Raw genomic sequence first — 143,413 nt, 5'->3', positions numbered from 1 at the left:
TCTTATTCAACAGGTTGGCAACCTGCTTAAGTACAGATGATGAAACGGTTATAACAACCAATAGAAGTGAATGTACAAAAGAGCCCCCATTAGTTTTTGTTCTCTCCCTCTAATACCCCCCCGTAAGCTGGGAAATGTAAGTCTAGCATTCCCAGCTTAGCTATGAAAGCATCAAAAGGAGGAGCAGCCAACGGTTTTGTAAATCCATCCGCAATCTGATTAATGGAGGAAACAGACAGTAATTTTATCATGCCTTGAGCCACTCTTTCCCTCACCACGTGGCAGTCGATTTCGATGTGCTTCGTCCTCTCATGGAAGACAAAATTCTCAGAAATAGCAATGGCGGATTTGTTATCACAGAAAACAAGTGCAGGGCTGGCCAATTTGACATGCAAATCTTGGAGCAGAGAACTTAGCCACTGTAATTCGCAGGCAGTGGTAGCCAAAGCTCTATATTCGGCTTCGGAAGATGATTTTGACACCGTAGGCTGTTTCTTTGAGCGCCATGAAACCAGGGAGCTTCCAAGGAAAATGCAAAATCCGGTGACAGACTTACGAGTCTCAGGGCATGACGCCCAATCCGAGTCAGAGAAAGCCTTGAGGCTAGGAGTTGTTGCTGCTGGATAGAACAACCCCTTTCCCGGTGATCCTTTAATATAACGAAGTACTCGATGAGCTGCAGCCATGTGTATATCTGTAGGTGCGCTCACAAACTGACTGAGATGATGGATGGCATAGGTGATATCTGGTCTAGTAGCCGTGAGGTATAAGAGTCTCCCTATCAACCTCCTATAACTTCCTGGATCCTCTAGAATTGTTCCATCTTCACGAGATAAAATAGATCCCGGCACCATGGGAGTGCGTACCGGCTTGCATTCCAAAAAACCAGTGTCACTTAATATATCAATGGCATATTTACGTTGACACAGATTCAAGCCATCACTGTTAAGGTGTGCTTCAATGCCAAGGAAGTAACTCAGGACCCCCAGGTCTTTAATCTTGAAGGCCATGTGGAGCATATCTTTTATTTCTTTGATCAAAGACATTTTGCTGCTTGCCACTAAGATATCGTCAACATAGACTAGTAGAGCAATGAGTGTGGCATCATTACCTCGTGTAAACAGAGAAGGATCTGCATTGGATTGCTTAAGACCAGCACTGAGAAGGGCGGCAGTTAACTTCGCATTCCATTGACGGCTTGCTTGCTTTAAGCCATAAAGGGATCTAGTTAACTTGCACACTTGATTCGGTTTGTTTGTTTGAAACCCGGGAGGTAAAACCATATAAACCTCTTCATCAAGATCACCATGGAGGAAGGCATTGTTTATGTCCATTTGGTGGATGTGCCAGCCATTAGAGACAGCCAAGGCAAGAAACATTCTGATAGTAGTTAGCCTAGCCACGGGAGAAAATGTCTCCACATAATCCACCCCGAGTTGTTGTGTATAACCCTTGGCCACTAATCTGGCTTTGTAACGCTCCACTGTTCCATCCGCTTTTAGTTTGACTTTGTAGATCCATTTACAACCTATAGGAGTTTTGCCTCTTGGAAGATCTGTAACTTGCCAAGTATTGTTCTCTTGAAGGGCTATAATTTCTGCTTGCATAGCATTTTTCCAGCAGTCGTGTTTAATGGCCTGGTTGTATGTCCGTGGTTCTGTTATCGAAGTAACAGCCATGGTGAAAGCTTTGTGTGATGGTGACAAATTTTTAAGAGAGACTACCTTGGATAAAGGATGAGGAGAAGATCCTTGACTAATGACCAAGTCACAGTAGTAGTCATGCAGTTTTGTAGGCATGTGTCTGTCTCTGCTGGATCGTCTAATGGGCACAAGAGTATCAAGAGGTGGCTGCGCAACATTGTTTGGTTCTTCGACATTTGGTGGCTGCATTTCATCATGTGTGGCATCATCAGAAGGGAGTGTATGGCTATTTGCAGATTGCACATTCTGGTTGGCAGAATTCTCACTGTGAGCTACATCATTATGGTTACTTGCAGATTGCACATTCTGCTCAACATTTCTGCAGGACACATCATCATAATCCAAAGTTGTTGAAATAGGAATGCATGGCAGGGGAGGATCATACTGTGTGGTAGATCCTGTAGCAAGCTCAGACATAGGGAACTGTTGCTCATAAAAAACAACATCTCGAGAGATGAAAATCGAATTGTCAAGCAGATCATAGAGTATGTATCCTTTAATGTGTGCCGGTACACCTATAAAGATACACTTTCGACCTCTCGGCTCCATTTTATTCCTTGAATGAGGCAGTGTAGAGGCGTAACACAGACAACCAAACACCTTAATCATTGTCAGATCTGGTTCCTTTCCATGTAGTTTGCAATACGGACTGAAGCCCTCAATAACTTGTGAGGGTAGCCGGTTGATCAAGAACCCTGCGTGCAAGACACAATGGCCCCAAAACTCTAGGGGCAGCTTAGCTTGAAAGCGAAGAGTCCTGGCTACATTAAGGATGTGTTGGTGCTTTCGTTCAACCACTGCGTTCTGTTGGGGGGTATTAACACACGATTGTTGATGGATGATGCCTTTTTCATCAAAAAAATCTCTCATATCAAACTCGGGGCCATTATCACTCCGTATTACTTTGATTAAGGCTCCAAACTGCGTGGAAATGAAATTGTAAAACTTCTTTATCAACTGCCGTGTTTCTGATTTTCTTTTCATCAAGTGCAACCAAGTGTACCTTGAGTGATCATCAACCAAGGTTAAGAAATATTGTTCTCCTTTCAAAGAAGAAATTGGGAAGGGCCCCCATATATCAGCATGTACTAAATCAAAGCAAGCAATAGAAGAAGAGACATGGACAGGGAATGGAGATCTCTTGTGTTTTGCTATGTGGCAAACATCACATGCTTTATTTATAACAGAAAGTTTTGGAACATCTTTGAGTAAATGTAACTTGTTCACAAGAAAATGTCCTAGACGTTGATGCCATGTCTCAATTTTATTACACTGCAAAACCAGATTCTTGAGGTTAGTATTACTCTGCAGAGGTTGCTTCACCATCACATATAGCCCCTTTTCTTGTTTAGCCAAACCAACCGTCATCCCACACTGTTTCTGAATCATGCACTGCTCAGGAGAAAAGATCAAGTTATAATGTGTGTCTTGAAGTAACTTGCTGACCGAAACTAAATTGAAATGGAAATCTGGAATATGCATGACATCCTTCAACCAGAGATTACTGCCTATTCTGACATTCCCTCTATGTTTGACAGGAATACGTTCTCCAGTGGGCAGACTGACTTCTTCTCCCTCAACAACATAATATTCATCAAAAGAATTAATAGAACAAGCAATATGGTCCGTAGCACCGGAGTCCAATATCCAAGTAGAGCTACATAACGAGAGAAAATTAATGTGAGAGGTAAGAGACTTGCCTTCGTGGTTCTCATTGAATTTTGGAACCAAAGACACAGCTGCTGCAGAGTTAGGAGTGGAGGATTGTCATATCTGATTTTGGATGGCCATTATTAACTTCTGAAATTGATCATTTGTGACTCCCAGGTCTGAAACAGTATGCACAACAGATGCTGCACCTTGTTGCTTAGCCATTTTAGACTTGTAGCCTGGCACCCATCCCGGAGGGTAGCCATGCTTTTTATAGCACTTGTCGATGGTATGCCCGGTCATACCGCAAAAAGTGCATTTAGCTTTGTTATTCCCATTGCCTGAGAACTTTCTGCCATTATAGGAGTTAATAGCTGCTGCTAGATCATCCGTGGGAGCTTGGAAATTCTGGACAGTATTAGCTTGGAAATTCTGGACAGTATTAGCATGATTGATCTCCACAGCATTCATGCTTAAGTTGGCTACATTAATCTGTCTCTCCAGCTTCTCGGCCATAACATAGATTTTATACACTTCCGGCAGGGGATCGAGCACTAGAACATTAGCCTTTAGGCTTCCATATTCATCGTTCAGACCTTGTAAGAAACGGATCACCTGATCAACATCGCGTTCCTTTCTCATTTGATTCGCGAGATCGCAGGTGCACTTGCACATCGGCAGTGGTCTCATGGCGTTCATTTCCTCCCACATTGTCCTGCATTTCGTATAATACTCACTTACTGTCATCGAGTTTTGCTTCAAACTATAGATCGCATTCTGGAGATCGGAGATCCTCTGAGCATCGCACTGCGCGAATCTCCTCCGCAAGTCACTCCAGACTTCTGCTGCCTTCTCTAAGTGCATAACACTTTGTGCAATTGAAGGATGTACGGATTTGAAGATCCATGAACATACCAACAAGTTGCACCTTCTCCACATCGGATATTGATTATGATCGCTGTTCGGCTCTGCGATGCTGCCATCTATGATCCACCATTTGTTCTTTACCTCTAAAGAAATTTTCATCGATATGCACCAGGAGTTATAGTTTGAACTGCCTACGAGAAGAGGACTTACAAGGATTGCGTATGGATTGTCATTGGAGGTGAAGTGAAAAGGATTCTCCAGATCTTCTATCATCTGGTTTTGGCGTGTCTGTGAGAAGAAGTTCCTCTGCGGAACTGCCGTTGGAGCTGCGTGAGTCGAGGATTCTCCCATCTGAGATTCCGCCTGCGCTCCCTGGCCGGCCTCGCCGGTAACAACGGCGGCGTAGGAGTTGTACCGCTGTCGCTCTGATACCATAACGCGAAGAGAAGAGAGAAGCGGAAGAAGAAGATGGAACTGGAAAAATGAAGTCGTCTTATTCAACAGGTTGGCAACCTGCTTAAGTACAGATGATGAAACGGTTATAACAACCAATAGAAGTAAATGTACAAAAGAGCCCCCATTAGTTTTTGTTCTCTCCCTCTAATAAACTACAACTTTACTTAATAGTTTGCTTTCTGAAGTTGTATTTTTGGTATCTATTGGCGTAAACCAAATTTCCAAATGGTTAACCACCATAAAAGGAATAGTGGGTTAGAGTGGTTTCCCACCACTTCCTTGCTCTTTTCTTCTCTAGTTTAGTTTTCTATCTTCAACCTCTGTTTGTTCGTTTCAGTGGGTTCTCCTGTTTTTTCTCCGGTGGAAACTCAGGCTGCGTGAGGACTCTGGCCGGCAGTCCACGTTTCTGGCCAATGTTCAAAGGTATGTTAGTTAAAGCTCTTCCCATGTTCCTTTTTAATTAAGATGGTTTAGTTTGTGCTTTAATTTTGCAAAAAAGTTTATTCAACTTCATATATATATATATATATATATATATATATATATATATATATATATATATATATGTGTGTGTGTGTGTGTGTGTGTGTGTGTGTGTGTGTGTGTGTGTATGCATATATAGTATGCTCAAGTAGGGATGAGCAAAAGGCCGACCGAAAAATCAATTAAGATTTTTAATTGTCGTGATCGACCGAAAAGTTGACGGTCGGATACAAAAAAATTGAAATTACACAAAATACTAAGGGTGAAGTGTCAAATAGCACCATGAACCAATAGTGAAATGTCATGCCGCACCCTAATCTTACATAAGTGATTATTTGGTGCACAAACTAAAAAATTTTGTCCGCCTAGAACTTTTTGTAGGTTTCTAGGTATCTTTGATGACATGGCGCCGGTATTTATCTGACGTTGTTAGATATATTAAATATAATATATTTAATATAATATATATTAAATATAATATAATATATCTATAATATATATTAAATATAATATATTTATATATTATATTTATATATTGAGAAGAGAGAGAGGAAAAATAACTCTTTGAATTGATGGTTAATGAATGAACAATAGTAACCTATTTATACTAAAAGATAACCACTAATAAAGCTAAAGATTAGGAGTAATGCTCCATGTAAAACTACAATTAAGGCCACAATCTATGTAGTGATACCATGCATAACCCACCTACTGCATCCATGCATTATTCATAACAAACTAATTTAATACTTGGTTTAACCATTACTAATAATAATAATAATAATAATATTATTATTATTATTATTATTATTATTATTATTATTATTATAACATTGCCTCCTTTAAACCAAGTTGGATATATTGGTCATCCCAATATCTCCTTCTTCAATTTAAGAAATGTCTCCGTCTTCAAGTTGGATATACTGACTTGTATTTCGTTCTGTAAAGCCACTTGACTCCAATTGACTTCTTTTCAGGAGGTAATTCTGTTAATTCCCGGGTACCATTCTTTTCAATGACACGTATCTCTTCACCCATCGCCTTAAGCCAATGAGTTTTTGTAGCAGCCTCCTCAAAGGATAAAGGGTCACAATCTGCAAAGAGAGCAAATTGAACAATCTCTTCATCAGACAGGTCATTATCATGACCCAAAACATAATCTTGCAAGCGAGCTGGTAAGTGGCGCTCGCGCTGAGATCGCCGAACTGACGACTCTGGCTGTGAAGGAGACTGGACATTATTTGGAATCGGTTGCTCTTCAACAATATTTTCAACAGCAGGAATAACAACTGAATTTTCATCTTTAGCTAACCAATCCCAGGCACCATATTCATCAAAAGTGACATCACGACTTATAACAACCTTCTTAGTTTCAGGATTGTATAGTTTATAAGCCTTTGAAGCGTCACTATAACCAATGAATATGCACTTCTCACCTTTATCATCCAACTTCTTTCTCAATGGATCCGGCACGTGGGCATATGCCAAACATCCAAAAACCTTGAGATATTTGATAGAGGGTTTTTTCCCACTCCAAGCTTCTTCAGGTGTCTTATCCTGGACACTCTTAGTTGGACACCTATTCAACACATAGACAGCACAAGCAACAGCTTCTGCCCAAAAAGGTTTAGGCAGATCCTTGGATTTCAACATGCACCTTACCATATCCATGATAGACCTATTCTTCCTCTCAGCCAGTCCGTTTTGTTGTGGAGTGTATCTAGCTGTCATCTGATGTTGAATACCCTTCTTTTTCAGAAAATCATCACAGGCAATATATTCTGTACCTCTATCAGTTCTCAAGATTTTAATTTCATAACCACTCTGCTTTTCAACAAAAGCCTTAAATTGTTTGAAAACATCACATGCTTCAGACTTTTGCTTCAGAAAGTAAACCCATGTTTTTCTACTGAAATCATCAATGAAAGTAATAAAGTACTTACAACCTCCATGTGAGGGAACCTCCAACGAACATAGGTCTGAGTGAATAATCTCCAACTGTTTTGTAGCTCTCCTTGACTTGCCCACGGGAAAGGGATCTCTATGCTTCTTCCCAATCACACAAATCTCACAGATACGATCAGGGACATTCACAACAGGTAAATCAGAAACAAGTTCCTTTCTCGCAAGATAGTTTAACCCAAAGAAATGGAAATGCCCAAACCGCATATGCCATAACCAATTATCATCACAAACTTCAGAATTAAAGCAATCAAGGAGAGTATGCTTAATTTTCAAAGGAAATAGTCGATTTTGGGACATATTTACCTTTGCAATCAAAACTCCTTTAGCATCTTCAATGATACAACACCCTTGAGCAATATGTATCTTATATCATTTTTCTGACAACTGACCCAAACTCAACAAATTTTGGTGTAGTTCAGGAACATAGAACACATCGGATATAAAATTGTGAGTACCATCCTTCAACTGAATAGAGATTTTACCTTTTCCCAAAATTGGCACCTTTGACTTATTGCCAAACGTTACTTCAGACCGGACTGATTCATCTAGTTCGGAAAACAATTCTTTCTTCCCACACATATGGTTACTACACCCAGTATCCAAGAACCATATGTTCTTATCAGCAGAAAAACTATCACTGGCCAAAAGTAAGGTTTCAGAATTCTCACCAGACTTTTCAGCAGTATTTTCAGCAATGTTTGCTTGATTTCCACGATTGTTGTCCTCATTATACCAACAATCTGCAATCTTGTGTCCATACTTGCCACAATTGTAGCAATGAAATGGAAATTTACCTTGTTTGGTATTACCTCCACCTCTTCCTTGGTTGGAGTTACCACGTCCTCCTCCTTGGTTGAAGTTACCACGACCTCTTCCACCAGAACCTCCTCTTCCTCTTCCACGACCTCTACCAGATCCTCCACCTCTTTGATTAGTGCCAGTCACATTAAGGGTGACTTGACTCTTCAAAGCTTCTTCTGCTAGTGGTTCCGATTTTGACGCAATCCTGTCAATATGACTTTCTACCATACCTTTCAGCTCTGCAATTGATAAGAGCTCAGTTTTGTGTGACTCTGTGATCGAAGCCACCACATGATCATACTTCATCGGCATAGTTCGAAGAACTTTTTCAACCACTGCACCATCTTCAATTGTATCTCCGTATAACCTCATCTTATTCACCATATCAATAAGACGAGTGAAATACGCATCTACTGTTTCTGTAGAGGTCATCTCACAATTATCGTACAACCTTCTCAACGACTGCAACTTAGACTTCTGTGCCTGATCGACTCCTTTGTGTGACACCTTTAAGATGTCCCAAGCTTGTTTTGCTGTTTGAGCACGAGCTAATTGCCCAAAAATGGAATAATGAACACCTTGGTGAATCTGACCCAAGGCCAATTTATCTCGCCGTATAGCGGCTGCATCAGCTCCTTCGGGTAGACCGGGATCAACAAAGCTCCAAAGATTTTGAGCTTGCAAATGTGTAGACATCATAATTTGCCAATAATTGTAATCGAGTTTCCCGTCCAATTTGGGACCCGTCCATACAATATTGAAATTTGCAGCCATATTTCACTACGGGAAATATCTCGGGGTTGAAAGGTTGACTGGCTCTGATACCAAATGTTAGATATATTAAATATAATATATTTAATATAATATATATTAAATATAATATAATATATCTATAATATATATTAAATATAATATATTTATATATTAATTTATATATTGAGAAGAGAGAGAGATGAAAATAAACTCTTTGAATTGATGGTTAATGAATGAACAATAGTAACCTATTTATACTAAAAGATAACCACTAATAAAGCTAAAGATTAGGAGTAATGCTCCATGTAAAGCTACAATTAAGGCCACAATCTATATAGTGATACCATGCATAACCCACCTACTGCATCCATGCATTATTCATAACAAACTAATTTAATACTTGGTTTAACCATTACTAATAATAATAATAATAATATTATTATTATTATTATTATTATTATTATAACAGGCGTGGAGTTTTTTTTTATTAATTTGTCCCAAATTGAAGTTTTTAGAAAGTTTTGAGTTATTTTTTTAATTAATAAAAAATTCAATCCCTAGCCTAGTTGTTATACCACAGTACTACGTACTCCGTCTTCCCTATGCTAGACCAACGCCGCGAACTGCTCCGGACACCCTCCTCCGCCTCGCCGTCGACCGCCGCCTCAGCACCATCAGGCACCTCCTCTACACCATCCCCAACCTCCACTGGCTGACGTCGTCCAGATTATTACGATAGTCGCCACTGAACGAAAGCTGCTATCGATCGGAGTTGCTGCTCGAAGAAGAAACTATCCAGCCACCGCCTTCGGAATTGCTTCGGGTGAGTTCATTCTTTCATTCTCGATTGTACATACATCCCTTTATACTGGTCAGCTCCCAACAATATCTCCTTCCTCTGCCAATTCAGCCACACAAGAACCCTTTGATCTTGGATCCTATTCGCCATATCCTACGAAAACAAATATTTTTCTTGGATATTATGCTTTAATTTATGTGATTACTGAGGAATTATACTATTTTCTTCCTTCAAATTCTACTGCTTTCTTCACTTTCTCTTCTCCCCTGTGATTTGCCGCTTGGTTTTAGGTAGTTTTATTTGGTTGGCTACTTTTATAAGCTATTGCATGGGTTTTATAAAAGTCAAAGCTTTCGAAAAATCAAATTTACTGCTTCCCCAAATTCTACCGCTTTCTTGCAATGATTACTTAGGGTACCGGCGATGACTCCATGGTTTGCGGCGGTAGCGGAACTGGGCTTCTCTTCCGGCCTTCCTCTTTTGTCATCGAACGAATGGCTATTGGCTGGAAAGTCAATTAAACTGCTGAAATAGTTGCCACATCTACAAAACCACCTCCACATCATCAAGTTACAATTAAACTGCTGAAATAGTTGCCACATCTACAAAACCACCTCCACATCATCAAGTTATTACCTTTAACTTGAATGTTACCTGTAAAAAAAGGCATGACATTTCGCTATTAGTTCATGGTGCTATTTGGCACTTCATCCAAATATTAAACAATTTTTAATACATGTTAAATACTTCCACCATTTCCTATTCCCATTCTCATGTGGGAACCTAACACACCCATAAAACCTTCACAAGAGTCACTTTGGCTCTTACTTTTAGTCTCAATTTGAGATTTGATTTGCACACTCACAAGAAAGAGCTTTTATGCTATACAAGTCAATAAGCTTTAAAAGAGCTATTGTATAAATAGTGGTGCAAATTCACTTCCCAAACCAATGTGGGACAAAAGCTATTCCCAAGCTTTTTCTCTTCACTTTTCCAACTCAAATGGGTCTACTTTGAGAATCAATATCTCATTCACCCATTATCCGTTTTGAGCGTACAATATATCAATCACTTCGTTTCACTACGAAGAGCCCGAATACACTTTCACCCGATCCAAATCGGAAGTGAACCCCACAGATAATTGTACCACAAAATAGTCACTTAATATGCCATTTTAAGCTATTTTTTCTAACAATATATTTACTTATTTTTTATATTTGATTTAAGTACATAATTTCTATCTATAGACACATAATTTCACAATACAAAACACAAAAATCAATAACATAAGATACAATTACTAATTTATTTTAGGTACAAAATTCATATATTCTTAAAGTATAAAATTTTATAACATCAGACATAAAAATTCACAAAATAAGTGACGTACACATGTACTAAGATTTACTGTGCAGTGATGTTAGGTAGCTTAGTTTAATTTGGTGAATGGTAGGTGTGATACACGGTTAGGATCACATGATATGTGTTATCGTGGATTCAGGAAAATTTATCTCTCTTCAAACCAAACCACTATAAATACTTAAATAGCTTTGCATTATTAGTCATCAATCTCCAGCCATGGAGAACAGCAATATCTCAGAAGAAGAGAAATGGTGGGAGATAAGCATTTACAGCAGATCAATGGCTTCTGGTTCATGCCTTCACTTATCCCCAGAATTCACCTAGTGCTAGCCGAGTTCAACCCACCTCCACCTATATAAGGGGCAGGTCAACTCTCAACACATTTTATTCTCCGCACATATGAGTGGGTTAGTATAATCTCAGAACACATTCTACTCTCGATCAGCACATTCTACACTCAGCACATTCCTCTTCTCATTCATTTTTTCCTCTTCTCACAAACTTCGTAACCGACAAAAAGAAAAATGGTGGGGGTTTACGCGTATTGATTGACATATTGGTGGTACAACTTTTTTTAACTAGTTTACAAATTTTAGCAAAGTTAGTCATAAGAAAGAAAACTTTTGTTTTTGCTTTAGTGACTTACCGCCACATTATGTGTCAAAATGGGCCAAGCAGAAAGTGGCAATAATGTGGCGGTAAGTTAGTAAAGCAAAAACAAAAGTTCCATTTCCTAAGACTAACTTTGTTAAAATTTGTAAACCAGCTAAAAAAAGTTGTACCACTAACATGTCAATCAATACGCGTAAACCCCCCACCATTTTTCTTTTTGTCCTTATGAAGTTTGTGAGGAGAGGATAAAATGAGTGAGAAGAGGAATATGCTGAGAGTAGAATGTGCTGATAGAAAGTTAGATGTATTCTGAGAGTAGACCAACCCTCTTATGTTTTGAGGGTAGAATGTGTTGAGAGTAATCAACCCATTATATAGGTGGTGTTAGTATAGTACTATATATGTATATATTACTATACTTAATATATATATTATATACTTAATATATATATTACGTATAGTGCATGCAAATATATATTAGTTAATATATATTACGTATGCTTAAAATATATATACATATACTAGGTACTATTACTATTAATTGGCATAAGATAAACAAACATAAGGTTAATATTAAATTGATGAAATAATGATGCATGAATTATGGAAATGATGAGTGAGAAACGTGTATGTCATGATGAGTGGTTATGAAGTCAAGTGGTATGCATGTAATTAGGAATGAAGGGGTGAATATGCAGGTAAGTAGGAAAGAAAGTGAAAGCATGCAATACGTGTGATTGTGTGTACGTGGGTAATGGGAATGGAAGAAATAGTGGAAAACTACATTAGCAGGTATGTTGTTCGTGTTGCCGAAAATCAAGGGAACAAAGAAATTTTAAGATGGCAAAAGTAGTTATTTGGACTAGACTGAGGAAGTTTAATCCGTAGGTTGCTAAGGTGTTCCTAAGACCATAAAAATAAAATCACAGAGCCAGAGGTATTTCGTCAAGTGATGTTAATGTATTATTACAAGTTTATAATCTTCAGTTCATATAATGCAATCTATCATAATCAACAATAACATTAAAGTTATCTTTTCCTTAATAGATTTGATGAAGATCAAATTTTAGATGCTAGCCAGCCTAGCCGAGTTGAAGTATAATTCTCGTATTAAAAGGATACAAGTTTGATTCTTGCACACACCCTTTCAGTTGATTTTGTCTTAGCTCACAAAGTCTTTGTAGTACATTTTATTTTTTCTGTATAAATTACGGGTTATTACATATGAATTAACAAAATAGCCTCTACCATTGATACAAAAGACTCATCATGTGACAACACAAACTACGTTTCCATTGAATTAAAGACGACGTATGCACATACCTGGTTAAAAAATAAAAACTAGTTGCAAGTTCTATTTTAGTTTCCACAAGCCTTTGTTTTAGTAGCTAATAAGCATTATGATGAAATTATAAGTAAAACATTAAAACACTATATTATACACTATATTATTACAATATATATATATATATATATATATATATATATATATATATATATTAAAAAACTACTGAAACATGCGCAACTCCATCAGCAATCAGCTTCTTCTAGTGCTTCCTATGTTTTTTCTTCTTCCTTTGTTTTCTTCTTCTTCTTCTTCTAAACTCTTTATCTCCATATTCTTTCCCCATATATGAATAGATACAATCCAATTATAATCAAGGATATGCCAACAATGCTGCAATATAATATCAATTAAGCATATATAAATTCCAGAAGCACATTAATTAATTGGTCTTTTCCATTTAAAAAAGAAAAAAAAAGTGAGGGACATGCATAACTTGCCAATTGAGATGAATTGTCCCAAAAAAATTACTTCTATGATGACTACCAGAACCAGAGAGAATGGATTGAACATTGCCGAATAAGTGGGTTCGGTTTTAGCAATTGTCTATGAAATTATATAGAATGTTAAAGCACTAGAGAAAACACCCTGAAAATTTAAATTACATTTAAAAATAATCTCTTCAATTATAATCTTAAAATGAAATTAACATATATACAAAAAGAAATTAAAGATGATGATATATACTACATATGTACCGAATAAAACATTGTAAGGAGCTCCATGTTCTAACCCAGTTTCCATGAGGCTTTTGTTCTATCAAAACAAAGGCCTACCACAGTGCTTTGAATTGCCCCCATGAGGCTTGCAATCATTGTGACAAAATATTTGTAGGGGAAAATTTTCATCACCTTGGCTTTCAAGTTTAAAATATTCAAGACAAGATCGGCAAATTTGATTTACAACGCTAGCTAGATGTTAAGCTTGTAGTGTAATTGCCTGTGTGATGTACCAAAAACTATAACCCAAGAGACTACATGCAAGAAATATAGTCCCACGCTTCCAGTTGGGTTTTTCATGAGTGGTCGTTGGAAGCTTGGCCATAGCATGAGCCAGATGAAATGAATGGCCCTTGTACAACACAATAGTTAACCCTCCGGCAACACAAATCATTGCTCCAAGAGTTTAACTTTTCCGGTCTTGGTGTTTAACCTTAGCTTTTCAAAACTTTTAACATACAACAACATGTACAAACAAATTAAAGTTTAAGTATAAAGTGTTCAAAATTATTTTTCAATATCAAGAATTATGATGACTAAAAGTAAAAAAAAAAAAAAATTACTTTTATAATTAAGTTACTGAAAATATAAAATACTTTTAACAAAATAATGTTGTTTCAACTCACATAGAATAACAATAATATCAAAAAATTATTGAGATGACAAAGGTAGTTATTGGGACTAACTGAAGAGGTTTAATCCGTACGTTGTTGTGGTGTCTCGAAGACCATAAAAATAAAATTCCAAAGCTAGAGGTATCATGTCAAATGATGCCAATGTATTATTATAAGTTTATACCCTTCAATTCATATAATGCAATCTATCATCAACAATAACATTAAAGTCAACGTTACGTTAATAAATTTGATGAAGATCAAATTTCAGATGCTAGCCAACTTACTCAAGTTGGTAGTAATCCAATCAAAACAAAGCAACCTAGCTAAAAATTGAAGTTAAGTAAGAATGAAAATAACGGCATGATTAAGTACCTAGACAATGCAAGGAAGAAGAGCCACATCACAATAGAAAATTTCAAAATCCTCACGCTTTCCCTGTTACATATAAATAGAATTGAATATTATTGGTATATTATAATTAAAAAAATTAAAAAAAAAAAAAATCTAAATAAATGTGTTGGTTACCTTTTCCATAAGAAAGCCAAAGGGGTCACGCAGAAAGTGACAATAATGAGGTGGTAAGTCACTAAAGCAAAAACAAAAGTTTCATTTCATAAGATTATTAACTTAGCTAAAATTGGTATACCAGCTAAAAAAAGTTGTACCACGAACATGCTAAGTTAATGGAGCATGTTCGTGGAGCATGTTTGTGGTATAATAAAGCATGTTCGTGGTACAACTTTTTTTAGCTGGTTTACAAATTTTAGCTAAGTTAATCTTAGGAAAGAGAACTTTTGTTTTTGCTTTAGTGACTTATCGCCACATTATTGCCACGTTCTACGTGGCCCCTTTTGCTTTCTATTGAAAGTAACCAACACATTTATTTAGATTTTTTTTATTTTTTTTTAATTAAAATATACTAATAATATTGAATTCCATTTGTATGTAACAAGGAAAGCGTGAGGAATTTGAAATTTTCTATTGTGATGCGACTCTTCTTTCTCGTATTGTCCGGGTACTTAATCATGCCGTTGTTTTCATTCTTACTTAACTTCAATTTTTAGCTAGGTTGTTTTGTTTTGATTGGGTTACTACAAACTCAAGTAGGTTGGCTAGCATCTGAAATTTGATCTTCGTCAAATTTATTAACGTAACGTTGACTTTAATTATATTGTTGATGATAGATTGCATTATATGAATGGAAGGGTATAAACTTATAATAATACATTGGCATCACTTGACAAGATACCTCTAGTTTTGGGATTTTATTTTTAATGTTTTCGAGACACCCAACAACGTACGGATTAAACTTCTTCAGTCTAGTCCCAATAACTACCTTTGTCATCTCAATAATTTTTCGGTATGATTTTTATTCTATGTGAGTTGTAACAACATTATTTTGTTAAAAGTATTTTTATTTTTGGTGACTTAATTATAAAAGTAATTTTTTTTTATACTTTTAGTCATCATAATTCTTGACATTAAAAAATAATTTTGAACACTTTACACTTAAACTTTAATTTGTTTGCACATGTTGTTGTATGTTAAAGTATTGAAAAGCTGAGGTTGAACACACAGGCCAAAAAAGTTAAACTCTTTAAGCATGATTTGTCTTGCCGGAGGGTTAACTATTGTGTTGTACAAGGGCCATTCATTTCATCTGGCACATGCTATGGCTAAGCTTCCAACGACCACACACGAAAAGCCCAACTAGAAACGTGTGACTATATTTCTCGCTTGTAGTCTCTTGGATTATAGTTTTTGGTACATCACAAAGGTAACTACATTACAAGCTTGACATCTAGCTAACATTGTAAATCAAATTAACCGATCTTGTCTTGAATATTTTAAACTTGAAGGTCAAGGTGATGAAAATTTTCCTGTAAAAATATTCTGTCACAACGATTGCAAGCCTGATGGGGGCAATTCAAAGCACTGTGGTAGGTCTTTGTTTTGATAGACAAAAGCCTCATGGAAACTGGGTTGGAACATGGAGCTCCTTACAATGTTTTATTCGGTACGTATGTAGTATATATCATCATCTTTAATTTCTTTTTGTATATATGTTCGTTTCATTGTAAGATTATAATTGAAGAGGAATTTTTTTAAAATGTAATTTAAAATTTCAAGGTGTTTTCTCGAGTGCTTTAACATTCTGTATAGTTTCATAGACAATTGCTAAAGCCGGACCCACTTATCTGGCCATGTTCATTCCATTGTTTCTTGTTCTGGTAGCCATCATAGAAGTCATTTTTCTAGGACAATCCATCTCAGTTGGTAGGTTATGCATTTCCCTCATTTTTTTTAAATGGAAAAGATCAATTAATTAATGTGCTTTTGTAATTCATATATGCTTAATTGATATTATATATCAACATTGTTGGCATGTCTTTGATTATAATTGGATTGTATCTATTTATATGAGGAAATTAAAGAATATGGAGATAAAGTGTTTAGAAGAAAAAGAAAAAAAAAAAGGAAGAAGAAAAAACAGAAGAAGCAGTAGAAGAAGCTTATTGCTGATGGAGTTCCGCATGTTTCAGTAGTTTTTTTATGTTTTTTTTTTCTAATATAATGTGTACTCTGGTGTTTTAATGTTTTACTTATAATTCAATATCATAATGCTAATTAACTACTAGAACAAAGGCTTGTGGAAACTACAATAAAACTTGCAACTAGTTTTTATTTTTTAATCAAGTACGTGCGTATGATGTCTTTAATTCAATAGAAACGTAGTTTGTGTTTTCACATGATGAGTCTTTTGTATCAATAGTTAATGTTATTTTGTTAATTCATATGTAATAACTCGTAATTTATACAGAAAAATAAAATGTACTAGAAAGACTTTGTGAGTTGAGACATAATTAACTGAAAGGGTCAGGAATCAAACTCGTACCCTTTTAATACGAGAATTATATTTTACCCGCTTGACTATCCTTTTGGGCAAATCTATAGTGTGTTTTCGATTGTTTTTTTCATGAAATGCAATCCAAAAAAAAAAAATGTTTCCCCTTAGACCTTTAATATCATGTCTCAATCCCAAAAATAACTTTTAATTTTTTTTTTTTGAAAAAGAAGGAGGGGTACACTCAAGGTCATTGGACGATCCTCACAGCAACAGCTTCCGTTAGAAGCCCCAACTCATCCTCGCGTAGTGTTCTTTGAATATCGCTCGAGGGTCTGTCGAACCAGGTGAAAGACGCCTACTGGTTGTATGCACCTTTGGCAAGATTATCCGAGATTTTGCTGTGTTCTCTTGGTGCATGGTTGTGTTGGGAACATTTAAGAGGAAAAGGCATTGGAGGTGGGTTTAGAACAGTTTCAGTGACCACTTCTATCGTCTCTGCTAGCAAGCCAGGTTCTTGTGGGAGACTTCAGTGATCTACGGATGAAGGTATACATTCGTCCTTCTCTACCATAGCAGGTTCTTGTGTCAGAATCGGGATGACCTGCTCTGCTGAGGTAGGTTCTTGTGGAAGGGAACTTTCGGGGACATCAGGGTGTGTCTTCCTTTTCTTCATTTCTTTGACATCAGCAAGAGATTGTGATAGTTTTCGAATATATGCTTGGTGCTTGGAGCTGTCTTTCCCCTAGCTAACTGATAAGTAGGGGAGTAGCAGATTTCTTCCGTAGCTTCTCCAAGGTAGAACGAGGAGGTGGAGCTAACCTGATCATGATCTCATTTGCTTTAGAAACAGTAGGTTTAAATCGAGCTCTCTTCGGTTGATCAGGATTAGGTTCTGCAACTTCAGCTCCAGAAGAATCGTTCACTTGTTCGGGTCCAGATGTCAAACTGCTGATCTGCTGAATCTTTCGTGACGGTTGCTAGCTGATTTCTCGAGGTTTTTCATCTTTCGTGTTCACATCAACATTTGAATCGTGTGGTTCTGATGGTAAGGCTAGAGACTGCCCTTCAGACGAAACATCAGTAGCTGACTTGGATATCTTTTTCTCCTTCTTTTGCCTTTTTGGCTTGGGTTGATAATTATCAGAGTCTTATGCTTTCTTGGACTTCCTTTTGATTTAACGGAGGATATAGGTAGTTCTAACTCCAGTGCTTTTTGTTTGTCATATCCTGATGGCTTCGACTTCATGTGACAAACTTTCGGACCAGGAAGAACGCCTTCACAAAGAGTAACTTTCTTCAGAGTTAGAAGATGGCTAACTAAAAAGCCGAAGCCTATCTTCTTCTTAATATCTCCGTGTACTGTTTTGCCTGAGGTGATGATATGACGAAGTTGATGGAAGACAACTTTCGACCAGTCAACCTTGTAGCTATGTAGAAAGGCATGATACATCTTCAGCTTATCTTTCGTAACATCATCTGTCCCAGACGTCTTATGTTCCATGATTTTGTTGAAGATGTCGACAGAAAACTCATGGTCAAGCCTCAACCATTTCTTCTTTAGGGGCCATGTGATCTCCGATGGTCTTTGCTTGGTTTTGATACTGCCATAGAAGGCCTCTTGATCATAGAAGTACTGAGAGAAGTTGGAGAGATATGACTCATCACAATCTGGAAAGGTAAAAGCTTTCTTGATGTCTTCAGATGTGATGGATATTGAGGTTCCATTGACGTTGGAGGTTATGGTGGAACCGTCAGTAGAAACCTTAGCATTAAGATAAAACTGTGTAACATCAAAAGGAAACTAGAAGGTGTAAAGATGAGTTACAAAGTTATATAAACCACTTTCCTTCAAAAGATTGATGATCTTTTCTCCAAAGAATTTGTCAAGAACAAGTTGGAGAAATCCATGTGCATCCCACATGAATCTGCAGGCTAAACGATGAATACTGGATTGAATGAAGTTTTCATCGGACGTTAGAAACTCCGGTAAAACTTCTACTTCTGTTGAGTCTGGTTCTGCGTCGGAGGCAACCATCTTGGATTTCATGGCCATTGATTCAGAGAAGATTAGGGTTTCTGGATTTTAGAGAGGAGAGGTTTTGAGCGAAATATGACTGTGTGAGAAGGAGGGAAGATGGTGGAATGTTTAGGGTAAAAAGGGGTGGTTTCTCTGGGTCGGGTTGTCAAACCGGGTAGCCCGGGATTTGAGATTTGGATTCAAAAGGTTTTGACTCTTGCAATTCTAGTCATTATGACAAATATGGCAAGATGCTATGGCAAAAACAACTGATAAAGCCAATATCAGATCAAAATTCATCATTCCCATTTAAAACAGGAGAGAAAAACTCACTTGAGTGCAAAGACACTCGCATTTAATGCATGTCACGTCCTCTGACATGACAGAAAAAGTTATGGGGTAGTGGGCCGGTTTATTAGGCCACACGATCTCTCCTACCCATTTCATCAAACGGTTGGGGTGAAGACTTGTCAAAAATCGTCAATTCCTTGAATTTCTGAAGACTTCGTAGATGGTCATATTGGTATCAAATAAAGATTCTCAGATCTTCACAAAACAAATAAAGTTTCGTGAAGAGAGATGTGCTGATATTTCGTGTAGAAAAGTATTCTAACTGAATGTATAAAACACACAAAACTTAGAGATGTGAGAAGATGCATCAGAATGACCCTAGCTACACCACCAGTGGCACCAAGGACGAGAATGGTAAAGAAAAGGAAGAAGATGAGCAGCAGACAGACATATTGAAGAAGAGAAAGGCAAAAATAATGAATAAGATGGTGTCACTGAAGACACCGAAGTTGAAGATGAAGCAGAAGCTGATGATAAAGTCGATAATGATGATGAAAATGATAATGGCTCTGATGAGGATGATCACAACGAAAATGATGATGATCAAGACTCGGATGATGATGATGATGATGATTTCGGTGATGATAGCGAATCCCTTATCATTGGCAATACCGAAACCATACCCGACAGATCCCCCACACCTCATCCCTCTCCTCGAGAAGTAACTCCACAAGCTTCATCACCCACAGCGCATGACTCTGGTCCAAGATAAACTCGTGATGACAAAATGGAAGCATCACCGAGTGCGAGACATGACGACAAAGGTCGAAAGGATGTCAGTCTTCAAACGGCTTTTCATGATGAATCCATCAACCCTGAGGATATAATGCGCACTCTCTTATCCACGATTCATGAAGTTCGACTTCTACAATAGCAATACTCTGCTCAACGTCAGAATGACAATCAAATTATGGCTGATTTGTCTGCCAAAATGGCATCAGTGTTGACGACTCTATCCTCCATGCAACAAGGACCACAAATTTCTTATGCGAATCTACAAGCTAAGCAGACCACTGAACTACATCGTCACAGTCATCTCCTTGATAAGATTGTTAAAGATCAACACAATCTTAAACACTCTCAATTCGGTCTCAAGGAAAGGGTTGACTTAGCTTTCCCCAAAATTGATACGTCCAGCGACAAAATGTTCAAAATGGCAGAATATCAGCTTCAGATTCTCAATTATGTCAAAGATCTCATTCTTTCTGTCAACAGGCTCCTTGGACCCTCGGCTTCACTTTGCGATGATGCCAAAAAGGGGGAAGAAAAGAAAAGAAAAGATAATGATGATGATGAGGACGAAGCAAGAAATGATGCGAGAAATGGAACCGAAAGAGGACGCGAAGAAGATAGAAGCGCAAGATCACCACCTCCAGCCTCCAAATCACTAGCATCCAAGTCTCAACAACCACCATCCTCTAAGTCTAGACATCACTCCATCAGACCTCGGGAATCTTTCACCTCTTCAGCTGAATATAAATTTCGAGGAAGAACGAACAGAGAAAAGAAAAGTCTTCGTCAAAGACTAATGCGAGACAAGAACACAACCATGGATGCCTCAGGAAACTTCGTTACTTACAAAGAATATGAAGTGGGAAGTGGAAAGCGTTTTGAAGGGTGCAACCTGCCCCTATGGTTGAAGAAGAAAGACAACACTACAAAACAAACCTATCAGAGCAGGAAAAATGAAGAAATAAAAAGAGCAAACTTAGATCTCTGGAACAAGCAAGAAGAAGCTAGACTTCTTAGAGAATAAGAACTTCTTGAGCACGAAAGAATGCAAGAAAAGATCAGAGATGTTTCGAAGGTTGGAAGGAATGTCGAATCAGGAGTAAAATACAATGCAGTGTTTAAAATCCACAAGGAATCAGGGAAGAACTACACAGAAGGAATGAACTCTTTTGAGCTAGTATCCTGGTGGAATCTTGGCATTATTCCTGGAGAAAATATTCTTGAAGCATACAACAACTCTCTGAGCTGCAACATAGTAGGAGAATATGAGGATCTTGCAAGAGCAAATCCTATCCGAAAGTTCAGAGATTCAATCAACAGAGACATTGAAATGAAGAACATGTTCAAGAAACAGAAGATGAGAGACGACATGGAACGAAAGGAAGCTCAATTACAAAAAGACAAACTCTTAGATATGTAAATATCTTCCGTCTCTACCTTCACCATTTTGTAAGTTTCTGATCTATATAAAATTTCTCTTTTGTCCAACTCTCTAGTGTTCAAAATTAAATTACTTGTTAATATTTCATGCATTCTTAATATGTTTAGAAATCTTATGTAAACTCAACTATTTGGCTATTTTGAAATGAAAAATCCTTTATGGGTATTTGTCAGCCTTATAGCAAGAGTATATGTTTTGGCATCATCAAAAAGGGGGAAATTGTTAGGAAATATGTAATTAGATTTTGATGATATCAATGTAGCTAAGATTGTAGACCGTTATTTTTCTTTAATAGTATGAAATTGCTTGTAAGCATAAGATCGTTATGATGAGTTCGTTGTGATATTTATGTGTTGGAATCTTTATGTTGTTAAGTCATTTGTATTGAAGCATGCCTATTGATATTATAGGTTGCAAGCATATAGAAAGTCTGTGATGTAACTATAGTTGCCTATGAGATGAGATTGTTGATTATGAATGTTATCAAATGTTTTCCAAAGTATATTCTATAGTACTTTATAGGGTTGAGTGTGGTTATACTTAGCTTCGTGCTAACAAGTGTTTTCCTATTTGTCTGTGTTGTTTGTAAAACCCCTTTCAGGTGGGCCCAACGCTGAGAAGTGAACGAGTTAGACTAGTCTAGTAGTTATAGAAGTCTAAACTCTTAATGTTTTGATTATGATGTTATTTATCGGAATTTAAACTTATGCTGTTGATGACGTTTGATGATGTAGACTTCAGGGTGTCTTTTTTTCCCTTATGACTTTCAGTTAAGTTTATGGATGCTAGATATTTTATCTTTATTTCTAGTTCTACCCTTAGCCTGTGCAATCACCACGGAGTGGTGGTTGTGGCGGTGACATTCCCACTAGTTTGCTTATTTAGTTGTTTATCCGATGCTTAGTTTATGTTAATTGTGATTAGAATTATAATTACGATTTAGAAAAAGTGGGGTGTTACAATGTGATATCGTGTCGTTTTGCTTTATTCCTAAATTAGCAAATAAGTGTGCCCATGCCTTAACTAGGGCAGCTAGTTCTCAGATCCTCGTTGTTGGTTTGCTTCTATTCCTTTGTGTATCCAATATTTGATCTTTGAAGTTTATTAATAGATCGTCAGTTAGTTTTCAATAATAATAAGGGAGAAGTGTCAAATAGGCCCATCTACTACTACTGTCAAGTGCTCAATTCCCACCACGAACTAAATTAAAATCTAATTAACCACACTTACCTGCTAAATTTGTTCAATTGACATTTTTTGCAGATAATTAACTTTTTTTTTACAGGTTGCTAACATATTACCAATTCAATTATTAAAAACAATTAAAAAAAAAAAAAACAGGATTTCAGCCATCGGCTATCCGGAGCCGGTGGTTGAAATCCCCTTTATTTATTTAAATTATTTTAAATCATTTTTTAATAATTGAATTGGTAATCTGTTAGCAACCTACAAAAAAAAAAAAGTCAATTGAACAAATTTAGTAGGTAAGTGTGGTTAATTAGACTTTAATTTAGTTCGTGATGGAAATTGAACACTTGACAGTAATAGATGGGCTTATTTGACACTTCTCCCTAACAACAACAACAACAACAACAACAACAAGAAGTTCTTTCACAAGAAAAAAAAAAAAAAAAAAAAAAAAAAAAAAAAAGATCATTGCCAACACCCACTTATATTACAGAGTTATCTCCCATAATAGCTACAAGTTTCCTTCACTATTAAAATAAATAAATAAATAAATAAGGCAAGAAATACAAATATATGAATGTCAAATAACCTTTGAATCATAAATCAATAGATTTTCTCAAATATATATATAAAAATAAAATAAAAAATCTTCTTTTCCTTTTCTTTTTCTATGACAAAGAAAATCTGCAACCACTATCTGAATGTGCGTACTGGGTAAATTAAGAACGTTATCGTTGCAGAATGGGGAGAATACTCTCCATCCCTGTCCTTGAAACCCCACCCAGTCCCAGTCACAATCCCTGTCCCCCGTCCCCATCTCCGCTGGAATAGGAAATCTTTCCACATTTTAGTCTCCGTAGGAATTTTTTCAAGGAATTCCTATCTCGGGTCAAACTTTACTCAAACTAGTAATTTTTTTTTTTAAAATAATTATCAAACTAGTATAATTCACAATATTTAAGTAAAAAAACTTAAATACTCCGTATTAAATTTTTATCTTAAAATACTTAAAATGTTCATTAATTCTCCCTAACAATTGAAATGTCAAATACTATATTCAGTTACTTTTCATTCAAATAAAAACATAAATACCATAAACACCAAAATAAAGATCAATAATAAATCACTCTATTGAAAGTTGAATTTGAATCATTGTGATTATTAAATCAATAAGATAACCAAACCAATTTGATTCGATGGCCCTATACCAAGTTTTCTTCATATTATGACCGACCCTCTATCCAAATTACAATAGAATAACTCTTCATCACACTTTTTCTACTTCTTTATTTTAGGGTATATTTTGCGTGTCAAAGCAAGCAAATCATTAAGTACTATAGCTCCCGGCCTCTCTTTAATTTAAATTTATAGTTAGTATGTCATTATCATTGACATTTATGTGTAAACACTGCCTGCTAAATACGCGCTATAGAGCATCTTAGTATTTGTTCAAGGTTAATGTAATTTTTAAATTCCTGCCACTTGTCAAACATATATTTTCCCTTCTCCTTCATTTCCTTTCAATTCCAGCTAGCTAGCAATGATATGTTCAAAACCCTTTCTTGTAATGCAAGGCAACTCTTAATTATATCCAAGAGATTGAATATCCCAGAGAAACTCCGGAACTTATCAATTAAACATTATTGAGTAGTCATTTTTCATCACCGATAGACCTCAATGAGAGCACCAATGAGACAATGATAAATTTAAGATCCTAACTTCTACCATATACAACAAATTAGCTCAAAAGATGAGATTTAATTTGGTCACAACTTAAGTACCACTCCACATTCGAGACTCTAACTTAACCACATAAAACTAGCTCAAAAAAAAAAAAAAAAGTTTGGTCATAACTTGAAGTACCATTCTACAATTTATTGTGGATATGATACAAGATCATATCTTATATTACTATCTTAGTATAGGCTTATACTCATTTTCATTATGATCGATCATATATTCTGTTAGAATCAAGTGCTTAATTACCGCTAAACCAAAAGTTATAACTCACAGCAAAAGGCGCAATTTTATTTCCTTATATACTATCACCACATTTTCGAGAAGTATGATGCTGAATTTGGTCATTCACCAGCTTCCGCCCAACAATCTCCTAGCCACTAATTGCTGGACTTGACCCTTTACCCATCCCGCCCAACAAGCCAACACATTATAATATATGATATAATATAACTTTATCTTGTTGCAATTTAACCAGATAATCAACAGATAGTAAAAATATTGCTCCCTAGTAATAGATGACATATATTATACTAAAAAAAATGTCAACGATATTCATCAATGGATAACATTTTCTACTCAGAATAGGTAGCTAGCCTTCGCCGCGTTGAAATTGTCGAGTATGGCTTTGCCTTAAACGTCCGTACTGTTTTTAATCCTATAAATGGGTGTATGTATTCATAATCAAGACCATCAAACAACACAACACAAATATCACTAATTAAGTACCTCAAATGGCTTCCGGTAGCCTCTTCCTCGGTGCAATACTCTTGTTCTCTTTTGCCACAATGGCGTTTTCCGACTCCCTATCTCCATACTTCTATCACAAAGTGTGTCCTCAAGCTCTGCCAACCATTCGTCGCATCGTCTTCGATGCTGTCAAACAAGAGCGCCGCATGGGTGCCTCTTTATTGCGTCTGCATTTTCATGATTGTTTTGTTAACGTAAGACTCTCTATTCATACTTCTTAGGATATAATTAAATGACTTTGAGTAGGATATAATTATTTGGCGTATATATATATATATATATATATATATATATATATATATATATATGCAGGGTTGTGACGCTTCAATTCTATTGGATTCTACTTCCACCATTGACAGCGAAAAGAATGCTCTAGCTAATGCCAATTCTGCGCGAGGGTTTGAAGTCATTGATCGAATCAAATCAGCAGTTGATCAAGCATGTAAACGTCCCGTAGTCTCCTGTGCTGATATTTTAGCTGTTGCTGCTCGTGATTCAGTTGTTGCGGTAATTTCAATTTCCAATGCTATTTAAATTCATGACTATAACAAAAATACAAACAACTTATAGTTTTTGTTTTGGTTGTACAGTTAGGAGGTCCATCATGGGCGGTGCAACTGGGGAGAAGAGACTCCACCACGGCCAGCAAAACTGCAGCAAACAATGACATTCCTTCACCATTAATGGACTTGCCTGCTCTCACAAATTCTTTCTCAAAGCAAGGCCTCGATGTTAAAGATCTGGTGGCACTTTCCGGTGGCCATACACTAGGGTTTGCCCAATGCCGAACCTTCAGAAATCGCATTTATAATGAGACCAACATCGATAAAGCCTTCGCAGCAAAACGCCAAGCTACATGTCCACGTGTTGGAGGCGACTCTAATCTTGCTCCACTCGACCCAACTCCTGCGTATTTTGACACCAAATATTTCAGTAACTTGGTGACCAAGAAAGGGCTTCTGCACTCGGATCAAGCATTGTTCAATGGTGGTCAGACTGATAGTCTTGTCAAGACTTACAGTGGAAATATTCGAGTTTTTGCTAATGATTTTGCTCAGTCTATGATTAAGATGGGTAATATTAAGCCTTTGACTGGGAAAAATGGCCAAATTCGTGTGAATTGTAGGAAGGTGAACTGAACTGAAGTGAAGTACGTACGTGGTTGAGTGTGGAATTTTTTTATTTATTTTTTATTTATTTTTTTATTTTTTGATAATGAGTGTGGAAAGTTGATTTATCTTCAACGGTTAAAAAGGAGCCTTAGTTGGGATCGGATAACGTACGTTTAATTTGTGTCATTGTACGTGTGTGAAATGCATTCCCTTAATTTGTCTTTTCTTACGTTTAACTGTATTCTGTTTGTTATTGAGAAATACTTTTTATTTATTTGATTATTTACTTCCATCACTATATGTCAACATCATATTAATTCCCATAAATGCTTATCCACAATTTACTACCCGAGGTTATAATTGACTTATATGATTTTAAAATATGCCGGCCGGCGGTAATTAAAATTCCAAAAATTTAAATATAGGAAAAATAACATTTTTTTCTCCCTGAGTTACATACTTATAGCACTTTTGCTCCCTGAATTATTTAAGTAGTTGTTTTTTTCACGAAATGTTAAATGGACATATTTACGCTTAAAATAAATATTTTATTTATTTTTCTTCTCCAACAAATTATGACTACAATTTGGTTCAAACCAAACAGACATTATAGCAACCAAACCGAAATATTCCAATTACAATTTAAAATCGAAACCCGATATTTAGAGTTTATTAAAATTGCAAACCAAAACGGCTGATTCATGTTCCGAATTGAAAAAAATAAAATACATTTATTGTTGAATTTAGACTATTTTAAAATAAAAATAAAATTACCAAGACTATGTGGTCTAATGGTACCCGGGTTGGACTTCCATTTGGAAGATTGTGAGTTCGAGCCTTAGTGGAGGCGTTATTGGAAGTATATGAACAGAGCCAGTAACATTCAACAAATAAAATCGCAAACTAGAATCGGAAATTTTTAATTCGATTGCTTTTCAAAATCGCAAACCGGAACCGCCGGTTCAGGATCCAGTTTTTTCGATTCATAATTTTAATAAACTCAAATCCAAATATTGGATTCTGGATCTGAATCATAATCGGAAACTTTTAATTCGATTTCTATAGTGTCCGGTTTAGTTAGAACCGAACTGTGGTCATCCCTACGTATACACAATAATTTGTTAGAGAAATAAAATAAATAATATGTTTATTTTAAGGGTAGAAATGTCAATTTAATATATCAGGGGAGGAAAACCGCCACTTTTAAAATAATTGAGGGGGCTATTGTGCTTACATGAATAATTCAGGTTGAAAAAAATGCTATAAGTATATAACTTAGGGGGAAAAAGTGTCATTTTCCCTTAAATATATAATAAATGTTAGAAACTAATTGCTTTTCTCTCTCAAGGAACATATCAATGATGAATTTAATCATAAGGTTTTGACTCTAATCATTTAAAATTGGCACAAGTGTCAAATAGGCCCATCTACTATTGCGAAGTGCCCTCAATTTCCACCACGAACTAATTTAAGTGTCAAATAGGTCCATTTACGAGTTAAATTTGTTCAACTAGCTTTTTTTACAGGTTAATAACAAGTTACCTAGTTAATTATTAAAATAAATAAAATAAAATAAAATAAAATATTAAAAAAAAAAAAAAAAAGAATACAGCCACCGGCTGTCCTCGCCGGACAGCCGGTGGCTATTCTTTTCTTTTTTTTTTTTTAATAATAATTTTTAAATTATTTTGAAATTATTTTTTTAATAATTGAATTGACAACCTGCAAAAAAAAGTCAATTACCTGCAAAAAAAAAAGTTAATTGAACACATTTAGTAGGTAAGTGTGGTTAATTAGCCTTTTAATTTAGTTCATGGGGGGAATTGAGCACTTGACAATAGTACATGGACCTATTTGACACTTCTCCCTTTAAAATTTAATTTTTTGTAACATTTAGTTTTATATTTGTATATAAAATTTATATGTTTAGAAATTACAACAAAGTACTATATTAAATACAAAATTTTAAACATAAAAATTACTCAAAAATGTCAAAGAAAATAATTGAAAAAATATGAGTTGGTTTGACCAATTAAGAATAAATATGATAGGTAAAATTAAACAAGCAACATTTAATTGTGAAGATTTTAGAATAATAATTGAATGTATATAAAGGCCCTGTTTGATAACGACATAGCTTATCAGTCAATTTTGGCTTATTTGATTACTATTACTTGTTCGACTTGGTTAAACAACCAAAATGAGTGTTTGATTAATTAGCTTTTTGTAATAGCTTATTGCTCCAAAATGTAAAAAATAAATAAATAAATAAAATAAAATAAAATAATTTTTTTTTTAAAAAAAAACTATTTTTTTTTGAGAAAATAAATTATATTATACCCTTAAATGTCATTTTGCATGTAATTGTAAACTATCAGTTAACGGCTAAATTTACTAAACATTTTTCTACAACCAGTTAATACTATAAGTTAGTCAAACCCACTAATCAAGTAATCAACTATCAACGTCTTGCCATCAAACCAAGATGCTAACTACTTACAAGTATAAGAAAATAAAGTTACACTTACGCTAAAGGCTATAGTTTTTGTCATAGTAGTAAGTGTTTGATTCTATAATTAGTTATTAGAGCCAAGATCACGTAGAAATATGAATTTCATTGAGAGCAGGAGTGTCGTGGATAAATGGATAATCCCCTAGTGGATCCTTACAAATCCTACATTAAAGCACCCCTACCCTCCACTTGCTTGTTGACTTTGATTTTACCAATTAGCATATCATATGCCACTCATCAAGCCGACACAATCTATATCATACCAAGTTTATATGCGATGAATGAGTAGATGAGAATTTCTTTAGGTAAATGAGTTTGAAACTTTCTAATTTGGTCAGTGATAGATTATGTATACGAGTCATATTTAAAATAATTTCATATAATAATTTATTTTCAAATCTTTATATTATATTGATTCTCACCTACTATTTCTATATTGTCAAATGAGGCGAATGATGTTGATATAATAATGTTGCATGGCTGAATGAATGCTTAACATGACAATAGAAATTTAGAAATTAGTAGGTAGCAAAGAAGTATCCTTATTATTTTAAGATAAAGTTTAAAGTACATTGGTTGCAGTGAAATCATTTCAAAATTATATCGGAGTAAAATTGTTTATAAAATATAGCAATGTTTCTATAAGATAATAGAGGGTCAAGTTCAGCATTTTACTGTTGTAATGTGGTGCTTTTGTTACAGCATCGCATTGCGCATGAAAAACTAGTATATATATATATATATATATATAGAATTAAGTTTTAGTGCGGGTAAGTGTCTCCCGTGCGGTTGTGCAGGTGATTAATGTGCTTAAGTTTTGTACTTAATGTGCGTAAGTCTTGTGTTTAAGGTGCGTACGTGAGATTTGTGCTTAACGTGCGTGAGTGTGTAATGTTTAATGTGCGTGAGTTTTGTACTTAAGGTGCGTGAGTCTTGTGCCTAAGGTGCGTGAGTTTTGTGCTTAATATACGCGAGTGTGTACTTAATGTAAGTTGTTGTTGAGCCGTTAAAGTGCATGAGCTTTGTGCTTAATGTGCGTGAGTTTTGTGCTTAAGGTGCGTGAATCTTGTGCTTAAGGTGCGTGAGTTTTGTACTTAATGTGCGTGAGTGTGTACTTAATGTGAGTTGTTAAAACTTAAGGTGTGTGTGTTTTTTGTGTTTAAGGTGCATGAGTTTTGTGCTTAAGGTGCGTGAGGGTTGGACTTAAGATGCGTGACTTTTGTGCTTAAGGTGCGTGAGTTTGTGTTCTGAATGTATTTTGTTTGTGTGTTTAATGTGCGTGTGTTGTGTACTTAAAGTGCGCTAGTGTAATGCTTAATGTGAGTCTACCCGCACAATTGTACGGGAAGCACCACCCGCACCTGATCCCTATTATACACTGAATTGCAAAATATGATGATGTGGTTGTATTTTTAAATAATAATATTATAAAGATACAATATTCTTAGAGATGGTAATCTTTATTTTTAATGGATGCATGTGCATGAAGTCAAAAAATATATTTACTTTTTAACTTCAAATATTTATAATTATATAAAATTAGATTTAGGCAGCTGTGATATGGGTGTCAATAAGGAGAGCAGCGCAGTGGAACTGGCATCTCAAGACTTTTCTTTAATTTCATTTGTAGAATTGTAGTAGTAGGCTTTTGAGGTAATCATATATTTAATTATTATGAATTATTGAATTAGATATGTCAAATGAATATTTATACTTTGTCAACAACTACTTCTAGGAAATATGGATCCAAATATTAATTATTTAGATGAGAAATCCCTTGTATTTCATTTGACAATAAGTTGTCATGAAAATAAATTAATTAATCATGTATGGCTGCCTAACGTCTACCAACTGGGGAGCAAGGGTAAAATCCCTCATGTCAAACACCTTAACTGTAAAGTAAGCAAATATGGATTGATTTTTATTTCTTTAAGATAAAATATATAAAATATGGAGTATTAAATATATATCTTTACATTTTTAGTACGTTTAAACAACACATAGATAAATTCTAAGTTGATCGGAGTATTTGGACATTATTAGCAAAAGAAGAAGGATAAAGGACAAATTGGCACTCGGGTTGGACTCCCATATGAGAGGTTGTGAGTTCGAGTCTTGGAGGCGTTATTGACTCTTCATGCTTCAGTAGGTTGAGAAAGTAGTTAATTATGAACAGATACTACATTTTAATAGAGTCAGTAGCATTCAAAAAAAAAAAAAAAAAACTTTCCCAGATTTGATACCTAAGTTCCCTGTAACTGAGACAAGATAATGAAGGTCAAAGGGAACCTTTCTTAGACGACAAATAAGAAGAAGTCACATAATAATGTCGAAATCACGAGATGTTCATAGCTTGCAGTTCCAATTAAGTTTCTGATCTGCTTGCATCAACTTTCTTATCATTGACTGATTCAACAATACGCAGTACTTGTTTTCTTAAACATATTTACATAGTCAATATATGCATGTTTACGCATTCATATGACAAACATACATCATAGTCAACTTCGATTTCTACTATAAATACACCATCATAGGAAGCACTCGACCACAAGCCAAGCTAGCTACCATTTCTTTCTAATTTCATAGCTGAAGCTTGAAACACTCTATTTCTTTTATCCTCATCTCTTTTCGCAGATCCTACTTTAGTCATGAGGACTGCGATTCCTTCTTCAGTTCATATTAATGTTGCATTCACACTCTCGTGTCTGCTCTTCCCTCTTCTCTTTGGGATGAGCTCTGCTCAACTGTCTGCAACTTTTTACTCAAAATCTTGTCCCAATGCCCTTTCCATAATCAAATCCGCAGTGAAATCTGCCGTGCAGACCGAGGCTCGAATGGGAGCATCCTTACTTCGTATCCATTTTCACGATTGTTTTGTCAATGTAAGTTTTACTTCTTTGTGTAGCCTTCATAATTGAGATTCTTAAAATTACTATGCTTGAATATTTCAAAAAATGGATATAGTATCTTTGATGTTATGCCCCCTTAATGAATATTATCATATTGACATTACTTATTGATTTTGTTTTGTCAAATTTGAAACAGGGTTGTGATGCATCGATTTTGTTGGATGACACAGCAAACTTCACAGGAGAGCAGACTGCTCGTCCAAATAACAAATCAATAAGAGGATTGAACGTGATTGACAACATTAAAGCACAACTTGAGAAATCTTGTCCCGGCATTGTATCTTGTGCAGATGTTGTAGCTGTTGCTGCTCGAGACTCAGTTGTTGCGGTAATAATATATTCATACTCCAATCATTTCCATCTCTAATCTAGCTCAAATTGTTGTACGTACAAGTCAATTTATCTAATTATTAAATTATTACTTTTGTGACCAAATTACAGCTTGGTGGTCCTAGTTGGAATGTTTTAGTAGGGAGACGAGACTCAACTACTGCAAGTTTGAGTGCTGCTAACAGCAACATTCCTGGACCCAATTTCACCCTCAGTCAACTCAAATCTTCTTTCTCAAACCAAGGCTTTAGTGAAAGGGAGATGGTTGCTCTCTCGGGTGGTCACTCAATTGGAAAAGCTAGGTGCACAACATTCCGATCTCGAATCTACAACGACAACAATATAAATGCCGCCTTTTCAAAATCTTTACAGGCAAATTGTCCTCAAAGTGGAGGTGACAATAATCTTGCTTCACTTGACACCAGCCCAACCTCGTTCGACAATGCTTATTTCAAAGACTTGCAAAGTCAAAAAGGACTCTTGCACTCCGATCAAGAGTTGTTTAATGGAGGTTCTACAAATTCTGTAGTCAATAGTTATAGCTCTAATCCTTCCACATTTTCAGCAGACTTTGCAAATGCTATGTTGAAAATGAGTAACCTCAATCCTCTCACGGGCACCAGTGGCCAGATTAGAAAGAATTGTGGGAAAACCAATTGAGTTACATCCAAATATCCAATGTGAAAGTCTAAGCATATTGTGGGAAAACCACATTTTCTTTTAATCATAGGAGTTACCAAATAAAGTAGGATTATTTACAATATTATTTTCATATCTCAATTGGAAGTGTGAATTGTGTGAACATTTGTTTTGCTTATGTCTTAATACACAGTACTTTTGCTTTTTTATGTGTAACATATGTTTCCAATATATTATTTCATGTTTTCATGTATATAGGCCTTACAAAGTAACAAAATTAAAGTAATTAAACAAATTTAAATCAAGATGAGGATGTGAAAGCTCTTATGGCAAAACCAGAACAAAGGGGTGGGGAAGGGGAGGGACCTACTTTATCAATTTCAGAAATGGCAAGGGAGATCCATGGCACACCCAGTTCTGGAAAGATGAAGCCATTAACTGGACAAGAAGTGTGCCAACTTATTGAAAAAATGTGTAGTGATGACAAGAAGTCCATGGAAAAGAATAAGGAGAAAATTGATAGAGTGGACATAGATGATTGGTGCAATAGTGTTAAAGAAAGCCGGGACAATAATGATGATTTTGAAATAGTCATTTATGACACTATGATTAGGGTGCAAGCCCTCTTGGAGGGGAGGCATGGACAGAATACAGAAACCTTTGATGCAAAAGATGAAATTGAAGCTATGGAATTGAAGTTATGGTGGAAACCATTAATGAGAGTTCATGTAAGGAAAAGTATGGATTAAAATCATTGATTGGAAAGGGCTTGAGAACAAATACTGCCACAGGATTTTTGCTATGTAGATGGGCAAACCAATACTTTGGAGAATTTACTAAGGATGATGGGAAGTTGATTTAAGCTGGGAACCCAACTGGTTGAATAATAGAGCTGGCTGTGATCTATTCTACTAATCTTGAATGGAGGGAAAAGGAGGGTTCACCTAAATGGGTGGACCATTGTGGAATTATGATGCCTAACTTTCATTTGCACGCTGGGATTCTATTGATTTGGTCTGGTGAATTTTATGCTGGCCACTTGGGCTGATTTGGAAGGGGGGAATTAATTCCCATTGGGCTTATGAGATTTAAAATGGCCTTGGGCCTGTTCTGGTTAGATGGCCGAATGGGTCAATGAAGCTCAAAAGGATTTGGGCCTGATTTAATAAAACCCTTGGGCTTGTTTTTTGGCTTGGAAAATGGAAAGCCGGATGGGCCTCATGGCCTTTTGAAGCTGGGCAGATTTTTTGGGTGGCTTTAATTAAACCTTGGACCTTAGAATGGCCTTTTGTTTGCTAGCCCATTGGGGTTTTTTTGTTAGCCTAGTTTGGCCTTTTATTGTGAGCCTCTTGGCCCTTTTATTTGATAAACCTTTTGGCGTTTGTTGGTTAGGGTAGTTTAGCCCGTTGCATTGTTAGGCCATTGGGCCCTTTGTATTCTTAGCCTTATGTCACTTTTGGGCCTAAAGCGTCTCTTGTAAGGCATTTGCTTCTTTGGTGTGGAATAAAGTTCATAGCTCGTTAAAAAAAAAAAAAAAAATTAAATTAAATCTAATGTTACAAATTCAACTACAAAGTGTTGGTCATCTTTAAAATTGTGTATATATAATATAATGAAAGAACCACTACGTTTAACAAAAGTATGCGATTCAAATTTCTTCCAAACGTTTTTTTAAATACTGGCCTGGTGCATACAATACTAGTATACTACAATACATCAATTGATTAATTTCTTCACTATGTATTTTTAATAATCTAATAACGTTGGAAAAATTAGTTAAAATTATCATTTATAGTGGTCATTTTGTGATATAGTTTTTGGTGGAGTCTACATCCACTTTGGGTAGCGTCAATGTAGATTCGGGTTCTTCTTAGTAAGAAGTTTAATCTGATATATTATACACACAAAACGGATAATGAGTGAATGAAAATTGATACTCAAATGTACCTATTTAAGTTGGAAAACTTGTAATTAGCAATTGTCCACATTAGAAAAGGGATGGGGGTTTCCACTAATATACACAATTCCCCTTTTCAAATTTTTATTTATTTATTTTTATTTTGAAGATGTTGATCGAATTGTATAGCGTAGATGCGCAGAGGTGCAAATCTAACTCAAATTTGGTGTATCAGCGGCACATTAGGTGGGAAGACTAGTTTGTGATGCTTATTGAAATTATGACTTTATTGTGATATTAAGAAATCACAATACTATTTAATTGATGAGTTTAATCCAAGTTTAACTTTTTCTATATTCTACTTGATGAATTTTTTTATTTTGTATTTGATTAATAAATACATATCTAACTCATGGTGAGTTCATTCAATTTATAAACATTCAATGAAAAAGTTATTGATACGTCAAGAGATAAACATTATGAGATAAATTAAGGTGAGAAAATAAAAAAATTTCTTGGTTGAAGTATATATGCATCTCAACCAAATTTAAAGATTAAACTAAGGTTATCCGATCCGCACGTACACCACCAATGAGGGTAAATTGCAAGCCAACATATCTATTTTTACTTTTTGTATTTTTTTTTTAATTTTTATCTAAGTGTAGTGCAAAGGTTGTAAATTTAATTTGCAAGGAATGCAAATTTGACACAATCAGCCTTATAGGACCTAAATTTTCTTGAATAAAGTTAAATGTTAGTTTGAGTATAATAATAATAATAATAATAATAATAATAATAATAATAATAATAATAATAATAATAATAATAATAATAATAATAATAATAATAATAATAATAATAATAATAATAATAATAATAATAATAATAATAAATATTTAAAGTTAAAAAGTAAAAAATATTATATTATATTATATTTTGATTTTTGAGAGTGTATTGTAATTGAAAGGAAGCAAAATAATAATAATAATAATAATAATAATAATAATAATAATAATAATAATAATAATAATAATAATAATAATAATAATAATAATAATAATAATAATAATAGAAAGTAAAAAAAAATGATGAATTGTAAATATGATGATATTTTTAAATGATAAGGAGTAATATTTTAAAAATGCAATAGTCTTCGAAATCATAATCTTTATTTTTAATGAACGCATCTGCATTAAGTCACAAAATTTTTTACTTTTTCACTTTAAATATTTTATATAATTTAGGCATTGATATAGATGCCAATAAGGAGAGCTGAGAGCAGTGTTAACTGGCATTTCAAGAATTTTCTTTAATTTCATTTGTAGAATTGTAGTAGAAGGCGCGCGCGCTTTTGAGGTAGGCATATATTTATTATGAATTAGACATGTCAAATGAATATTTATACTTTGTCAACAACTACTTCTAAGAAATATCGATCCAAATATTAATTATTTAGATGAAAAATCCCTACTTAATTATTTTATTTGACTATAATAAGTTGTGATTAAAATATATTAATTCTGATCTGGCTAACGTCTACCAACTTGGGAGCAAGGACAAATTATTCATCATGTCAAAGAGCTTAACTGTAAAGTAAGCAGTGATTGATTTTAATTTCTTTAAGATAAAATATATTAAATATGGAGTATTAAATGTGCATCTTTCCATTTATAGTTTAAACAGAACATATATAAACTCTAAATTGGTTGGCGTATTTTGACACATTTTTAGCCCAAGGTAATTGGACAGTGCTAATGACATTTCACATTATTCCTTTCCTATAGAGCTGTGGGTCTGTGGGTCTAATTACCTCAAATTGATATGTTTGAGGGCTTAATTGCACCTTTTAAAAATTTAGGTGCATAATTGACTTTTAGTGTAAAGTTTAAGGGCCTATTTGACTCTTTTTCCTAAACTCTAAATTGGTTGGAGTATTTTGACACATTATTAGCCCAAGGTAATTGAATAGTGATAATCACATTTCACATTATATTCCTCTACTAGAAAGTTGGGGACTGATGCGATTTTGACGACATGTATGATGGTGTTAGATGGAGGAAGTGGTTATCTTCTTTAGGTAACCATAGCTTACAAATTCCAATCAATGAATTAAGACTACTTTTTTTCTTTTTTCGTTTGGTTAGTGGGATAAAGGAAAATCATTATTAGTTGGTATTGTTGCTGTTTAATTACATTTAACTTTTTGAATCAGGTGGTTGTTGTTAAATAAAAATTCATTGCGTAATAAATTAAAGCCTAAATTAAAATTGTTATTGCATTTACTCAACATATGTTGGCTGTGTTTGGTAACATAGTTAGTTTATCAAATAATTTTGACTTATTTGACCACTATTAGTTGTTTGACTTTGTTAAACAATTAATATGAGTGTTTGATTAATTAGTTTTCTGTAACAACTTATAGCTTCAAAATGCTAAACTTCAAAAGCTGCTCAAAGTATCTTTTTTTGACCAGTTCTGTTGAGAAAGTCATTTTGCATGTAATCATCTATCAGCTAATCGTTAATTTACCAAATACTTTTCTATAATCAATATCAACTAGTCAAACCCACTAACTCAATCAACTAACATCTATTAACTAATAATTATTTACCAAACAGATCGCTGTCATTTTCGCAGATTTGATACCTAAGCTTCCTGTAACCGAGACATGATATATAATGAAGGTCAAAGGGAACTTTTCTTAGACGACATATAAGAAGAAGTCAAATAATGTCGAAATCACAATATCACATGATGTCCATGCAAAGACGGCTTATGCCATGCGTTTCAATAACCAGACAATCAGTGTAGTAATTTTATCCCAATTATTGCAATATGCATCAACTTTCTAATCATTGACTGATTCAACAATAAGCAGTACTTGTTTTCTTAAACAATTCACATAGTCAATATATGCATGTTTACGCTTTCATATGACAAACATACATCATAGTCAACTTCGATTTCTACTATAAATACACCATCATAGGAAGCACTCTACCACAAGCCAATCTAGCTAACATTTCTATCTAGTTTCATAGTTGAAACACTCTATTTCTTTTATCCTCATCTCTTTTCTCAGCTCCTACTATACCTTAGTAATGAGGACTGCAATTCCTTCTTCAATTCATATTAATGTTGCATTCACAATCTTATGTCTGCTCTTCCCCCTCCTCTTTGGGATGAGCTCTGCTCAACTGTCTGCAACTTTTTACTCAAAATCTTGTCCCAATGCCCTTTCGATAATCAAATCCGCAGTGAAATCTGCCGTGCAGTCCGAGGCTCGAATGGGAGCGTCCTTACTTCGTCTCCATTTTCACGATTGTTTTGTCAATGTAAGTTTTTCTTCTTTGTGTAGCCTTCATAATTAGATTCTTAAAATTCCTAAGCTTGAATATTTCAAAAAATGGATATAATATCTTTGATGTTATGCCCCTTTAATGAAGATTATAATATTGACATACATTACTTATCGATTTTGTTTTGTCAAATTTGAAACAGGGTTGTGATGCATCAATTTTGTTGGATGACACAGCAAACTTCACAGGAGAACAGACTGCTCGTCCAAATAACAAATCAATAAGAGGACTGAACGTGATTGACAACATTAAAGCACAACTTGAGAAATCTTGTCCCGGTATTGTATCTTGCGCTGATGTTGTAGCTGTTGCTGCTCGAGACTCAGTTGTTGCGGTAATAATATATTCATACTCCAATCATTTCCACCTTTAATCTAGCTCAAATATATGTACAAGTCAATTTATCTAATTATTAAATTATTACTTTTGTGACCAAATTACAGCTTGGTGGTCCTAGTTGGAATGTTTTAGTAGGGAGACGAGACTCAACTACTGCAAGTTTGAGTGCTGCTAACAACAACATTCCTGGACCCAATTTCACCCTCAGTCAACTCAAATCTTCTTTCTCAAACCAAGGCTTTAGTGAAAGGGAGATGGTTGCTCTCTCGGGTGGTCACTCAATTGGAAAAGCTAGGTGCACAACATTCCGATCTCGAATCTACAACGACAACAATATAAATGCCGCCTTTTCAAAATCTTTACAGGCAAATTGTCCTCAAAGTGGAGGTGACAATAATCTTGCTTCACTTGACACCAGCCCAACCTCGTTCGACAATGCTTATTTCAAAGACTTGCAAAGTCAAAAAGGACTGTTGCACTCCGATCAAGAGTTGTTTAACGGAGGTTCTACAAATTCCGTTGTCAACAGTTATAGCTCTAATCCTTCCACGTTTTCAGCAGACTTTGCAAATGCTATGTTGAAAATGAGTAATCTCAATCCTCTCACAGGCACCAGTGGCCAGATTAGAAAGAATTGTGGGAAAACCAATTGAGTTACATCCAATGTGAAAGTCTAAGCATATTTTTTTCTTTCAAACATAGGGGTTACCAAATAAAGTAGGATTATTTACAATATTATTTTCATTTTTCAATCGGAAGTGTGAATTGTGTGAACATTTGTTTTGCTTATGTATTAATACACAGTACTTTTGCTTTTTTATGTGTAACATATGTTTCCAATATATTATTTCATGTTTTCATATACATAGGCCTTACAAAGTAACAAAATTAAAGTAATTAAAGAAATTTAAATCTAATGTTACAAATTCAACTACAAAGTGTTGGTCATCTTTAAAATTGTGTATATATAATATAATGAAAGAACCACTACGTTTAACAAAAGTATGCGATTCAAATTTCTTCCAAACGTTTTTTTAAATACTGGCCTGGTGCATACAATACTAGTATACTACAATCTATTTAATACAATACATCAATTGATTAATTTTTTTCACTATGTATTTTTAATAATCTAATAACGTTGGAACAATTAGTTAAAATTATCATTTAAAGTGGTTATTTTGTGGTATGATTTTTAGTGGAGTCTACGTCCAGTTTGGATCACGTCAATGTAGATTCGAGTTCTTCTTAGTAAGAAGTTTAATCTGATATATTATACGCCCAAAGCGAATAATGGGTGAATGGGGATTGATACTCAAAGTGTACCTATATATTTAAGTTGAAAAACTTGTAATTAGCAATTGTCCACATTAGAAAAGGGATGGGGTTTCCACTAATATAGACAATTCCCCTTTCTAAATTTTTATTTATTTATTTTTATTTTGAAAATGTTGAATTGTTTAGCGTAGATGCGTAGAGGTGCAAATCTAACTCAAATTTGGTGTATCATTGGCACATTAGGTGGGAAGACCAGTTTCTGATGCTTATTGAAATTATGACTTTATTGCGATATTCAGAAATCACAATACTATTTAATTGATGAGTTTAATCCAAGTTTAACTTTTCTATATGATTCTACATGATGATTTTTTTATTTTTTATTTTTGTATTTGAAATACATATCTAACTCATGGTGAGTTCATTCAATTTATAAATATTCAATGAAAAAGTTATTGATATGTCAAGAGATAAACATTATGAGATAAATTAAGGTGAAAAATAAAATTTTTTCTTGGTTGAAATATATATGCATCTCAACCAAATTTAAAGATTAAACTAAGGTTATCCGATCCGCACACCACCAGTGAGGGTAAATTGCAAGCCAACATATCTATTTTTACTTTATTTTTTATTTTTATTTTTATCTAAGTGTAGTGCAAAGGTTGCAAATTTGCAAGGAATGCAAATTTGACACAATCAACCTTATAGGACCCAATTTCTTTCTTGAATAAAGTTAAAGAGTTAATTCCACGAGAGGTCCCTTGTCTTTGGTGACAATTCTAAATTTAGTCCATATTATCATTTTTGTCATTTAACATTCCTAAACTATTATCTTTTACACACTTTTAGTCCTTTTCATCACTTTTCCTATTTTTAGTTAAGGGCATTTTTGTCTCTTCATATTTTTCTTTTATTAACTTTCCAGTTTCAACCGGTTTAATTGGTTTATAACTTTAGGTAACTTCTGATTTTTTAGTAATAATATTTTTCAACCGATTTTTAGTAAAGTCCTAAACCAATTAAACTGGTTGAAACCAGAAAAATAACAAAAAAAAAATATGAAGAGACAAAAATGCCCTTACTAAAAATAGAAAAAGTCTTGAGAAAAACTAAGTGTCCAAAAAATAATAGTCTGGAGATGTTAAATGGCAAAACGATAGTCTGTGACTAAATTTGGAATTGTCACCAAAGACAAAGGACCTCTTGTGGAATTAACTCAAAGTTAAATGTTAGTTTGAGTATATAATAATAATAATAATAATAATAATAATAATAATAATAATAATAATAATAATAATAATAATAATAATAATAATAATAATAATAATAATAATAATAAAATTATTATTATTATTATTAAATTATATTATTGTAATTGAAAGGAAGCAAAAAAAATAAAAAATAAATAAAAAAAATTAGTGAATTGTAAATATGATGATATTTTTAAATGATAAGGAGTAATATTTTAAAAATGCAATAGTCTTCGATACCATAATCTTTATTTTTAATGGATGTATGTGCATCAAGTTACAAAAGTTTTTACTTTTTAACTTTAAATATTCTATATAAAATTAGATGTAGGCATTGATATAGATGCCAATAAGGAGAGCATGCAGTGTTAATTGGCATCTCAAGACTTTTATTAAATTTCATTTGTAGAATTGTAGTAGAAGGCGCGCTTTTGAGGTAGTCATAATATATTTATTATGAATTAGACATGTCAAATGAATATTTATACTTTGTCAACAACTACTTCTAGGAAATATCGATCCAAATATTAATTATTTAGATGAGAAATCCCTACCTAATTATTTTATTTGACGATAAGTTGTGATTAAAATATATTAATTCTGGCTAACGTCTACCAACTTGGGAGCAAGGACAAATTATTCATCATGTCAAAGAGCTTAACTGTAAAGTAAGCAGTGATTGATTTTAATTTCTTTAAGATAAAATATATTAAATATGGAGTATTAAATATGCATCTTTCCATTTATAGTTTAAACAGAACATATATAAACTCTAAATTGGTTGGCGTATTTTGACACATTTTTAGCCCAAGGTAATTGGACAGTGCTAATGACATTTCACATTATTCCTTTCCTATAGAGCTGTGGATTGATGCAATTTTGGCGACATGTATAATGATGTTAGATGGAGAATATGGCAATATTATCTTCTTTAGGTCGTCATATACAGCTTACAAGTTTTCTTTTTCGTTTAGTTAGTGAGATAAAAAAAAATCATTATTAATTGGTATTTTTGCGATTTACATGTTACTTTGAGAATCAGATTGTTATTCAATAAAAACACATGATGTAATAAATTAAAGCCTAAATTAAAATTAAACCCAATAGATGTCATTTTCGCAGATTTGATACCTAAGCTTCCTGTAACTGAGACATGATATATAACGAAGGTCAAAGAGAACTTTTCTTAGACAACATATTAGAAGAAGTCAAATAATGTCGAAATCACAATAATATCAAATGATGTCCATGCAAAGACGGTTTGTTTTCTTAAACAAATGACATAGTCAATATATGCATGTTTACGCATTCATATGACAAACATACATCATAGTCAACTTCGATTTCTACTATAAATACACCATCAAAGGAAGCACTCGACCACAAGCCAAGCTACCATTTCTTTCTAATTTCATAGCTGAAACTGCTTGAAACACTCTATTTCTTTTATCCTCATCTCTTTTCTCAGATCCTACTTTAGTCATGAGGACTGCGATTCCTTCTTCAGTTCATATTAATGTTGCATTCACACTCTCATGTATGCTCTTCTCACTTCTCTCTGGGATGAGCTCTGCTCAACTGTCTGCAACATTTTACTCACAATCTTGTCCCAATGCCCTTTCCATAATCAAATCGGCAGTGAAATCGGCTGTGCAATCCGAGGCTCGAATGGGAGCATCCTTACTTCGTCTCCATTTCCATGATTGTTTTGTCAATGTAAGTTTTTCTTCTTTGCGGTAGCCTTCATAGTTGAGATTCTAAAAATTCCTAAGCTTGAATTTCAAAAATGGATATGTTAGGTCCCCTTCAAGAAAATTATCATATTGACATTACTTGTATTTTGTTCGGTCAAATTTGAAACAGGGTTGCGATGCATCAATTTTGTTGGATGACACAACAAATTTCACAGGGGAACAAACTGCTCGTGCAAATAACAAATCAATAAGAGGATTGAACGTGATTGACAACATTAAAGCACAACTTGAGAAATCTTGTCCCGGCATTGTATCTTGTGCTGATGTTGTAGCTGTTGCTGCTCGAGACTCCGTTGTTGCGGTAATAATATATTCGTACTCAAACTTTGCTGTTTTTTTCCAAGTCAATTATTATCTAATTATAAAATCATTACATTTGTTACGAAATTACAGCTTGGTGGTCCTAGTTGGAATGTTTTACTAGGGAGACGAGACTCAACCACGGCAAGTTTAAGTGCCGCTAACAACAACATTCCTGGACCCAATTTCACCCTCAGTCAGCTCAAATCTTCTTTCTCAAACCAAGGATTTAGTGAAAGGGAAATGGTTGCTCTCTCGGGTGGCCACACAATTGGAAAAGCTAGGTGCACAACATTTCGTTCTCGAATCTACAACGACACCAATATAAATGCGGCATTTGCAAAATCTTTACAGGCAAATTGTCCTCAAAACGGAGGTGACGATAATCTTGCTTCACTTGACACTAGTCCAACCTCGTTCGATAATGCTTATTTCAAAGACTTGCAAAGTCAAAAAGGACTCTTGCATTCCGATCAAGAGTTGTTTAATGGAGGTTCTGCAAATTCTGTAGTCAACAGTTATAGCTCTAATCCTTCCACCTTTTCAGCAGACTTTGCAAATGCTATGTTGAAGATGAGTAATCTCAACCCTCTTACCGGCACAAGTGGTCAAATTAGAAAGAGTTGTGGAAAAACAAATTAAGCTCCATTAAAAAAGCGTGTATAAGAATATTTTTTGTTTCAACCATTAAGGTTACCAAATAAAGTAGGGATAATTGGAGGATGGGGGTGGCAGGGAGTGAACCAAATTTTGGATTATTTACATTTTTATTTTCATTTTTCCATTGGAAGTGTGAATTATATTGTATGAACATTTGTTTTGCTTATGTCCTAATACAGTAATATACAGTATTCTTTTTTTTTTTTTATGTGTAATATATATTCCAATATATTATTGCATGTTTCCATATACATAGGCCAGACAAAATACGAAAAGTAATCAACATTTAAATCTAACGTTACAAATTCGACTACAAAGTTTTTATTCTTATATATAGTATGATAGATCCTATCAATTTTTTCATTAAGCAATTCACGGCATGAAGGTCATTGTGACCGCTTTGACCAACTCTCGGATTCCAGGATTCATGCTGGTGGTCACGGCATAACCACTACTGGAAATTCTGAAATTTCCGACCACCTGAAAGTGATCTTAAATCAAGTTGAAAGTCTTGTTCCGACCACTTTTGGTATCCGGAAAAACCTTTGTTGCTATTTCCGACCACTTTTTGAACTTTTTGGTATCAACTTAATTTAAGATCATTTTCAGGTGGTCGGAAATTTCAGAATTTCCAGTAATGAACTATCAGCGTAATGCCTAACATCTGAAAGCTGGTAACTGTGGTCACAGTGGAGTTCACACCGTAAACTCCACTGTGACCACCTCCTAGAGGCACTTTGAACACCGAATTCGCTCTCTTGCTCCGTTTTGTCGATCCCCTTTTTGCCTTGATGTCTTTCAAAATTGTCCTCTTTTCCAGCTATGCATGCCTAGACACAATTTTCCTTTCCTAGAATTACAAACACATCAAATTAAGCCTTGTCTCGCCATACTTACCGAGCATTCAAGCAAAATTAAATACAAAATGAAATAGAAAAATCCATGGCTTATCACACCCTTACAGTGTCTTCCTATCACCTTGCCCAATTTCTATACATATTTAATTGTTTTAATAAACCATAGTTTGATAAATATTTATTTATTTGTATTGAAACCGACACATACATCCAATTCAAAGTGTACTTGAGTTACAGCTTAATTAAGAGATAAAATAATGGTTAACATCTTTGTCGTATGTCTTTAGTAAGTTCAGTCTTACATACATACATCTTCAATCAAAGGTGACAAAATTACACAACTATTATATTTTGTGTATGTTACTCTGAATACTTAATACCAAGTTCACTTTTCTATTTATTATGATGACCATAATGTTTTTTAAGATTTAGTTCTCTACAAATAGTTTTACCATATTTTGGCATTGGCTTTACTAATTTTACCAAATTAAGTCATTCATTATATATAATTTAATTTGTTCCCTTATTTTTAACTCCATTGGTAAATATATATATATTAAAATTTATAAATGTAACCTCCTATATCTGATTAAGAACAATTGTCAACTCCATCCAATGGTGCTAATTGGAGGCCAAAATCTAAATGCGATAATAATAAAACGAGTGAAAACTCTTGCAATATTTAACACGAGATCAGTGTTACTCTTATATTTATTATGAATATGATATGTTAATACTTTGTCACCAACTACTTCAAGGAAATATGCATGGATCCAAACATTAATTAGTTATGTGAGGAAATTGTATTTTATTTGACGACTAAGCTATAAGTGGTCACAAAAAAAGGAAAATTCTTGATCTTGACTAGTATACCTATCAACTAGGGACTTAAGGGCCATGTCAAATTAAATTGTAAAGTAATTAAGCTGTGGTTGAGTATGAAAATCTGAAAAAGGGAAGTATTCCTTTATCAATTTTATTTTATATTACATGCTTAGCACACTTGAATACTTAAGGAATAAGGTTCAAATTGGCCACTGAACGTAACCTGAAAAAACAATTAGGCCACTGAACACTCTAAAAATGTGCAATTTCACCTGATAGCAGGTTACCCTCAATTTTAGCAGGTTATCTGCTTACGTGGCAGCTGAGTTGGCATTTTTAATAAATTTTAAATCATTTTTAATAAATTTTAATAATAAATTTTTATTTAAAAAAATTTTAAAAAAAATAAAAACGACTTTATTTTATTTTTTATTTAATTTTTTTCAATTTTTTTATAAAATTTATTATTAAAATTAATTATTAAAAATTATTAAAAATGCCAACTCAGCTGCCACGTAAGCAGATAACCTGCTAAAATTGATGGTAACCTGCTATTCGGTGAAATTGCATACGTTTGGAGAGTTCAGTGGCCTAATTGTACTTTTTGTTCGTTCAGTGGCCTAATTGCATTTTCAGGTTACGTTCAGTGGCCAATTTGAACCTTATTCCAATACTTAATTACGCAATTTAAACAATCTTCGAGCTAAGTCAAATGATTGCATGAACTGTGTGGAATGTTTGAATAATAACTTGGGAAAGTTTATAAATTTTGGCATTTTAATATATATGCATGTCATTATTAAAATAGTGAAACATTGTGAAGGGATTTTTTATTATTATTATTATTATTATTATTATTATTATTATTATTATTATCATTATTATTATCATTATTATTATTATTATTATTATTATTATTATTATTATTATTATTATTATTATTATTATTATTATTATTATTACTACATTAATTTAAAAAATGAGCTAGACATGACATTTCAAAAAAAAAATGTTAGGATTGTAAGTAATGCAAATTTTTACAATCTTTCCATCCATTTGACTTTATTAAAAAAATAAAAATAAATTTGTTGGGTTGCGGCTTGGGAGGACCGAGTTCAACATCCTGTCATCGAAATGTCACACTAATTGCTACACAAGTATAAGGAAATAAATTCACATATAATAGGGTGGAGAGGCTAGAGAATATATATATATATATATATATATATATATATATATATATATATATATATATATATATATATATATATATATGATATATATAGACTCATGTACCGAAATTTTAAATTTTATATTCTAAAATAAAAATGACATGCTCGATAGTATATACACACTTAAGTGAAATGTAAAATTATGATGTTGTCACGATGATTACTTCAGCAGTACATACAAAAGCATGACTCTAAACACTAAAATAAACCTTTTATTCTACACTTTTAACCTTCACTACGTTGTCACTATCTTAGGCTTGATATCTGAGTTTTCTATAATTAATTCAGACATCATATTGAAGGTCAAAGGGAACTATTCTTAGATGCCCGCATGGGTAGCTCAACTGGTAGGTGAAACTTTGGAAGAATGACCAGGGATTGAGTCTCACCAACGGCAGTGTGGGAGCAACTTCTCAAAGTGAGGGGGGTTCCTTGTGCGCAGTGAGCACCGGTCTAGCCTCTATGATTAATGTTCAGTTGAGTTCCCATGATTTACAACCTCCCACCGCTCTGTCGGGCCGGGGTGTGGGGGGCCCTTAGGGTTGGGGTTCAGCCTTTGGAAGAAGGGAACTATTCTTAGATGAAAAATAAGAATAAGTCAAATATTGGAATCATATATGAGAAACTTACATGACTGTGATGTAACTTACATCACACTCAACTTCGATTATTATATTTTCTTTCTTTTTTTTTCTCTTTTTTTTTTTTTTTTTTTTCCCATTGGAAGTGTGAATTGTATAAACATTTGTTTTGCTTATGTCCTAATACACAGTAATTTTGCTCTTTTTTTTTTTTAATGTTTAACATATATATTCCAATATATTATTATATGCATGTTTGCTTTCAAACAAATTTAAATATAATGTTACCAATTTGAGTACAAAGTGTTGATATCTTTAAAATTAAAATTGTGTATGTATAATATAATGAAGGAATCACTTCACTGCGTTAAACAAAAAGTATGTGATTAAAATTATATTTCTTCTAAACTTTTATTTTAGTGCTATATACAATACTAAAATCTAATTAATACAATACATCAATTGAATAATTTTACCAATATGTATTAACAATCACATAATAATAATACTAATGATGTTGACTGACGGCTTTGAAGGTAGAGATTAAAGAAGAATTAGACAAAACAAGATTACGCAACTCTTAATAGAATTAGAAATCAGACGAATATGAAAGTGCAACTCCACTGAGAATTGAACCCAGAATTTCTAATTCCGTAGACTAGCGTCTTATCCATTGCGTGTTTATATATTCTAAAAAGGCTAAGGAGTCACACGTTTAAGCAAAAAAAAAAAAAAAAAAAAAAAAAAAAACATGACTCTATGACCCAATGGATAAGGTACTGGTCTACGAAACCAGAGATTCTGGGTTCAATCCTCAGTAGAGTCAAGAAATATAAACTTATACAATTTAGTTATTATATTCAGTTTTAAAAAAAAAAAAAAAAATTATGTTCTAAGCTGACTGGTGAATTTTATTCCTTAAATAATTTAAATTATATATTTTTTTTTAAGACTTGTGTAATACGAGGTAAGCTGCAAGAATCACACTCGCTTGTAACCTAATGGTACAATAATCATGGCACACCCACTTGATCACCCCATTTAATGGGTCTAATTGGAGGCTGAAATTTAAATGACACAATAACAACTATTAGGAATTTTTTTTCAAGAAAAAAAAAAAAAAACTATTAGGAATAATTGTAATAGATTTTGATGATGTAAAGAATGTTGTATAAGCACTTTAGACTCCTTATTGCACTCGCTCGTAACCTTTTGGTACAAGAATCAAGGCACACTCACTTGATCATCCTATTTAATGGTCTAATTGGAGACCAAAATTTAAATGACACACTAATAACTATTAGGAATTTATTATTAGTTTTTTTTTTAACTATATATTAGGAATAATTGTAATAGATTTTGATATGACAACGGATTTTAGGAGATTGTGGCAACTTTTGGATAGCTACCACTTGGTGAGTGAGAATGAGAAGCTTCAAACTTCAAGTTGGCGCTCATCATTAGCTTCCTCATCTATAAAAGGAGGACCCTAGCTAAGCTTAGAATAAAAAAGTTGTCGAAAGTTTGGTAAAAACTCTCGTGTGATCAAGTATTCAAAACTCTACTGCTAAATCTAGTCTTCTAAGTTGAAGTGAAATCTAAGTGATTTCCAAACTCCAAAACTCAACAACATACAACCATCTTCCACCAAAAGAAGTTTTGTGATCATCCTAGCTAGCAAGGCGACAACAAACCTTGTCTAGCTTTGGTCATGCAGTGAAAGCTAGGTAGGGCCACTTGATGACAATTTTGAAGTATGTGCTCAATCTCAACTAAAAGTCTAAGCTGATAGTTGGATTGCACATTAATAGCTATATGCTCACAGTGACTGTCTTGTATCTCAAGAATTACAATAGGAAGAAGTTGTGTTAACTTCAATCAATTTGTACTTGTGTAGCAATACTTAATGGAACCTTATTGGTGATCGGAGTTGAGGATAAGAGTGGAGTAAAAATGTTCCCAAACCACTATAAAAGTATTTGTGTCATTTACTCTACACTTTTTACTTTCTTATCATATATATATGCATACTAACCTTATACTTTGACATACTCTAACACAGCTAAAACTTTCAAAACTTAGCTACTCAATTTTTAAGCAAGTTCAAGACTTCTACGAGAAAACTTAATTATTTCCAAGCTTTGTTTAAAAATTCTGATTTTGAAATTCAAGTCCACTTAGAAGTTAGAACTATTTTAAAAGATTTCATAAACTATTAACCAAATATAGTTAGATGAGGAATCTTGTATTTTATTTGACTAAGCCTATAAATTACCGTTGTCATAAAAACATGAAAATTCATGATCTTGACTAGTATATATACCAAGCAACATGGGAGCTAAGGGCCAAGTCCATTATGTCAAGAAGCTAAACATAGAAAAGTTAGGTGGTTGAGTATGAAATTAAAATTTAAAAAGGGGAAAAATTTCAATTTTATTTTACATGTTTTGTACACTTGGATACTTTTGAGTACTATCCTCCTCCACTCAAACTCGATCTCATGACCTCTCATATAGAAAAATCACTACATGCTACCTGAGCAGATGTTTAGCAACACTTGGATACTTAATCACTGGTGCTGGTTGTGAGAGTTATAAAGTATATATTTACTTATTTTGAGTTATGGGTTGCAAATTGTTTTTGTGTGTGGCTATTGGCACAATACTGGTGGATTTTAATTCATTTAGAAATAATTAGATTAGCATTTTATTATTTGAAACATGTTTTAAATTATTAAATTTTAACTAATGACAATTAAAATTGCATAACTACACATCCGTTAACTTCATAACTATACATTCAGAATTGCATAACTACACATTCATAACTTCATAACTATACATTCAGAATTATATAACTACACATCCATAAAAAAAGACATTTAAAGCTAATTGAACTTTTTCATAAAAAAAGTAGTCACCAAATTCCATGTCTCTTACACTTCAAGTTCTCTACCAACATCTGCTACCAATCTCAGTTTATCAAAATTTATGTTTACTCCGGTGGTTATTGGCTTATTGCTACTATGTTTTGGTCCTTCGAGGTTGTAATAGTTGGAGTATGCTTCAGCTCCCGCAAGGGAAAGAGCACCTGCCGGCTCTAAAATGCTCCTTTTATCTTCAAACATATCCTACATATAAGTGAGCAGTGCAACTTTTAAATTTGAGTATTTATAAAAATGTACTATTCAATAAGATTAGATCAAGATCAACTATAATACACATAAGACAAACCAATTGAATCTAATCAATTAGCTAGCTTTATAAATTCATATATTCTATTTTATTTTCTTCACACTTAATGCATACAATTGCAATTATATGGAACTTATGGCAGGCAGGCAGGCATATTTATGAATTTGGAAGGCAGGCCAATTTAAAAGGGATAGGGATGGGATGACTAACCTTTATTGATGCATTACGGCCAACAAAAACCACTCCATATACATATTCTTTACAAATACGGAAGTTTTCTTGGCCTACAGCTTTAACAGCCACACCTTCTGCAAAACCTCCTACTTGCTCCAGCATTACTCTCTTCCCATGATGCAAGGACAATGCTAAAGCATTTGCATCACAGGGCTCAACCCCGATTATCTTTGCTTCGGGGTAAACCATTTTAAAATAAGAAGCAACACTTGCAATTAATCCACCTCCGCCAACCGGAATAAATATGGCACAAATGTCATGGCCTGGGCAGGGTACCGTCGGAAAAGAAATTTACCATCCGTGCCATATTTATTCCGGTTGGCAGAGGTGGATTAATTGCAGGTGTTGCTTCTTACTTTAAAATGGTTAACCCCGAAGCAAAGATAATCGGGGTTGAGCCCAGTGATGCAAATGTTTTAGCATTGTCCTTGCATCATGGGAAGAGAGTAATGCTGGAGCAAGTAGGAGGTTTTGCAGAAGGTGTGACTGTTAAAGCTATAGGCCAAGAAAACTTCCGTATATGTAAAGAATATGTATATGGAGTGGTTTCTTTTCTAAGATATTATAAGCTCCTCCAAGTTTGAACGCAAAGACCTGCCCACACCCAATGAACCAAGTCAGCAAAAACCCCATACATATCAGATATTATAACAATGGTGGCCGGATTGCAAGTTCACAGTTTTCTTTTCACTTTACTAGCCCGCACTAAATTATCTTTGAGGTTATATATATATATATAGTCTTTTGGGGGTAAACAATAGATAAACACAACTGTTAAAGAAACCAAAAATCATCTCACTTTAGTAGGTAACCAGAATCATGCTATTATAAATTTATAATAAAGATTAAGGCTATGAAATGTTTAATTGCACTTTACTTTTCAAAAGTTGAAAGGGTTAATTGTATTTTCATATAAAGTTAGATGGCCTAGTTTATCATTTTTCCTATTTCTTTCTTTTTTTAATAATAATAAACCATGAAACAAAAGATCTATGTCGTAATAAATTAAAGGCAAGGGAAAAATAATTAAAAAATGAAGCTAAGGGGCATACAGGTTGAAGATCTTCCCTCTTGAGCCAGATATTGTTCCCCAGCCGGGCGGTGAGCATGGAGGAGAGCTGCAACGGCGTCTCAATTGCTACATCGTACACTTTATTGGATGACAATATGGCGGTTAAATACTCCATGGCTCTGTAGCTATAGGACTCATTTCCATGGCGGCAAGCCAGATTGGGAATAAGGCGTCCAGCCTCACTAGTCAACGACCCCGGAGACACTACCGGCAACTGCTTCTCCGGCTTAGTGACCGCATCGCGAACTAAACTTCCGCTACTCACTCTTCTTACATGTACATCGTCGCCGGCCTTCATGGTGGTGTGATTATTTCCAGCGCCCGGCGACAGGGCCTTGCAACCGAGACTGGGGGGAGAGGCTAAACGGAGAGCGTACATGGCGGCCTGTGAGGAAGTGGTCAAGACTCAATGAAGCAGATTGAACGAAGTAAATATTTATTATAATTAGAAAAAATTAACAAAAAGATGTAAATAAATGTGTTGGTTACCTTTCCCATAAGAAAGCAAAAGGGGCCACGCAACATTTTTGCTAAGACTATTTTTGCTAAAATTTGTAAACCAGTTAAAAAAGTTGTACCACGCTAATCAATAAGCGTAAACCTTCAACATTTTTCTCTTTGGCCTTATGAAGTTTGTGAGAACAGGGAAGAATGAATGAGAAGAGGGATGTATTGAGAGTAAATGTGTTAGACCAGCCCACCTCGTTGTTGAGATGTAGAGCAGAGAACTCAAAATAGGAGAAAAGTTTGCAAGAGATATTTGGTGAGGTTGAGATGTAGAGCAAAGAACTTAGATGAGAGACTCAAGATGAGAGAAAAGTTTGCATACACGAGATATTTGGAAGGAAAGAGAATGAAGCATGGAATATATACAGCCGTTGCAAACAAAACTTTGATGAAAAGGGTCTAATCTACCCTCATGTGCTATATTATATTGTCTAATGTCGTTGCATTCAATTGCTCATGGATAGGCATTTACATTCACAGTCAGAAGTCACACTCACAATTCACATTAAATGTGTTTAATTTGGCAATGAACTATCAATAAATTTTCTCCCCTTTTTGTCAATTGTTACTCCAAATTTCAATCCAAACAAACCACTTCACGATAGTGGTCCATATCCAAAGTGAAACCAATTCATGCACCATTTATTAAACAACACTCTTATGAATGGTAATAAAATAAGCAGTCTTAATTGACTGATACAAGACTTTTGAGACATTCACTCTTGTGAACATAAATCGAATGGCAAAATTTGTGTGAGGCTGGCTCACAAATTATATTCTTGTTCATGAAATGAGTCGGATCAATATGAAAATGTAATACTAATAAAGTGTTTATTATGCAATACTTTTGAAGAAGAATTTAATATTTTTATATTTTGATTTAAAAGTGTTGGGCATCAGTCAGGAATGCCGAATTCAACCCCTGCTCGATTTGAGACGTGGTGTTGTGACTTATCATGGAGAGATGTGATTAAATTGTTAATGTCTACCTACCTATTATCAATTGGTTTTAAGTAGTATATATATATATATATATATATATATATATATATATATATTCAAAATTCAAATTTTAAAATATTAAAATTGGATGAAGATTTAATAAATTTGATCAACACTCCAATCATAAGTGATTTGGTGGGAAGAAAAAAAACACTATTATATAGATATTTGTAAGTCCTAGAAAAATTAAAAAAACAAAAATTATTCAATCATCTCTACCAATTCAAGTCTTCTCTGATCTGCATGCAATTAATGGTGGTCGTCTTTTCCATTCTTTTTACCATTTTCATTGCCTTCTCCGTCTCCAAGGTGGCCTGCAACTTCTGCGTCCCCTTCCCTTATTTCTCACCTGCTTACACACTTTGAAAGATTCCCCACTCTCTCCTTTCTCATTTTCTAATTACATTTTTTCACCCAACTTTACACCACACCCTTTCATCACAAAATACCACAATATGATGATTACGCAAATTTTGTAATGTTGTAAGTTACCATGCATTGTGTTTTGTGTTAGTATAACTTGTCCGAAAAGGTTGGCCATGGACGAAGAATGATTCTCATATCAGCAAATCACGAGTTTGATATTTAATTTGTCAACATTTTATTGGTCAAATTCGTCACATTATGTCTTTTTGGTCCGATTTATCTCTTGTGTGATTTGTGAGCTATTACATAAGAGCAGAATTTATCCAATTCATACTCAAATGGTGGCTATTGAATTTTCTTGTCATCCAAAAAAGATAGTATAATCTATAATATATAAAGTACAATATCATACAATTGACCATCCCGCAAAATGTTCTATGATGATTATTTATATAAAGAGTAAAACTATGCATACTCTTACTTTCTACTTCATTTCTTACATGCATTTTGATTCATTAGAAAAATGTGGGCCATAAATTTTATTTATTATTTCTTTTCAATTTCCTCTAATAAAATCAAGATACATGTGAGAGTTTTATTCTCTTTGAGTCCACTTATCATTTTTCATAAATAAATTTTGATATTAGAATTATTACTAATGGACATTTTATAATGTTATATATTTTGTAGAGTTATACCTTACCAAAATTACATGCATGGAGAATTTATAATTTGCAAAACACAAAATACAACATTGAATGCTCATCAGCACATGACAAGGTAAATTTTTCTAATTATAAGATGAGTATGTATTATGGTTAAATGTTGTAATAATGTACGTACAAGGGATCCCATCAATATTTTTTTTATTATCCTTGGGCTATTTTTTTTTTACATATATATTTTCAGTGAGATTCCAACACCAATTCAGATCTTCTATACCATTTTTTCCGTATATGTTTTTAGCGGGATTCAAACCCCCGCATAGTCGCTTCCAGTCATGCCCTTTAGATTAGGCGACGAATCAACTACGCTAAACCCCAGGGCAATTCTTTTCCATTGTTGGCAAAGAGAGTGAATGATTTCGAGGGAGGATGGAAGAGAAAAAAAGAACAAATATATATATATATATATATATATATATATATATATATATATATATATATATAGAGGTTTTTGTAGCTAGGTCCTAAAAAAATTTAAAACACAAATTATTCATGTTGGTGTAAGTTTTACGCACCCGCTGCGCCCCACGAGTGTGTAGTGAACACGCTAGCTGGATGCCTAGGATGAACACTTTTTTTTTTTCTTTTTTCGGTCACACCACGAGATGTCCTAAACAGGTTTTAACTGTAGGAGGTACATTTAAGCCCGTATCATACTCAGACTAATCCTCATTTGCACCAGACAGACCCAATTAAAGAACAATTAAAGAACAAAGTACGTGCTGGTCATATTGATTTTTCTATACGAGATGGTGTTCGAACAATCGAACTCACGACATTTCTTAAGGGACAAGATTTTTTTTTATTTTTTTTATTTTTGGTTTCTTTCAAGTACCCAGTAAGTTGTTCTGTAATGTATAGGATATGTTTGAAGAAAAAAGGACCAGTAGAAGTAATATTCTGAGTTAGTTTAAAGAAACTATGAGTTAGTTTCATGACTGATAATTTGATATTAATAAGCTATTATAAGTTAAAACTATAGGATAGCATTAAATAGAGATTGGGATACAAACTTTCCACCAAAACTTTCCAGGGCATGTGAGGTGATAGACAGATGAGTGTCGGATCAATTAATTCGTGTAAAATATAGAAATTAGGAATACAACCTTATTCCTCACTTTTATTTACCTACTAAATTACACAATTTAATTGTTTTTTTTTTTTTTTTTTGCTTTTTTAACATCTCTAGTTTAACTATCCACATTAAATAGGGTTGTCCATTTTTGTCAACAAAAAGCGAAATTTCTTTATCCATCACCCCGACCTAACAAGATAGTGGAAGGGTGAATCACGGCGACTCATCAGCACATTAGGTGCATGGTGTTCACAAAAAGCTCACCACATTAAATGTAACTCTCACACTGTTATTGATAGAACTCGATCCTGCACCCTTACCCATAATTTACGTACCACTCATTTATGCATTCACGTGAAAGTGTAGATATTGGTTTGTATTATTTACTTCTAATTTTATTTTAGATATTGGTTTGTATTATTTACTTCTAATTTTTTTTATGTTGGTATTAATTAAATGACAACCTTCATTCTATTTTTGGTAACACTACACTCATTATTGCATTTCGAATTCCTATTCATTCTTCTAAAAGGTTTCCCAACCCTAAGGGCCCATATCCCGACCCGACAGAGCATTTAAGAGGATGTAAATCATGGTAACTCAACTGAACATGAATCATAGAGGCTAGACATTTGCTCACTGCGTACAAGGAACCCCCCTCACTTTGAGAGATTGCTTCCGTTGGTGAAACTCGATCCCTGTTCGGATTCCTATTCATGTCTGCCCAAACTCTAGTCATTGAATTGAAATTCGTTGATAGAAGTGCATGCATTGGGCATCTATATTATTAGGCTATCTTCTATTAAAATTGAGATCCTTTTAATTTAACTTGAAACCCTTTTTTCTTTAAATTAAAGTCATGTCATATAATTTTGACTAAAGTTATTATATGTTTCAAGATTCTCTTATATAAGAATTTTTCTGTTTTCATTATTTATTTTTATTGCTTATTGAAAAAAAATAATAATAATAATAAAACAAAAAAAAAAAACTGAAAAGACATTTTGTTTTGGTAGCAAAAGAAGTGGCCAAGTGGCCACGAGTCACACCGTGACACGACTGACACGGTATTCACAAATAATGTGTCGTCTACATCTGGGTTAAATGGTACCATTTGTTATTATTATTATTATTTTGAAAGTACATACTGGTACCATTTGTTGTGTTCCCAATAGAGACATAGAGTACTGGTACGATTATATTTGTATGTTGGACAAATGAGGGTAAAATATACTCACCAAAAAAAATAGGTAAAATGTGTTACGGAGTACAAGTCAAGAGTTTTAAGTAAATCTATTATTATTAAAAAAAAATACTCCCTTAATTATAAAAATTGATTGTATTTTTACCTCATTAAAATTTAAATTCTTTTAACTAATTTTTTTGATAACAATACAATTTCAACTAGTTTAATTTTTAAAAATATATTTCATTTTCACATCACATTTAATAATAAAAATGCTATTATAACAATTAAAAAAAATTGGAGATGAACCAAATTAAAAAAAAAAAAAAAAAAAAAAAAAAGGAAAATGACATCTAATTTTGCAAGGTCAATTTTTGCACGGAGGTGGTTAGTCACTTGGTCTTATGTAAAGTATTTTTGAAATAGTTATCATTTGAATAGAATTTGATTGAAACTTAACTATTAGTATTACATATTGTATGTTGTGGAATGATGTGCCCAACTAAAGTAGTATTCCATGAATTGAGTTTGATTGAAATTTAAGATCTTGCTTATTGAGAGGTTTTAGTAAAGTTTTTGAGGAAATTTGTATAATGGTGGAGAGACACTACTGGAAATTCTGAAATTTCCGACCACCTGAAAATGATCTTAAATTAAGTTGATACCAAAAAGTCCAAAAAGTGGTCGGAAATAGCAACAAAGGTTTTTCCGGATACCAAAAGTGGTCGGAACAAGACTTTCAACTTGATTTAAGATCACTTTCAGGTGGTCGGAAATTTCAAAATTTCCAGTAGTGAGATGAAAGATAAATATTTTTTGAGGAACAAAGAAAGAACAAGAAAAAAAGGATTACGCCTAGGCTAAGTTGTGCTTTTGCTAAGCAGTAAGCACATTAGATCAGAGTTCAATTTATCTACTTGGCACCGAAGAACCCAACCACTAAGAATGTTATAAGTTATTTGTGTGATAATAATACACTACATGTTGTACGATTTTAGTTATAATGAGGTTAGAAGACTCTAATGAAGTCGAGAAGTGGAACATATTTATGATTGAAAATTTAGTATTTGTGTACTTGGAAATTGGACATGTGTTGAAGATCATCTCATCATAAGGTCCTATCTTGGGAATTATGTATAAGCAGGTCAAGTTGATGGTGTCACGTGTAAGGCAATGATGTGACTTTTAAAATGTGATACACCGAGGTGATATTTCTGCAAGTAAATATGGGGTAGAATGCAAGTAAAATATGAACAATAAAACACTTATCAAGTACCACTTTTATGTATTCTTAAATTCATGCAATAAATCTTATGGGTATTTTGCTTTTAAAAATAACAATTTATTCATCATTAGTATTACATTATCCAACATAAGCATTATTACATACATTTCTATCTTAATCGTGACCCGTCTCACATATATTATGTTCGTAAGACGATCTCATAGAGTCATAGGAGACTCACCCTATGAAGTGAGATTCAATGCTGAATTTTTGAGAATTCTTATGTAGAGAGTATTATGTCAATATTACTAGAAACAATGGCAATCAAGGAAGCACTATCCTGGTTAAAAGAACATAGTAGTAGTAATATTATAGTAGGGTCTCATTGTTTAAATTTTGTGCCAAGCACTTTCTGCTCATATGACATGTAGTAACCTCTCCCGTACATTATTTAATTGTTGATTTTACCAAGAACTCTTGTGGTTAAGAGATTTCTAAATTTATGAATTTAATTTTAATAAATTAATATTTTTTTTCCTAACTCCTTTAAAAAAAAAAAAAAACTTAAATTTACTTTATTTGTTTCTTTTTGTACAGATAAAAATTAATGTATAAGAAATATATCATTATTTTAAATGAGATATTTTAAATGACACCCGTATTGATTTTATTAAAAAAAATTTAGTTAATCTATATTCACAATTTTTGAACTCTATATTCACAATTTTTGAACTCTATATTCACAATTTTTGAACTCTATATTTACAAAATAAAATATCATTGAATGAGGAAACAATGCCACTAACGATATCGTTATTACAGACGCGTATTTTGAACCTAGATCCACTTTACAAGATGGACAGAGGTCCATGACATAACAACCATAACAATTGGGTGCTGTGCAACTCAATCGTTATGCCATGGAACCGTGTTCACCATGGATGGTGAACACGGTCCCAACGGTGTTAGTACACCGTTATCTTCTTTTTTTTTTTCCCTTAATTAATCGCGTGACTTTTCTTCTTTATTTTCACATTTCGCGGTTTCACTTTAATTTGAGGTGAGCAATGATTTCGGACATTCATAAATTATGAATTCATGCTTGCACATTTACTTTGCATTCCCATCCGAAACCGTGGCTGCTCCTCTGTAGCGCAAACTTCTTCAACATTCATAAATTATGAATTTTCTGTTATGAGATTATGAATTTTCTATTATAGGATTATGAATTTTCTGTTATGAGATTATGAATTTTCTGCTATGAGATTATGAATTTTCAGTAAATTCATAATCTCATAACAGAAAATTCATAATTGAATAAATGTTTATCTTTTATGCGATTATGAATTTTCTGTTATGAGATTATGAATTTTCTGTTATGAGATTATGAATTTACAGTACATTCATAATCTCATAACAGAAAATTCATATTACGACCAAACGCGCGCCGTTAACACCACATTAGCGAATTTTTTTGTTTTTTTATTTTTTACATAAAAACGGCGCCATTTGGATCCGTGTTCACCATTCATGGTGAACACGTTTCCAGGGCATAATTTGCCTGTGCAACTAGCTTAGTTGATTTCGCTCCATTTAAGTCCCCCTTAATCTTAATTTGGGATTTGACTAAAATAAACATTAATTTTCAACTTGAAAAAGTTTTATCAACATTTGAGTTCAGTAAAATAATATAATTAACATTTTTCACAAGTTGTCTTCAAGTTAAAATTGGTAATCACTGAGTTGTCATCTTTTGTTGCAGGACTTGGGGTTATATATATATATATATATATATATATATATATATATTCTCCCTAACCAATCTCCTGATTATTTTTTAAATTTAAAATGTGGCATGCATTTTATGTAATATAGAATTTGAAAATGTAAAATCCTCCTATATATGCTCACGACACCCTATACCGAAAAGAATATAAAATGGAAAGAGATCAGAGTTGGATGAATTTAAGAGGTCACGAGTCACAAGTTATATAAATTAAAGGAGAAAAAAGAGAGTGTAGTCAGGATTACTAGTCTCATGTAACTTCACATCTAACTCACATGTAACTATTATACATGAATCAGAAAAGTTCCTTATTGTGCTTTATTACACAATGTACATACAACTACATGTAGATATACATTTTCAACTCAAACGTCAACTTCACTGTTAATTAATGGGAGAAATTCATACGTAAAATTTATTCCATTTATTTGATAGGATAGTTATACTCTATAGGTGGTATTCAATAGCAAATTTATTAAAGCTGTCCTAGCGGGTGGCAACACAAAATTTTAAACTAAAAAGGTCCAAGGGAAAACATTTTTTTTTAGATTGCATTTCACAAAATTAAACAAACAATCCAAAACACAGTATAGATTTGCTTAAAAGAATGATTGAGCAGGAGTTGAGGAGCATAATTCTAAAATCAAAAAATACAAGTTCAATTCTTACATAATCTCTTTAAAAAAAAAAAAAAAAAAAAAAAAAAAAAAAAAAGTTGACCGTTCGGTCAATGACCGCCTGGTCACTTTATTTATTTATTTTGATACCAAGTCTTATTTATTACTAAATAAAGTGACTCATTCTACTTAAATATATTACTATTACCAAATATATATTTGACTAATCCTACTGAAACTCATTACCATTAACAAATATTTGATTCTCATTAATTACTATTCAATAATAATTTTAAGGGAAGGTTGAATTTTTCGTCCTTATATTAACTTTCCGTACTCACTTTTTGTCCCTAAATTATATTATATTGAAGTTGCAAATTTCGTTCCTAATATTTTGTTAGCAAAGGAATGAAAAAGTACAATGTCAATGATAACTTAGACGAAAAATAAGTATGACCAACAATTAGTCCTCGAATTCTATAATTATTATATAATTTAGGGATGAAAAGTATAATTTTATCTCATTCTAGCTAATATTTGAAGCATACACACCCAAAATACTTAGGAGCACAGTGCAACATTATATTACCTGAATACCTGAATATATTGGACAATATATTGTAAAATAAAACTATGTTGGAGTTAAAATGAAATGGGAGATTCGGTCCTGTCCAGAAATTTGCATGTGAGTTGTAGCATTAAAGTCCTACTTTTACCACATTGATGATACCATAAAGTCCATCATGAATTATGACCAGCCATGTTTCATGATACATACGCACGTTTACCAACTACAAACTAAATTGAAGGGATCTCAATTCCAAAAAAAAAAAAAAAAAAAAAAAAAAAAATCAATGAATTTTAGTTCAATGACCAAGTTTGGTCAGACATGAAAAGGAATCTGAAATGCAATAATGGGTGTAGTGTTACAAAAAATAGAATGAAGCTTGCCATTTTAATACCAATAAAAAAAATAGAAGTAAATAATAGAAACCAATAAAAAAATAGAAGACTCTAATGAAGTCGAGAAGTTGAACATGTTTATGATTGAAAATTTATGGTGTGTTTGGTTGGTGGGTTTTGCTCATAGGAATGGGTATGAAAGTGATTGTTGTTGTTTAGTTGATAGGTTTTTAGAACACTACTATGGGTTTCGAATACCCCATCAATTGAAAAATCTATACCCAAATACAATAAGGGTTTCATTCCCTTATTCATTCTCAAGCACTACTATTAGTAACCATTCCCATTCCACCCTACTATCAAACATGTTAAATACTTTCACCAAAAGCCATTACCATTACCAAGTATTTGATACTCATTCCGATTCTGATTCCTATGTGCGAACCAAACACACCCTTAGTATTTGTGTACTTGGAAGTTGGACATGTGTTGGAGATCATCTCATAGGTCCTATTTTGGCAATTATGTATAAGTAGGTCAAGTTGATAGTGTCACGTGTAAGGTAATGATGTGCCCTTCAAAATAGTTATACACAGATGTGATATTTGTGCAACATATAGGATGCATGAAATGTACTCCGAATATGCTTATCACCATGTTTTGCGATATGTGAATATCATGCAATATACTCTGTAACAAAAAATGTATAACTTTGTGACATGCAATACAGGTACGAGGAGTGGACATTATATAGACGTACTGTATTAGCTGGGCTTCATATATTTTTCGACCCAATCACTGAATGTTAAATTCGATCCGAAGTCAATAAAAAAATTGGTGTATCGAATGTAGTAGGCTGTTAGCTGTGAATTATGGAGCGTTATGCTGTGCATCCGTATGCACCATGCATGATGCATACGGATGCAAAAACGACGTCATTTTATTAAAAACGCACATCCCATTAAAAAAAAAAAAAAAAAAAAAAAAAAAAAAAAAACAGGTTCGATTCCCTTCAACAGCATTATGTTGTTCATTCATTCTGGAATTTTAGTTCAAAGATTCTGAAATTTTATTTCAAAGATTATGGAATTTTAGTTCATTGATTCTGGAATTGTAGTTCATCGATTCTGGAATTTTAGTTCATCGATTCTGAAATTTTAGTTTATAGATTCTGGAATTTTAGTTCATTCATTCTGGAATTTTTTGTTCATTCATTCTGGAATTTTTAGTTCATAGATTATATTCTGGAATTTTATTCATTGATTCTGGAATTGTAGTTCATCGATTCTGGAATTTTAGTTCATCGATTCTGGAACTTTAATTCATATGTTGTTGCTGGGAATCGAAATTGATTTTTTTTTTTTTAAAAGTGAAAGCGCGTTTTTAATAAAACGACGTCGTTTTTGCATCCATATGCACCATGCATGGTGCATACGGATGCACAACATAATTTGCCATGAATTATACCATGGATCATGGGTTCACAAACCTCCACATTACATTGAGAATTTTGATAAAACAAAATTCATGTTATATATTTGTAATTTACAAATTATGTATCTATAAATAAACTGAAATTATATAATATGTTAATTAATATAAGTACATAATTTATTAATTAAATGCAAATAATATAACATGCATGTTTACTGTTAGTATATAATCTGTGGATAGGGTCCACCATTTACATGCATATACAACGTATTATTCAATCGTACAAGAAAATTCATCCTATTAGAGTGTATATTTATTCATACAAAATTTAAAATTTACATTTTTTTTTTCTAAATATGAGTCTCATAGTTATTATTCATATTGTTGGAACTTGGACTTATAATATATATAAATACAACTAGAAATAAATCAATTTAATTATATAAATTTTTTCTATAAGTTTATCTAAATATATACAATATTAGGGACTATATTAACTATACAAAAATTTAATTTTAATATTATACAGTTCAATTATTAAAAAAAAAATATATCTGACCAAAGATAGAAATAGATTATTTTCACTCTTATCTTATATAGTGATATTGCGAGATATTCAGATATACATTTATGATAAATAATGCACATCTTAATGTTAATTATCTAATTTGTAGTAGAAGTCTAACTAAAGAATGTTGAAGTTATCTAATTTGAGAGAAGAAGGTGACAGAACTAGAATACTTGATCGGAGTGCAAAAGTCCTTTGTTCATCATCAAGTTGCTGAAATATCTAGTGTCATCTAGTGTTTTATTTATATGATGATGGAGAGATGAAAGATAAATATTTTTTGAGGAAACAAGAAAGAACAAGAAAAAAAGGATTACGTACGCCTAGGCTAAATTGTGCTTTTGCTAAGCAGTAAGCACATTAGAGTTCAATTTATCTACTTAATTGGCATGCGATACAGGTACGAGGAGTGGACATTATATAGACATACTGTATTAGTTGGGCTTCATAAATTAATATTTTTCCCTAACTCCCTTTTTTTTTTTTCTTTTTAAACTTAAATTTACTTTATTTTTTTCATTTTGTACAGAAAAAAAATTAATGTATAACAAATATACCATTAAAAGTTCTAAATGGGATATTTTAAATAACACTCATATTGATATTTTTAAATTTTTTAATTAACCTATGTTTAAATTTTGAAAAATGAAGTTTTAGATTTAAAAAATGATCCATACTTTACATCTCATAATCCTTACATAGTAGGAGCCAATTTATATTATATATCTGCAAGGTAATATGATTGACAATTTAAGTCATTGTTTTAGAATAATTTTTAGTGTAGAATTTGAACTGAAATAGTTCATTGTGGATGTTTCATATATGGCAAAAATTTGTGTGAGGTCATCTCAAGAGTCTTAATATATACGTGAGATGGTCAAAGATCCGACCCTTATTATTATTATTATTTAAAAATATAAAATTGGACCCAATAATCTATTTTCTGATTTGTTTAAGAGATTGAAACCCGTGAGACGGTCTCACACAAGTGTTACTCTTCATATATTTGGTTGAGTAGATTCCACTTTTAACTCAAAGAAAAGTGGTGAAGTAATAGTTTCAATTCTTTTCCTTCTTCAAATAGAAATATAGAATCGTAATACCACACAAATATGCATTGGAGCACAGGTGGCCAAGCCTTACTTGTTTATGTATTGGATGAATCTGTTTCAATAAATGCACAAAATTAAAGTTTTTTTGGGATGGAGACATTAATGAATGAAATTTTTTAGAAGTTGGATGAAAGACAATACAAAGTTTTGAGAGAGTGGTCCATTCTCCATCAAACATCAAAGTTGAATCTCCATTCTCCATTCGATAATTGATTCCCATTCCATCTGAATATTTATTTATCTTTTGAACTTTTCAGAACATATATGTTATAGCAATGATATGACCAAGTCTTATTATTATTATATATGCTATGGACTGACTAAGTATTTAGATGATGATAGAGGCTTGACCTGCTCATATCAGATCAGAGTATCAGACTTTAATTTTTAAGCCTCTCTGCCTAGCTTGCCTTCAATGCAAAGTGCTAATGTAGCATGCAGAAAAGGAGGATAGAGAGTGAGAGATGAGAACACCCAAGCAAGAGCCATAAGAGCATCTCCAATGGGGGAGGCATAACGCCATATTCCAACGCCAAATCAGCAAAGTAGCAAATTTTGCCACTCCAAGGTGGAGCGCCATCTCGCCATAACGCTATTGTTTTTGGCGTTAATGAACAGTGCCGCGCCATATTTGGCGTGGCACTGTTCATTCACGGCAAATGGAGAAGGGGAGAAAATTGACTCTTTTGCCCTTCTTTCTTTTCCTAATTACAAATATATCATTTATTTATTTTATATCTAATTTTTTATTTTGTTAAATACTTATATTTAAAGTTTGTATTATTAAATATAAATTATATCATGTGAAAGATCTCATTGAGACGATCGAAACAAGACTAATATTGAATATATATTAATTAAAATTTCAAATACATTAAACATAATTAGAACATAATAAAATGTATTAGATGGTGTATGTTGTATTATTATTGTGGAATAAATTAAATTTTTAAAAATATTGTTGAATTCTATTTTTTAAAATAATTAATGTTATAAAAAATTAATGTTAATAAAAATTATTATTTACATTACAAATTATATTTTATATTAAGCTAATTAAGTTCGAACTAAATTATATTAAACTAACTACATTTGAACTAATAATTGAAAAATTAAATTATTTTAGTGTAAAAGTTTGGTGTTTTGGTGTAAATGGATGGAGATGAATAAAATTTGGTGTGAGAATATGCTGAGAATATTCCTTCTGATGTGACATTTGCTGAAAAAATTTGGTGTTTTGAAGATAGATGGGTTGGAGACGCTCTAAAAGGGGATAGAGTGAGAGATGATGACAACACAAGGATTTGGGATGGTTCATGGGAAGTTGGTGTAGGGAAAATATAGTATAGAATCAGTGCCACTGGTCCCCTTCATCCCCTAATTGTTGGAAAATTGTGAAATTGTGAAAAGAGAAAAATTGTGAAAATTTTGGAAGCCTTTATGGGAAGTTGGTATAGGGGAATAGTAGGTAGCTGCATGCATGCTTCTATTACTCTGTTTTGGCATCTTCAATTCTTACTTGAACATGAACCAACATGACCAGCCATGTTTCAATGATATACATACGCATGTTTACCAACTACAAATTAAAGCATATTGTACTTATGTTAGACATAAGATGTTTCTTCAAAAAGGAAATGGAGTTGGGCCACCTCCATTAATGAAGGTGAACAAGTATTTTGACATTTACATACCTTACAATGTTAAAGAATTTCTCCGGGGCTTAGCATTGTTGATTTTTGGCTTGACTTAAAAGTCATGACGGGAGACCGTAGTGTGGGGTTTGAATCTCACTGGAAGCATATAGAGGAAAAATGAAGTAAGGATGATGGAAGCTAAGATCTGGGTTAGTGTTTAAAATTTCACTGAAAACATGTATAAGAAAAATGGTCCAAAAATAATGAAAGATATAGATTCGACTCCTTGCACATACATTATTACAACATTTAGCCTAAAGAGAAGAATTTTGGTGATGAATAATTTTTAGTTTTAAAATCTGATCTATTTGCTTTCTTTATCTTTCCTCCTCCCTCTCTCGTCTAAGAATGTGAAAAAATATATACAAAAGATTCCTGGCCTGATGGAGACATGGTGTGCCTATAAATATATATTCATAATCCTAATAACTTTGTTCAATCTGCTTGCTTTATTGACCACTCCCATCCCAAGCCATGACCATGGACTTCTCCCCTCTAAAAATGTAAAAAAGCCAAAAGATTCCTGGCATGATGGAGACATGGAGTGCCTATAAATATATATTCATAATGCTTATGGGAAAAATAGCTCCAATAATGGAGCGCCATTTTGGCCACCAACGCCAAAATAGCGTCCAATTTGGCGCTGGATTCTCTCCAATGAAGGCGCCAAATTGGGCGCCATTTTGGCGTGAAGCTACAGTGCAGTTGCACTGTAGCTTTACGCTAAAATAGTGAGGCCTTGCATTCCACTTTTGCCCATGGTCTTTTTTATTAATTCCTTTTTGTATCCTTATTTTGTTTTTATGGATTTACATATTTAATTAAATACATAAATATAAAATTTGAAAAATTAAAAATAAATTATACCATTTAAAAGATCTCATCAAAACGATTAAAACAAGACTGATATTGAATATAATTTAATTAAAAATAAAATTACATAAAACATAATTAAAGTTTAATTTATTAAATTACATTAAATTACAACTATATGTTATATTAAAATAATAAAAGTATGAATATAAACTTTTAATTTATGAGAATATAAATTATTTTAGTGTAGGAATAAAATTTGGTGTAAATGGGTTGGAGATGAAAAAAATTTGGTGTAAGAATATGCTAGGAATATTCTTTTTAGTGTAAAATTTGGTGTTTTGGATTGAAAATGGTCTAAGGTTTAGAACTTTTGTAGGACCAACCAAAATCTATTTATTACGGAGTATTTGCTTTCTTTCTATTTCCTCCTCCCTCTCCTCTACGAATGTAAAAAAAAAAAAAAAAAAAAAAAAAAAAAAAAAAAAGACTCTTTTGAATTTTTTTCACATTCTCAGAGGAGAGAGGAAGGAGTGCCTATAATGTTAGATATACAATAATCTAACTATAATAAACCATAGTATACGAGAAACCTGACCTCGTATGATAGCGGAAGCATAGCCATGTAGATCTCCAGTCATAGTTGATGTTCCTGTTGTGTTGCCTCTTAACGGTAGACCGTTAGTCATGTTTTGCCTCAGACCTGACTCAGAACCCTAGATGGTGTATTGGTATCTACTGAGCAGTCTGAGTACCGTAACTGAATGTGCTAACATCCTCATCCTGTATCCCATCAATCCAGGATTATATTAGGCACAGAGTTTGGTGGACTAACAACTTCTAGTTATTCAGTCCAACCAGACTACTTAATAAGCTTAGTCCACTTGCACCACTTAATTAAGGCCCTAATATATAATATATAATATATAATATATATTATTAGGGAAAGTCTTACATTCTCCCACTTGGTGCAAGTACTAGCACAACCTTCATCAAAGAACAAAACACAGGAATCATAATGACATGTCCTCTATTTAATCAGAATAGTGTCCATTATGGTCACATGCATTTTAATTCTCCAACTTAGGTCCTTTATGAACAAACCCTATGTTTATTCTCGGTACCTTAAGGGATGTTTCTCAAAATACATTATGTGCACAACTGAAGGAGAAAACGCATCCAAATTGTACAAAAGAGTACACTGTATGATCTCTAAAACTTTATAAGCATGCCTTAAGTAGAGATCTCTTCATGTTAGCATAATGCTAACTATATTCCATGACTTCTTTATAAGTTAACTTTAAGTACTATCTCTAACAGCTAAGAGCTTGAAGTTGACACGTCTGTCACTCTCACTCATAACAAATAGCCAAAAGATAATCAAGCCACAGAAGCATTCCAATAACTTAGACAATAAACCAAAGGTCTAAGTCCATAAATTTGGAATCTTAATCATACACTATAACTTCCCAAATAACTTCAATGTCCACTTTAAATGAACTGAACATAATGAGTCTTACTTATATGTCTCACAAAATTGTTTTGAGCCTTACAAACCAAAATGACCCAGGATTAATTTTGAAGAAACTAAAGACTCTATTAATCACTGAAGAATTTATTAAATTACAGTGCACCACAAGTTAAATACTTTTGTTCTAATAAATTTCTTAGTATTGTTGCAACATTTTCATAAATATGTTGTACAACCAAATGTTCAATAATTTGAACTTATGAATTTATATGAACAAATACAAGATTAATACTTGTGGAATATTTTGGACTTATTGTTTGACATACAATCAAATTTAGGATGTATGAAGCCATTTAAATCCATAAACTTTAGTGGAGTATCTTAATGATCTTTTTTTCTAAATGATCACTCCCACTGATTAAAACATTCTTCAGCGAAATTAATAAAATGAACTTAATAATATACATACTCATAATTGATTTATTGACCAACTAACAAATGAAGACATAATTCCCCACCATTAGTTGGACATACTAAATAATCAATTTTTGGTTCCAATTAAAGTCCAACTAAATAATGAAGATATAATTCCCCAACATAGTTGGACATACTAAAAAAAAACAAAATACATCTTCCAAAACCAAGTTAGAATTTGGCTCAAAAGATATATTTTATTATTAATGGAATCCAAAAGATATATGTCAAATCACGTAACTTACTACAGTTAGTCCGAAGAACCGAGCAAGATTCGTGGATTAATTAATAAAATTGGCTAAATTTTGGGAAGTGACTGAAAACATGTTTTGCCAATGCAAACCATGAAACTTAGAATTATAATTGAGCTAAATTTATAAATTCTAAGAAATTGTGATAAAATTATTATCTAATGGGTTGAGCGATTTATTGACATAAAACTTGCCTGTGGGCTAAAGTTTTAATTCTATTAAATCCAATTAAGAAACCCTTATGATAATATTTTTCACAATTACTAAAGAGGCAGAAGAATCTAGTGACATAAAACTTGCCTGTGGGCTAAAGTTTTACTCAATTAGATCCAACTGAAAAAAGTTATTTATGATGAAACCATTATCAAATGAGTTGAAGAATAAAATGACATTAAACTTGCCTGTAGGCTAAAGTTTTAGTCAATAAGATTCATTGCTATCATTATGATAAAAAACTTAAGAGATCATGTTCCGTTTCTTAATCCCTGTGGGCAAATTAAGAAATATGATATAAAGTTTACATCATAAAATTAACCTTCATGATAGAATTTGAAATTATTTACAAATAACCATAAAGTAAATAAATTGATTTATTTCTATCATCACTGATAAAACTACTCAACTACATTCCGATACATAATTGCTTGTGGGCTAAATTATGATCTTAGTCCAGTATTTCATCCCGATTAATTATACAAATATAACGAAATTGCATGTGGGCTAAATTTCATCATATTACATACAATTAATCACAAATGATATGTCCAAAACTTTATGTGATCAAAATAAACCGCTTAATATATAATTTTAACAGATTAAGGATGCTGTGGCTACTCCCAAACCAAATTAAAATTATAAGATCACTAGACAATTATCAAATCCTTGCCTAAACTTTATGTGATTAAAACTTAATAATCTTAGGTAGCTGAATATGCTGTAGCTATTCCTTAATTAACCAAGATTGAAAACTTAAGAGACTTCAGTAAATTAAAGATGCTTTGACTATTCTTTAATGAACCGAAACCAAATCACATTGGCAAGGAATACTTAAAATTTTGGCAAACAGATTATACCAAATTGTGATGGGAAAATCTAAATATACTCCAAGGAAAGGCGGTTAGAGACTAAGTCTCACTGAAAACCAATTACTTAAATAGAGTATCAATTTAAGGAGACTAGTGGCACAAGATGTTCCTTAAGTCATGGCCATTAAAACTAGTATGTCTCACCGATTCATATATACTTAAAGTATAACTGTTTGGGGGTATGAACCTAAAACTGTAGGGTATACACCAGAAAACTGTAAGGTTCACCTATGATTAAAGTTTAAATGGTGAACTAAAAATAGCGGACTAAACGTGCTTAAATTCAGGCACTACCGCGACTAAAGTTTATGCGTAAGTCCAACTTAAATAGGAACTAATATAATTCCATCTCAAAGTATGCATTGCTAAAGGCATAATAAAAATTACATTTAAAAACATAATATTATGCGGTGGACAAATATGCATAAAATTAAGCATTAAACTCATATATTCCAAATAAATTGCATAACTTAAAGCAATTTACAATATGAGATTTTAAAGTATAAACTTAATATTCAAACACCGATGAGTCCAAACCAAAAGAGACCCAACATTTTGAATAATAATGTACTGAATATATACTTTAAAAATTTTTAAACTGTAAGCCCATGATAAAATGTTTTAATGCATAAAGATCAAATTATGATAAATAACTGAATTTACAAATTCAAACAATATCAAACCAAAAGGATATGCTATCATTTGTAAAGCAAAATCTCACAAACTCTAATTGCATAATTAAACTTAATATTATGCATTTAATATGATCGAATGCATAAAATAATTTAAAGAGTATGAACCAACTAAAGGATATGAATTTAAACAAAATATTCATTTATTCATACTTAGCCAAATATGGGCAATAAGAACTAAAATAATAATTCAAAGAACTAAATGAATTATGGAATTAATGGCAAAAGTCAATTGCCTAGAAAATATGATTTTCCAAAATTACTAAATTGATTCAAAATCACTCTCCATAATCCAGATAATAATATTATTATTATGAATGGCAAAATTGCAAATAACCAAAATAGCAATAATTAGTCATAATAATATTATCACATTATGTATGTAGGAGACTAAATATGGAAAAACAATGGTTAAAACCGCTAACATTTATAAACATTTTCGGATAAAATTTTTAATACTTAATAAAATTTGAAGTCCGAAAAACATTAATGTCCAGAAAATTATGGAGTATTGTCACATAAATTTATTTGGAAACAGTTCAAGGTGCATAACTGAATACCATAACAATATTGATGTCATCATTAATTAACTAATTATTAATAGCAATAAGTAACATTATAATCACTATTAACATTAGTAATGACAAACTAAAGTATGGTAATGCACTTTTAATGTTTTCATTTTTTTAAAGATAAAATATGTGACTAGTCCAAATTAGCGGTTAACGGTAACTGTAGCACTAATTATCAATAATAACCATAAAAGATAATTAATGGCTAACCTTAATGATGCAAACCGCACCTGCCCATTGCGCTAACAACGATGACGATCCACAAGAGAAGAAAAGACTCCAAAATTCTCCCAATCTTCACTATCGGTGTCAATAAACTCGATGCAGCGTCCAATGGTACGTTAAAAAATTTATTGGTAGGACTTAATTACCAACATTAATAGTCATGTAAAATGAAGTGGTAATCATGCCAATGTACCAAATATAGCATATTACCATTAAATGACAATTATTATGACAAGTAATAAAATGAGATTAGCTCCTAAACTTAATAACAGTAATTAATAATGCTAATTAATAATAATTACAATAAAGGCAAAACTGTAATTAAGGATGCCAAATACTAATCTCAATTTACCACATAATAATTAACCATGACTATTATGATACTCAGGGAGACTGAAGTTATGGTAATAACCAAATTATCATTATACACAATATACTAACTATATTGCTTTTGCCATAAAATTAAAGACTTAATATTATTATTAAGGCCCTGAAAAACTATTGATAGATTAAAAATTTAATCAACTTAAACAATAGTTATAGTTCTTAATGGCCAAAATAACAATTAAATCCTTAATGTCTCTAAACAGGCCAAAACAATAATTACAGCACTTAATTATTCAAATTATGCACATAAACTTCAATGACCCAAGTGAATTATAACATGAATAAAAAATGGTCTAAGTACTGAAATAGACCCAAAACTTAATATTACTACCAACGATGAATACCAAAATATGGTAGTTAGTAATAATTAAAACTTAATAAACATGTTATAAGGAGCTATAATTATTATTAAAATATCAATCAAAATGGTGGGATCCATACTTTAATGACCGAAGATAGGTCCCAAATAACTTGTTCAAAATAGGTTCTAAAGTCCCTGAGACACATAAAACTAAAATGTGCTCAAAATTAAGGGGAAACCAAACAAGCTGATTTAGTAGGTCATAATACCTAAAATTGACCTAAGGATCCAAAATTGAATGATATTTTAATAATGAATTTATGAGTTAATAATATGTTAAATCCAACCTTAATGCATGCTATTATGAATATATAATTAGAACAATAATTTATAAATATACGTAGCATGCTTGGATGTGCAAATTAATACATTATTAACCCATATATACTAAATAAATTGCAACACTTGAGGCAATTTAATTTGCACTTTAACATTAAAGTAAAATTCAAGCAGCAAATTAAAAACATAATATTTGCCCAAAATTAAATGATAATTTAATAATAATTGAAAGAGAAATTAATTTAATCAATTGGCTAGAAGAATCTAAATGTGATGGGAAAAACTTAATTAAGCCCAAGGAAAAACTCAACAGGCCCAATATGAATTTTATGAGACCAAGTGTCCAAGTCTGCCCAAATGGGCCTAAATCTGGCCCAAGAACTATCCATCACCTTCTCCAACTTAATTCAGCCAAAAGAAAACTTACCACATACGGCGCCGACAGGAGAAACATGAAGAAGCAGCAGCAGTAGCCGGACGGTAAATCGGAGGGGAAACTGGAAAGCGACGAAACCTTTTTTTTATTATTATTATTTTTTTAATATATAGCCGTCGTTTCCTACCAGTAGGAGTCGCCGGAAAACGCAAATCGGAGACTGAAACCGGAGAATGAATCGCACCCCATTTTTCCGGCCAAAATCCGGTCATGGCAAGTTCCAATCACGATAGATAATTTCATAATCCAAGAGAAATTAAAATCGTGCTTATTAATGCTGGAAATATTCCAGCAGTCCAAATATAATCCTTTCAAAATATGCACAAATTATTATATCAAAAAACCAGATAGATATAAGCATATTTCATAGAGTTAATATACAAAATATATACCAAGAACTTAATGTATATATATTCAAATTGATTGTTGATTTTAGGCAAAACAATTAACCAGGCAGAGATTATAAAGGCTCTTATACTAAATGTTAGATATACAATAATCTAACTATAATAAACCATAGTATACGAGAAACCTGACCTCGTATGATAGCGGAAACGTAGCCATGTAGATCTCCAGCCATAGTTGATGTTCCTGTTGTGTTATCTCTTAACAGTAGACCGTTAGCCATGTGACCTGACTCATGTGACCTGACTCAGAACCCTAGATGGTGTATTGATATCTACTGAGCGGTCTGAGTATCGTAACTGAATGTGCTAACATCCTCATCCTGTATCCCAGACCACTTAATAAACCTAGTCCACTTGCACCACTTAATTAAGACCCTAATATATAATATATAATATATATTATTAGGGAAAATCTTACATATAATACATCTTTTGAAGACGCAATTATCAGGTAATATTTTAATTTATTCATCTTTTTTTTATCTGATCTTCAAATGTTTTTTTTTTAAAAGGATAAAATTGAGATTGTGAATATTATGGTTGATAGGTGGAGTGAGCGGCATGGATGATTTTTTGATTAAGTTTTTTCCAAGATTCTATGAGCGAAAGAGTGATGTGAAAGAGAACAATTACTGCAAATATGATGATCAAATATTGCAGCTCTTCACATCTTCACTTTATATTGCTGCTTTGGTTGCCAGTTTTGGGGCTTCAAAGGCTTGTAACTATTTGGGGCGCAAACCCACCATTTCTGTGGCTTCAATTCTCTTCATCATTGGTGCACTCTTGAGTGCCCTTGCTCAGCATATGTGGATCCTCATCTTGGGGAGGATTTTCTTTGGTTTTGCAGTTGGATTTGGCAATGAGGTACATAGATGGCTGACTTAATTAGCTTCAATTGCTTAATCATATCATTCCTTTTATATTTTAAATTTAGTCATTGCCTTAATTTTTAATCTTGTGATTACATATTACCAATCTCTTCAACTTAGTTGGTTGTCTGTTTTCTTCAACTTTTAGGGCGGCCGTGTATGTGCATCTGTTTGGCTTTGGCCTTGAGGTGGCCTCGTCAAGTGGGGAGGGCAAGGCTACCAATGTGGTGGCATCGTCATTCATATTTTAAAATGCATGTCTCTTAGCATTTAGATTATTTATAGTGTTTGTAAATACCAAAGGCATTTGAAAACTGCATTTCCCTAAATAAAATAAAATAAAATAAAATCTCTTTTAAAGACGCAATTTTAGTTTAAAAAGTACTATGTGTCTCATAGGAACCTACTCGCAATCTATTGTTACCAATTTGAGTACAAGGATGAATTCCCAACCCAAGAACCGCAAAAAAGAATATTCTCACCATATTTTATTAGTTTAATATAATTTAGTATAACTCACTAATAAATTTTAAGATTAATTTATTATTTAACTTCAACTATGACAACATTTCTTGATTTAGGGTCCGTTTGTAAAACCGGAAAATGACTTCTAAAAAATATTTTTCGAGTTGTTAGTGTTTGGATGTAACAGGAAAATCCAGTCAATGAAAAACATTTCCGTTGACTGGGTAAAATGAAGCCATTTGGCGAAAAATGACTTCCGCCAAAATTTGGGGGACGTCATTTTTTCAAAAAATAAACTAAACACACCAAGTTTTCCAAAATGCAACCAAACACTAAAATCTCATTTTTCAGAAAACATTTTCCTACTTTCCAAATGGACCCTTAGTGATTTAGTAATGATTTCTTAACTATGAATTTGACGTGATTTTATTCTCAATTTTAGTGATTTTATCCAATTAAGTGTATAAATTGTGCACTTATCAATGAACAAAAATCAAATCTAAAAGTGGTAAGAAGAGGTTAATAAAAAAAAAAAAAAGTTCACTCAACTAATAAATAACTAAACATTAAACATGACAGGTAAAATATATATGATAACGAAAATAACTTATTGACAAACTATATCAAAGAGTCCATTATATATATACATATTTATGTGTGTGTATTGCACTATCAAGTTAACCTTGTAGCTGAGCGGTGTTTTTGTAGTAGTACAGTACGTTCCAAAAGGCACTAGTACGTGCCAATTGGTGTTGCAACATTTTCATACTCAGATTCAAATAAAATTTGTATATAGATATATATGGACCAGAAATTGCATGCGAAGATAAGAGTTGAAGGTACTTGATACAGTCTGAAAAATATATATACATTATACATAGTTCGTTGTATTCCATGCAAAAGATATCAATCAATACTTGATGAGCATATTATAAACTATCCATAGTCGTGGCTGGATCAGTTTGGAATGAAATCTGTGTATACATGCACCGTGCATAAATTTGTACACTACATAAATGGGCACAAAACATATATGTTGCATGCTTGCATTATTACCAAAATATATTTTATAATATAATGTAGTGAATGCAAGAAATTATGCCAAGCTAAGGAATATAATAGTAGTCATAAGCGTTGCACAATATAAAATTTTGATTTGTATGCAATTAATGCACCAATTCAATAGTGCATCATATCGATCATATGAAGAGTTGGAAAGCCTCGTTACAGGTCTCCACAGCATACTCGTAACCCAGATTGTTGGCTTCTTGCATAAACTCATCCATCTCGTTGCTCCCAACTTGAAGATCAAACAGCACATTTACACCACCACCACCTTCTCCCTTTCATTTTCAACCACAGATATGATAGAAAGAAACATTATATATATTAATTAGTTCAAGCTCGAATTGAATATCCACATCACAAGAAAATAACATAATCTTCTAAACCAAATAAAAGTAAAAGGTGGTAAGGATTGAAATAAATGGCAACCGTTCACTACTGGAAATTATGGAATTTTCGACCACCTGAAAGTTATCTTAAATCAACTTGATACCAAAAAGTGGTCGGAAATAGCAACAAAGATTTTTCCGAATACCAAAAGTGGTCGGAACAAGGCTTTTGACTTGATTTAAGATCACTTTCAGGTGGTCGAAAATTTCATAATTTTCAGTAGTGAGTACCGTACCTGTGAACGGTAATGGAGCAAAGTTATATTCCAGCGTGGGGTGAAAGCATCTAAGAATTTCATTAGGGCACCTGCAGACCTCTCTGGTAAAACAAATCGGCAAACAAGTTCATCCTCTACACTAGATCGCCCACCAATCTGCACAAAGATCAGATCAGAGATTCGCCGGAAAATTTAAGGTTACAAAAAACCACGTAAAACTCCAAATTATATCCAAAGAGACGTACCAAATGGCGTAGATGATCTTTGACAAGCTCATTATCTGTGAGGTCAATGGTATGTAATCCAGAGACTCTCATCCTCTCCACCATTGCATCAAGTTCCGCTTTTGTATGAACACCAACACTGCATGCAATATTATTATATTATTATTATATTATATGACATTCCAAAACATAATTACCTACTTATTACGTCCAAAATTATTGAAGATAACACATAAACATCTTTAAAAGATGATATATAGAACTCTTGCCTGTATAGTACTGGAGTTTGTCCTTGACCACAACTCTGTCTGTATTTGAATTCAGTAATGTTCATGGGCCCCACCTGCAATTCAGTTTAATATATATAAAATAATGACTGAAAAATAACACAAGAAAAATTCTAATAAACTATTGCATAACAGTGAAAAGACGTATATATACTAATAATACTCACAAGTTCAAAAAATTTCTTGAAATTGTCAGGCTTTTCAGGCAAAATGGTTGCAAGAACAGCTTCACGTTGTCTACCAACCATATCTGCTAGTTCAGCTACCAACCTTAATCTATCAAAGTTCATGTTAGCTCCAGTGGTTAATGCTACTATATTTTGGTCCTTAAGGTTGTAATACTTGCAGTATGCTTCAGCTCCTGCAAGCCCAAGAGCACCTGCCGGCTCTAAAAAGCTCCTATTCTCTTCAAACATATCCTATATATATATACAAAACAAACCATTCAATTCAATAAGATTAGGGCAGGGCAAAGACTGAATCAAATAAATTAGCTAGTCTAACACATGATCTTATAAACTTATATCTGGACTAACCTTTATCGAGGCACACATAGCATCACGGCTAACAAAAATCACTCCATCTATTAACTCTCTGCATAAACGGAACGATTCTTCGCCTACCACACTGATTGCTGCGCCTTCTGCAAAACTTCCCACTTTGTCCAGCATTACTCTTTCGCCATGATGCAATGCCAATGCCAGAGAGTTTCCATCGCATGGCTCAACTCCGATTATCTTTACTTGTGGATTAAACATTTTCACAAAGGCAGCAATGCCTGCAATAAGCCCACCCCCACCAACCGGAACGAATATTGCATGTATGGGAAAGTTTGCTTGGTTTATTATCTCCTTCCCAACTGTACCCTGCCCAGCAATGATATCAGGGTGATCAAAAGCAGGGATGAATGTGCGGCCTTCCTCTTCACCCCTTCTTTTTGCATATGTTTGTGCTTCAATGAATGAGTCCCCCACAAGAGCAACAGTTGCCCCGAATCTCTCAACTGATCTCCACTGCAAATCAATTACAGAATTATATTTTGATCAAATAAGTAACCATACAGATGAGATGGAGTAAATTAAGCCAAATTAAACTAACCTTGATCTCAGGTGTAGTAACAGGCATTACAATTACAGCATTACACCCAAGTTTCTGTGCAGATAATGCAACCCCTTGGGCATGATTACCAGAAGATGAACAGATAACTCCTCTATCCAATACCTCTCTTGGGAGTTTAGCCATCATATTATAAGCCCCTCGAATTTTGAATGAGAAGACCTGCATGCATGCCAATATTTTAACTTTTTTTTTGTCATTCAGACCTCTTAGCATGCCCTAATGGTAGGAGGCACTTTTAAGTCAGTACCGGACTGGCCTGATTAAGGGGCAAAGTGCAAATCATGCATAGAGTGACCTATTTGACTATAACTTTGAAACAAAAAGAAAAGAATTGAAGAGAAAAATGAAGGGGCATATATATATGTATACGTACAGGTTGAAGATCCTCCCTCTTGAGCCAGATATTGTTCCCCAGCCTGGCCGTGATCTTGGAGGCGAGCTGCAATGGCGTCTCAAGCGCTACATCGTATACCTTATTAGATGCCAATATCGCTGTTAAATACTCCATGGTTCTGTAGCTATAGGACTCTTTTCCATTGTGGCAAGCGAGATTCGGAATAACGCGTCCAGGCTCACTAGTCAACGAGCCCGGAGACACTACCGGCAATTCATCAGGCCGCCGCAACTGCTTCTCGGCGGCGGCTGTGGACTTAGAAGACAAACCCTGCGCCTCCGGCCTAGAGAGCGCAGCGCGGATTAAAGCTCCGCTAGTCGCTCTCCTTACATGTACATCGCCGGCGGCCTTGACGGTGGTGTAATTGGCAGCGGCCGGCGACAGGGGCTTGCAACGTAGATTGAGGGGAGCTTGTGTACTGGCGAAGCGGAGAACGTCCATGACGGCCTGGCCTTGGAGTGGTCAAGACTCAAGCTAAGGACACAGATTGAACGAATTGAAATTAAATTATCTGCATTATGAATATATATATTATAACTTAGGCAGCCATGAGAGCTACCTGATACAACTCCATCAATATCAATCATTACCTTATTAGACAATAATTACCATATTTAATTTATTTGAAGTTTCTAAAATGAGAAAATGGTCGAATAAATTATAAATCATCCAAAAGGAAGAACCCCAACCCCGGTCCGACTGAACATGAACCATAAAGGCTAGACCAGTGCTCACTGCGCACAAGGAGCCCCTCACTTTGTGAGACTCGATCCCTGATCATTCTTCCAAAGTTTCACCTCTATAACCAGTTGAGCTACCCATGTGGACTATTGGAAAGAATTATTACCTAGTGTGGTTGTGTGGACGCATCTCCTCCTATTTTTGTAGAATATTTTGTTGCCTATTCCACTTTAATGCATTGATTTTGGTTAGTTGGTTTTCAAAAAAAAAAAAAACAAAAATCATTCAATTATATATAATGCTCAATATTAGTATTTAGTATTTTATATTAAAATCTTAGATTTATTTAGATTTTAGATATTTATACTCTTCAATAATAATAATAATAATAATAATAATAATAATAATAATAATAATAATAATAATAATAATTTAGTGGTAACATTTTCCTTCAAATTTCATTACTTACAAAATGACAAGAAAATTTTCTCCATGAAAAAACTTCCTATGACATTGAAAATCACAAATTTGACACAGCACCCTAATACAAGAGAATACACAATAATCCAAAAATAAATGTCAAATACAAGAACAACACACAATTTACATGGAAAATCTTAAAACCACGGGATCACCATACCACCAACAAAGTTTTCACTATAACAAATCTTTAGTACAAAATTACAGGCTATCACACGAACCAAACATCTAAAAATCATCTAAGTACAATAACCCTCCGGCAAAGACTTCTATTATATATAACTCACAGGCCAAAAATTAATATTAACTCGTACTTAAAATATTCAACCACCACGAGTAAGGTGAAAAAGGTACAAATACTACAAAAATAATCAAAAGATACTTAAACAAACAAGCAAAAATATTTGATCAAGAAACCAAAGTCACGACAAAACTAACAAACCTACGATAAAGAATGAAATCCGTAGAACACAGAACACGCGGCTGCCGAATTACTGAAGGAGACAAAAAAAAAGAAGCAAAAGAAATTTGTGTTTCATTGCCCTTTCGCGTCTACACCTTACGTCCTCCTCTCTACCGAATCCATAATGGAACAATAAGGAAATTTGATTCCTTATTCCAACTATGCTGGCGCCATACTCCAATTGCACCAAAAACAAAGGAAATTGGTTTCCTTTCTTATTTCCTTAGCCGACACAAACAAAAAAAAAAAAACAAAAAAAAAAAAAGAAATTTATTTTCTTTTCCTTTTCTTCCCTAATAATAATAATAATAATAATAATAATAATAATAATAATAATAATAATAATAATAATAAGATCTCGAGATCAGTGGAGGTCCAATAAAAATATAATGGATACAAAATAACGGGCAAATTATGCGGTGTAACCGTGTGCACCATATATGGTGCACACAGAATTGGATTAATAATTTCTATACTATAGATTCATAATTATTGAACTCTATATTCACAATTACAAAACTCCATGTTCATAATTTTCAATGTTCATATTCCCAATTGTTGAACTTTGTATTTACAAATCACTTAACTATATGTTCATAATTTGATAACCATATAGTATAGAAATTATGATATTGTCAATCCTTTCATCAAAATCTTATGCAAATGTATAGAGATCAATTGAAATCATAGTTGTAACTCTTTTTTTGATAATATAGAAATTTATAAAACTTGATTTCCTTAGTACTCATAAAACTTGATTTCCTTGTATACTTAAACAATATCTCTTCAATTCCTTAATTTTAGGTGTAATTATAGTATTTATAGAGATGGTGGCATACCACAATTCCACAAACACATGCAGAAAATACATATACAACGAACATTGATTCTTCAATCACCGAATTGACAATATGGTACAATCTTATAGCACAAGACTTATAAAATTTCACTAATATTAAAATTTTTCTTGGCATGATGACCAGTGTACCCAAATTACAATAGAATATATAAAACTCTTTGAAAATTATTCAACTCTTAATTAATTTAGGGTATCTTGGCGGGTCAAAGTAAGCAAATCACAGTACTCCCTCCCTTTTAAATTTATTTAAATTTATAGTTACATACTATGTCATTATCGTTGACATTTGTGTGTAAACATTGTCTTCTAAATGCAGTGTAGAGTATCTTGGTATTTGTTGAAGGTTAATTTAATTTTTTAAACTCCTGTCCAACACGAACTATATTCTTCCTTATCCTTCATTTTCATTCCAGCTAGCTAGCAAGTAGCAATTATATCTTCAAACCCCATTTTTTTTATTAACGGGAAGCTCACGACCATTATTTAAAAATGAGTTCTGAGTGAAATTTACTTTGTAACTCTAGTCGGCAGATAACCATATTAAGATAAATCAGCTTAAATAAGTTGTTTATAGCTGACCGACTAATAGAGAGTCAAATTTAAAATTTTATAGTTATCAAGTTAACTTGACTAAAGTTGTTTCCTCAAAAGTCAAAACTCTCCTTGTAAAGCAATGCATCTCAGCATCTGTTAACTATATCCAAGAGATTGACTGATATGATCGGTCATGCATTCAATACCGACAAGTTTTTGATACATTATATTCCAGCTAACATTAAGAATATTACTACTATGATCTACAACATTAAATGACTATATTAGACTAAAAAAAATGTCAACGATATTCCTGAATAACGGTTGACATTTTCAACTTAGAATAGGTAGCCTTCCCCGCGTTGAAATTGTCGAGTATGACCTTAATTGCTTAATCTTCAGTACACTTTTTTTTTTTATCCTATAAATAGGTTACATGGTTTCATTGTCAAGACCACCAAACAACAAAAATTCAGTATAACTTGTTCTAAGTTGCAGTAATTATAAAGCAAATATAATGGCTTCCGGTAGCTCCTTCCTCGGTGCAATACTCTTGTTCTCTTTTGCCACAATGGCTTTTTCTGACTCCCTATCCCCATTCTGCTATCAAAGAGTGTGTCCTCAAGCTATCCCGACCATTCGACGCATTGTCTTTGACGCTGTGAGACAAGAGCGCCGCATGGGTGCCTCTTTACTACGTTTGCATTTTCATGATTGTTTTGTTAATGTAAGCATCTCCATTATATTGCTTGCTAGCTTTTAGTATGTAAACTAATTGCAAACTAAATGACTTTGAGTAGGATCTAATTATTATTGGGTACGTGTATACAGGGTTGTGATGCTTCAATTCTACTGGATTCTACTTCAACCATTGACAGTGAAAAGAATTCTCTAGCTAATGCCAATTCTGCTCGAGGCTTTGAAGTCATCGATCGAATCAAGTTTGCAGTTGATAAAGTCTGTAATGGTCCTGTAGTCTCTTGTGCTGATATTTTGGCAGTTGCAGCACGTGACTCTGTAGTTGCGGTAATTCTCAAATTCATACTATAACAAAAAAAATAGAACCACATACACTTGTATCTATAATATAATTGATCAACTTATTCTTTTTCTTTTGTGTTTCTATAGTTAGGAGGTCCATCATGGACAGTGCAACTTGGGAGAAGGGACTCCACAACCGCCAGCAGAACTGACGCCGACAACAACCTTCCATCACCATTCATGGACTTGACTGCCCTAATTGACAATTTCTCAAAGCAAGGCCTTGATGTTAAAGACCTCGTTGCACTTTCCGGTGGCCACACATTGGGGCTTGCCCAGTGCCGGACCTTCAGAGATCGCATCTATAACGAAACCAACATCGATCAAGGTTTCGCTGCACAACGCCAAGCTTCATGTCCACGCGTTGGAGGGGACTCTACCCTTGCTCCACTCGACCCTTCTCCTGCCTTCTTTGACACTGGATATTTCAGTAACTTGGTGACGAGCAAAGGTCTTTTGCACTCCGATCAAGTATTGTTTAATGGTGGACAGACTGATAACCTTGTTAAGACTTACAGTGGAAATATTCGTGTTTTTGCTAATGATTTTGTTGGATCTATGATTAAGATGGGTAATATTAAGCCTTTGACTGGGAATAATGGTGAGATTCGAGTGAATTGTAGGAATGTCAATTGATGTAGCGTTGAGTGTGAAAAGTTGAGAAATCCTCAATGGCGACAAAGGAGCCTGGGGGGGTAGGGATAATGTTTAATTTGTGTGAAATTCTTTGTGTTGGGTTTTTTCCTATTCTTTTGTTTTCAAATGGATGCAAGTGTAAATTTGTTGTTCAACAATGTGCTTAGTGTGTGTTGAGTATGAGTCTGCTAACTTTTATTGTTCATATATATGTTATTCTATTATCTCTGCCGATTTTGTCTGACTTGATTTCTCATTTGCTCAATTGATAAAATTTCTTTTTAAATTATTTTTATATAATCATAAACAAGATTTAATTTTTTTGATACAAAAAAAATACTTGCAGATAAAAGTGAATGGACACTCTACTGAGATTCTTGAAGATACACGGTAACCGAGTCAGTAGTACTCAAAAAAAAAAAAAAAAAAAAAAAAAAATCTTTAATAGAGATCTCTTGAATATATAGCCAAGCAATAAGTAGTGAATACAATAGTTCGTGTCGCGAGTTACAATAAATATGCCTAATTCTACATCACCTTTCCCTATTCTTTAACTCCCTAATGTGTGTTTGTAAGGGTCTCTTTGGCCTTCACTTTGTTATATCTTATTGATCATATAGTAACACATCAATTATGCTCTAAATGTAGTCCACATCTTGAAAGCCACTATCCTTTAACTAGGGCTATTTGCCTATTTGTACTTGCAGCACTAAAATTTGGGTACTTCGCTTTTTTTTTTTTTTTTTTTTTTAAAATCCACGTTGATTAGCTTTGCAATTCTACAGTTAAAATTACAAAGCTACTTTTCAATTTTTTTTTCCGTTTGTTTTTCTATTGCTATTATTTTTTAATAATATAAATAAAATAAATAAATTATTATATAATTCAAATAATATTTATTTTACTTCAAATTTATATATATTTATTTTTTATATATAATTTAAATAAATAATTATATATATATATTTTTTTTAACTTTTTTGATAAATTTGAAAATAATATTTATTTTACTTCAATATATTCATGCCTAAAAATATACAAGGCCACTTGATCAAAATGGGGAATATATTCGAAATCATGCAAGAAATTTTTTTCAGAATATTTAATTTGCGTAATAAGAATTATTTTATTTCAAATTTTGTAAAATAATTTGATGGAATTTGAATTTTTATTTTATTATTATTTAATATCTTAGACTTATTTATATATTGATAAAAGAGATTAATTGTAGAAAAATTTATTAATAAAATAAAGAATAAGATAATGTGAAAATGAGACCACTTCTAAAATTGGAGAGGGAGGGTGAATAATGATTAAGATCATCTCTACGAGTGGGGTTCTTGGTCAATTTTTTAGTCCACCAAGAGAGAGAAGGGGAGAAAAAACAATACTTATGTTGTGAAACTGTGGTGCACACGGTTGCAAAACGACGTCGTTTTGACTAAAAACCTGCATTCCATTTTTTTAAAAAAAAAATTAGTTTCGACTCTCTTCAACGTACAATATTATGTTGTTCATTCATTCTGGATTTTTAGTTCATTTATTGTGGATATTTAGTTTATTTATTGTGGATATTTAGTTCATTCATTCTGGATTTTTAGTTCATTCATTGTGGATATTTAGTTCATTCATTGTGGATATATAATTCAAATTATACACAAAAAAATGTTATTGTCGGGAATCGAACCTGAATTTTTTTCTTTTAAGTGGGACGCGCGTTTTTAGTCAAAACGATGTCGTTTTTGCAACTATGGTGCACACGGTTGCACAGCATAATTTGCGGAGAAAAAGGGGTTTAAAAAAAAAAAAGCCAAAAATTTTTAAAGAAAATCATTGTAATCGTGTTTACGTTCGGTGGTATATAATTGACCACGGTTCACATTGCAGGTCCAAAATAACATTCATATTTAGAATCATGTATGGGAAAAAGGCTCAATAATACTGGAAGATTTAAATTGGATCCCTTGTGCACATATAAAAATTATGATCTGACCTATATGTTGGTTGCGTGACTCGTGATTTACTTCCGTAGAAGCTCTAGGAGCGGGATCCTGTGGACTTAATTAGAATTTGTCTAACGAAAACTGTGATCACCTAAATTTTAAAAAATCTCACAAAATTTACGGGTGTGGATGCTCTAATTACAAATTAGTGATATAATAGCATAGTTCACTTTAAAGTGAGATAAGATTTTATGAATGTAGATAGCGTTTTAAAATTTAATTTAAACCTTTACATCCATTCGCATATACAGATTCATCACGAATGCATGCCAAACTTATGTGAAAAATGTGTTAGGGTTCAGTTTCTACAGACAACCTTAAACTTAGTTAATTAGCACAGCCAGAAAATGTCATCAACTTGCCTAAATCAATTATTAGGTAGATAATTACCCACCCGACCGACACCAAATGGCGAAAATGACTCAAATCTGTCTTCTACTCTTCTAGTCCCACCCAAACCAACATAAGCTAATCGTGTGAAAATGACACCTAGCTAATAGATAGTTGTAGCATTAGAGTTGAAGCAAAGGAGAAACTTTGTAATAACTTATATTGTATTCATTTTAATTTTTAAAATTATAAATTTTTAATTTATAAAGTATAATTTAAATATTAATTTTGAAAATATAAAAAATAATATACAATTTAATAATTATACAAATATGTAATAAAATCAACTTTTTTTATAATTATTACTTATAATTCCTAGTGGATTAGTTTTTTAATATATCAAAAAAAAAAAAAAAAGATATGGTGGCCTATTTATATAGGAAATTTTATAAAACATTAAAACCATGAATATTTTCTTTAATAATTTAGAAATTCAAAATAAATTGTTAACAATAACAAAATTTATATTATAAGTAATGGATTGATACTACCACTTTCAACATAATTAAAGGAGAAAATTTGTATAGAATAATAATTCATAAATTGAGATTACAATTTATATATAACTAATGAACTAAAACCATCATTTTTTTTATATAAAATATAAATATTTTATCTAATTGTCACCTTAAACTTTTTTTTTTTTTTTGAAAAACATCACCTTAAACTTTTAACTGAGATTGAACACATTTTTTGAATCTTTACATCACCAATATGATAAAGAGACTATGTCCACATGTGGTGTGTGGTCTATCCAAAAGGTAATCGGCATACACACGTAAAATGACATGTTAAAAATAATATATGTGTGTATATACGCAACAATTTATAATAATTATGAAAAATATCTATTTTTAGTACTATTAACTCTATTACAATATAATATATGTTCAATTGTTCATGCATACTTTATCAATCTATTGAAGAACAAATTGTCAATGCCTCCACTGAAATTTAAAAACCTATATATATAGACAAATTACGACATATTTCAGTAGTTTACTCGTCAATTAATAGACATCTCATAATTTATGTCTTCCACTTGTCTTTAGAGCAAGGGTGAGGCCTCAAACTTATATTAAAACTAAAACTCTTGATTATTAATTTCTCCATCGTCCCAACTCCCAATTAAATAATTCTACTGTATTCTACAATCAATTATAAGTTTGGAAACAGTTTTAAAATTATACAAGTAAGTGATGCAAACAAATCCATATTTATTCGGAATTTAATGCATGAAAGAAACTCATGCATACTTCACGGAAGACCGAATATAAGAAGATAATGTTTTCTTTTTCCGATCTTTTTTTTTTCCTTTTATTCTTGTAACAAATATATGTGGAATTGACCACCTCAGCGCCCACATCCTGCCCGACAGGATTTCGAAGAAGTTAATTATGGTGATTCAATTTATCAATCAAGGCTAGACTTTTGCTTATTGTGCACAATGAACCCCCTCATTTAAGAAGTTGTTTCTACACTGTCGCTGGTGAAACTCGATCCTTGATCTCTTGTGACAAATTTCAACTCTATAATATCAAACTCTTTTTTTTTTTCTTTTCATATAGCATGTGATATTTTTATCACCATGATACTAATTTGGGTTCCGTGTTAGTTGTTGTCATAAAATTTAACTCTTATTCTAAAAATTAGTTTTTCTATGCGCTTTGCGCGAATAGGATAATGCTCAATACTTATTTTTAAATAAGTATTTCAAAGTATATCAATGCAATATTATATAGAAGATGTTCATGCATAAGTAAATAAATGTTGAATTTGTTTATTTAAATCGGTAATTTAAAGTATATAAATACAATATAATATATGAGAGATTGATTATATATAACTCTCACAAAAATAAATGTTTGCAACTTTGTAATAACATTAATCTATGTACTAAGTCTAAAAGCGATAGTGTAACTAAATGCTCTTTTTTGTTTAAATTTCTAATTCTATTTTGGGTAGCATTGTTATTGTTTTCATCTTCAGTAAATGTCCTTTTTTCTGTTATTGGTAGTGTGTCAAGTGCAAGTGAGTTATTGGTGGTATCATTGAGGGATTCATCATGCAATGAGATTATGGTGTATGATGTTTTAGATTTGTCTTGTTGTGTATATGACTGAGATCTTAGTTGTGCTATGAACTCTTTATCTTACAAGTACATGTTGATATTTAATAGTTGTAGTTTTTCCCTACATGCTTCATGTGTTGTGAGACATCTAATTCTAAATTAATTAAATGCATATGTATTATTTTTTGTTGTAGCTACTAATTTATTTTTAAATTTAAGTAATAAGAGCAATAAAGTGAGCAAATTATGCTACAGAACCGTGTCCACCTTGCAAGGTGGACATGGTTCTAAAACTGTTCATAATTATGAATATATAGTTCAAAAATTATAAACATATAGTTCTATAATTATGAACATAGAGTTGTGAACATAATTGTGAACATATAGTTATGTAATTATGAATATAGAGATTCAATAATTGTGAATATGAAGTTAAAAAATTATGAATATATACCTTTATAATTATGAACATATAATTCAGTAATTGTGAATATAGAGTTCAATAATTATGAATATGAAGCTCAAAAATTATAAATATATGACTTTATAATTATAAACATATAATTCAGTAATTATGAACATAGAACCGTGTCCACATTGCAACATAATTGTGAACATATAGTTATGTAATTATAAATATAGAGATTCAATAATTGTGAATATGAAGTTAAAAAATTATGAATATATACCTTTATAATTATGAACATATAATTCAGTAATTGTGAATATAGAGTTCAATAATTGTGAATATAGAGTTCAATAATTATGAATATGAAGCTCAAAAATTATAAATATATGACTTTATAATTATAAACATATAATTCAGTAATTATGAACATAGAACCGTGTCCACATTTCAAGGTGGACACAGTTCCACAACATAACGATTGAATAAAGTGGCTACATACTTTTCATCGACAATAATGAAATCATTGATTTTTTTTTTTCATTATTCGTTGTTGAGACAAATTGTTTTGAGAGTTTGTCAATGACAATTGCTGTCAATAGATGATGATAATAAATAAATCAATATATATGGTTACAATAGATATTATTATAATAATATAGTAAAAATTAATTTACAAATTTCTTTAGAAGTTTTCATGTATTGATAAAAGCATAATTAAAATATTAAGTTTTGTTCTCAATAATCAAAATAAAATTAATTAAACGAAAAAAAAAAAACTAAACTTAAATTTATTCTTTTTTTAATGAATCAAATGATTTTCAAAGTTCCTGATTTATATGCTATGTATTTAGTTGGACTAATTATTTGACCAAAATTTATGTTAAATTTTATATTATATTTTTAATACATTTTAACATATTCGCAGTATATGTTTAACAATTATGCTAACTCTAATTGGAATGAGGTTCGAACTTAAGACCTTTCTTATAGAAATTAATAAGTAAGTTAAGAATAATAAATAGTTAACGGAATATTCCGTTAATAAAGTTTATACTAACAGAATTTAAGGTTATTTAAGGAAATAAAATAATTTAATAAAGGGTAAATAAGGAAAATCATTAAAAATACTAAAATCAAAATAATATGAACCATTCATTTTAAGAAACAATTAGTACCGACATTTTTTTTATTCCAGTTAAGGGCCTAACATTATTCGCTCTTATTAGAATTGTATATTGTATATATGTATATATGTAGATAGATAGTAGAAATTAATTTATTGATAATGAATAATTTTTTTTCACTGAATTAAGACATTGTAAGGACAATGTAGCGAATATAATCAATTAATAAATTTGAATATAAAGAATTTTTATATTGTAGAAAAATAAAGACAATATAACTAATATAATTATTTCTCTTATTTAATTTATTGATAATGAATAATTTTTTTTTTGAATAAAGGCATTGTGGACACATAATTCTAAATTAAATAAATGCATATCTATAATTTTTGTTGTAGCTACTAAATTATTATTTATATAATTTAATAAGAGTAAAATAGAGTACTAATTATGCCAACTTTGATTGGGATGAAGTTCGAACCTAAGACCTTTTTTTTTATTGAAATCAATGAGTAAGTTAACGGTGAACTAACGGCAATTCTTAAAATTTTAACGGAATTAGTAACGGTGTGTGGGTATTTTAGGAAATTTTAGTGTAAAATTTAAATCTTATCAATCTTTTAATCAATCTGAGCCATTCATTTGATTAAAATCTGTGACCGCCATTTTTTCTACCCATTATAAGCCTAACTCTCTTGGGCTCTTATATATATATATAGAATTCTATTCAGGTAAAAACCCATCTTAAAATATAAACGTGAGGTCTAATTTGGAGCGTTGGATGATGCGGGTGGACGGATGTGATTTGGGCGTGTGAGATGCTATTGTTTATTGAGTTTTTATGTTAAGGGGGGTAGATTTGGTATTTGGGGTGCATTGAGTCCTAGTCAGACTTAGTTTCAAAGTCACGCGCACGGTGGGAGTCTCGCTATTCTTCCGGTCTTTTCTTGGCGTGCGTAGGGGAGTGTGAGACGGTACTCTGCTATCGCGTCTGGTGCTCAGGAGTTCGTCGATCGCACGTCACTATGGTTGTCGGTGGGGACCGCGGCAGGTTGAAGAGGGGGGGGCCACCTGATGTCGGCGGAGGTTAGTGTTCTTTGTTTTTTGTTTTTTTTTTCATTGCTTTGTGGCATATTTTGCGCTCCGATTTTTGGGGGGTTTTGGTTGCTTGGGGTTCGTAGACGTGTGGGTGTGATCGGAGGGAGCCGGGGTTGCCGTTTTTGGTGTATGATTTTGTAGCTAGGGTTTGGTTGGGTGCTCGTTTGTGGGCTGGGGGGGTTTGGGTTCGTGGATGCCCGGTGCGGTGTGGTGGTAGGCACGTCGGCAGTGCACGGTGTGGGGGGTTTTTATTTTTTTTTAATTTTTTTTTTGTTGTTGTATTTGCTTCCGGCGTTCGCCGGGCGGAGGGTTTGGGGCGGCGTTCGTCTGCGGGGCTGGGGGGGTCTGGCTGTGGGAGTGTGGAGTTGCCGGGTTCTTTGGTTTTTTTTTTTTTTTTTTTTTTTTTTTTTGCTAGTATTTTTGGTGGGGTTTTTTGTGGGTGTTAGCATTAGTTGTAATTGTAGACACCGGGTTTTGGTGCTGGCTTAAAATTGGGGTCTTTTAACGAATTGGATAAAATTATAGTATGCCTTGTTAACGAATAGTTGTAGTTAGCACAGTGTGGTAATTTATGTTGTTGTATGTTAATTTAAGTTGTTCTATGTTAATTTAAGTTGAATGCACTGCCATTTGAATGTTATAATTTAGGACCTTTCATGTCTTGATCATACTGTTTTCACCTTGTTTTATTTCTATGAACTGCTTATTCCTGGTGTGTCTACACATGATGTGAATTTGTATACAAATAGCATTTGATAAATTAGTTGGACTAAGATTCCCATGAGTGGCAAATTTAGTACTTCGCATCCTGATAGATTGCTTAGTTGTAGTTAGCACAGTGTGTTAATTTAAGTTGGTCTATGTTGAGTTGTTAGTTGTACTCCCAAAAAACTCCACTGCCACTGCCCCCTAACCCCGTGGGGTGGGGGGTGGGGTGGGGTTTATCATATAGTGTAATACTATTAGTTGTAGGTAAACTGTGCTAGTGTGCTTTTCTTTTTAAGTTTTGCTTTGTTAGTGTTGGAAGTGTGTGCTCAATGTGTGCTTGTTCTCTTAAACTGTGAGTTAAACTGTGCTAGTGTGTGTAATTTAAATTGTGCTGTGTTAGTGTTGGAAGTTTGTGGTTAAAGTGTGCTTGTTCTCTTAAACTGTGAGCTGTTTGTATAAACTTGGTTGTGTGTTTTCTGCAGGTAAGAAGGTTAAGGGTGCGCGGGCTGTTCAACGGGTGGTTGAGGGGGGTTTGAGTGATGATGATTTCGTTTCCCCACCGTTGGCCTTCTTGGCTAGGTTGGAGCAAGACCCGCTGTGGAATGCGGCTGACGATTCTTCGGATGAACGTGAGAGGTCGGTAGAAGAGGAGGCTGATTTTCCTACTGTTAAGTTTCGGGGGCAGACTGGTGTGCTTGTTGATGCGCTTCAGGATTTGTCTGTGCGCCAGAAAGATGACATTAGGGCTATAGGATTTGGACAGTTGTTGGATTTCAAGGTGGCAGAGTGTCCTCCTAGCCTTGTGCATTGGCTGCTATCTAATTTCGATGGGCAGTCTAGGACGTTTGACTTGGGCGGTGGTAGAGTCCTTCCTGTATACGAGCGTGATGTTGAATTAGTGTTGGGGTTTCCACGGGGCGAGTCTGAGATGGTGAAGCGTGAGAAGTTGCAGATTTGCAACCTGTTGAAACATTGGAGGGGTTTGTTTGGGACGGTGAGGTATACGGTGTCTTTGTCCATGGTTGCAGACAAAGTTATTGCGGAGGTTGATGGCGGTGGGTGCCGTTAGTTTGAAATAATTTTGTTTTTGTGTACTTCGTTTTGTGGGCGATGGGGTTTTTTTTTTTTTTTTTTTTTTTTTTTTGTTTCCTGCGTGGTGCGTCCAGTTTGGTGGGTGTTGGCGTATGGCGTGTTGTGCGATCGTGTTTCTGCCTTTGTGCTCGTATGTGTTTACCTGTGTGCGCGTATGTGTGTACCGTTGTGCGTGCATCTATATATACGTAGTGGAGGTACTAATAACATTGTTTTATATTCATATAAGTAAGTAAACTTGGTTCGTAAATGTAAACATAATGTCAATATTTCTTGGGTTGTTGAATTGAACTGTTGCAAACTTCGTCTTATGCCAGTTTATTTGGACAGGTGCGACTGTTGTGCCCGGGGAGATCGCATATATTGCATGTTCTTGCTTTTTTCTTCTGGTTGTTCGTGGCGGCTTTCTCTCTGTTGCTTTTGAGTCTCTTCCCACTCCCTTTGTTCTTTGCAACTTGGGGGGGTTTTATTTGTATGTCGCTCGGCCTGCTTGATCCGATTAGTCTTTCAAACACACATTCGTTGGGTGGGTGCTCTTGTGTTTGTTGCCTCTCATTTTCTAGGTCTTTCTTGAGTTGCTGCAATGTTTCCAACATTTTTTCCATCTTGTCTGGCCAACCGTTCACTAATCCCATGCAGTTGTAGAATTCATTCCATAGTTGATTTGCCACTTTTGTTGTTTCGGTTGTCTTGTGAATTTTTGCTCTTTTTGCCCATGGGACATCGTATAATGGCTGTGCACATGCGTCTCGTGTCCACCGTGGGGTAATATACTTTTGTGGGATTGTTTCATACCCTCGTGTCTTCATCACTTGTATCACATGCTTGCATAGTATACCGACACGGTTGAAGTGCTTGCATGCACACTCTATTTGCTCCGTGCTTGGGATTTCTGTTACTTCATAAATTTTTCCACCTGTTTCTTCAACTTGATAAGTCCATGTATCACCTAGGTTATTTTTGTCGGTGATGTGGCATTTGAAACTGGAATCCCATATCTCTTTTTGGAATTCATAGAATATGTTTACGGTGTAAACTCTAGCAGCGTGTTTCTCAATACTCAAAGGGGTTTTAGTTTCAGGGTACGAACCTTCATTTTCTGCGTTGAGTTTTGATTGGTTGTGCCTCTGTTCTCCGATTGCACTGTTGTATTGTGCCATGAATTCTACCAAGCTGCAGTGGTGGTTTGTAAATTTACCAAAGTAGTGGTTTTCTGATTCTGATCGGGATGTGGTCCTTAGTAATCCTCCCATTAGTATGTCGTTGAAGTAAGCAGGTATCCATGATGCACGTGCCTCGTAGAGTTGGGCAAACCACCGGTGGGCTTCAAGATTGTAGTCCTTCATTAGTGTTGTCCATTTCCTCTCAAATTCATCTATTGTTAATGTGTCATCCCATACGGTGTTATTTAATTCCTTTTTGAAGTCTGTGGTGTGCCACAGTGTGACCCCTACTTTTTCCCCAACTTTTGCCATGATGTGCCACATACAGAATCTGTGTCTTGTTGTTGGCATAATTTGTGGGACAACTATTTTTAGTGCTGGATCTTGGTCAGTTGTAGCACATCTTGGGGTGTATTCCATTGCAGTCTTGAACTTCATGAGTAGCCACTCATATGACTCTACATCTTCTTTTGAAATCAACCCTGCCCCAAATGTTATGCATCTTTTGTGGTTATCCACCCCTGTGAAAGGGACGAACACTAACTTGTACCTGCATTATAAGCACGTGTGTAATTAGTTTTAAGCGCACTGCGTGTAATCTGACGCTGGTGCGCACGCTGAATTTCTGCGTCGCGCACGTTTTATCCCTGTGCAGACCATTGCGCGCACACCGTTTACAGAGCGGATGCACAGTGGGCGATTAGGATATTTTAAACCTCATACGAGTTATACCTGTTTGTGTTGTAAGTGGCGTCGAATGACATGACATCTCCATAATATGCGTAGTTCCTTCGGCATTCCGCGTCTGCCCAGAATAACCTTGTTAATTGAGCTTCTTCGTCTATGTCGAAATCGAAATAGAAGTCCGGGTTGTCCTCTTTTCTTTTAAACATGTCTTCTATCACCATTTGGGCGTCGGCCTCAGCTATATAGGCCAATAGGTCTCGTCTAAAATTGCAGAAGTCAATGCACGTTGCTCCTACATCTGTGAAAGTGCCCACCATCTCTTTGAACAGTCTGAAAGCCTTTGTGGGACCGATGTTTGCCTTTGCACAGTGCGTCAAGAAGGTTTTGTGGCCGATGTCAAGTTGCCGATTTATCTTTAAAAAAGGTTTGGCCGCATCTGAGCATAGACAGTGGGTATGTCGCAACTGGATTGCATGTACTTTATATCCGCCCTCGTCACACTTTGTTATTACCATACGTGCCTTACAGCCTATCCTGTTTGACACTCTCCTCCGTCTCTGTTTTTCTTTTGAGCTATTATTGGGTTCTTTCCGTTCGGCCTTGTAACCCTCCCGTGAGCACAGCATGTATTTTATTGACACTTGCCCGAATCGATTCCTACGCTTTGTTCCATGCCTAACATCAAATCCGGCTTCCTTAGCATATTCCTCGTAGAATTCGATTCCGTTTTCAACTGTTTCAAATCGCTGTCCTTCGAACGGTGTTTTCTCTTTTGTTGTGGGTGGTATCCAGTACTTTGAACCATCTTTGTGTATTTCCATTTCACATTGCGGTACGCTGTGTGCACATTGGTCTGCACCTATTCAGTATAACAATTAAATATTTCAGGGTCGTCAAATCATGAATGATGTGATGCAGTGCGTAATTGTGTGTGTGTGTTTTTTTTTTTGGTTTTTTTTATTGGGTTCTGTTGTGTGTGCGTGTCTTCATTTTTGTGTGCTCGTGTCTTTGAATGTAATCAGTGTATTTCCTACAGGCATATGTTGTTGTTTAATTTCTTCATGTATGTCTGTGCATCTATTTATCTACCCACGATTATGGTTTCATTGTGTCACTAATATGAACCGCTATATGTGCATGTGCCTATATAGTTTTGTGCTTGGTTCTATCTCATTGCAGGATCACAGTTTTTATCTCCAGTGCGTGTGTAGCGCTTCCCATTACTGTTTTGTGTGCTTGGTTTTTTTTTTAAATTTCAATGTCTTTGCTACTGTCATATGGTGGTGTGTAAATTTCTTGATGAATGTGTCTACATCTATTTATCTACTCAAGATTATGTTTCTTTGAAGTAATATGATCTGCTATGCGTGCGTGTGCCTATATGGCTTTGTGCTTGGTTCTGTAATCTATTCCCCTCATTGGCAGACAACAATGACGCACATAATTTTCAATCGCTCAGTTTGTAAAAAAATCGCACAGTAATGACGTTAGATTCACAATTTTAGTTTTGCACATACTCTTCGATCAGTAAGCACGGTGTGTTATAAGGTACCCATATATGTGTTTCGGATGCTTACCTGGGAATGCTGTGTGCGTGTTGTCCATGGTTTCCGGTTGCAGTTGGTGGTTGCCGAGTGGTGGTTTCTCAGCGCGGGGGGTTGTGCGTCGGGGTTGTGGGTGGCGTCGGGTGGGGGGTGGCGTATTAGTGGTAGGATAGTTATAGTCAAATTAGTCTTATGTTAGAACTGTTTGATTTGTATGGTAAGTAGGATTGTACTTGGTTTGTCTAAATTGTCCTTTTCATATTCAGTCTTAAACTGGCGCCTATTTTTCCATGTTCCATCCCAACCATTAATCTAATCTAATCTAGTGGCTCATGATTGTCCACAGGTTTGTATTTTAATAGTGTTTGCATGTGAATGGGACCCTATATATATATATATATATATATATATATATATATATATATATATATATATATATATATATATATATATATATATATATATATATATATATATATATATATATATATATAAATTTAAATCTTATCAATCTTTTAATCAATCTGAGCCATTCATTTGATTAAAATCTGTGACCGCCATTTTTTCTACCCATTATAAGCCTAACTCTCTTGGGCTCTTATTAGTATATAGATATATAGAAATAAAATTAATATTGAACTCTTTAATATAATGCACACATACACCGACATTTATTTGTATGAATTTTGTGACCAAATTAAAATTCTTTTGTTGTTAAAATCTTATCAAAAGATTATATTGGCCCTGTTTGGTAAAATGACCGTTAGCTGATAGCTGTTAACTGTTAGCTGATTGTGTAATTAGAGGGTATAAATAGTTGACAACATTAGCTGATTGTAGAAAAGTGTTTGGTAAATTAGCTGTTAGCTGATAACTATTTAGTATAATTTCTTTTCTTAAAAAGCTAATTGAAAAAGTTGCTTGGAGTAAATTTTTAAATTTTAGCCTTTTGGAATTGCAAAAAACTAATTAACCAAACATTTATGTTGATATTTTAATTAAATCAAACAATTACAGGCCGTTTGGTTGGAGGGATTTTAAATTCCCTTCCCACTTAATTCCCACATAATTCCAAAGGCCAATAAATTCCGTAGTTTGGTTGGAGGGAATTGCAATTCCATGGATTTGCAATTCCCTCATTTTCATGGAATTAAAATCACATGTCCCCCCCTGGGATTTTAATTCTTGGAAAAAAAAAAGATAGTGATGCGTCAAAATTACCCCTTCCTTTTTTAACCTAAAATTAATCTCTAACAACAATAATGGACATTTTTGACTTTATACTACTTATTCCCTTTCAATTCCCATGTATACCAAACATTAGAATTGAAATTCTCAGTAATTCTATTCCTGTCAACCAAACACTGAAATTTAAATTCCCACTTTATTTCCAGTAATTCAACTCCCATGGAATTACAATTCCTTTCCCACATAATTCCCCCCTCCAACCAAACGCCCTGTTAATAGTGGTCAAATAAGCCAAAATTAACCTATAGGCCAATTTTTAACCAAACAGCCATTGTATTGGTAGGATTATTACCTTGGTTCCCGAGTGACTTGCCAATTCTCGTTCGGGTTACACTTTTCACAAAGCTACCAACTCATTTATATCTGGTTTGTATATTAATTATTGAGTCGATGCTAATGAAGTACGTCAATTAAAAATTTACAGGTAACTCATAAGTTTATTTATAAATATTAGATTTAAACACCCATGCGGATGTTAGTTAGGAAAGTAGCCTTAATTGGATGCCATGATCCCATGAGACTTTTCTTTATTTGTAGGCTATTGGGGGTGTGAGGTGTCACTCTTATGAATGTTAATAGTACATTTATTATGAATTAGATATATGTCTAGTGGATACATGCATATTCATACTTTAATTTGTCAACAACCACTTCAAAGAAAAATGGATCCAAATATTAATTAGATGATAATCTTGTATTTTGTTTGAATATAACTTGTCACCAAAAAAAAGTCACGTTGTCTTTATCTAGCAACTTGGAAGCAAAGGCCTAATCAATCACGTCAAAGACTTTAACTGTAAAGTAAACCTGATATAATAAAATTAAAATGTGTGTGTATATGACTTAAGATCGATGCTCCCATGCAACTATTTCACTACGCCTAGCCATACCTCCATTTTATGTATCACGACTTTCGATCCCTTCACTTTATTAGATCAAGTGCTTACCACTTACGTCAAAAGTTATAGCTAGTAGTGAATGCACGACTTTGACCATGTTTGGTAAATAGTTAGCCTATATGTCAATTTTGACTTATTTGGCCATCACTATTAATTGTTTGATTTGACTATAAGTGTTTGGTTCATTACGCTTTTTTTAACTCAAAAATGCTAAAATTCAAAAAGTTATTCCAAACAACTTTTTCAATTAGCTTTTTGAGAAAAGAAATTATACCAAATAGCTATCAGCTAACAGCCAATTTATCAAACACCTTTATACAATCAGCTAATGTTATCAACTAGTTATACCCTCTAATTAACCAAATCAGCTAATAGCTAACATCCAATTTACCAAACATATTTATACAATCAGCGAATGTTATCAACTAGTTATACCCTCTAATTAACCAAATCAGCTAATAGCTAACAGCCAATTTACCAAACATATTTATACAATCAGCTAACGTTATCAACTAGTTATATCCTCTAATTAATCAAATCAGTTAATAGCTAACAACTATCAGCTAACAGTCATTTACCAAACAAGACCTTTATTTCCTTATAAACAACCATCACATTTTCAAAACATTAGGTGTTGGATTTGACCTTTTTCCTTTACCCGCCTCCACCCAATTCAACAATCCCCCGAATGCTACACTTACATTGGCCTTTACCGGCCTTCCCCAAAACCACAAATATCTCCATCTAGCTAGCATAAGCCTAATTATTCACCCAGCCTTTATTAGATCAATACTTCATGCATCGGTCATGAATTTGGCTAGCATTTCTTTACACTATTAAAATAGTAATATAATAAGGGTAATATTACCTTATGTTAAACTTACATGTTATTAACATGAGAAGTCATGTTATATATGAAGTTTACTAATTGCTTAAAATTAAAATTTAAATGATTAAAAAAAAAAAAAAAAAAAGAAAGAGAAAAGAAGTTGAACTTCTTACACTAATCTCATCAAAATGCCATGCCATCTATGTCAAGACATCCCATTACTGCATTGATTAAAACGTAAATTGCATTAGAGTATAATTGCTCATCATTAAAAATAAAAATGACGTGACAATATATTCTTAAATGATGTAAATTTTTTTGACTTATTCAGAATTATCATTTAAATCATAACAAAAAATATCTATTTAAATTGACTAAATGTAAGATGCAAAGACTAAAATGAATTTTTCATTCCATAAGATAATTTTATATATCCATTATTAGTTGTCATTTCCTTGGCCCATAGGTTCAACATCTAAGTTTCCTATAATTAAGACATGATATTAAAAATGACATGAAACTTTTCTTTGATGAAAAATAAGAAATTGTCAAATAATAATGTCGTAATTAATCACATGATGTCCAGGCAATGAGGGCTTTACGCGTTTCACTTAATCATCAGCATACTAATTAATGACCCCTTAATTGAATTATTGAAGACTTGCATTTCAATTCCAAGTTGTAGCATCCATCAACTTAACTTCAATTCTCTCATTGACTAATTCTACTGTGGTTTCTTTCACAAATTAAAGCTAAACATGTTTAAGTATTCATAAGAGAAACATTATATTATCGTATTATAGTAAAGTTACATCATGGATGGTTTAATTCTCTACTATAAATATATGATAATATGAAGACAAGAAGCACTAGGCCACAAGCCAAGCCACCATTTCTTTCTTTGTTTCTAAGTTGAAACTTGGAAAACTTTCTTTCCTTTCTCCTTTCTCATACAATAGTAGTCATGATGAAGACTACAATTCCTTCTCCATTCATACTCTCATGTCTACTCTTCTTGATTCTCTGTGGGTTGAGTTCTGCTCAATTGTCTGCAAATTTTTACTCAAAATCTTGTCCCAACGCTCTTTCCATTATCAAATCGGGTGTGATATCTGCTATTCAGGCTGAGACTCGAATGGGAGCATCCTTGCTTCGTCTCCATTTCCATGACTGCTTTGTCAATGCAAGTTTTTACTCAATTATATTCTCTACGTAGTATAATTTAATAAATTATGATGTAGTATTGATTTTTGTTTGTTTTGTAAATTTGATACAGGGCTGTGATGGATCGATTTTGTTGGATGATACACCAACTTTCACCGGGGAACAAACTTCAAAAGCAAATAACAACTCAATAAGAGGACTTAATGTGATTGACAACATTAAAGCTAAACTTGAGAGTTGTTGTCCCGGCGTTGTATCTTGTGCTGATATTGTAGCTGTTGCTGCTCGAGACTCAACTGTTGTGGTAATAATTAGTGATCATGAAACCAATCATAATTAAAGTCTAATTGGACAAAATTACTAAACTATTCATTCATTTGTGACAATATTACAGCTTGGCGGTCCTAGTTGGAATGTTTTATTAGGGAGACGAGACTCAACCACAGCAAGTAAAAGTGCAGCTGACAACAACCTTCCTGCACCAACTCTTAATCTCAACCAACTCATATCTTCTTTCTCCAAACACGGTTTTAGTGCTAGGGAATTGGTTGCTCTCTCAGGTGGCCACACAATAGGGAAAGCTAGGTGCACAACATTTCGAGCTCGAATCTACAACGACACCAACATAGATCCCTTATTTGCATCAGCGTTGCAAGCAATATGTCCTCAAAGCGGAGGTGACAACAACCTTACTCCAATGGATCCCACTCCGACCACGTTTGACAATTGTTATTTCAGGGACTTGTTGAAGCAAAAGGGACTCTTTCATTCTGACCAAGCACTCTATAATGGAGGCTCTACAGATTCCATAGTCGAGACGTATACCTTTAATCCTTTCATTTTTGCCAAAGATTTTGCAGATGCAATGCTGAAAATGAGTAATCTTGGTCCTCTCACGGGCACAAGGGGCCAAATTAGGAAGAATTGTGGGAAAGTCAATTGAGTTCCATGCATCCAAATTGCAATAATAGTATATTATAAGCTTCAACCATGAGAGTTACCAAATAAAATTGGGTTAAAGGGAAACGTGCGTGGAGAAGCCAAAATTAAAGTTGGATTATTATGAATATGTTGTTTTGCGTTAATCCGTTGTAAGTGAGAATTATATGAAATTTGTATTATTGCCTGTGCATGTCATAATATATTGTAACTTTGTCTATTTTATAATTATAATGTAATGGTAGAGGATAAGGAAAATGTCTTATTCTTTGTATTAATTGTTTGTCTAGTATAATGATCGATTATGTAATTGCAAGAAGTAGCATCTTGTCTTTTTAAATTATGTACAAAGTATTTATACTAACTCCCTAACTTCTTTCAAGAAACAACGTAACCATGCGATTTGAGCAGTCTACATGCAGATCGGGTCGGGTCTAAAGTATCCAATAATAATCATATTGAACTCGTATCCTCCCGGCATGGCATTGACTTCAAGCTTCGTCTAGCTGAGCTCACATTGGCCTCGACTCTAAAGTCATCTTGAGGTTATTTTAATTTCCTCAAACTCTATGCACTCCCCGTCATGTTATATTATATTTTTATTGAAAGAAGAAAATAAAAAAGAATAAAAATTAAACCATGACTCTATTAAGCGTACTTGTGGCTGAGATTATATTTAGTGTTTTATGTGTTTTATTTTCATTCTTGTAGACTAACTTAACTACAACTTCTCCATAATTCTGCACTGTTGTATCACTATACATAGTCTGTAATTTCTTCCTCAGCTCATTAATGTCAAGTATCATTTCTTCCCAGCCTTTACACTCTTTTTTTTTTTTTTCTTAAATCAATTTAAACACGTCACATCTGAATATGGAGTGATAACAAATTTAAATTTATGTATTATTGCTCGTTATATAATTATTATATGGAATAATATAAGCCTTTGAATATTCTTACTGCTGACTCTTGTCAATTCATCCATAGCACCTCCCAACCATTGAAGATTTAGGACTTGGCCAACTCATCTTGTTTGATATATCTACGGAATTGAATCCGCCCGGTAACATCAACAACTTTTTTTATATTTTATATTTTTATATGTTTAGTTTAATTAACGAGGTTTACTTTAAATTATTTATAATTAATTTTTTATAATATTTAAAAACATAAACTATTTGAAAATATTATAATTCTAATTTTAAGCTATTGTCAGTAATTGTTCCGATTTCGAACCGTATGTCGGTTTTAGATTCAGGATCTAATTTTTTAATTTGTAATTTTAATAAATTGAAATCTAAATTAAATATTGGGTTCTTTTTCTAAATCATAACCAAAACCAAAACTGGCGCTTTTAGAATAATTAGGGAGGCTAATGTGGATAGATGAATAATTTAGGGTAAAAAAAGTGCTATAAGTATATATATAATTCAAGAAGAAAAAATGTCATTTCCCCTTATTATTATTACTAGCATTTTGTACGCGCGATGCACGAAAACTTATGCCCAATATTAAAATATTTGTAAGTAACAAAATTTAAAAAATTAGTTAAAATTATGTTTTGCAGTTTGTTAAACTGATGATACTTTTAAATTATCATATATTTGAATAATATAGTGATCAAAACAAATATATATATATATATATATATATATATATATATATATATATATATATATGGTACACATATATAATTTAACATTCATATAAATATTTAATTAAAATATAATGTATAATTAATATATGATAATTTTAATAAAATGATAATTAAAAATAGAAAAAAGATATGATAGATGTAGGTGTATGGTAAGATTGGTAGATATATTAAAAACTAACGGTGTTATAACGGTGTAAGAGTGATTTTGTCCAATGCAAATGAATGTACAACAATTAAAGCACAATGTATACATTTATTAGCATATAAAAAAAGAGACAAAAATCAAGGACATAACTTGTATTGACACTTATTATGTTTTTAGATTATTATTATTATTATTATTATTATTATTATTATTATTATTATTATTATTATTATTATTATTATTATTATTATTATTAGGAAAAATTACACTTTTTGTCCCTAAGTTATAGGGAAATTATAGAATTTGTCCCTAAGTTATTGCTATTGCACTTTTTGTCCATTTACTAATAAAACATTAGGGACGAAATTGCAATTTTAGTATAACTCAGGGACGAAAAGTGCCACGTCAAGGATAATTTAGGGAAAAAAGTGAGCATGACCAACACTTAGAGACAAATTCTACAATTACAATGTAGCATAGTGACGAAAAGTGCAATTTTTTCTTATTATTACAAAAGGACATTTTAGTATTTATATCACTCATTCCCTTCTCATTCTTCAATTCCTCCCTACCAACCAAACGCGTTGTTAAAGACTAAATGGGGTCACATATATAAGAGTTAATTCCCAAAATGGTCCTTCATATGGCATTTTTTTTCAAATTGGTTCATTGACTTTTAATTGCACCCAATGTGGTCCTCCGACTATTGATTTTAAGTTAAAATGGTCATCTGTTAGATTTGGTGTTAAGTTGTGTTAAAACGAAGGATAAAAAGGACATTTTATATTGTTTGTTGTTTAAAGTTTTGACTTGCCGATTACTTCCCCAAATTAGTGAAAAGATTTTCTCCAAATTAAAGAATATAAATCTAGCTAATTGTGATTTTCCCCTTCTTCCCCAAATTTCCATTTTCCCTTGGGGAAAATCTTTTCACTAATTTGGAGAAGTATTTGGCATGTCAAATATAATTAAGAGATTGAGTTAGTCATATTTGGCAGGTCAAATATAATTCGACAGGTCACTAATTTGGAAAAATGTCATAATCGGAGGACCATTTTGGGAATTAACTCACGTATATAATTAAGGGATTGAGTTAGTTATTATAGTATAATAATAATTGAGAGAGTAAAATAATCATTTTAAGTAGGGCAAGAAAATTAAAATTGAAAAATTACAAATAATGATCGAAACTAAAGATAACAATGGTAACAAAAAAATTGAACGTCAACAAATTGAAATTGTTTCCCTCTCCCATTTGGCAATTCTTTAAACTGGTAAAGTCCTTTTCGGCTTTTCTTTTCCTTTTTGCAATTTTGCCAACCTTTTTACAGTGGCAGTATGAATAATCACGTAACGTTACAAACCATACTTCCCCCACCGGACAAGAACCTCTTCACCTACCGACCGACCGACCAACATAGTACAACGTTACACTTTTCCACTTCACTGCTTCTGTGCTTCCAAATTCCAATCCTGCCCACTACCCCATTTCCATTTTCTTTCTTCTCTTTACTTTTTCTCACCTCCATTGTTATCTTCTTGCCACTGTTTGGGGTTTATTTGTAATGGATCCGCAGAACGGCGAGGTTGTGTTTGGGGCATCTGTTCCCGGAGAGACCCATGGAGCAAGACTTGATTCGGGTCCGGAGATGGGAGCCACCGGAGACCCGAATTCGGAGGTTTCTAGGGCGGAGATCGACACTTCGGTTCCGTTTGAGTCGGTGAAAGAGGCGGCCTCTCGGTTCGGTGGCATAGGTTTCTGGAGGCCCACCGCCCACAACCCGTCCGGCCGTGATTCCCAGGTGTCTCCCCTCACTCGCATTATTTGTCTTTTTGCGCTTTAATTTTGTTTTTTCATAATCTTTCTTTGTATTTCTCCTTTTTGTCATTATGTGAAGTCGCCAGGCCAAAATGTGATACTGTTATTAAGAAATGAATGGTTTTTCTTTCCATGTTGCTGCTTAGCTAATGATCAAGAATGCTACTTAATTGGTTACCACGTAGAAACAAAATTGGCCTGTAATCTTGTTTTTGGTGTCCTTGAAATGTTTGTGTATGGATTAGATTCATATATAGCAAAAATTGCAGGTAGTTTGTTTGTTGGTCTCTCTGGCATTGCTTCATTTGATTTCTTTGTTCTGCATTTCTTGGATGAAACCAGGTTACCTGCGAGGTTGACATAGCAAAAGTGGAGGAGCAAGCTAAGCAGTTGGAAAGGGATTTGGTTGTTAAAGAAAGGGAAACGCTTGCTGTCCTAAAAGAACTCGAAAGCGCCAAGACTACCATGGAAGAACTGAAAGTAAAGCTGCAGAAGGCATCTGAGCTCGGTGCTTCACTCGATGTTGATTCGAAGGAAAGAAACAGTGATCTTGTGGGAATTAGTGATGGGTGTGGTTTGAATGTGTGTCCATCGTCGGCCCCTGGTCTCATATTGTTGGAGTTGAAACGAGCGAAATTTAATTTAAGCAAGACTACGCGTGATCTTGTGGACATTCGAGCCACGGTTGGATCATACAACGCGAAAATAGAGAAAGAGAGGATCTTGCTCGAGAAGACCAAGAAAAGGCTAGCTTCGAATTTCATCGAGGTCTCGTCTCTTGAGGAAGAGTTGAATCAAACGAAGCGAAATCTGGAGCTGGTGCAAGGTTCTCGTGAGCCCCTGGATGTCACGAGGGAGCTTCAGAGGCTGTGTTCGGAGACACAACAGTTTAAAAAGGTGGGCGAAGCTACAAAATCAGAGGTTCTATTAGCTATGTTCGAGATTGAACAGACGAAGGCTAGGATCAAGACTGCAGAGATCAAGCTGATTGCAGCTAAAAAGATGAAAGAAGCCGCTAGGGCCACCGAGTCTGTTGCTCTTGCAGAGATCAAAGCCCTCTCGAACAGCGAGAACTTGTTTACAACTTCTCAAAGAAAACCCGAGGATGGAATAGCCCTTACCTTGGAGGAATACTCCGCATTGACCTCCAGAGCTCGAGATGCAGATGAGGCTTGTAAGAGAGCCATTGGCGCAATGCTTCTAGTTGATGAAGCCAATGTTGCTAAAACAGAAATCTTGAAGAAGGTCAAGGAAGCCACAGAAGAAGTTAAACTAAGCAAGGCGGGTTTAGAAGAAGCGCTGAGCAGAGTCGAGGCTGCCAATCAAGGTAAACTGGAAGTGGAAGAAGCCATGCGCAAATGGAGATCTGATCATTGCCAAAGAAAACATACTGTCCAGAACTCAACCAAGTTCAAGAATTCCAAGTCACTTCAGCACAGGAAAGATCCTTCCCTTCTTGATGTGAACGGTCTCACTCTCGTTAGTAACGATGCACCACCAGCTAAGTCGACGATATCAATAGGGCAAATATTGAGTAGGAAACTGTTTATAACCGAAGAATTTGAGAATGGAAAACGCGTAGAAAAGGGCAATGGAAAGCGGAAAGTTTCACTTTCACTTGGCCAAATGTTTGGTAAGCTAAACAGCATGCCTGGTTTGAAAGACGAGAAAGAGAATGCACATGAAGTTCTTCCCTCTAAGAGAAAGAAGTTTAGCTTCTCCAGAATCTCACTTCTTGTGACAAAACAAGCCAAGAAGAAGAAGACCTCAAAGTTTAATGTTTCAAGACATTAGAGTACTAAAGGCATTTGTAACTTTGCCATCTTCTAGTGCGTACATTGCATGCATATTAAAGACTTAATTTTGCTCAATTGACATTTAGCAATTCTTAACGTAAAATCAACTAATTCTAAGTGACAATTAACCTTCCTTACATTGGTAGCTCAGTAAATAATTGTTTTTGCTGATTGAGTAAAAATGATTTTTTGCACTTTGAGCAACTTTTGGAACAATAAACTGATACAAAAAGTTAATTAATTAAACACTCATAACTATTTAACCAAATCAAACATCTAATAATAACCAAACAAAGCTAAAATTAACTAATAAATTAACTATGTTATCAAATATGATCAAAATGCTGTGAAGCAATACGTAATTGCTAGCTGAAAATGTCAAATAGTAAAGGCATTTCATTTCTAAGTACTAGTAAATAACAACTCAAATCCAAAGGCTAAACAAGCCTATCAAAATTCAGAAGACAACCAAAAATTTAATTCACTTCGTTACCAGAGAAAGAAATGTTTGAAATTTGTCTAAACCTTATAACAGGAAATATTATAATGATTAAATGACAATACAAACTAAGACATCCTCTGAGCAGCCTCCTTGGCAAGAAGCCTTTCTTTGGCCTTTGTCTTCGCTTGAGATTTCGAGCCCATGATACCACCACCCCATTTCTTGCGGTTTTCATCATATATGTCATTGAAGTTGGCCTGAATCAACAAAATAACAGAGAAAGCCAATTGAACACAAGGAAATTCCAAGAGCATAAATAAAAATTGTAGAGTATTTACAAAATTTAAAATTTCAGACCTTGATGGCCTCCAAGATCTTGGAGAACTCCAATTTGTCCTCATTCTTGACTGAAGTCAGGCACAAAACTGAAGCTGTCTTCTTGTGGACAATCTGTAAAAAGGTTGCATATATATAAGATAAATGCCCACAAGGTTAACAAGAAAAGGAGAAACGCAACATCTAAACAAAGGATACTTACAGAACCCAATCTTGCTTTTCCCTTGACAATGCAGTAAGGGATTTCCATCTTCCTACACAAAGCTGGAAGCCAGACCACCAACTCTATGGGGTCAACATCATGAGCAATGACCACCAGTTGTGCTTTGTTCTACAATGAAACTTCCTTTAGTAATAGTTTTTACACTAATAGATAGAGAATAAATAATATAGACGAGGGTGAAACCTACTCCACAAGATAAGTGACGTGCTTAAGCCCATACTTGACAACAATAGGCTTCTTGATTTCGGGAGTTTTCCCTTCACTCTCAGCCTGGGCTCTTTTCAGAAGTCGCTCCTTCTTTGCTGCCTTGTCCTCAGGCCTATACTTCAGGAGCATCTTAAAGAGATTTGTGGCTGCAGGTTCAAAAGATTCACATTCAATTTATCATCAAGCACAAAATTACAGAATCATTATCATAGCTACAAATGACACCTTGTCCAACCAATGCTTAAGTATAATGCTCATTAATGGTACACAAACAAAACTACTGACTTTCTTAAAACTAAAAATGAACAAACCAGTCCAACCAAAGTGAACAATCACAAAAGTAAGCAACTTTCAAATCATGAAAGCAAATAGTAACAGACTATCTTCAAAATTCATCCAAATTCACACAACTATCAAACATAGAGCTGCAATAATATCCTATACTGAACTTATATGCCAATATTCATGAACAAGTTAATATATATATATATATATATATATATATATATATATATATATATATATATATATATATATATATATATATATATATATATATATATATATATATATATATATATATATATATACACTCTCATATGCATAAAACATTAAAAAAAAAAAAAAAAATTAAAACAGAGGCATCTGATGAAATATCTACAAGGTCATAAAATGTGATTCTAGACAGTTGAAACAAGGTAATAATAGAGATCGGAGGGAAAAGCAAACTGACCAAGGTTCTTATCAAGGGTTTTGGAGAACTGATTGAGGGCAGGTGGAACCTTCAAGCGCTGCTTGAGGATCCGTCTCTTCCTCTGGATACGCACAACCTGAGGCCATTTGACGAACCTGGTCAGATCCCTCTTGGGTGGCAATGCCCCGCCGATGCCGAATTGCTTCGGCCGCTTCTCGAACAACGGGTTCACGACCTTCTCCGGCTTCTTCTTGGAAGCAGCAACTGGAAGCTTCACACCCTTCTTCGGAGCCTTCACATTGAAGAAAAAAAGCTCACCATTGCAGAAGGTGAGCAACTAGGGTTTGCGGTAGAGGGAAAAACACTATGACAAAAAGGTTGGGTTGATGGAATCCGGATCCGGGCCTAGTGGTATAAGGCCTGTTTAGTTTTTTTATTTTTTAATCAAAGCCCATCGAGAGGCCCGAACCCAACACAAAAGGGGGGAAAAAAAAGAACTGCGCCCACAGTGGGGCTCGAACCCACGACCACAAGGTTAAGAGCCTTGCGCTCTACCAACTGAGCTAGACGGGCTTGTTATTTTTCTTGCCCAAAATTTTACACCAAGTAATGTCAGGATGTATAATGGATTCGACCGAGATACTCATAACTTTCAACAATCATACATATTCTTTCCATTCAGTCATCCCTTTTAAACACTTTTATTACTTATTGCAATTACTGTGTACCTGAACAATAACTCCTACTCTAGTTAATAAATTTAAATTTGTTGAGAAATGAAAGTTTTAAAGAGATATAAAATTTATAAATTGAAGAAATGAAATAAATGGGTTTGGTTTATGAAATACTCAAAAGGGTTCTGATTTGCTTCTAGTGTATGTTCAGGTCTTGTGAGTAGAAAGGAAGTCAAAACAGTGCTTTTCTTGTAAAAAAAATAGGGGTGATTTACTGATTTTAATCACCTATCATAGTTTATTAAGGTTTTAATAAAAAAAAAATTTACAATATTAAATTTATAATTATCGTAAACTTTCAATTTTAAATATTTATAGAATGAACTCAACATTTTTTCCCTTTATTTTTCAAGAACATCAACCATTAATATACTCAAATAGACGAATCAATTCTTATTTTTCATGTGGTAACATGTTCTCACCTAGACTACTCTCTCCTACTATGTTAAACAAGGAAAATGGTAGATGTACTTCATGGAGTATAACTCGCACCAAGTGTTTGAGTTTTATTGGATGATGAAAAATAAATAAATAAAAAGCATGACCTACCCTTTTTATTAAGTAATATTCAAACTATGATACATTATAAGGAGAAAAATGAAAGTACGCATAGAATTACTCATTAAACAATACAAATTAGACCCGTAAATATTATTAGATGGATCGAAATTTTGGGGAAAAAAAACAATAATAATGCAAGGTCGTGGTCAAATAATGTCCAAGGGGGGGTGTTATAAATGATAATTAAGTGGACATTATTGTAATGGTTATAACGTTTGTAACAGCCAGCATTATTATTGTTATTAATACTAGTATATTATATATATATATATATATATATATATATATATATATATATATATATATATGTCGTATCCCCTCTTGTACTATGGATGATGATATGAAATGGAGATTACTCCTACAATATTGTCTATCATTCTCCCTTCTCTCTTTACATCTTTCCTGCAATGTTAATCAATTCATCGGTTAGGAGTTAAACAGACACAATTACAACAAATTGATTAAAACTACACATTACGATTATTATTATTTGTGTTGGGTAGAACATCAAGAATGATAAAATACTATTTCATAAATTTTAAAGTGGCTACATTTTAATTATGTTGTTATTAGAAAATTGATAAATGACTTAAGTAGGTCAACAAATTAAACTATATAAATTCAAAAATACGATTAGATTTATTTATTTTTTTTAATCAAAGACAAGGGGAAGACCTCAACACGAGGAACACCACTAATTGTAACTTTGGACCCTGCAATCTTTAGGGAGACTCACAACAACTTCATAGACGATTTGAATGATTTCCTCATGTGACTAGCTCAAATATTCAAACTTATAAGTCAGCCGATAGATCATTTTACTAAGAAATCAACAACTTGATTTTATTCCCTAAAAACATGCTTCACTTGAACACTCCAACCAAGTTTAGTTAACTTTCTGCATCTATCAAATAGGTTTCCAATTGGAACATTCATTCAAACAACGTAACTTTTCTAATATTTTTCATCTATTTAACTATGTTGTTCGTTAGTTAACTTATTGCCTCATGCAAATATAGATGAAAGAAACAAAATAATTAATTAACTTACGCTCCTAACAGGCACATGTATCTCACGCGCACTCTAAGTGCATAATTTATTATTATTATTATTATTATTATTATTATTATTATTATTATTATTATTATTATTCAAAGGTTGAACCCCAACATTGCCTGCAATTTACTTTTTCTTTGTTTATTATTATTATTATTATTATTATTATTATTATTATTATTATTGGCTTCTCCTTCATTCTCTTGTCGACAACCAAAAAGCTCAGTCTTGCTCTTATCAGGCATTTGGTTGAATGTAATTTAGTTGTAATCAAGGTTGCAAAACTCGGCCGCCTAGCCGCTAGGCGGCCCCGAGCCTTGGAGTTTTGGCCAAAATTCGGCCGGCCGCCTAGGCGGCCAAACTCGGCCGAGTCGGTCAACTCGGCCAACTCGGCCGAGTCGACCGATTTTGACCGTTTTTGACCGATTTTGACCAATTTTGTTCGATTTTGACCGATGTCGTCTTTCATTAATTATTGATTTTAATATTATTATGACATTATGACTTATAAATTATCATTATTTCATTTATTTAGATGTGTTATTTGAGTGAACGTTGAAAACAACCTCATTAAAATTGTCGAACTACAAGTCTGTTACTATTTTTTTTTTTTTTTTTGGTGCCCGCCTAGGCGCCGCCTAGGCGCCGCCTAGGCGCTAGGCGCTGCCCGGCCGCCCGACTAGCGCCTAGCGCCTACTGCAACCATGGTTGTAATTAAATTGTAATTCAATAAAGGCCTCAATTACCGTGTTTGGTTAGAGAGAATTACAATTCCATCATTTTGTTGAATTACAATTCAATGCTTGTGGGGAAAGGAAAAATGAAAGAAATGACAAAAATATCCTTATTGACTGTTATTATTATTACACGAGCATATTTTAGTCTTTATACCATTTTTTTTTATTCTCATCCCCAATAATTCTATTCCTACCTACCAAACAATGTAATTTGAATTTCACTGAATTATAATTCATTTCCTTCCTAATTTCTTTATCTCTTAATTCCTTTCTTCCAACCAAACACCCCCTTCAACAAATAGCTATTCCGAGTGGGGTTTGGCTGGGTGTTGAGAGATCATAGCGGGCAGTTCTTGGCGGCATCAACCATTCCAGTCGCGGGAGTTTCTTCACCAAAGGAGGCTGAGGCTTTGGCCATTAGGGAAACATTGAGCTGGATCAAGAGAAGGGACCTCCACAAAGTGCAGATTGAACGTGATGCTTTGCAGATTGTTCACGGTCTCAACCACGATCAAGATGTGTCATCAAGCGATTTAGTGCTTCTTGATATTAAAGATATGTTTCGTTCTCTTACCGACGTTGCTATCTCTTATGGTAATTTTACTGCGAACAATGTTGTCCATAACCTTGCTATGGAAGCTGGCCTATTCTTTACCTATACGTCAGGAATGGATTACTACCCCTCCGGCTTTTTATTGTTAACGAACTATTTGTCGATTTAAATTAATGAAAGTTATATTTGATTCAAAAAAAAAAAAAAAGAAACTATTCTGTAATAAGAACAGTCACATACATCAATCTTGTTCAGTCCCTCCAAGTGTCACGTGCTACTTGGATGACGGCACGCGCATTACCCGTTGTTAATGGGCCCTGTTTGTTCCGAGCACCGTTACCATAAAATTACAAAATTCAAATCAACTTTATTTATTTCCATTTTCTATGGATTAGATGTATATTCAAATAAAAACAGCAATGCATTCTAAAATCATTTTCAAACACGAAAATGATATGTATACTCACAATATATCAATACTTTATTGGTAATAAATTAAATAGAATAAAAATAATAGTATACTTTTTTATTAATCCATCATAATGACAAGATATAACATAAATTTCGGTTCCAACTCAAAATATTACACTCGTCTGTTTAAATAGTAGGAGAAAGCTTGAAGTTAACAACCTATTATTGAGTTGGCGCGAAAGATTCTAGGCAAATCACCTAGGCGATGAGAGGGAGAGAGAGATAGTGTGTTATAGTTTTGTATAAATAGCTATAGTGATATAGTGAATAATCATGGTTTAAGTAACTATTTCAGGCACATAAGTATACATTAGAGTGTAAACAGTAAAAATATGTATATATAATATTACTTTCCAAATATTTATACAATTTCAAGCAAGTATAAATCACATAAAGTAAATGAATTAATATTAATTATCACTACATTATAACATGAGATGTGGTTGAGTGGAAGAGACTCATACATCCTTAACCAAAGGTCAAGATTCAATCATTGACTTTGGTATGGAGCAGCCTTAAATCTTTAGGCCAGTTGTCTCACCCAAACCCTCCACCGTGGATACATCCAAAAAATTAACAATACATTCTATAAAACAATAAGTATAGTTAAGAGAAATTACTTGTATATAATATTATTTCATGTAAGACTATTGTATCTCCAAATTGAAAAGTAATTAATACACTTAAAAGTTTTTATAAATCATATTAGTTAAACATTCACCACATCTTAACGTCACTCTGATAGTATAAATATTCAAATTTAGTAATCAGCCGATGGCCACTAGAGATATCCAGAACCTGAATGGTGTTTCTTCTTCAAATCTGGCTACAATAGCCTAGTGTGTTGGGTAACCCCCATTCTCCCAAAAAAAATATTCAAATTTTTCTTTTTTAAAATATAAACTACTCATATTAGTGTACGTGCATGCATGGTTATAATTTATATTTTTTTCCTCTTTTAAAATAATACACTAAAATTATGGGTTTTCAAAAAAAAAAAAATCACTAAAATTATGGACTATAAATTTAATTGTCACTATCAATAAAGAACATAAAGCAAAACCGCGTTATTAAATAAATGGAAATAGAAATTCTAGAAATTCCTTAGCAGCTTCAAAGGATTAAATGATTAATAGAGACAAAAAACTCTCATATCATTAGCTTGCCCACCATGATTGACCTTAACTTTAATTTGCTACTGATTAATTTAATTATGTGCACAAAATATATTAATTAGTGTACGATCTTATCGAATCAACCTTACCTCAGTTGTAACCCAAACCATATATATATATATATATATATATATATATATATATATATATATAATCACTATTATTATTTGATAGTATACATTAGATGAACTTATGACATTCTAATACGAGAATCATGTTCCTTCTATTTCAATACATAATTTAAACTTTAAATTTAATTATTTAGTATTTGTCAAAGCATATACTTTGTTCATGCATGTAATAATCAAATACGGAGTATATTTCTTCCATGTTAGGTTATGTATAATATATCTTTGTAATAAATAATAATTGAATAATTGTATTTTGGCCTATATAGTATGGAGTAGTCTATATAATATATACTATGTATTTTAAATACACACCCAGTAATGTTGTCCTTTGCGTCTTTGCCAATGATATGGTGACATGCAATTGGGATGAGACTCATTGAGTCGGCTAATATATAAATATATAATTGATTAGTAGTAAAAAGAAATGAGAAAATGACAGAGATATTCTGTAAATTTTGATATAATATATTGAGATGGATTATTTTTATTTTTATTTTATAAAATGATTAAATAGCCTCTTGAATTTTATGTGGAAAAGTAATTAAATCATTAAACTTTAAATGTTACAATCATACTCTGTATCAGTTTGACACTTTTTAACATCTAGGCCTATAGTTAGTTATCCATCGTAGGGATGTCAACGGGGCGGGGTGGGGGCAGGGGACATACCCCCCATCCCCATCCCCGACTTTCTTCCCATTCCCCGTCCCCATCCCCATCCCCGCCGGGGAATGAAAAATTCCCCCCATCCCCATCCCCACGGGGATTATTCGGGGACGGGGAATCCCCACCCCGTTAACAAGTTATAAAAAAAAATAAAATTAAACATTAAAAAACATTTAAATAAATAACGCATATATATCCATCCCCAACTCAAAGTTGTATTCAATATTTTACAATTAAACATTTTATTTAAATATGCATGACATACAATGACAAGAATACTTCTAAAATTATATATATTGTATACAAAGTACTACATTTGTGTGTGTTGTGTGGCAATATATATATATATATATATATATATATATATATATATATATATATATATATATATCGGGGACGGGGCGGGGCGGGGCGGGGAGAGTACTCCCCATCCCCGCCCCCGCCCCCGGCGGGGAATTCAAAATTGACCCCATCCCCGATCCCCTATTTCTATCCCCATCCCCGTCCCCGTAGGGGCGGGGAATCGGGTTCCCCGTCGGGTGCGGGTTCAATTGACATCCTTAATCCATCGGTAATTAGGGTTTCAGAAACCAAAATAAGTGGATAACTAGCTATTGGGTCAATATGCACAAAAATAATAAGTTGATGTGTTTAATTGTATTTTTTTTTTAAATTTAAGAGGTTAATTGACCGACAGTTATCTTTTTCTATTTGAGGAAGAATGTGACTGGCAATCGTTCAATGATCACCATTTTCAGTTGTCGGAATCCTAATTACCAGTGGGTAATCAGTTATTAAAGTCGATCATATGTACAAAAAATAACAAGTTGCTGTGTTTAATTTCAACATTTTAAAATTCAATTCTCTAATTAAATTTTATGTATAAAGTTTAATGATTTATTTGACTTTTTTATTTATATTTTTTTAATTTAATGACTTATTTGTACTTTTCATATACGCGTATGTTAGCGCACACAATTAAGGAGATTTCGAAACACCGATTACATTTTTTGTAAGTTAATTACATTTTGAGGTATAGTTTTATTTTGTAACTAATTTAAGGCTGATTCCTATTTCAAATAATTGAAAAATTGATTTTACATTACAATCTTAAATAAAGGAATTAAAAATGTCATTATCGGGGAATATTCCATTTGAACTATACAACCGCAATATAATATAATATATGGGCTTGAATACTGAGACTGCTGTTTTGTTGCCCACAATATTATCACTCCGTATTTCGCTAACTAATACATATACATACACATACCCACACAGCCAAGAAAGATCGATCGAGCGTTTCAGCCTGGAGGCCTGATTTTCCTTTTCATATCGCTCTCGAGGTAAGGAGTTTCAATCCTATAAGCTTATTATTGTTGTTGTTGTTTTCTTTTTTTTTTTTTTATTACCAGTTGTGTATTCCCTCAGCTCCCATAATCTTGTTGTTTCATGTGAGCTTATGCAGTGATTCTTAATTCTTTGGGTAGATTTTGTGTTTTGTTTTGTGAATTTTTGGGTTTTTGTCATTTGCGCTCTGCATCTCTCTCTCTCTCTCTGGACTTTTCTGAGATCTTGAGAGATCTGAGGGAGGAAAAGCCAAATATTACGTACTTTAATTATTAATCCCGTGAATTCTAATAGCGTTAACCTCGATGGGGTTGTGTTTTTCGTTTGTTTATGCGTTCTTGTCGTTCTGAACGCTTGATTGTTTAGCAGAAATTTGTGGGTATTTAGAAAGCTGTGATTTTTAACCTTATTCATATGACCTGCAGGGTTTGATTCATGGATAGAATTATCACTGTTGTTTAAATTATTCCTGGAGATTATGTTTATGTTATGTTTCTTTGTTCACAAAGCTATGATTTTTACCCTCATAAGTTGTTTCTTTCTTTCATGTTGAGTAGATTGATTTAGGTTACTACTGTGGTTTAATTTGTTTCAGGTTAACATTTTGGTGGCATTGATAATTCTGATCTTGACTTGTGACGGTCCTGTTCTTTTGTTACGGTTTTTTCGTATTTTGGATCTTTCGAGTTTCATTTAAAAGGACGGGGAATGCAGAAAGATGTGCTTGAACGCTAGAAGGTCTTTCGGTGAGGTTGAGGCTGGAGCTCGTTTTGAGCCATCCTACTATTATGCGTTTGATGAGATTGGACAGGTGTATAGCCATGTCGGGTTCTGTTATCTAATGCCAGCGGTGGCTAAATATTTCGGGGCGCAGATTATATCTTATCACGACCACTGTGAAGACGGTTGAACTGCTATTATCGTATTGTTAAGTGGCAAAGTAGGGAGTACTAGAAATGGAGAGTGAAGGGAGTGTTACGTTGCAACATTACGAGTTAGGGAAATTGATAGGACAAGGGAGCTTTGCCAAGGTGTATCGTGCGAGGAATCTCAAGAATGGCATGAGCGTTGCTGTTAAGATCATCGACAAGGAAAAGATTCTCAAAGCGGGAATGATGGAGCAAATCAAACGGGAGATCTCGGTGATGAGGCTTGTGAAGCACCCGAGTGTAGTGCATCTTCACGAGGTTATGGCGAGCAAGACTAAGATTTACTTTGTCATGGAATATGTTAAGGGCGGTGAGCTCTTTAACAAGGTGGTCAAAGGGAAGCTAAAAGAAGATGCGGCTAGGAAATATTTTCAGCAGCTGATTAGTGCCGTTGACTTCTGTCACAGTCGAGGCGTTTACCACCGGGATCTGAAACCCGAGAATCTTCTGCTGGACGAGAACGGTAATCTAAAGATTTCGGACTTTGGGTTGAGCGCCCTTGCGGAATCTAGGTGTCTAGATGGCTTACTTCACACCACTTGTGGGACACCCGCATATGTTGCTCCCGAAGTGATAACTAGAAAAGGCTACGATGGTGCAAAAGCTGATGTTTGGTCGTGCGGGGTGATCTTATACGTTCTATTGTCTGGATATCTCCCCTTCCAAGATCCGAATTTGATGGAGATGTACCGAAAAATAAGGAAGGCTGAGTTCAAGTATCCTAACTGGTTCTCTCCCGATGCTCGTAAACTGATTTCGAAGATATTAGATCCAAACCCTAAATCCAGGATTTCCATTGCCAAAATAATGGAAAGTTCTTGGTTCAGAAAGGGTTTGGATTTGAAAGCGGGTCCTGATTCTAGATCCAAAGACACTGAGGCAAAGGAGGCCTTAGTTGATGTTTGTGAAAGCATCAACAAGACAACAGAGGCAAACCAAGAATCTGAAAAGCTCAAAAACTTGAACGCGTTTGATATCATCTCATTTTCATCAGGTTTTGACTTGTCCGGTTTGTTTGTGGAAGATGATGAAAAGGGAGAGGATAGATTCACATCCAGACAACCGGCAAAAGCCATCATCTCCAAGCTAGAAGACATTGCTCAGCATCTAAAGTTGAAGATAATGAAGAAGAAAGGAGGATTCTTGAGATTCGAAGGATCAAGACTAGGAAGGCGAGGGGTTCTATCCATCGATGCAGAAATCTTTGAAATTACTCCCGCTTTCCATTTGGTGGAGTTGAAGAAGTCGAATGGAGATACACTAGAATATTGGAAAATGATGAAGCACGACATAAGGCCAGCGTTGCAAGACATCGTTTGGGCTTGGCAAGGTGATCAACCGCGACCTCAGCAGCTCGAAGAACAACCAGACCTACACTCCTCACAAGTAGCGCCACAGAGACTGGCTTAAACTCGGAACTCATTACTAAGCTATTGATTTGATTGACTGCTATAATGCGGAGATTCGTGTATAATGCCAGCAATCCGTGTCCATTTATGACTGCTTAAAATTTATTTCTTGATGAATGATGCATTTATGTTCTTTTAGTCTGTCTTGGAATATTGTGATAATTGTAGGTTATTGGATTACTTGTAATTTCTTGGACTTATGGCTCTTCAAAAATTTAACCGTGTTAATATAATTAATTGTACTATATTTTTTTTTTATCACTCTACAAAAATTCTACTTTAACAAAGTCATACTTGCCAAATGATGCCCCTCCATAGTTGGAGAATATTTGAATTGGTTTTTGGTTCTCAATTCATTTTCAAGTTAATCTCTCAATGTTCATGAATATTCATAACCGTGTCAACAACTTTATATTTGTTAATTTACTTTGCAAAATGGAATGGAAGTACTAAACTAAGACCATTTATTATTTACTTTAGAGGGAGAGAGGATAAAGGGATGGTTAGTTTTAATGTTTGAAAAGATATGATCTTTACCAATGGAAGGCAAGAATCATGTTTTCGTCTTGAGAATAGTTAGCCAGTCATGCATGTGTTAAGTGTGTATCAATCAAGCTTTGCTAAAGTAAATCTCCCTTGTAAACAAAAGAAGGAAGATACATCGCTTCAGTTTTTCTAAACTCTCCTCCAAAAGAGGCTGCTTTTCCTCTCAAGAGTGGGAGGTATATTTCATGTCCCTCTATCATATTCTTCTTTTTTCTTTTCTTTTTTTTTTCTTTTTTTTTTTTTCTCTTTTCTTTTTCCCCTCTTCTGTTCTCTCTCAATCATATGACCAAAGAGACTGTGCATTTGGAGTGGAATATAAACCACCAACATTTGACACTGGCGAGATTCCAACGCTTTCTCCTGTACCATGGACACTCCACTCCTTTCTACATACAACAACCAACTCAAACTTCAGTATAATTCTATCAACCATATCCATCTAATCTAATATTAATATATTTGTACCAAGCATGATTTACTACTATCAAACAGATTGTAGGTGTCAGTCAGAAAGAAGGCACAGATTTCAGCAAATAAAAACGTGAAACCAAAAGAAATGGGGAAAATAAACAGATCTGTAAACATATACGAATTCAAATGCATCTTCAAATTTTGGAAACAATGGGTATTGGGATAACCGGACGATAATAATTAACATTACATGCTTGCTCTACCATCATTGGAGCCCTCTACAGACTACAGCAACAAAGTGATTTGCTTATTTTGGTTCACGAAAATGGCATCTAGACGGGGTGAAGGGAGAGAATAAGTGGGGAACTTAAATTTAGAGCTACATTGTTAACTGACTGAGGAAGTTTTTATCACTTATCTGGCCTAAAGTGACTACTTTATTTTTATGGTTTGCCCAGCTTCAATTCTTTTGGGGCAAATATATGCTCAAAAGTGAGCCCCTATGCAGAAAAAAAGCATTCAGTGATTTCTGCAAGATCCCAATACAGTGCTGCTAACACACCATGTCTAGCAAAAAAATATAACTATAGATGGGTGCCACTAACTGGTTCTGAAAACTAGATTGGTCAGTCAAGTTTTAGGTAAAAACCGCTTTAATTTGTTAAATTCATGAAAACCATCAATGTGCTAACAACCCAGCATGCTTAGATATGAATCACAGGGAAAATTGTCACAGAACTAGTTTTCGGAAGGCTGGACATTTTCAGTGCAGATCTAACACCATCCTACCCCAGTGCTATCAACAAGGGCAGATCTGAGCACCTGACCTCTTTTCACTTTCTGTGTGTTTACACATTTCCATAATAATGAAGAACATTATTTGTATCACTGTTGCTGACTCTACAGTGAGACCACTGCCTTGGCCAGGGCAGTGTGTAAAAATTTGGAGAACTTGAAAAATTAGCCTTGGAGAGAGAATTTGAAAATTTCTAGAGAATTGTGAATAATAACCATTATATTTGCAAGGGTTAAAATTCCTGTTATGATTATAGACATCCCTATCTTTATAGTTATATGCTAACAAGCTTGTTGTAATTCTGCCAAAATGATACATTCCCTGTTATATAATAATCCATATCAACTAACTAGTACAAACCCCTCTGCTGTTACAACTGTTTTATAGTTAACACTCTAAAGACTAAAATTCCTGAAGCTGTAAAGTTGTCACTTTTCTATTAATCTGAAGATGATTTTGCAACTAAATATCTACAGCAATATTGTAAATATTAATACAAATAATATACATTAAATATAAGCACCGATATAAATTTAATAGAAAGATGCATTATCTCCTAAAAATCAATGCTTGCTAAAACAGGCCTACTTCTGCAGTTATCAGGAGAAGTCTACACATAACATCTATGAATAGAAAAATAGCCATATTGCCTCATAGATATGTCAGCAAATACCAATGAAAGATTGCTACCATGTCTAGAGAAAAGAGACTAATAAGCAATTACATGCATCAACAAAACTATCAATTATTGTTTTATCTTCAATCCAGAGAGAATACGCTAGAGGATGATCACCATGAAGAATGGAAACCAGAATAAGGCAAAGATGTCAGACAATTTGATGCAGAAAAAAAAAAAAAAAAAAAGACAATAAGTCAATAACTGCACCCCTAACAGAAATAAAGCATCACAATATCTATAATCTATAAGAAAAGAACGTCAGTGGTTGTACTTACTTGGCCCAAGAATTAGTTGAACATAACTCAAATAGATGGTTAGCAGCACCAGCATTAGGACTTCCATATATCATTTCATTTGGTATGCCTTCCTCTTTAGGCTTCAGAGTGTACTGCTTTTCAATTAAAGGATTTGAAAACCTGCTATCAGTACTCCCAAGCATAGAAGTACTGAAAGTGCCACCACTCTGAAGAGAATGAACACCAGGAAGGACTTGATCATCCTTTTTAAACAGTGAAGCCATAGTCTTCTGCGGTGCAGGAGGTATAATTTCCTCCCTGTTCAATCTGTTCGGTTCCTGATTCAAAAGCCATGAGGATGAACCACCAATCAAACCTAGACTGTCCTGACCAAGAGGAGAGCTCTTCCACATTTGCCATTCTCCTGCATCATTTCCCTCACTTGAAGCATCCTTTGGCACATTAGGCAAATCCTTAGCCTTAGGAGTGGTTGGGAAAAGAAAAGAGTTAGTATGCCTTTCCTCAGGAACTCGAGGTCGGGATATTGGAGACTCAATTGGTGATGGCCTAGTCGTCACTTCAGAAGACGCAGGCAAATTATTAGCTGCAGGCAATTTTTCCAACCCTGTATCTGTCACAAATCCTAGGTCCCGGTGGAAGTTATCAAGAGACTCAGAAACTGGACCAAGCAAAGTTACTGGATCTGTTTCATAACTGGGATCCTCGTAAGTCTCTGATTCCTCAGGTAGTAATGGAGATAATGGTTCTCCTATACGAGGAAACATGGTCTCAGATGATAATGGAAGAGATGTGCTGCTACTTGTTGGTCCAAAAGTGAGAGAAGACAAATTAAATGGAGATGGGAGTCCGAAATTAATAGGATTGTCAAATGCTTGCATTGGTGGAGAGTGACTACTATAAGGGGGACTGTGAACTCCTGCTTGGGATTTTCCATTCGGTCTCCTTATGACATTCGAATTAGAGGGTGGAGAAACAGCAGATGAACGAGTAAATAACTGTTGCCATGACTTTTTGGGAGCTGTACATGGTTGAGGTTCAATGAGTACCTGCATCAAAGAAATCAGGAAAAGTACATATATAATTAATTAATTATAGATGCATTGTCCATGGTAAAGGTGAGAACCTAGTACACACATTTCACCACTGACCCATAGAAATCATTCATGAGAATAAGAATCTGATTATTTTGCGTTCTTTGAAGTTTTAGGGCAAGCAACGAAGGCAAGAGTGCATCACACCAATTACAATAAATATCATAATGAAATTTCTGCTAGTGCAAGTAAAGATAGTACCTCCAATGCCATTGCAAGTGAATAAGTTCAGTGACATGCATAATAATTCATATAAGAACCAAATTTAGCAGGTGAACAAATAGAACACAAATTGGACATGGTTTAACAAGAAGAATCATTTGCAGAAGAAAATCAGGTGATAGACAAGAAATGGCCTTACAGGATGATTGATGTTCCTATCATCTCCACTCAAATTAGGTTTGACAGAAAAGCGATCTGGCTGCGGTGGTTCCTTCCTAGGGGCATATGCCTGAATATAGTCTATAGATGTGCAAGATTTATGTTCTTTTGGAGCAGTAGATGGACTCTTTCCAAAAAAGCCACCTCCTGTGAGTGCTCTAGAAGATGACAAAAAGGTACCCCTCATACGGTCAAAGTACCTAGTTCCATTATTTCCACGGTTATGATTGTTTGCATTAGCACCCTTAAAACCATGTCCAGATTCAGTGTTTTGAGCCTTTGAAAATTCAGACCCAAATTTTTGTTCACGTCGATCATTCTCATTCCGTTTGCTACGTTCACCTTCCTTGCCTGCTCTTTTTTCCAGTTCTTCTACATCTGAGTTGCTTTTGCTAGATCCCCTGTCGCGTTCTTTCTTCTTCTCCTGATGTCTTTTTTCTGACTCTTTTTTACTTTCTCTTTCCTTAGGAGAAGATCCTTTCCCACGTTCTTTTTCAGCCTCCATCTTTTCATCTCGTAATCTCCTACGTTCTTCGACCAATCTAGCAACTTCCTCCCTTTGCTTTCTTTCTTCTTCTTCCAATAGCTCTTTTTCTAACCTAGCCTGCCTCTTCTCTTCTGCTTTTCTTCGAGCTTTCTCACCTTTACTCTCTTGACAATTTCCTCCATTTTCACCTCTTTTATCCAACATTCCTCTCCGCTCAGCATCAACAGAAGCATCATCCCCGGAAGAACTAGTCCTAAAAATCTTTCTACAAAGCCACACGATACTTGTGTATACAGCAGTCAATGCTTTGCAAGCAAATACAAACACCCGAAAATAAGACTTTTTAGCTAAACAATGATCACCGTTAAAAAACCCACCGCCATTCTTGCTCCAGTAACTTGACTTGGCAGGAAAAGAACCACCAACCCATTTTCCATTCTCAATCCAATCCTGTCCGCATGTCCACCGCCTATCAGACCAAACCTTACGACTCAATATCTTCCCACTTCTTCCCACCAAGTCCTTCAAAATCCCAGAATTCGATAAGACCAAGCCTGGTGGCACAGGCAAGTCCAGGACTGGTCTTTTAGAAATATGACCACAATATGCGCACATGAACTTGCCGCCGCCAGGATTCTGTTCCCTGTATGGAGTCAAACAATTTCTACACCTTCTTGTGGCTGTTTTTCTCAACTTCTGCAATTCAATTGCTTCAAACCTCTTCCTCTCCCTAAGCATATGATTCCTCCTTGCCCGCCAAGACGACAATCTAGGCATCAAAACCTCATACCAAAAAAGCGTGACCAATAGTACAAAGACACAAGCAAGCCTGGGAGACGTGATTTCGAACCGGTATGCCGGGGGCAACGCCTGTGATAGTGCCCATAGCCCAATCAGCGGAATCACTAACCACGGCAACATGGTAGCAACCCTCCGAGACCACTTCTGAATAATGCACAGTATACACATTATCCCCTAACCCACACCTATCCTCCCCGTCCCAAATGATTAACAAATGAAAAACCAACCAACCAACCAACACCGGCTCCCACAAAAATCCAAGTGCCCCAATTCTACTCAAATCCCTATATTAACAATCGCAGCTCCAGAAAATGGAAAACCCTAGACTCAATATTTTTCTCTTACCGAGTCAAACTCTGCAATGCAATACCAATTCTTCAAATTCTTCCAAACCTAAAAAATGTAAAGAAAAAACAAAAAGGAATATCGACAGTCAGGTTCCTAAACGAAAAGAAATCCATAGGGTTTCCAAGCTCCCTAACCGAAACAACACGGAACGAATAAATGAATTTAAAAAGAAAAAATGAAAAAAAAAAAAAGAAAAGAAAACAAAAAATAGAGCACAGAAATAATCAAAGCACTCACAGATTTGTGGCCCATCGGACATTCATCGGCGGACGGCGGAGTATCGTTCAACTCCCCGGCGAAGCAAATGTGATATTATACGGATGATTGCTGATTGATGAGAGAGAAAATAATACTCCGGAGATAATAGAGAGAAACAAAGAAAGAGGAAAACGGAAGATGGTTTAGTCGGCTATCTATATACCCATTTGTCAAACCGGCTGGTCGTCTTTCGGACCGGGTTCACATAAGAAGTTCCAATCCACTGCGCTCAGGTTCACGCCAAACTACTGCTCACGCTGCACGATGTTGTACGGCATTGTAATCGTTGACTCATCAACACACTGACGATGGAATTTACGCAATAATCAAAATAATTAATGGGCAATCAATTAATCTCGTATTGAATTTTAATAATCACAATTAATTTATGGCAATCACATAATTGTAATAATTTCACTATATTATAATTTATAAATTTTCTTATATGTTAAAATAATACAGAGTATATTTCGTTAAATCGATACAACTGTTTTAAAATTTCATTTAACAAAACTCTACCAATTCACTTCATTTGAACCGTAAGTAATTGATTGCAGATTTTTTTTCTTAATTTGATGGGGGTTGGTAAACATACCAAAGTCAACACTATGTACAATTATCAGTCCCGATGCATCAAACTCATCATTAGATATAATTAACTCAACTTTGTAAGTACTATTGTAATGAATAATAAAGAAATTATTTTTAAATATACGTGGGGTAATCGAAAATCGAAAATTAAATAAAAGATGAATTGTTAAGGTGCAATGTCGTTGTACATTTAAACTTGGCATTTTTAATCGGAAATGATTCTAAACTTTACTTTATGCATAGTATGTGGTGCACATTACATTTGATTTTGGGAGATTATAAGATACATATTGAAACTATAAGGATTTCATATGATTCCAATATGATTGAGTATCATCACATTTAATTATATCAAGTGTATTTATACTAATATTTGATATATACCATTTGTACAATAAAAACAAATTTAAACTACTATATTGTGTTGATATATAAAGTATGTTAATTGGGTTCTCGCTTTTATTATACTAATTGAATATATGTAATATATTGATTGAACTTATACTCGATATTAATCAGGTTCAATCCACATTTTATTCTTGTTGAGTTTATAAAAGACACTAAAATACATGCATACAATTTATATTACATGCATTGGCTATATTGGTCACAACTCACATCATATAGTTATGAAAAAAAAAAAAAAAACAAGTAGTTCAGTTGATTCTTAAGTGATAGATTGAGAATAATGAATTTAGAGAGAACGGGTCTCTCAAATACACTAAAATAATTTAATGTTAGATAAGGCAATAGCCAATAGGTGTCTATTGACATATAAAATAGACACAAATTAGATGTAAAATGTTTTTTTTTTTTAATAAAAGCAATATGCATTTGCTTTTTTTTTTTTTTTTTTTTTTTGGGGGGGGGGGGGGGGGGGGGGGGGGGAATAATATGCATTTGTTGTTAGGTTGTTCTTTTATTTTTATTTTTATTTTTTTAAATTTGTTAACCGACTTTAGGCACTTACTTTTGTTAGGAATAGACACTTTAAAGTGTTTTTCATTTTAAATTATAACTTTAGACATATGCCTTCATTTTAAACATGCATACTGATTATAATAAAGTGTTTGCACATTATATATATTATTAAAACATAAATAAACTGAAGTGCGAAATATACTCTAAGCGACTAAGCATTTACACAATTACACATATACAAAGTGTGCTATTTATCAATGTTATCCTACTTAATATAGTTAGCCCGTCAATAAAAAAGATGAAGTACAAAACCTACGATGCAACAACAATTTGATTTGATTTTGATTCATGAAGTGCAAATCGAACGTCGTTCACATGGCTTGCATTTATAGTTGCATTGGGATATATACATGTCTTGTAAGAGTTCATGAAAAGCACAACATTCCAATTATTCCCAACCAAATCTAAATTCATATAATTAGCCCGCGACAAAAGAGAAGTGTCAAACACTTCAAGACATGCCCATTATTCAATTATTAATTACTAGTTATTTTCAATGTAAATATAATGTGTTGGAAATTTTAATAAATTTGGCATTGTGAGTTGTAATTTTGTGGTACAAATATTAGGAAATTCATTCATAATTTGAGTCAGGTCAAAGTAGATTTGAGTTTTCTTAAGTGAGACAAAGAAAATGATATATCATAGTCCAAAATGGATAATGAGTTAATGAGAAATTGAATCGTAAAGTATACCCATTTGAGTTGGAAAAACGGGGATGTGAATGCTCGAAAGAAACCTTTGTGCCACGTTGGAAATGAGAGGTGGGTTTGCACGAGTATATATACAAATATTTTTTTTAAAAGAAAATTGAATTGTATAACATAAAGGCTCTCTCATTGATGCAAATAACCTCCATGTGTTATTTCCAGCTTAAATCAAATGTTAATACTTAATTGAATTTCTAATATGTTGCAGAGAAAATGGTCAAATAGGTATTCCTTAAACTCATAAAAACATTGTAATTAGGTAATATTTATATGATTTTGCCTACAAACTTCCGGTTAGCGTTGATTTGGGAGCAACACCATTCTATTTTTTTTATATTTTTATAATTAATTTTTTTGAAACCCAACGAAAGATTGCATTATAATAAAGCCGCAATAGAATCAGGAGGATAAGAAAGCCACTCACCTAGGACAGACGAAAAACTAGCCACTCATGCAAGCGTGTGAGCAACCTGGTTCGCTGACCTTTTGACATGGCGAACCAACATATTCCCAATGCCACTAACAGTCATACGACACTGCTTAACAATCGAACCAACATATGAAACGTCTAGAGTTTTTTGAATTAAAAGCATTATAAAAATTAAAGTAATCAAACTCTAAAATATAACCATTTGTCGGACAGTCTTTGATCCATGTTAGAGCCTCTTTAATAGCACACGCCTCTGCGAGATAGGAGTCCATGCATACCATGAGGTAGTCTGCCGCTTCTGGCTGCTATGAAGGCACCTTGGTGGTCACGAAGCACAATACCATATGTCGTAACACCAGCTTTGAACCGCAGCGTCGACCGCACAGACGGCCCAGTGTTTGACAGTTAACTTTCCTTTAAAAAAATTTTTATGTTAAAAAATGTACATAATGTTATACTAGAATACACATAATTGTATACATGAATATACATAATTATATAATAAAATACACATACTCTTTTCTAAAAGATAATACACATAATCTAACATAATACATAATAAATATAAACTTTTAACATAATACAGATCAACTCTTAACATAATACACAAAAATTTCATGATTCGGATGTACATAATTGTATAAAAAAAATGTACATAATTGTATAAAAATGTATATAATAAAAAATATACATAATTCTATAAACAAATATACATAATCATGTCAACTTCCTACCGCGTCTCATAAAACGACGTCGTTTTGGGAGGCGCGGAGCGCAAGGTGCACTGTGCGCCGTGGTGCAGGCTATAACGATTGTTTCAAATTCTGGGAGTACAAGTTCCTGTTTTAATGAATATTTAGGCCTGTTATTCACTATAGGCCCATATTTGAGTTTCGATTGGTACCATTCCTTTTGGGCTAGCTTAGGTGCTCAAAATTTTTTGTACAAAATAAATCTACACATCCAAAACTTAATCCCATGTACAATAAAATTATTTTTGATGGTTAATAATTTAACTTGTTGAATCAAGGTAGAAGTTGGTAATAGACTATGGGGTGTTTGGGAAATAGATGTTAGCTGATTGGGTTAGTGTGTTTGACTAGTTGATAGCATTAGCTGATTGTAGAAAAGTGTTTGGTAAATTAGTTGTTAGCTGATTGTAGAAAAGTGTTTGGTAAATTAGTTGTTAGCTGATAACTGATTACATGCAAAATTACTTTCTTAAAAAGTTGATCGAAAAAGCTACTTTGAACAGCTTTTTGAATTTTAGCATTTTAGAGTAATAAATTGATTCAAAAAGATAATTAATCAAACACTCATATTAATTGTTTAACCAAGTTAAACGGTTAATAGTGGTCAAAATCGGATAGTTATGTTGTGCATCCGTATGCACCATGCATGGTCCATGCGGATGCAAAAACGACGTCGTTTTATTAAAAACGCGCGTCTCCCCTTAAAAAAAAAAAAATCAGGTTCGATTCCCAGCAACATCATTATGTTGTTCATTCATTTTGAAATTTTAGTTCATAGATTATGGAATTTTAGTTCATTCATTTTGAAATTTTAGTCCATAGATTATGGAATTTTAGTTCATCGATTCTGGAATTATAGTTCATCGATTCTGGAATTATAGTTCATCGATTCTGAAATTTTAGTTCATAGATTCTGGAATTTTAGTTCATTCATTCTGAAATTTTTAGTTCATAGATTAGATTCTGAAATTATAGTTCATCGATTATGGAATTATAGTTCATCAATTCTGAAATTTTAATTCATATATTGTTGCTGGGAATCGAACCTGATTTTATTTTTAAGGGGAGACACGCTTTTTAGTAAAACGATGTCGTTTTTGCATCCGTATGCACCATGCATGGTGATGGTGCATACGGATGCACAATATAATTTGCCATCAAAATTAGTTGATAAGTTAACTATATTACCAAAAAGTATCATCTTTTTAGGTAGTTTAGGCACAATTAGGACTGATATATATGGCCCAAAGGAAGGGTTTAGCTAAGTTTAGAGTATTGATGAGTTGGTGGCCGGCCTATATATGGCTTGCTTTAACCCAATAGCGTGGGCTCAAAAGCAAGTAAGCTCATGAAGCCCGCCTGGTTAACATATTTAACTACTTTTTTAGATGACAAAGAGAAATCCTCAAACGCTACTCCAAAGTATGCCTTGTTAAATTTTATTTTTGTGTAATAGTCTTTAAATCACATATGAAAGGTAAACCGCATTGCACTAAAAAGTCCTGTGTGATGTGCCCGACCGAGAAGGCGTTGGCAATTAACGTATTTAATTTTTTTTTATGAAAAGGCAGAGAAATCCATAGCCACTACCTAAGAGTGTGCACTACTAAACCCCACTTTATGACTCTAGCCAACAAAGAGCCACAAGGAAATAAACCAGTCTAAGTTATTCATATTTGACTGACTCAAACTAAAAAGGTCAATAGACCACTTTCACTGAAAATCGAACTTGAAACTTTGTGGCTACCAAACCAATAGTCTAACCAACTCAGAAAAATTGCCCCTAACATATTTAACTTTGAAATGGTAGTGGTCTTGGGGAGCTATTACCACGCTTACATGACTCAGAGCAGTTATGTCCATCAATCGATCACATTTATCTTGGTTGCAAATTGAGCAGACACAAATTAAAGTTGTACACCTCTTATCTTGCTTATAATCAAACTCCTCAAGGCAACCAAATTCATATTGTCATACTAAATAATCTTTAATACTTATCCATTAGCAAAACGGAGGAGCATCCGTCTTTCGATCTGAAGAGAAAAGCCGTGGGACAATCCACTTGACCACTACAGAACAGACACCATTAACCATGTGCAATCTCATCTCTCATCTTTACAACAATGTTTGAACTGAGAAGCATCATGTACTTGTCGGCTCTAATTAATAATTAATAAACCCCAGCAAAATCACTAATTATATTGGCTGCCTAATGAGTTTAATCCTATAATTCTCAAATTCGTTACCACGCCGCCTCATCAGTCATCACATGTGGGACTGATTACTTTTTGATGGACTACAAGTAACACGTAAATCATAATCTCTTCATATGATTTTTGACATGAAGTTGACTCTGATACAAAATTAAAATATGTATTTCATGTTAACTAAAAGTCTAAACTGATAATTAGATTGCATATTTATGTTTATATATTATATGCTCGAACAATTAAAATATGCATTTATAATTGGTTGGGTATAGGAACAAAGACGTATGATTATTGACAACTCACACTGTATTGTTCAGTTCAGTACAGTTCAGCTGTACTGTAGTAGTGGACCACAAACGGATTCGTGATGATACGCAGAATTATGTGCGTAAAGAAAATAAGAAATTTTTTTATTTTTTTTTTTATATAAAAAGAAATTGATATAAGTTGATTAGCTAATGTGATAATGACCTTCACTTACCAATCAGTCGTACATTTTTTTAAAAACCTTAATTATATATTTATTAATATAATGTTGTCAATGTTTTATGCACAGTGCTTCGTCATCGTCCACTAGTTTTTTATTCACTGTATTATTGATTCCAACTCAGATTACGACAAACATTAATCATCATTACCAAATTATAACTTTGGGTATTTTATATTTAATTTAAACACTAATTTTACCTGCATGACTGCATCCTATTATTATACTTCGACAGTAGTATGCAGCATGCTGTTATATGGTTCAACAAATTCTTCTAAAACTATCTAAAAAGTAATTGCAAAATATAACTTTCATGAAAATGTTGCCAATATAATTATTATTAAGACTAAAGTCTTGAATTTGGCTCTTGTTAACACTTTCTTGGTCAAGCCTATCCAATATAATATTAGTAGTACGATTTACTTCTCTTATATGATTTGCGTGTTATTACACTTGAACGAGGTAGTGACACAAAAAAAAAAAATACAAATTTTAAAGTAGGTAAGCTCCATATTACTTATTAGCATTTTAATAATAGATAATAATAATAAACTAATAATAATAATTTGGAAGCACAAAACATTATATTATGCGCCTCCAAATTATTTATTTCTTTTTGTGAAGGTGTTGAGGACCCGTTTTAAACCAGGGTTGGTACTGGCCATATGCACCCAAGGCGACGACACAGGGTCCCTAATTTTTTGGGTTTAATTTTTTAAAAATATTTATATATAATCTATTATTTTTATATACTTGATAATTATTATTCTTTTTTAGAATACACTGGTCTTAATTGTAATTGAAAATAAAATTAAATAGAATTGACATTGAAATTTTGATGAATAGTGTTGTATTTAAATATGCATAAAAATGTCACTTTTAAATTAAATTTTGAATTTCATTTTTTTCTTTGTTGAATTTTTATGCATTATATTTGAAAAAAAAAAATTTACATGTTATTTTTAGTCATAGAATACAATAAGGGTCCGTTTGGAAAGCAGGAAAATGACTTCTGGAAAATGTTTTCTGGAAAATGAGTCATTTTCCGGAAAACATTTTCCTTTCCAGTGTTTGGTTGCATTCTGGAAAACTATTTTTGTGTGTTTGGGTCATTTTCTGGAAAATGAGTAGAATTGTATAATTAAACATTTTAATTATTTTATTTCGAATATTACAACATGTATAATAATATATAATAATATAATAATAATTTTAAATATAATAAAAAAATAACTAATAATATATCAAAAATATTATGGTGGTGGGGGTGGTGTAGTGGTAATGGTGTTATTTGTTATATAATAATAATAGTAATAATAATAATAATAATAACAATAATAATAATAACAATAATAATAATAATAATAATAACTGGTGGTGGTATGACGGCAGTGGCAGTGGTGGTGTGGTGGCGACGACGGTGGTTGCGGTGGTATGGTGGTGATGGTGGCGGCGGCGGCGACGGTGGTTGCGGTGGTATGGTGGTGGTGGTGGCTGCGGTGGTATGGTCGTGGTGGTGGCGGTGGCGGCGGTGTGATGGTGGTGGTGTGGTAGTAGTGGTGGTATGGTGGTGATGGCGGTGGCGGTGGTATGGTGGTGGTGGCGGTGGCAGTGGTGGTGACGATAGTATGGTGGTGGTGGTGGCGGCGACAGTGGTTGCGGTGGTATAGTGGTGGTGGTGGCGGCGGCGGCGGTGGTAGTGGTGGTGGTGGCGGCGACAGTGGTTGCGGTGGTATAGTGGTGGTGGTGGCGGCGGCGGCGGTAGTAGTGGTGGTGGTGGCGGTGGTATGGTGGTGGTGGTGGCGGCGACGATGGTTGCGGTGGTATGGTGGTGGTGGTGGTATGGTGTTGGCGGTGGTAGTGGTTGCGGTGGTATGGTGTTGATGATGTTGGTGGTGGTGTGATGTTGGTGTAAAAGTTGGAAAATGACTTCCCTTCAAAAAAAAGGGGAAGTCATTTTCCTCCAAAATGAGCCTATTTTCCAAAGTCAACGGAAAATAATTTTCGTTGACTTGATTTTCCAGGCACATCCAAACAATGAAAACTTGGAAAATGATTTCCAGAACTCATTTTCCAGGTTTCCAAACACACCCTAACTTGAAGTCCATATGAACTCGAACTCAATTATTTCAGTTATAGAGATTTTGTAGATCTTCTAGACTTCTATTTTATCTTTAGAAGTCTTTGTGAATTATAAGTCTTTATAGATATCTCAATGGATCGACAAACACCTTGTGCTTAAATGACATCTCTGTGGCTCTCCTTTAGTGAAGGTCAAAGGGAAAGTGCTCATATGGCATCTACGTGGCTTGCTTTTTTTATTTTTTATTTATTTTTGGAAAAGGGCTCTCCTTCAGAAGGTCAGATGGAAAGTATAAAACCGAAACTATCTATCTTGTTAATTTAAAAATATACCCATCTTAAAATTAAAAGTTACTAGTATACAATTTCTTTGATGAATAATACAAAATTACATTACTTACTTTTAATTTTATTCACAAAAGTATCAAACAAATTTCCATTTTAAAGTGTAAAAGAAATAAGGAAATAAAAGTAAAGTAACATAATTCCATTTTTTTTTTTGGAAAACAGTAACATAATTCCATTTAGAAATTTACAAGAACTAGCATTGTTCTCATATGACTTTTCCACTTGTAGGCTCCATATTTACAGAGTCATAAAACATTGTTTTCATATGACTTTTCCACTAGTAGACTTTCAGTTTGTGACTATAATTGTTAAATAAACTAACACTGAATTTTAAAACAATTTTATTCTATTTATAAAAAATATTTTATTATTAAACACTATATAAACTCGATAAAAAAATATTAAGAAAATGTTTGGTGGAAGTGACTTTCAGTTGTGACTATATTTGTTAAACTAATAACTTGGGTTGCAGGTGGAAGTGACTCATTCATCTTTAATCAAAGGTGAAGTAGCCTTAAATCTCCAACGTCGGTGAAAACCCACCTGAGTACACCAAAAAAATAATAATTGTTAAACTAACACAGAATTTTAAAACAAATTTATTCTAATTACAAAAATATGTTATTAAACAATATATAAACACGATAAAAAAATATTAAGAAAATGAAATTAGACAACTCTCCATGACTGCTGTTTAAGCTCTTCCTTCTGCAGGTTTATGTTTAATCACTTTACTAATCATTGTGATTAATTCTGAAAGGCATAGGTAAAAGCAAGAAGCTTTTTGTGCTTTATCCTTTTGGTTATTTTGTAAGGTTTAAAAAAGTCTTAAACTATTTATCCACATAGACTCCGATTTTCCAAAAGGTAAAACTGTAAAAAAAAAGTCTAATACTGTAATTTTTATACTAATGGGCTTCGTCTGGTTGATAGCTTAGTAGTTTAAGCTGTTGCCTAAACTTATCACTCCATTTTTCCCGGCCGGCTTCGTCCCCGCGGTAATTTTTGAGCTCTACTATTACCAGCTTCTCCGTTAGCCGGTTAATCTCAACTACTACTACGGGATGACCATTTTGCCCCTCCGCCCTAATTCCACCATTCTTTCTCGTCACTTTCATTCCCTCCGCCCTAGCTATCCTGTCTATACTGTCGACGATTTTCTCCGACGGTTCGGCCGATAGAACCCGGTCGGTGTCGGCGATGGCGCTGTGAGTATCGAATAGACCGGACAAGTTGACGCCGGGGGAGAAGGAGATGAGATCGAATGCGTTTAGGTATTTGTTGTCTCTGTCGCTGTCAGTTTTGAATTCGAATTCGGATTCGATTTGGGGTTTAACGTCCATGTATCCTTTCCGGAACCATGGATCGGCTTTGATTTCCTCCACCGTGATGCGAGTCTCCGGATTGGTGTCGAGGAGGCGATTGATAAGGTGTTTCAGCTCCGGTGAGGTCCATTTAGGGCACCGGTACTCGCCTTTGTAAATTTTCCGGTACATGTTCATTAGATTGGTGTCGTTGAACGGCAAGTATCCGGCGTTGAGTACGAAAAGGATGATGCCGCACGACCAGATGTCCACCTTAGCACCGTAGTATCCTTTCTTCGCCAGGACCTCAGGAGCGACGTACGCCGGAGTGCCGCACAAGGTATGGAGGCGGCCGTCGGGTCTGGCCTGATCCGTCACGGCGCTTAATCCGAAATCGGTGATTTTGAGGTCCCAATTCTCGTCGAGTAACAAGTTCTCCGGCTTGAGATCGCGGTGGAAGACGCCGCGGGAGTGACAGTAACCGACGGCGGAGATGAGCTGCTGAAAGTACTTACGGCTGAGATCCTCACTGAACCGCCCCTTGGCCACCTTGGTGAAGAGCTCCCCGCCTTTGGCGAACTCCATCACGAAATAGATCTTCGTCTTGGTAGCGAGGACCTCCAGGAGGCGCACGATATGCTGGTGGCGCAGCCGGCGCATGATAGAAACCTCCCGTTTGACGTGACCCGTGAGGCCGCTCTTCAGAATCCTGTGTTTGCTCACCGCTTTTATCGCCACGCTCTGCCCCGTCCTGATGACCCGCGCGTGATAAACCTTCGCGAAAGCCCCACACCCAAGCAGCTTCCCCAGCTCGTATTTCCCCAGAATTCTCCGGTTCGAATCCTCCTCTCCGGCCGCCGCCAGCAGCGAACAGCTCTCCCCACTCATTCTCAATTTCAATCCACCAAACTCGATCGCTACAATCAAGAAAGAAGCTCTTGGTTTCCAGGATCTAGAAACCAATTCAATGTATTATATTAGAAGAAGCTAAACACAGACTCCAGGAAGAAGGTTGCAGCTTGCAGGTTTAGGAAGGAAGGAAGGTGAGAGATGACAATGGCAATGGAGAATATTAAGAGAAAAGAAGGAAGATTCCCGAAAATGTACGGTTGGTTGTTTATGATTCCGAAATGCGTGGTGAAATGGAAAATGTTTATGCTATTTAAAGCCAGGGGACCCGGAGAGTATTATTTAATTTAATCATTAAGTTTCATTTGAAAACATTGTTATTTCACTTATTTCTTAGTACGGTCCAAGAGCATGTTCACGTCTTCAACTTTCTTATTAAAAAAATTGACCAAAAAACCCTCTTTTACACTAGTAAAAAACCCAAGCTTGGTTTTTTCGGATGAAAAAACCAAATAAAATACACTGATGTGCATGCTCTAATAAATTTTTCACACGGGAATTATACTCTAGCTCTGTTTAGCAAACCTAGCTGAAAAGGTATAAGTTAGGAGTTAAAAGCTGAAAAATAGCCGAAAGCTGAAAAGCTATAAGCTCGGAGCTGAAAATTGAAGAGCTGTTAAGCTAGCTGTTATGATTGAAAGTATTTGGTAAAATTATCTTTTTGATAAGCTGATAAATGTAAAAAGACTAGAAATGACATCTTCATAAAATTTAAATTAGTTTGTTTACATATTAAAATTTAACATTTTGTCTTTAAAAAAATTAACATTTTGAAATAAAACTATTAGCATAATCATGATCTAGCATCTCATAATAAAGTAGCAATATTGTTGCAAATCTCATAATAATAATAATAATAATAATAATAATAATAATAATAATAATAATAATAATAATAATAATAATAATAATAATAATTGCGGTGAAAGGTGAAAGATGCGGATAAAGGAGAAGAAGGGTAAATTATGTCATTTCTTTAAAATAATAAGGATAAAGATGAAAAAAAAAAGTTAGGAAGCTAGGAGCTTATTTTGGGAACATTACCAAACAGAGCTTATAGCTTATTAGTAGCTTAAAATAAGCTATAAGCTCCTAAATAAGCTCTGCCAAACAGAGCCTCTATAGAGTACATATATCCTTTAAAAAAAAGATATTTGAATTATTTTTTATCTTAATTTAATAAGAGGCATAAATATATCTACACATAATAACAAAATATGCAAAAATTGTCTCAAATTAGTGATCGGGTGAGTGGAGCATGATTATGACATTCGAAAACCACAAGTTTTACAGTTTAACACTCTTATGTGGTTTGCAAAATTTACCCATTACATACACTTGTATAATGGTTACCAAGGCCATTCCATTAAAAATAGGGTCCATGTCTAAAAGTTTGGACATTCATTGTTTTTGTTTTGAGATTCAATCTAAATATAATAGAGTAAATTACAAACACAAAGGCAATAATAGAGAGACAAAACACAGGGAGAAAGATATTTCTCTAATATTTAAATTTCGCTATAATGATAGAGATTTTTATTTATAAATGTAAGAAACATGCATAATCTTAAAAGACATATGAAGATCTAGATCAGAAAATCTATATAACTGAGGTAATTGAGTTCAAATTCATTTGGACTTCAAGTTATTGTATTCTATGACAAAAATAAAAATGTAATTATATTTTTTTGATCAAATATAATGCATAAAAATTTAACAAAGAAAGAATACAATTCAAAAGTGTCATTTTCGTTCATATTTAAATACAAAATTTCGATGTCTATTCATTCTAAAATTTTATTCTCAATTACAGTTAAGACCAATCTATGAATTCAAAAAAAAAAAAATCAAGTATAAAGAATAATAGATTATATTGAGGGCCCTGTGCAGTCGCCCTGGCCAGACATGACAGGACTGGCTCGTATGGTTACTCCCTAAAACATTCAAAAGTTAAAAACAGAAACCTATATATCTACTATCTACTATACTATGAAGAGCCAAAGAAAGTTTAGGCCTATAATGGGTAGAAAAAATGTCCATCAAATCATTAAATCAAATAAATGGTTCACATTGTTCAAATTTTAATTTTTCCTTGAAATTTCTTAATTTATCATTAATTATATGATTATCCGTTAACTTTCCTGTTAAATATTACCTTCTCCGTCCATTTCTGTCAAAATTCACCGTTAACATTGCTTCAAAAGAAAAAGCACACAAATCCTTATAGAATTCTAATATTAAAGTTTCAATAGAATTCTAACCCACAAATACTTATAGAATTATAACTCACCATGAGTCTAATTCTAATATTAAAGTCTAATATAAAAAATAGCTACACCATTAGTCTAATTATAATATTAAAGTCTTAATAGAACTCTATCTCACAAATTCTTACTAAATTATAATTACACCATTAATCTATATATTAAGTTCTGTATACATCTCCTACCATGTGATACGTTTATTCTCGCAGCAATGCAGCATTATGTCTTATATCAAGGTTACTACGGCTAATTGTATAACCTGAACTATAAATTTTGTGGCCTTGACAATCAAGAAAGAAGAAACACTAAGAAGTTGAAGACTTAAAATGACCATCTCCTATTATGTTTGCCGACACCAAACTATATATATTAATATATCCATTATCGAATACTGTTCGTAATTACCTAATGAATCATAAAGATAAGAGACAATATCGCCTCCACTGAAATTTGAACTCACAATTTCTCATATAAAAGAGCAACTTGATGCCATTGCAGACAAAGTCCTTTGAAGTTAAGAAATAGATTATTTTTTTTTTAAGTTTTACTAAAAAATGGGAAGAAATGTGTTAAAAAATAGAAATCTAGCGAGAATGTGACCTACTGGGTTGCCTTATCAACGAAGAAGGCAACCCAGTTGGTTGTTCCAGTGAAAAGGCGAGGCTACCTTCTCACCGGAGAAGGCGAGTGAGTATTTTTTTTTAAAATAATTATTTAATTTAAATTTATTAAATAAAATAAAAAAATATTTTAAAATTCGGTAACTGCCACATCAACAGGTTATTTTAGGTTGAATTGCATTATTTTGCATTGTTCAGTGACTTAATTTTAATTTTTTGAGTTCGATGAGTCGATGACCCAATTGCAATTTAATATGTAGTTGGATGATCTATTTAACACTTATTCCTATATAATTTAATAGTTCCATTGCTCTAAGAACTAAAATTGTACTAACTTATTTTAAAAAAGTTATAGGTATGCTATACTGACAAAAAATTAAAGATTAAAATGATTAGTAGAAACTAATTAAAGGATTAAAAATATAATTTTTCCAAACATAATATAAAAAGTAAAATTGTTTGTAATATTTATTTTATGAATAAATAATATTTTAAGTCTTACAAAAAATGGAATATAAACAACTATTTGAGGACAGTGGAATATTATTTTTTAATACTTATCTCTAATTAAACATTAGAGGGCTGGGAATGAAATTTCTTAATAGGGCTGTTTTGTAATTTACAAACGAAATTTTTATATTTAGTTATTATAGTCATTACCATATATTGTATATATCCATTTATTAATTATGATACATTATATATTATGCAATTATTTCCATTAAAATAAGTAATTATGCATATTCATGTTATTATTACGTATTATATTTTCTGAAATTATATTCATAATATATAACTCAGCATATTCATGTAAAATATACCCATAATTTTATTTATTTATTATTATTTTTTTTTGGATGAGCTTATCGTAGACAACGAGAAAGACACAAGTTTCCACACTCTCATAGAATTGACACCAAAGGCGTCACGAGCTAGAAGCATGTCCATACTAGCGGGCGGCGGAATCCAACAAGGTAGTTCCCCAATCTCCAATCTAGCCAATATTAGTTAGATGATTGGCACACTTATTTCCTTCCCTCAGAGTATGTTGGAAAACGATGTCATAAATATACCCATAATAATTATGTGCAATTAGGTTCATATTAGAACCATCCCCACATAAAAATTGTGACAAATCTGGGTTCTCCATCTTTAGTATGTGTATAACTGTGGTTTATTTTTAATATTTATTTAAGAGTTAATTCTATTTTTGGTCATAGATTTATAGGAGACAGTTCACTTTTAGTAATTTTTTTTATAAAAACATCCCTTTTTTGTCCTAGTATTATTGTGACATGACCAATTTTGGTCCTCTATCAAAAAAATCGTTGAAATTTCGTTAAATACAAGGGTATTTCGCTCTTCAATTATGATTTTTTTTTCAAAAAATAAACATAAAAAATATAACGGGTAAGCGCACTTTGTATTAAAAAGATCAAAATGTCCTTCAATTTAATAAAATTTCAACGGTTTTGTTGATAGATGACCAAAATTGGTCATGTCATAATAATACTAGGACCAAAAGTTGATGCTCCGATAAAAAAAAAAAAAAAATACTAAAAGTGGACTGTCACCTATAAATCTAGGACAAAAAAATGAAAGTAACTCTTTATTTAACTTTTTATTTACACAGTGATGCTTTGATAATTTTGGTTTGTGTTTTGAAGGCTGTAATATATAATGATTATACACAAATATTATGTTTGATTTTAGGAGTTGAATTTATGGAACGTTTGGTTTTTCTTGCTAATGTACTCTCCTTCTTCTTATGGGTTCTTTCTCCATTTTGCTTTAAGTTTTTTATTTTTTATTTTTTGCAATTTTTTTTTTCCAGCCATGCACTCAATTAAGTTGATTTTTGTGTTTTTAAAATTTTCTATCTTTGATCTTCAAAACAAAATTTTATATCATTTGAGTATAATATTGTCTATATTTGTGATTGAGCTATGTGCAGTTTTCACGGACAATATACTGGTGTACAGTACTGTGCACTATGGGCTCAGTAGTTGTGCATTTCCATTGCCAGTTTCTTGCGGTTGGGTTTTATCGTATATGTGCATCTCGTTGTGGCATAATGTGCACTTTGTGTTCATGTGATTTGTGTATGCGTTGTAAACTTGGCGTGTGTGTATTATAGTACATATGCAGGTGCATCTACTTGTAGTGTGCTCGATTGCATCTAATGATGCATGTTTGTGCACTAGTCAAGTATGTGAATGAACTGAAGTTTTGATTCTTGCTTCTTTGTTGCTGCTAGTGGTGCATGAAGTATGTGTGCATTTCATTGTGAACGTGTGTATAGTGCAATTTTAGAATGTCCACAGTGCAATGCATATATAAGTGTAGTGTGTGTGCAATTTTGCATTATAGTACATATGCGTGTGCATTTGTTTGTTTTGTGGTTTACATCTAATAATGTTTTTGTGCACTAGTCAAATATGTAAATGCACTCCTAATTAAACATTTCTTTAATTAGTGCATTGTAGTAATTATGAAAGTGTCACCTTTTTTTTTTTTTTTAAACTTCTTATTTTCCACCCTTAGATCAAACTAGATAGATGATTGAGATTATTCTACATTTCTTTTTACGAGAAGACATGTTTCATATGATCCTTGCAAAAATTATTATATATGATCCATAGAATAAGCTTTTTTGGTCAACAAAGGAGGGGTAATCCCGGGGGAGAAGACTTTAGCGGCACTGCTGAAAATTATGGAATTTTCGTCCACCTTAAAGTGATCTTAAATCAAGTTGAAAGCCTTGTTCCGACCACTTTTGGTATCTGGAAAAATCTTTGTTGCTATTTTTGACCAATTTTTGCTTTCAACTTGATTTAAGATCACTTTCAGGTGGTCGGAAATTTCATAATTTCCAACAGTGCAGGTCTCCTTACTCTATGAACACATGTGGCATGCCCCAGGTCCTTGCAATACTCCTCATCACATCTAGGGGGCAGTAACTGAGAATCTTTCACTCGTTCTGCTGACACGCGCCCAAAGAAGCGAGGCTATCAGCCACCCAATTCTGCTCACGGTAAATTGCACGGATAAAAATCCTCCAATCCCTTTCAAGCCACCACCTAGCCTCCTCAACACATGACCCATAGAATTTTGTGTGTGTGTGTGTGAGAGAGAGAGAGAGAGAGAGCATACATACATTCCTTAATCAATAAGGATTTGGATTAAAATAAAGGGTGAAATGACTAATGAGTAAATATGTTTGAGAAGACTAGGAAACCTAAAGTCTCTCGTGTTGCATTCATATGATCCTTCCAATAATTGTACTACATATATCAAATTTTAAAGCTTATGCCGAGTAACATGCATGGAAGATATATAAAATGTTGTATGTAAATGTAATCTTATGGATGCTATATCCCTAGGAGGAAAAAGAGTTGACATACAGTGACAACATTAACCCATTCACGAAGGTACAATATAGTCCAAACATGGTAACGTGCTAGGAACTGAAGTTGTCAATTTCCGTACAATTAATATAAGAATCCTGGGTCTAATGATATCTAAAGGTGTTGCTTTTTGTGGCTCCTTGGTTCCGTCGTGAATCTAGGTCATTACCAGGGAAGCTTCTTCTATGAGACAAAACCCTTTGTTCAAGTGGTGGTGGTTCAACGTCAAAATTATATTGTCAGTACGTATGTTTGGACCACAGGATTAATATTATTGAGTTGATATCGAGAAATCAGAGTTACATAATTAGATATAAACATGATGAGGTAAATTCATTTGAGAAAATTACTTTATATCACTTGACCACAAGATCTTCGGCAACCTGTTTTTATTTATGTATCTGCATATTATGACATGATTATTGTGACAAACAAATATTTTTGAGGTAGGATACAAAACGATGTGTTGGTCGTGGTAATAATGGATTGTAATCAATGGTATAATGAGAGTTAAATTTTGTCACAAGATATTGGCCGTTTAATTTGATTGGACTATATAATTTTGGGTAAGATAAAATAGTTATGTTCAGAATAGGTGTTGAGTAATGTATTATTCCAGCATATGTACATCAAATCATGGTATTAGTTTGAGCAAAAATGGAATTGGCGCCAAAATAGATTGTACTTTTTGCATCTTAGTGCATGCTACTAGCAAATTAATTATAATCAACAGACCACTTGGGTTCATAACAACATATTCAGCAATTAATACAAAGCTAGTAAAGAGACATTATATTTGTAGCATATTTGATGTTTCGATCTTTACATAATCTGTCTCATTATGATATTATTTTTGCTTGGTTCTAGCACATGTTATCATCAAATTAATATATTACAAGACTAGCTAGGCTCCTATATTAGATAGCTAGATATGTAAATATAATTTCATAAATATTTAGGGCTTGTTTGCAAATTTTGAACATATTTTTTTTATAAATAAATTTTGGATTATAGCACAATTGGATCGAATTGGATATGCACTCTTTGCGGATGCAAATACAAATTCGAATACGAATGAGATTTTTCAAATCCGTCTTGAGCATATTAAATATGGATTCTCCTCAAACTCGCTCTGCACTCCCCCCAACTACTTGCTTTTTACAATTAAAGGACAATATGTATGGAATGGCTCCCACCATCAATACTTGGGCTTATTACTAGCTAGATATTCAAGAATTTACAAAGAAAGAGATTTTTTGTTTTAGCATATGTGATCTCTACCATGGTTGCAGTAGGCGTTAGGAACTAGTCGGGCGTCCGGACAGTGCCTAGTGCCTAGGCGGTCTAGGCGGCGCGCCTAGGCGGAATCTAGGCGGCGCTAGGCGGGCGCCAAAAAAACAATGGTAGACTTGCAGTTTGACAATTTTAATGAGGTTGTTTTCAACATTTAATCAAATAACACATCCAAATAAATGAATTAATGATATTCGTAAGTCATAACATCAAAACAATGGTTTTCAAAAAAAAATCATTAAAACAATATTAAAAATTAAAAATACTCAAATACTTCAATCATCTAAAGATTCAAAGTATCAAACTAGTTTACGAGTGTATATATGTCATATTATATATATGTATGCGCGCGCGCAGACACACACACACACACATATATAATAAAAAAATTAGGCCGAGCCGATCGAGTTAACTCGACCGAAATGGACGAGTTAACTTGACTAACTTAGACGCTAGGCGGCCAAATCGACCGAATTAGGCGCTAGGCGGACGCCTAAGCGGCCGGTAACCTAGGCGGGCGCCTAGGGGGGAAATCGCCACGGTCTAGAGGCGCCTAGCGCCTAGGCGGGGCTAGACGGGCGCCTAAACCGATTTTTACAACCCTGATCTCTACATAATATGTTCCTCCTTATGATATTATTAGTGGTTGATTCTAGCACATGGGTAAATGTCCTCTATCAAGATGGTATCATCAAATTGATACGTTTAGAGCTGTCAAAGCGGGCTGGCGGGCCAAAGCCCGTCAAAGCCCGCCTTTTGGCGGGGCGGGCTAAAAAGCCCGCCAATAATACGGGCCTAGGTAGGGGCAGCCCGCCCCGCCCCGCCTTAGGCCCGCGGGCCCCGCCAAAGCCCGCCTCTTTTTTTTTTTTTTTTTTTTTTTTTTTTTAATCATGTGTGATGTGTCTCTAAAATCTAAACTCTAATGTGATTATGTTAATAACTTAATTGCTATCTACTTAAAACACTTATTCATAAGAAAATAACATAAATTCGTTCATCACAACATGACAACAATGACACCAATAGGAGTAACCGGGTAAGTATAATTATCCCTATTATTTATATTATTATATTATACATATTAGACATATTATTTTTAATATATTATATATATATATATATATATATATATATATATATATATATATATATATATATATATATATATATACACACACAGATTTACAGTGTTACTGTAAATCTGTGTATATATATATATATAACTAATATATATATATACACACAGATTTACAGTGTTACAGTGTTACAGTAACACAGATCTACAGTTAGTTATATATATATACACACAGATTTACAGTGTTACTGTAACACTGTAACACTGTAAATCTGTGTGTATATATATATATATATATATATATATATATATATATATATATATATATATATATATATATATATATATATATAAACTTAAAAACTATAAAAAAAAAAAAAGGCGGGTTGGCGGGTAGCGCCAGCCCGCCAAGCCCGCGGGCTAGGCGGGGCGGGCAAAAAAGCCCGTTTTTAATACGGGCTTCAAAACCATGAGCCCGCCCCGCCCTTTTGGCGGGCGGGGCGGGAAAGCCCGGCGG

General features: G+C 33.7%; 14 protein-coding genes, 2 non-coding genes and 1 pseudogene across 21 annotated transcripts; 10 read left to right on the top strand and 7 right to left on the bottom strand.

Annotated features, from left to right (window-relative positions):
* The first annotated feature begins 25,141 nt into the window (after positions 1-25,141).
* On the top strand, positions 25,142-26,600 carry LOC109182245 (peroxidase P7-like). 2 transcript variants are annotated; one of them, XM_019332364.1, is made up of 4 exons: positions 25,142-25,390; positions 25,509-25,703; positions 25,787-26,373; positions 26,439-26,600. In XM_019332364.1, the coding sequence occupies exons 1-3, from the start codon at positions 25,181-25,183 to the stop codon at positions 26,333-26,335; spliced, it is 954 nt and encodes a 317-aa protein (XP_019187909.1). In that variant the 5' UTR covers positions 25,142-25,180; the 3' UTR covers positions 26,336-26,373; positions 26,439-26,600. The 2 variants fall into 2 exon arrangements, with proteins under 2 accessions (XP_019187909.1, XP_019187908.1); XM_019332363.1 differs by having other exon boundaries at positions 26,422-26,600.
* A 4,792-nt stretch (positions 26,601-31,392) lies between these two features.
* LOC109182243 (cationic peroxidase 1-like) lies at positions 31,393-32,737 on the top strand. The gene is made up of 3 exons (XM_019332360.1): positions 31,393-31,705; positions 31,869-32,060; positions 32,174-32,737. Exons 1-3 carry the CDS (start codon positions 31,472-31,474, stop codon positions 32,720-32,722), a joined length of 975 nt encoding a protein of 324 aa, XP_019187905.1. The 5' UTR covers positions 31,393-31,471; the 3' UTR covers positions 32,723-32,737.
* Positions 32,738-37,607: 4,870 nt separating this feature from the next.
* Positions 37,608-43,745, top strand: LOC109181028 (cationic peroxidase 1-like). 2 transcript variants are annotated; one of them, XM_019330779.1, is made up of 4 exons: positions 37,608-37,639; positions 42,255-42,543; positions 42,691-42,882; positions 42,975-43,745. In XM_019330779.1, exons 2-4 carry the CDS (start codon positions 42,310-42,312, stop codon positions 43,521-43,523), a joined length of 975 nt encoding a protein of 324 aa, XP_019186324.1. In that variant the 5' UTR covers positions 37,608-37,639; positions 42,255-42,309; the 3' UTR covers positions 43,524-43,745. The 2 variants fall into 2 exon arrangements, with proteins under 2 accessions (XP_019186324.1, XP_019186323.1); XM_019330778.1 differs by lacking the exon at positions 37,608-37,639 and having other exon boundaries at positions 42,176-42,543.
* Positions 37,716-39,117, top strand: LOC109181029 (cationic peroxidase 1-like). The gene is made up of 3 exons (XM_019330780.1): positions 37,716-37,933; positions 38,100-38,291; positions 38,401-39,117. The coding sequence occupies exons 1-3, from the start codon at positions 37,781-37,783 to the stop codon at positions 38,947-38,949; spliced, it is 894 nt and encodes a 297-aa protein (XP_019186325.1). The 5' UTR covers positions 37,716-37,780; the 3' UTR covers positions 38,950-39,117.
* A 4,044-nt stretch (positions 43,746-47,789) lies between the features above and the next one.
* TRNAR-ACG lies at positions 47,790-47,862 on the top strand. Its single transcript has one exon. It is a non-coding gene; the product is annotated as a tRNA-Arg (tRNA).
* Positions 47,863-49,872: 2,010 nt separating this feature from the next.
* Positions 49,873-52,366, bottom strand: LOC109181373 (threonine dehydratase biosynthetic, chloroplastic-like). Of its 2 annotated transcripts, XR_002054182.1 has the most exons (4): positions 52,026-52,366; positions 51,517-51,921; positions 50,441-51,058; positions 49,873-50,166 (listed from the first exon to the last, which is right to left on the bottom strand). XR_002054182.1 is itself a non-coding variant. In XM_019331121.1 (3 exons), exons 1-3 carry the CDS (start codon positions 52,059-52,061, stop codon positions 49,972-49,974), a joined length of 636 nt encoding a protein of 211 aa, XP_019186666.1. In that variant the 5' UTR covers positions 52,062-52,366; the 3' UTR covers positions 49,873-49,971. The 2 variants fall into 2 exon arrangements, 1 of the variants encoding a protein (XP_019186666.1); XM_019331121.1 differs by lacking the exon at positions 50,441-51,058.
* A 21,387-nt stretch (positions 52,367-73,753) lies between these two features.
* LOC109181165 (sugar transport protein 8-like) lies at positions 73,754-74,251 on the top strand. The gene is made up of 2 exons (XM_019330920.1): positions 73,754-74,059; positions 74,213-74,251. Exons 1-2 carry the CDS (start codon positions 73,754-73,756, stop codon positions 74,249-74,251), a joined length of 345 nt encoding a protein of 114 aa, XP_019186465.1.
* Positions 74,252-75,485: 1,234 nt separating this feature from the next.
* On the bottom strand, positions 75,486-78,707 carry LOC109181362 (threonine dehydratase biosynthetic, chloroplastic-like). Its single transcript, XM_019331110.1, has 8 exons — positions 78,205-78,707; positions 77,811-77,990; positions 77,249-77,725; positions 76,880-77,131; positions 76,695-76,768; positions 76,447-76,564; positions 76,220-76,357; positions 75,486-75,872 (listed from the first exon to the last, which is right to left on the bottom strand). Exons 1-8 carry the CDS (start codon positions 78,664-78,666, stop codon positions 75,729-75,731), a joined length of 1,845 nt encoding a protein of 614 aa, XP_019186655.1. The 5' UTR covers positions 78,667-78,707; the 3' UTR covers positions 75,486-75,728.
* A 3,016-nt stretch (positions 78,708-81,723) lies between these two features.
* Positions 81,724-82,995, top strand: LOC109181368 (peroxidase 2-like). The gene is made up of 3 exons (XM_019331118.1): positions 81,724-81,969; positions 82,074-82,268; positions 82,371-82,995. The coding sequence occupies exons 1-3, from the start codon at positions 81,760-81,762 to the stop codon at positions 82,917-82,919; spliced, it is 954 nt and encodes a 317-aa protein (XP_019186663.1). The 5' UTR covers positions 81,724-81,759; the 3' UTR covers positions 82,920-82,995.
* Positions 82,996-92,122: 9,127 nt separating this feature from the next.
* LOC109181164 (protein FAR1-RELATED SEQUENCE 5-like) lies at positions 92,123-94,485 on the bottom strand. Its single transcript, XM_019330918.1, has 2 exons — positions 93,710-94,485; positions 92,123-93,527 (listed from the first exon to the last, which is right to left on the bottom strand). Exons 1-2 carry the CDS (start codon positions 94,483-94,485, stop codon positions 92,123-92,125), a joined length of 2,181 nt encoding a protein of 726 aa, XP_019186463.1.
* A 4,547-nt stretch (positions 94,486-99,032) lies between these two features.
* LOC109181003 (peroxidase 4-like) lies at positions 99,033-100,507 on the top strand. Its single transcript, XM_019330751.1, has 3 exons — positions 99,033-99,367; positions 99,461-99,652; positions 99,743-100,507. The coding sequence occupies exons 1-3, from the start codon at positions 99,149-99,151 to the stop codon at positions 100,289-100,291; spliced, it is 960 nt and encodes a 319-aa protein (XP_019186296.1). The 5' UTR covers positions 99,033-99,148; the 3' UTR covers positions 100,292-100,507.
* A 2,887-nt stretch (positions 100,508-103,394) lies between these two features.
* Positions 103,395-105,821, top strand: LOC109181703 (WEB family protein At2g38370-like). Of its 3 annotated transcripts, none has more exons than XM_019331594.1 (3): positions 103,395-103,552; positions 103,617-103,891; positions 104,251-105,821. In XM_019331594.1, the coding sequence occupies exons 2-3, from the start codon at positions 103,655-103,657 to the stop codon at positions 105,700-105,702; spliced, it is 1,689 nt and encodes a 562-aa protein (XP_019187139.1). In that variant the 5' UTR covers positions 103,395-103,552; positions 103,617-103,654; the 3' UTR covers positions 105,703-105,821. The 3 variants fall into 3 exon arrangements, with proteins under 3 accessions (XP_019187139.1, XP_019187138.1, XP_019187140.1); XM_019331593.1 differs by having other exon boundaries at positions 103,395-103,586; positions 103,626-103,891; XM_019331595.1 differs by having other exon boundaries at positions 103,395-103,891; positions 104,263-105,821.
* A 259-nt stretch (positions 105,822-106,080) lies between these two features.
* LOC109181163 lies at positions 106,081-108,292 on the bottom strand (annotated as a pseudogene).
* On the bottom strand, positions 108,107-108,179 carry TRNAK-CUU. Its single transcript has one exon. It is a non-coding gene; the product is annotated as a tRNA-Lys (tRNA).
* Positions 108,293-114,894: 6,602 nt separating the features above from the next.
* LOC109181705 (CBL-interacting protein kinase 18-like) lies at positions 114,895-117,574 on the top strand. The gene is made up of 3 exons (XM_019331596.1): positions 114,895-115,036; positions 115,636-117,355; positions 117,388-117,574. Exons 2-3 carry the CDS (start codon positions 115,997-115,999, stop codon positions 117,409-117,411), a joined length of 1,383 nt encoding a protein of 460 aa, XP_019187141.1. The 5' UTR covers positions 114,895-115,036; positions 115,636-115,996; the 3' UTR covers positions 117,412-117,574.
* Positions 117,575-117,942: 368 nt separating this feature from the next.
* LOC109181702 (stress response protein NST1-like) lies at positions 117,943-123,552 on the bottom strand. Its single transcript, XM_019331591.1, has 4 exons — positions 123,413-123,552; positions 121,520-123,220; positions 120,086-121,113; positions 117,943-118,310 (listed from the first exon to the last, which is right to left on the bottom strand). The coding sequence occupies exons 2-4, from the start codon at positions 122,993-122,995 to the stop codon at positions 118,199-118,201; spliced, it is 2,616 nt and encodes an 871-aa protein (XP_019187136.1). The 5' UTR covers positions 122,996-123,220; positions 123,413-123,552; the 3' UTR covers positions 117,943-118,198.
* A 9,079-nt stretch (positions 123,553-132,631) lies between these two features.
* Positions 132,632-134,519, bottom strand: LOC109182280 (CBL-interacting serine/threonine-protein kinase 14-like). Its single transcript, XM_019332406.1, has one exon. It carries the CDS (start codon positions 134,214-134,216, stop codon positions 132,933-132,935), a length of 1,284 nt encoding a protein of 427 aa, XP_019187951.1. The 5' UTR covers positions 134,217-134,519; the 3' UTR covers positions 132,632-132,932.
* Positions 134,520-143,413: the final 8,894 nt, after the last annotated feature.

Source organism: Ipomoea nil, unplaced genomic scaffold, assembly GCF_001879475.1.
Source record: "Ipomoea nil cultivar Tokyo-kokei standard unplaced genomic scaffold, Asagao_1.1 scaffold1043, whole genome shotgun sequence".
Classification (NCBI taxonomy): domain Eukaryota; kingdom Viridiplantae; phylum Streptophyta; class Magnoliopsida; order Solanales; family Convolvulaceae; genus Ipomoea; species Ipomoea nil.
This window is presented reverse-complemented; position numbering and strand designations above follow the sequence as displayed.

What these genes read in the sequence shown, in the direction of transcription:
- LOC109182245 (XM_019332364.1), top strand. Translation starts at nt 25,181, where the DNA reads ATGGCTTCCGGTAGCCTCTTCCTCGGTGCAATACTCTTGTTCTCTTTT. An exon ending in TTCATGATTGTTTTGTTAAC is followed by an intron (nt 25,391 to 25,508) that starts GTAAGACTCTCT and finishes ATATATATGCAG; the next exon opens with GGTTGTGACGCTTCAATTCT. An exon ending in CTCGTGATTCAGTTGTTGCG is followed by an intron (nt 25,704 to 25,786) that starts GTAATTTCAATT and finishes TTGGTTGTACAG; the next exon opens with TTAGGAGGTCCATCATGGGC.
- LOC109182243 (XM_019332360.1), top strand. Translation starts at nt 31,472, where the DNA reads ATGAGGACTGCGATTCCTTCTTCAGTTCATATTAATGTTGCATTCACA. An exon ending in TTCACGATTGTTTTGTCAAT is followed by an intron (nt 31,706 to 31,868) that starts GTAAGTTTTACT and finishes AATTTGAAACAG; the next exon opens with GGTTGTGATGCATCGATTTT. An exon ending in CTCGAGACTCAGTTGTTGCG is followed by an intron (nt 32,061 to 32,173) that starts GTAATAATATAT and finishes ACCAAATTACAG; the next exon opens with CTTGGTGGTCCTAGTTGGAA.
- LOC109181029 (XM_019330780.1), top strand. Translation starts at nt 37,781, where the DNA reads ATGAGCTCTGCTCAACTGTCTGCAACTTTTTACTCAAAATCTTGTCCC. An exon ending in TTCACGATTGTTTTGTCAAT is followed by an intron (nt 37,934 to 38,099) that starts GTAAGTTTTTCT and finishes AATTTGAAACAG; the next exon opens with GGTTGTGATGCATCAATTTT. An exon ending in CTCGAGACTCAGTTGTTGCG is followed by an intron (nt 38,292 to 38,400) that starts GTAATAATATAT and finishes ACCAAATTACAG; the next exon opens with CTTGGTGGTCCTAGTTGGAA.
- LOC109181028 (XM_019330779.1), top strand. Translation starts at nt 42,310, where the DNA reads ATGAGGACTGCGATTCCTTCTTCAGTTCATATTAATGTTGCATTCACA. An exon ending in TCCATGATTGTTTTGTCAAT is followed by an intron (nt 42,544 to 42,690) that starts GTAAGTTTTTCT and finishes AATTTGAAACAG; the next exon opens with GGTTGCGATGCATCAATTTT. An exon ending in CTCGAGACTCCGTTGTTGCG is followed by an intron (nt 42,883 to 42,974) that starts GTAATAATATAT and finishes ACGAAATTACAG; the next exon opens with CTTGGTGGTCCTAGTTGGAA.
- LOC109181373 (XM_019331121.1), bottom strand. Translation starts at nt 52,061, where the DNA reads ATGTTGCGTGGCCCCTTTTGCTTTCTTATGGGAAAG. An exon ending in TTTGCTTTCTTATGGGAAAG is followed by an intron (nt 51,922 to 52,025) that starts GTAACCAACACA and finishes ACTTCCTCACAG; the next exon opens with GCCGCCATGTACGCTCTCCG. An exon ending in AGAGGGAAGATCTTCAACCT is followed by an intron (nt 50,167 to 51,516) that starts GTATGCCCCTTA and finishes ACTTATATGTAG; the next exon opens with GATATGTTTGAAGATAAAAG.
- LOC109181165 (XM_019330920.1), top strand. Translation starts at nt 73,754, where the DNA reads ATGGATGATTTTTTGATTAAGTTTTTTCCAAGATTCTATGAGCGAAAG. An exon ending in CAGTTGGATTTGGCAATGAG is followed by an intron (nt 74,060 to 74,212) that starts GTACATAGATGG and finishes TTCAACTTTTAG; the next exon opens with GGCGGCCGTGTATGTGCATC.
- LOC109181362 (XM_019331110.1), bottom strand. Translation starts at nt 78,666, where the DNA reads ATGGACGTTCTCCGCTTCGCCAGTACACAAGCTCCCCTCAATCTACGT. An exon ending in TTACTACACCTGAGATCAAG is followed by an intron (nt 77,726 to 77,810) that starts GTTAGTTTAATT and finishes ATTGATTTGCAG; the next exon opens with TGGAGATCAGTTGAGAGATT. An exon ending in TCAAGAAATTTTTTGAACTT is followed by an intron (nt 76,769 to 76,879) that starts GTGAGTATTATT and finishes ACTGAATTGCAG; the next exon opens with GTGGGGCCCATGAACATTAC.
- LOC109181368 (XM_019331118.1), top strand. Translation starts at nt 81,760, where the DNA reads ATGGCTTCCGGTAGCTCCTTCCTCGGTGCAATACTCTTGTTCTCTTTT. An exon ending in TTCATGATTGTTTTGTTAAT is followed by an intron (nt 81,970 to 82,073) that starts GTAAGCATCTCC and finishes ACGTGTATACAG; the next exon opens with GGTTGTGATGCTTCAATTCT. An exon ending in CACGTGACTCTGTAGTTGCG is followed by an intron (nt 82,269 to 82,370) that starts GTAATTCTCAAA and finishes GTGTTTCTATAG; the next exon opens with TTAGGAGGTCCATCATGGAC.
- LOC109181164 (XM_019330918.1), bottom strand. Translation starts at nt 94,485, where the DNA reads ATGGAAATACACAAAGATGGTTCAAAGTACTGGATACCACCCACAACA. An exon ending in GCCACTTACAACACAAACAG is followed by an intron (nt 93,528 to 93,709) that starts GTATAACTCGTA and finishes CTTATAATGCAG; the next exon opens with GTACAAGTTAGTGTTCGTCC.
- LOC109181003 (XM_019330751.1), top strand. Translation starts at nt 99,149, where the DNA reads ATGATGAAGACTACAATTCCTTCTCCATTCATACTCTCATGTCTACTC. An exon ending in TCCATGACTGCTTTGTCAAT is followed by an intron (nt 99,368 to 99,460) that starts GCAAGTTTTTAC and finishes AATTTGATACAG; the next exon opens with GGCTGTGATGGATCGATTTT. An exon ending in CTCGAGACTCAACTGTTGTG is followed by an intron (nt 99,653 to 99,742) that starts GTAATAATTAGT and finishes ACAATATTACAG; the next exon opens with CTTGGCGGTCCTAGTTGGAA.
- LOC109181703 (XM_019331594.1), top strand. Translation starts at nt 103,655, where the DNA reads ATGGATCCGCAGAACGGCGAGGTTGTGTTTGGGGCATCTGTTCCCGGA. An exon ending in CGTCCGGCCGTGATTCCCAG is followed by an intron (nt 103,892 to 104,250) that starts GTGTCTCCCCTC and finishes GGATGAAACCAG; the next exon opens with GTTACCTGCGAGGTTGACAT.
- LOC109181705 (XM_019331596.1), top strand. Translation starts at nt 115,997, where the DNA reads ATGGAGAGTGAAGGGAGTGTTACGTTGCAACATTACGAGTTAGGGAAA. An exon ending in CAGACCTACACTCCTCACAA is followed by an intron (nt 117,356 to 117,387) that starts GTAGCGCCACAG and finishes TTAAACTCGGAA; the next exon opens with CTCATTACTAAGCTATTGAT.
- LOC109181702 (XM_019331591.1), bottom strand. Translation starts at nt 122,995, where the DNA reads ATGTGTATACTGTGCATTATTCAGAAGTGGTCTCGGAGGGTTGCTACC. An exon ending in ATAGGAACATCAATCATCCT is followed by an intron (nt 121,114 to 121,519) that starts GTAAGGCCATTT and finishes TCTTTGATGCAG; the next exon opens with GTACTCATTGAACCTCAACC. An exon ending in TCAACTAATTCTTGGGCCAA is followed by an intron (nt 118,311 to 120,085) that starts GTAAGTACAACC and finishes TGTTGTATGTAG; the next exon opens with AAAGGAGTGGAGTGTCCATG.
- LOC109182280 (XM_019332406.1), bottom strand. Translation starts at nt 134,216, where the DNA reads ATGAGTGGGGAGAGCTGTTCGCTGCTGGCGGCGGCCGGAGAGGAGGAT.